The sequence below is a fragment of the Harpia harpyja genome, chromosome 4, assembly GCF_026419915.1.
Source record: "Harpia harpyja isolate bHarHar1 chromosome 4, bHarHar1 primary haplotype, whole genome shotgun sequence".
In the NCBI taxonomy this organism is placed as follows: domain Eukaryota; kingdom Metazoa; phylum Chordata; class Aves; order Accipitriformes; family Accipitridae; genus Harpia; species Harpia harpyja.
This window is the reverse complement of record NC_068943.1, coordinates 75,522,201-75,634,798: the sequence shown is the minus strand read 5'-3', so window position 1 is coordinate 75,634,798 and position 112,598 is coordinate 75,522,201. Positions and strand designations below refer to the sequence as shown.

General features: G+C 44.0%; 3 protein-coding genes and 1 long non-coding RNA gene across 7 annotated transcripts; 2 read left to right on the top strand and 2 right to left on the bottom strand.

The window, feature by feature from the left end:
* The first annotated feature begins 16,891 nt into the window (after positions 1 to 16,891).
* On the top strand, positions 16,892 to 27,139 carry LOC128141217 (solute carrier family 22 member 2-like). The gene is given in 9 exon segments (XM_052785825.1): positions 16,892 to 17,296; positions 19,375 to 19,478; positions 23,911 to 23,957; positions 23,960 to 24,067; positions 24,887 to 25,039; positions 25,042 to 25,054; positions 25,897 to 26,011; positions 26,567 to 26,661; positions 26,839 to 27,139. Coding segments are annotated over 9 exon segments (1,341 nt in total).
* Positions 27,140 to 34,226: 7,087 nt separating this feature from the next.
* LOC128140656 (solute carrier family 22 member 2-like) lies at positions 34,227 to 44,962 on the bottom strand. Of its 2 annotated transcripts, none has more exons than XM_052784855.1 (11): positions 44,552 to 44,962; positions 42,212 to 42,315; positions 40,972 to 41,126; positions 38,645 to 38,813; positions 37,604 to 37,718; positions 37,392 to 37,498; positions 37,061 to 37,275; positions 36,556 to 36,664; positions 36,064 to 36,176; positions 34,887 to 34,986; positions 34,227 to 34,376 (listed from the first exon to the last, which is right to left on the bottom strand). In XM_052784855.1, exons 1-11 carry the CDS (start codon positions 44,960 to 44,962, stop codon positions 34,310 to 34,312), a joined length of 1,665 nt encoding a protein of 554 aa, XP_052640815.1. In that variant the 3' UTR covers positions 34,227 to 34,309. The 2 variants fall into 2 exon arrangements, 1 of the variants encoding a protein (XP_052640815.1); XR_008234802.1 differs by having other exon boundaries at positions 34,358 to 34,376; positions 36,064 to 36,352.
* On the top strand, positions 44,178 to 45,115 carry LOC128140660 (uncharacterized). Its single transcript, XR_008234803.1, has 2 exons — positions 44,178 to 44,453; positions 44,703 to 45,115. It is a non-coding gene; the product is annotated as an uncharacterized LOC128140660 (long non-coding RNA).
* Positions 45,116 to 47,476: 2,361 nt separating this feature from the next.
* IGF2R (insulin like growth factor 2 receptor) lies at positions 47,477 to 109,563 on the bottom strand. Of its 3 annotated transcripts, none has more exons than XM_052784837.1 (48): positions 109,366 to 109,561; positions 101,397 to 101,530; positions 95,330 to 95,454; positions 93,551 to 93,649; positions 93,021 to 93,150; positions 91,797 to 91,917; positions 89,782 to 89,896; positions 87,565 to 87,727; positions 87,230 to 87,410; positions 86,249 to 86,352; positions 85,668 to 85,832; positions 85,214 to 85,354; positions 84,689 to 84,835; positions 83,648 to 83,779; positions 83,090 to 83,237; positions 81,720 to 81,897; positions 81,020 to 81,135; positions 80,438 to 80,600; positions 78,704 to 78,883; positions 77,584 to 77,685; positions 76,719 to 76,820; positions 75,894 to 76,068; positions 74,372 to 74,539; positions 73,649 to 73,792; positions 72,765 to 72,943; positions 72,317 to 72,404; positions 70,637 to 70,843; positions 69,538 to 69,668; positions 68,734 to 68,831; positions 67,732 to 67,868; positions 66,915 to 67,105; positions 66,124 to 66,250; positions 65,620 to 65,742; positions 64,332 to 64,594; positions 61,906 to 62,118; positions 60,833 to 60,982; positions 59,599 to 59,760; positions 58,873 to 59,080; positions 57,890 to 58,036; positions 57,210 to 57,444; positions 56,073 to 56,209; positions 54,921 to 55,035; positions 53,847 to 53,993; positions 52,227 to 52,411; positions 51,539 to 51,725; positions 50,293 to 50,457; positions 49,602 to 49,671; positions 47,477 to 49,156 (listed from the first exon to the last, which is right to left on the bottom strand). In XM_052784837.1, the coding sequence occupies exons 1-48, from the start codon at positions 109,527 to 109,529 to the stop codon at positions 48,755 to 48,757; spliced, it is 7,464 nt and encodes a 2,487-aa protein (XP_052640797.1). In that variant the 5' UTR covers positions 109,530 to 109,561; the 3' UTR covers positions 47,477 to 48,754. The 3 variants fall into 3 exon arrangements, with proteins under 3 accessions (XP_052640797.1, XP_052640798.1, XP_052640799.1); XM_052784838.1 differs by lacking the exon at positions 109,366 to 109,561 and adding an exon at positions 102,065 to 102,412; XM_052784839.1 differs by lacking the exons at positions 47,477 to 49,156; positions 49,602 to 49,671; positions 51,539 to 51,725 and having other exon boundaries at positions 50,294 to 50,457; positions 109,366 to 109,563.
* Positions 109,564 to 112,598: the final 3,035 nt, after the last annotated feature.

Genomic DNA, 112,598 nt, shown 5'->3' with positions numbered 1-112,598 from the left:
CTCTGCAGAAAACACAAAAGGCTGCAGGAGCGGGGTAAATTCAGAACAGCAGCAGAGGCCAAAATCCACCAGCAAAAGTTTGAGTCATCCTGGAAGGATCGATGGGAACGAGTAATTCCTCAGTGCCTTTCTCTAATCTCCTGTAGTTGTTTTTGGAAGCCCTTAGTGGTCACAATCTATTTATAGTTGACTCTGTTTTTGTAGTTTATCTCTGCTATAACATTGTGTCCTTTGTCCTAACTGCACAATACCAACTCAAAGGAATTCCTTACAGTTGGGTTCCCACCTCTTGCTTGATTAATATGCTTTATTAATAGGAAGAGGGACCAGGACACTTTCATCAGGCCGCTTAGTTGGGCGTACACACTCGCTGTTCACGATCCAGTGCCTAGCACAGTACTTGAAATGGGCATTTTTGGATATGTGGACCTACCACAAGGTACTTCAATCGCTCAATACTTTCAGTTGTTTTAACCTTTATTTGCTTTTAAATGTCAGTATATTTATTACACGGGATTTGTTGTATTTTCCTTTCCCTAGTAAATGTTCCTGAGTGTATTTAAGAAAAAAATACAAAGATGTAAATATCTGATGTCGAGATGCAAAGCAAGAATGATTCAACAAACATTCAAAAATCAAGGAATTGTTTACATTGGTCTAAGATCCTGAAATCCTGAGCAACCAGATGAGCTGAAACAAAGGTCAGTTCAAGCTGAGTGTTTCTGAAAAGGTTGCATCATTCGTATCCATTTCCCATGAAACAATCCTGCAGAGACTGCATGGAAAGTCTAACACCTGCATCTTGGGAAGCTGGACCAGACAAAATAATGCAGATGGCAGATGGAGCTCCTGAGGTGGTTGCTGTATTTCTAGGCTGAGCTTTCAGTCGTCAGGGTCTACATACCAAACCCATACCTTAACAGAGGACCTTATGTAAGGGGAATGCAGTGATCAGGAAACTCTGAAAGGTAGACCCTGGCAGTGTCACCATGATGCAAAATATGGCAGCAGGTGGAAAGCCCTGGGCACCAGGAACTGGAAGACATCATCTGCAAAAGACTGTTCTTCCTACCGTGAGGTTGCTCCCCTTCACAGCCGGTCTCAGCAGAAGGTGTGTAATCCTTGACTCAGCCCTTGTAGCCATGCAGTAGCCAAGAGCTGGGGCTACTGAATGATGAAGGGACATCATCAACCACAGACAAGGAATGGGACCACAGCTCCCTCCCCAGCTCCATGCTGGCCAGCCGCAATGGAATAGGGAATTGGGGAGGTCTTGGAAAGTCTCGGGCAGTGCCATCCACTGCCATGGTGGGTGGCCTTCCCTGAGGGCAAGCCCACCATCAGTCCTCTGGGGCAGCCAGTACTTCCAGTTCCACCTACCTGCTCCTCCACGCTGAGATGAGGAGATGGGGAATGGACCAGTTTCAGTGAACAAGCAGTTACTGGACTAACTGCCAGCTCCTTGAAACTTAGATTTAGGAGACTAATCCAAAGATGAGCTTTATGAAAAGGTTATTTAGAGGATTAGTTCATAAGGTATTTTTAGCAAAATGATAGCTGAAGAAAAGCAAAAGGGATTTACTTTGGGTTTCTTTAATAAATGAAAACAACAGCGTTACCATAGCATTTCCATATGTGCATCAGCACAGCTGCTGGCACCGTCCTGACCCCTCACATAACTACCCCACTCCAGCGCTGTGTACAACAACAAACCACGCCTGGGCCAGCGGAGCCAAGGAAATGTTTATGCTCCTGCACAGCGAGCAGGCATGAGGATGGACTTCATCCTCTCCTCATCTTCAGCAGGGCTGCAGGCTTCACCACCTTCCTATGGGGGTGAGGGGGAGCAGAGCCCATCCCAGCCCCGCTGCCCATCTGGCATAGGCTGGCAGAGCAGGGGTGCAAGGTGATGCACGTGTCAGCGGTTTGTGCACCCGAGGAAGGCTATCTGTCACACACTTCATGCTTTGTAGGTCCTGGCTTTCACCCTCCCAGCTCTCACCCCAGCTTGGTAGGGAGTTAATGGCATCTTCATCACCCTCCAACCTCTTCACAATCATTTTCCAAAGGGATGGCTGACAATTTTGTAACACATAGGGTACAACTTGGCACAAGTAATATGGGAAAAACTCTCTCTCTCTCTCATCCTTTCTTTCAGCAATATGATTAAAATGGCAATTTATTCTAAAACACCAGGAATACCTCTTTCACTTTTTTCCTGGTAACAGCTTTTGCTCAGAGGGTGGCACTAGCTAAGCGATATGTCAGCTTTCAGCAAGGAAGCCGCTTGTTTATCTTCTGGAAGTCCATGGTCTTCCCAGCTAATCCTTCGCTGATTTTTCTATATTCAGGGAAGTTTCTCCCTTGGTTTTCCCATCACATCATGCTTTATTCTCATTTTATTCTGTTCCACCTCAATTTTGCCTCCTCTGGGGATGAACCTTTCAGGCAATTCCAGTCTTCTCCTTGACAAATCAAACTTGAAAAACACTGTGTACAATATGAGAAATCCTTCCTCCTGTTACACCCCTGTCCATAAAACCATCAGTCCAGAGGGAAACACTGGCCTTGTGACCTACATAAGGAGGCCTAGGACCTGGCAACCACAGTCCCAGCTGTGATCCTTGTTAGTTCATATTGTTTTTTTAGAGATTCATTGACTCAGGCTGCGTCCAGCCTTCTGTGTACAGAAGCTGAAGAATTTTTACCAGGAGGGGAATAAAGCACGTTCTTAAGAAGGATGTTTTAAGAGGCAATGGGCACAAACTGAAACACAGGAGGTTCCCTCTGAACATCAGGAAACACTTTTTTACTGTGAGGGTGACCGAGCACTGGCACAAACTGCCCAAAGAGGTTGGGTTCATCCCTGGAGATATTCAAAAGCCATCTGGACATGGTCCTAGGCAACCTGTTCCAGGTGGCCCTGCTTGAGCAGGGGGGTTGGGCAACATGACCATCAGAGGTGCCTTCCAACCTCAACCAGTCTGTGATGATTCTGTGTTTCCTTTTCCCTGCAAAGCTCCAAGCGACCACAGCCTACCTTACCTGTGCTAAGCCATTTCCCCTCACTGTTGCTGGGAAACAAAGTCAAGCTCAATTTGCTTAACTTCAGCTCTGCTTTCTTATGCTTTTGTCAGAACATACCGTGCAAAAAACTACAGTAGTGCCAAATAACAAAATGATTCCTGTCAGTTGCATGCTCTGGTGGTGCCAAGCCAGTTTTGTTCACCAGGCCTTGAGTCTAACCCCACACTGCCCACAGAGATGGTTACGCTAACGATACCTGAGCTAGACAAACCCCCGCTCACTTCCAGGCTGTCATGGCTGTCTTGCTCTGTTGAGGCATGCAGGCAAACAGCCAACCTTGACCTGCACCTACACAAACAAAATAACTGCATGAGAAATTATAAGGTAACAACAGGAGAAATGCCAGAAAAGAGAAGCATTAAGTGTATGATGAAAGGGAAGCAGTAGCTTAAAGGAATTGCTGACCCAGGTAGAAAATATGGAGGCTATCATACCACAGATACCAGATAACACTGTAAAACCAGCCAAACTGGGGGCAGGGGGTTAAGAGCAAATGGGGCAGTCTGTTTGGGAGGGGATGAGGATGGTAATGGGAAAGAGTTGGGGAGGAGAATGGCGTCGTCTGCTGCTGGTTTGCTCTGGTGCGGGCTGGCTGTCTCTGCTCACCCTCACCAGTTCTCCTCGGTTTCTTCTTGTCGCAGGCTGGTATTTGCTGCTGCCTCAGCCTCTCTCCCTGCCTGCAGGTGGGTTTGGCCATCAGATGCTTTGCTGAGAGCAAAGGGCAACTTCTGGAGCAAAGATCCGTTTAAAACACTGTTACTCATGTGAGCTGGGCAAACGGAAAGGTGTGCAAAGCAGGCACAGAGGGAGAGGAGAGAGAACAGGTTAGCTGGTGCAATGACCATGCAGGGCCAGGTCTCCGTGGGAGGGCTGCTGAGCTCCTCTGGTGGCCCCAAGGAGACATGAAAGAGCTGGGAACAGTCAGGGGGCAGGGGCAGGGGCAGGGGATAAAGCGGTGGCCACCGTGGACAACTGGCTGTGCCTGGCTCTGTGTTTGGCATCGTGTCCACCTCCTGCTATGAGTCCACATGAGTGAGCAAGAGCAGAGGCACCGCTGTGCCATCTTCCCCAGAGCCACGGCAGCCATGGAGGGCTCCATCCTCACCAATACAGCTGGCACTGGCATCTGGAGGTCCTTTTCGCAGCTGCTGAAGCCTTGAGCTCCTCCCATGCTTTGCAGAGGTAGAGAAGCCATACAGAAGCTGAATGAGGTTTGGAGCCACCTCTGAAGGCTCCCAGCAGGAGAAGAGCCTCGGCTAGATACTTACCAAAGGGCTGGAGAGGAGAAGGGCTTCCTGGTTGGCTAAGGAGGCAGGAGACATCCTTGTCCCTTGGTCCTCCCTGGAGACAGCTCCACAGGCATCTCTGACTGTTAGCATCGTGGTGCCAGGCCATGACCCCAGGGTAGCAAAAGCCTGTCTTCACCAGAGCCATGAGTGCCCACAGGGTCTCTCCAGTGCTATCACTGCAGGCAGTGTTTCGGAAGAAGCTGGCCTCCCATGCGGGGAAAAATGACATCAGAGATGCAGCAGGGAAGCTGCTGTCCAAGATAGCATCCAGCATCTTACTGTCTGCTGCGGCGGTGTCCGAGAGATGGTGGCTGAAGTCAGGCATGCAGCTGGTGCTGTCCTGGTGGAAGCGGGTTTCCCTTTACCACTCAATTTTCTCAGAGGAATAAACTAACATTCTGTGTGTACGTGTATACGTTTGTGTGTGTATGTGTGCATGTGCCTTTGGCCGAGGCTCGCTGAGGTTCAGCGGTGCCACAGTGTTGGCTGGTGCTGGCAGCAGGCTGTGGCCAGGCCAGGTCACCGCAAAATGGCACAGGCTGCTCCCGAGGGGCAGCCAAGGCGAGGGTTTGTGCGCGGAGGCCTGATGCAAGATGAGGCCTGAGACAAAGGTCCCTGGCTAGAAAAACTTGATCATGAGGAGTGTTTGCAGAAGAAGGAGGATTGCAAGGCACTGAGCTTGAATGGGGACACGACACATGGGCAGTGTGACCCCAGGATCAAGGAGAAAAATGAGGACATGCAGGGATGGCAGGACCCTGCGGGGGGGCCTGCCCACATGGGCGTCAGCCCAGCTGGCACCAAGTCACATCTTTCTAACAGCAAAACCTTCACCACATCACGCTCTGAACTCACAGGGAACTACGAGGGCAAGAGCAGGTGTTTGCATCACCAGGTGCCACCATGGTGCTGTGGGTACCACCTGGGCGCAGGCTTCTGCCAGCTGCCATGCTATGGGAGCAGGGAGGTCTTATCCACAGGAGGGGACCAAAAGCAGTTGCAGGAGTGAGGGGAAGCTCACCTGCTCATCCAGTGGCTGTCACTCTCAGGTAGAGATTAGCAATGCTGAAAATCAGCATTGTTGACTGTTAATGGAGAACTAGTACTGCCACCACCTCCATAGGGTGTCCGTGGGGACGTGGCATTCCCACGCCCTTGCACTCAGCCTGCGTCACCAATCACTCCCAGCGCCTGCTTAGAAAACCTTGGCTCGTTTCTTTGGAGCTTCCGAAACTTTTCAGATGTTTTTCAGCTTCTCACTTGGTATGCAGCAGTTTTATTTAGCAGATCTAGAGGCTATTTTTTTAAGATTATTTTTTCATAGAATTCACTGTGCCTGGAAACCCCAAGATAACCACAACACAGACAGAAGTTTAAACAAAGTTCTTGCATGCTATCATCTGACTTACTTAAAAGCTTTTCTCATAACAGTTTCCACCTGTAATTACCTAAAAGCACACACAAGTGTTACAGGATGTTCTTGATAAGATCGGAGTTTGGGAGTCTGCAGGTATTTTTTCCCTGCCTGGTAACCGTCAGATTTGTTTTGCATTGGGTATGGCTTTGCAGTCTGTTGGCAGCGTGGATCAGCCCAGCAGAGCACCTATGTGTGAACCACTGCAGAGAACATCCACTCTGGGACCAGGCTGGAAAAGGAGTCTCTGCTGAGGTCTACATACCCAGCCGGACCTACCCTGCCCAAACTCATTGAAGCACATGCTCTCTCCTGCTGGGTATGGTCCTCAATAGCTGTATTTCTATCTACTATTCCCCTTGTGCCTGTGGAGTTCAAAAAAACAATGTTTCTCAAGAAGTAAAGCCACACTTATCCCAGACACCAGACCTGCCTGATGCACAGGACTGTCCATGCACTACCAGGAGCAACGGCAGGCATGGAGGCTGTGGTCAGTGTGGCTGTAAGACTCCTCATGCTGGGTAAAAATTATGCAAAACAGTGAGCTGGCATGAACATGCTCAGCTGATGATGGTTTGTCCAGAAAGTATTGAAGAGACCTTCTAGCAGTATCTGTGCTGGCTGAGGTCCCTCACTGCCTGTTGGCTTGGGTATCACTTGTCATCTGGGGGCTGGCCTTGAAACGGATGTAAGAGCATAAAGTTGGCATAGACCCTATGTCATGTGCACTAATTCAACAGAAACATGTGTTTGCCTCCAGGTGATTCAGGTCAGCTTTGTGTGCTGTGTGACCTGGGAACCAGCACTGGTGTTACTGGTGTGGGACAATTCTGCTGCAGGTCGCAGCAGAGACGTAGCCTGAAATCAGGTGGAAAAGCTGAGATACCACATCTTCTGCTGCAACTGAGGGGCAGATGCAGTTAAATATTAATGTTGCAGTGATGTAGCTATGGCCTGGCCCAAAAATGTATGTAATAGCACATACTTTATTGCACGTATGGCTAAGAACAGTGACTCACCTGGATGCTCCCCACAGGTATGACTAACCACCCTGCTCACCCACTCCCACTCTTAGGGACTCATGGAGATATAGTTAATGACAATTTAGTCTCACAGTTTCCTGGTACACTCATAGTACATTTACTCTTGTAATTATGGGAGCAGCCCGCTAATTCAGAAGTTATTGGGAACCTCTTGTATTGAATGGGCAGCTTGCTCCATAGGAGAGTCAGGACATACATTTTACAAGGTCACACAGCCCGAAATACGTCCCTGGAGAACAGCCTGTGCACTGTAAAACTACCTATGCTGCTGGCTCTGCCACCTCCCATCTCAGGAAAACAGTGGGACCAGCGCTGTTTGCATGGCTGGCCATGCAGGTTGTGGGGCAGCTGTTTGTCCATCACCTGCTGAGTAACACAAGACCCTCCCTGCGAATGCACTGCCCCCATGTACGCACACACAGGGACACGCTGCTGTTCCCGTACTTGAATTTGTGGCTCCTTCTGTGAATGCTTCCTGCACTTTGTCCTTGTTTTTATCTTTATTTGACTTAGAGGCTGAGCTGCAGTCACTTAGTTAACATGCTTGACTCAATGCCTTAGTTTCAGTCCACTGAGAACGGGTCTTCTGCAGGTAGCTCCCCTGCCTTCACTTAGCCAATTCCTCCCAGCTCGAGAGCTGACTCCCTCCAGGCCAACAGTTGTCCCCGTGCTGGATTTATGGTTCATCAGTACAAAGTGCCAAGTCCAGTAATCTTGTTCCACCCACTCCCTTAGCTGTAAAGTGGCTGGGCTTTCCCATGGCTATTTCACTTCAAAAGCTGGTTGTTCAGCAGGGGACCAACCCTATGGATGCTCAAGGGTAACAGCATGATCTCACTGAAGCACGTGGGCAACATCTTCTCACCTACCACTGCCCCAAACTGGATATCTAATGGTGACCATCACTGTCTCGTCACTTCTTCCACCACCAATATCCACCCATTACCTCATATCTTACACTGGAGGCAGTTATCAAGGCACCCACTGCAGCGGGGAGGGGAGTGCCGAAGCCTGCTGGGCAGCACAGCAAGACAGTTAGCCATTGTGGGGGAAGACTCACCAGAAAACATCGGTCTCTATTTCCTATGTTCTATTCCACATGGTATATGTTTGACTTCAACCGTGCCTGCTAGCTAGTTTCCTTGCCCTTGAATCTGACTCCCCTTACTTCTCTGACCAGCCTCTTTCAGTCTAGTTAGTCCCACTGAAATTTCAGCAGTCCTGGGGATAAAGTGAGGCAGGGCTGTCTGCAGTCACGATGGTCCACAGCATTCAGCCCCAATTCTCTACCAAAGCCATCTGCTTGTCCATGAATGTTGGGTCTGTATGTTCCCTTTGGACTTAAACTACTGATGCCTTCTTGCCATTGCTCCTTGGCAGCTTGCTTTATCCTTGCAGACCCTGAGAGACTGTGTTTGCGTCATGTCATTTGTAGCTGCAACTGGATTTGTGCCATCAGTATGTTTCATTATCTCCCATAAGTGTAAACAGATGCGCAAATGGCCATAAAACCAAATTACGAGATATCAAAACTCAAAACTTTACAACACAAGCTAAGATATGGAAATAAAACTTAAGACCGGGAGCTTTCAGCTTCTCCAGAAGGGAAGACTTAAGAGCACCTACCGTGACAAGTAGTGTTGGATACCTCCTCTTTACTGGGGCAGCACCTCACTTGCGCCTGTACGGTGTCAGAGGCAGCAGACCTGAACACAGAAGCTCGCAGACAAATGTGCCGTTTCTCAGCTACAAAAGGACTGGTTTTACAAGTAATTTGAACAGAAGCAATAGCTTCATCCCCTGCTGAGCAGAAAGCCCTTTTAGAAGTATAAATATCAGGGCTAATAAGAATTGTGTAAACAAACACTGACAACAGCATCACAGCTGTGTGCATATGGTACTTAACTCCCCAAAGATTCAAGCTTGCAGAATATATCTGAAGTCCTTTTGCACCCGGAAAAAATATAGTCAGAGGCAAAAAGTCTTTCACTAAATCTGTTGCTCTGATTGTCCCCCAGTAACCATTTTTCTAGGTCAGTTTTAACTAACTGCTTCACTGCTCTTTCTGGTAAGTGCTGTGTGTCTGATTCCAGGCCTTCTGCAATGTGAAAAGCAATTTATAACCAAGCCAGAAGAGATGGGTGTGTTTACTCATTTCACAGAAGTGCTAACATGGTGCTTTAACTTAGGACTGTACAGAAAATCCAAGAATAATCTGCATAATGACATCAAAGCTAACGTCTTCTGGCATGGTGTAGGTGGGGGATTCTGTACTTGCCTGTCTCTCATTAGGTGACATTCACACCAGCATCCTAACAGCTGCATGGGGGTACACAAGGAGCAGGGCTGTCAGAAATTCAGAAAATCAGGTCTCATGTTATGCCACTTTTTATTCTATTAGGGCTGGCTTGAGACAACCCAGCACCCCAGCTAATGGTATGTTGCTGCCTCAGGGATCAAATGGGATTTCAGCAGGGATCAGGCCAAGGACAGGGGCTGCAGGAGGAGTCAGGGGGGTTTGCTGCAGGTTGAGGCAGGGCAAAGAGGTGAGTTCGGGGTCTTCAAAGGGGACCAATTGATCTTGAAGGACAAGAGCAGTGTCTCCCTCTGCCCTCCTGTTCCTCTCCATCTTCCTGGGGTCAGGACACTTTGCCACAGTGCAGTCTTGTCTGAGGAGACAGAGGGTCACCCTGTCCTCCACACAGCCACACAACCCTCAGAGAAGCACCCCCTTCTCCCCCTTTCAGTGGGACCCCACTGGGTAGGTGTTGTCCCCACTGTGTAGAGGTGGAGAAAGGCACAGGCCAGGGCAGAGCTCCAGAAAGCAGAGATTTCCGAGATTTCTGGGGCCCCCTGAAGCTGGAAATAGTGGTGGGATGTGCTTCTCCCTTGTCTCCTTCGCTCTCCCCCCAGCCTGCCCGGGGCAGAGGTGGGAAGGAGGCATCCCCTGCTCTGATCCCTGCAGGCAGGGCAGCCTCACCCCCTGCCACCGCTTTTGCCCCTGCGCTGAGCTGGGGTGAGGTGCCAGGGGCGGCTCCATGCCTCACTCACATCCTGCTGTGCAGCTGTGATACCCTGTCTGAGCACAGCAGTAAGTACATGATTAATATGTGCAATCTAGGAATTAATTAGGCAATCACACTCCCAAGACCTTACTGCAAAATTAAACGCTTGCAATTAACTATGTATTAAAGTCTTGCTACACAGGGCCATTTCTCAGCCTTTGTAGAAACGTCGGTGTCTTTTGGCTGTCCTGACAGCAAACCTGCTTGCTACTGACCAGTTTGCTTTTTTCTATGCTGTTTTTTTTTTCTTCCCTTTCAAATTCACAGGCTTTCTTTGAGCTGTGCTTCTCCTGAAACCTACTTAACTTGCCTCTTCCCACTTACCCAAGGCACAGAGCAGCTCCTGCTCCTGCAGGGCTGCTGGTTCAAAAGTGTGGTGATGCATCCCCCCCGCCCTGGGCCACTCTATGATCTCAGGAGTTCCTGTTAGGCCTTAGCATTTGTGTAAGGAGTTGGGCGGTTAAGCGTCCCTTGACCATACCAGGAACTCTTGCATGGCTAAGGCGGGGAGCAGCACTGACCGTACCAAGGACTCCTGTTGCCCGGCAAAGGCGGGGAACGGGAACAGTATTCGTCATTCCCTGACAGCCTTGGAACCTCCCTTATCTGAATCACAGCTCATGTGAAAACAGTGCCAGTGCTACTGGAATCCCAGTAATTTGCTGATGACTAAAGCCAATCATCTTGCAAACCTATAAACAGCGGTACTAAGTGAGATCCTTTGAGCTCTCCTGGACCGCAGCAGGCTGTGACCAGCATCTCCCACTGAGGGGGACGCCTCTCAGACCTCACAACACCTCCAGTTTGTGAAAATCAGAGGACCGTTGCTAAAAGCTGACGACTGGACCTGGGCTGATACCCTTCACTCCTTGAGGCTCAAGCCTTCACCCATTGAAAGATATGCAGAGACATTTGACGGAATATTTTCACTGAACTTGAGGGGAATTTTTAACAAGTATACCTTTTCTTATCTGTCTCTCTCTCTCTCTTAGTGTCTGTGTGCATATGCATGTGAATTAGCCTGGGTATCCTATAGCAAGTATAGTATAAATATTGCCTTTTCTTTGGTCTCTGTATAAATCATTCTAGTTTGATTCTAACTTGATTTTCTTTGTACGTTTCATCCATGTATTAAGTAATAGAGTGAACCTTGCCACCAAACTTTGTGAAGTCGCACTTTTTATAAATTCCTACTAAATCATTTTTGCTAATACCCTTGATGGTGATTCTTTAAGTGGTCGAAACCACTCATTTTGCAACAAAAATGAGCATCTATACATGAGAAAGAAGGAGTCAATGTGTTTAAACCACCCCAGGAGTGACTATGCCCAGGCTGAGAATGGTGAAATAGATACCACCTCAGCCCTTGCCAGGTAACTGTGGGTGCAGTTACCCACTACATTGTGACAGCGAAACCTACCTTTGCCACTGGCAGAAATGTATGTTATGCTGCAGCCTCAGTCCCCCAGTTCACTCCATCCTCACTTGTTTGTTTATCAAGTCCCTTGTGTAGGATCTAGCCTTGTAATACCTGTTCTGTTTGCACTGCTTGTCTCATGTCAAGTCCTGCTACTCTTAGAGCAGGTATCAGCAGTTCAACTACGCAAAAGAAATAACAAACCTAAGACTTGGACTGCAAGTCCTTTGGCGAAGGGGCTTGTTCTTTCCAGCCATACATGGCTCCTCACCAGGAAGCTGAAGCCCTGGGACCCGTGTGCTCCCCAGTCACCTTGGTGGCTGTGACAGCAGGCTGGGTTGAAACACGAGGATAACTGCGGACGGGCTGTGCTGGACCTGTGCTGTACCTCCCCAGAGCTGGGAAGGCTGCTCTGGCCAGGTCCAGCCTTGGCTGTGATGCTGGAAGTAGTCACCCCCTCCAGGCAGCTCTGGGAGGAGTTTTGTGAACTGGACGAGTGGGTGGGCTGGGGAAAAATCTCCGATTGGCATTTAAAAAAACCTGTGTGTTTTTCCTGAAGTGCCTAGCACACCCTCCAGGCTCTGTGCCGGTAGTTACAGGGCTGCCTGTACTCCTTTTCTCCCCTTGGTAACCTGTTATCGCTGCCCCCTTTGATAAAAGTGGCTGTGCAAACCCCAAGCGCATTTCAAGGTCACCTTGCCATCTCCTTGGGAAGTCAGAGCAAAGCAGCAGGACCCTGGGGACCATGGCACAGGTTCACAACAAGCCAAGCTGCCCCAGGGCCAATTCCTTTTCCCTAGGCAGTGCAAGCATCCCTCATCCCAGCTCAAGCAGCAGCTCACAGAGCACTCTGGCAGCTTGTGGACCCAGATGTCATTGGCGCAGCGCTCCCACCCTTGGCAAAAGCCATGCCACCTCACAACTGCAGAAATGAAACTTTCAGAGAACAAGCTCCAGCAACATGTCATGCTCTATGCCACGGCAAAAGCTGAGGAGTGAGGGCTGTGCACTGAGCTGTCTTTGTCATGAAGTGAGATATTCCCAGGTTGCACAATACTAAGTTGTAATTAGTGTTCAATGAGGAAATGAGCTCAAGCTGTGACTTTTGGATCTAGACGCAAATAATCAAAAACTAGAGGGTTTTGCCAAATATAGTGTGATTATCATCTAAGAAAAATGCGTTAGTAGTATGGGAGCCAACCACGAAGTACACTTTGTTTCCCTCAGTTATAAAATACGTTCTCATGGTGCAAATACATATCAAGTGCAAACACGTGTTGTCTGAAGTAACATGAGCAGCCTAAAAACAAGGTGTGTAGGCTCCCTCTGTAGTCAGCTCTTAGATATCTAGACCTCAGTGCTGACCTGAAGAGCTGAGATCCCATGATGCAAAGCACTGGTGTATCACGGACTCTTTGGCAGTCCAAATTTGCTTGAATATTTTTTGACAGGCACCTTTCTCCCAGCAGGATTCACGTGAGATCGGGTGTTCTCTGGCCACCTGCAGTCAGCCCCACCGTGAGCTCAGCACTTTATGCCCTGGTTAATTTGTCAGAAATGTCCCTATGTGTCAACACCTTGTCCAGACCAGCTGTGTACTGTGGGCTGCTCCAACTGCTATTAACAGCTCTGAGTGCACAGACCTGCTATTAACCACCACTGTAGGCTCCTGCTATATATGTGGATATGCATCTGGAGGTACCCGTCCTTCTCTATTGACTGGACAGGCCTGGAGAACAGGTGTAGACAGCTAGCTCAGTCTAGATGCTCGGCTTTTACATGGCTGACATTAGCCCTACCAAAAGCTACAAGACAGCTGGTCTCCCCATCACCACAAGGAGGACATCCTGCTTCTTCCCTCTCTTTTCCAGCTTCCCTCTCCCAGCCATGCGGTCCTGTCCCTTCCCTCATGCTGATTCTTCCTCATCCCTTCACTGAGCCCCGGCAACTGACTACTGCAGGATAAATCTACCCAGATATTTGCTAGGATCAGCCTCTGCCTACTTAGCAAGTTGACTCAATTTATGGAGTACAGGACCAACAGGTGCCAGAACAGGCTGTAGGAAAGAGGGTGGGGAGCAGGACCTTCACACCAAGAAACTGGACTGGCTCAGCCTGTCTCATGTACCTGCACCCCAATGCACAGGCAGTGCACCCCAGTGGGAGCCCAACTTGCTGTTTTTTGGATGTATCCAGTGATTCTCCATCACAGTCCTCTGAACCTAGTATGTCCTGCTCAGGTCCATGGTAGAACATGATTATGGCAGATGGCATCATGCTCAAAGCCCCCTGTACAACACCTATGCTCTTGTTATACTCACAGGAAACAGAGCTATGATAAGGTCCAAATATATAGTGAAGCACCTAATCAAAACCTTTACTAAATGGCATGGATGAAAGAATGACTCACTAGAAGGAAATCAATGCAGAAATATTTACTCAGGCAAGAAGGCTTGTAGGAGCCTGAATGGAAATATCTGTCTGAGGCACCTCTAGTAAATCATTTTAGCCTAAACTCCCAAAGACCTGAAAAACAGTATCTCTGAAGAGCTAGCCTGTTAGATCTCTCTGCCTCAATTCCTTGGTCTTCAGGAGTGATTTCAGGAGAAGATACTTTCAGATCTTTGAATCAGGGCTATTGTTTGACAGCCAAAAGTTATATATACTATCATTATGGGTATGCATTGTTTTTATGGATGGGTTAGATCTGTCTTGCATCTGTAATTTTTTTACAGCAGTGTTTTAGGTTCACTTTGTTCACCTTTGACCCAACCCTGTAAGCATACATCTAAAGCTCAGGAAGGTCAGAGTACAGGAACATTATCCCAACTTTTGGAAGGCTGACATGTTTTAAAACAGGCATGGTAATGCTTCACTACTGTAAACTGAAGGGATTACTGATTATATGCAGTAAACCTGTCACAGCTGACACTGTTTCACGAACCTGCCACTGCAGGGCAATATGGGTCTTCTGTCGGAGGCAGAGATGCCTTCTGCTAACAGAGGCATTCCAGCTTTGTTTACTTTGCTCCTCTGGCTGCCTAACGTGTTATATGCTGACTGATGTCGTGCTGCATCTGTGCTAATAAATAAAATGGGCAGGCTCATTTTTTTTTATTGCTGGAGGCATGGGGCATGGCATGGCTTACATCTGTATACACCATCCCCAGTCAGGGTGATCTTTCCTGTCCTGCCTACCAGAAACAGCCTGTCCGGCATCGCCACCCCAAACCTGCCTGGGCGTTGTGAGGACTGTTCTAACAGGAATCAGGCAAAACAGTACCGGGGAGGGTGGTAGAGATTAAGCAGTATGGGTATGGGACAGTGCTTGAGCCCATACACAGTCCCATTTAGTTTCTCAGTGCAGATGTCTCCCTGGCAAGCTGTCACACTGCCTCCATTCACGTGTGCTCAGATCCACCAGCAGAACTGCATGCATGCTTACTCCCTGCTCTGTCCCCAATGAAATGGGAAAAAACCCCAAACCCTGCTGCAAAACATCTTAAAGAGATCACACGAATGGCCTCAGGTGTGTCCAGGTGACAAGAGTCACATGCCCTTACCTTGGTGGGATGGACCACTCTGTTCCCCAAAGACTGGTGTCACTGTACACAGGAGGGAGGCTTGTCAGGATGTTCGAGGGCAGCTCAGATGTCAATAACAAAAACCTCTGGACATCACGCAGTATGTGAAGCTACTCAGTGGTCACTCCCACTTTAAGACAATATTTTGCTTACTGGCAATACAAGAGCATACTCAAGTGACACTGGAGGTTTTCTGAAAGAAAAAACATCAATTTGCCTCAAGAGCAGAGATACAACTTTCTGCTAGCATAACTGGCGTATGAACCCAGTACTTGCATCAGTCTTCCTTCTCACTCTCCCCACCATGAAACTACACTAGGCAGAATCCGGAAAGGGAGTAAAGCAGATTCTTGTTCCCTTTAATTCAGTTTTGACTGACCCAGGTTTTAGCTATTAACAAATGCATCAAATATGTGCTCTGCTGAGTAGTCTGTGTGGAGGTGGGTGCAAGGTTTAAAAGCTGCTAGTGCAGTGAGCTCCTTGAGCATTAACAGGGGGAATAGCCCATTCCCTGCTTCTGATGTAAAACAGACTTGAACAGAGATAGGTAAACAGTTTAGTTGTAAATGGTCAAAGATCTGGTCTTTTCTTAGCTGAAAGATGTTTATTGCAAAGTAGCAGTCCCATTTGTGATTCGTGACAGTTCCTAGGTATGCCAGTTGTTGTAACTCAACAGGGCTTGTTATTAATAGCCCTTTAAAATATCATGTTACTTATCACCTCTGTTTTCCTCCAATGTTCATCGTTTAGTTTTGTGCTTCGTGAAACTCAGAGAGGTCACCGAGTGGTCCTCAGGGAGAAATTAACTCAGTGACAGCAGCTTGCTCAGGGTTTCCCTTCAGAAGCACTAAAGAAGCTACAAAGTCATTGCAGTCTGGCGTAGAAAGAGGGGTAATAAAACCTGTCTGCAGAAAATTTGCAGGCAGAAATCTTTGCTCATAGATGTGTTTTGTCCAAATCCACACTTTTGATGTTCAGCTGCACTGAACATCTTCCAGTCCTCCATCATTGCTTACATTATTTGACACAAGCTAATTGTTCACAGGGCCGGCAAATGGGCAACAACATGAAAGGACCTTATGCAACCACGGCTGTGGGAAGGCGATACAAATCATCCCCCTCGGTAAAAGAGGCTGAGGATGTCTCCATTGCTTAAGCACACATTTACATATTAGCATTGCCCAATAAATTCACACGAAAGAGAGAGCTGTAAAGTGTTTGCGAGATGGGGCCATGGTTTATGGCGGCCTTTGCCCGCCACCTCCACAGGGTGCAGGGCAGGAGGCAGAGGGCAGGGTGGGCACGCGAGGGCTGGTGACGGGTCTCAGGGCCACTCTCAGGTCCTCGGGTGCAGGGCAGCCACATGTGAACCCCTGCAAATTCGGTCTGGGCATCTCTGACCCAGAAGTGCCAACTTGTACTGCGGCGGCTGGTCTGCTTCCTATTTGGGGCACAACACTATTCTCTAGCTATTAGGTACCTAAAAGAAATCTGCCCTGTTGTGTCTTCTCTACGTTGTCTTCTTCTATACCCCCAAAGCAGCAAGCAAGTGGTCATCTGTTTCCAGTGTAATTTTGAGTATAAAGTTCTTCAGTTTTCTATATACAAGGGAGAGGACAACATTTCTTTCATATTTATGGCCTCTGAAAATACTGGACAAAGGAATTATCACCTACCTCATACTGTGCACCGACAGACTCTCAGTGGCAGACTAAAAGGGTCCTAATCTAAGACATCAGCTCTCGTGTTTCAAACATGTCATATACAAAACAAAATACCAACAGAGGCCAAAACAAGAGAGTCAAAGTTTGTTTAGAAATGGCATTTGAGAAACAAAGGTGGTGATGCATGGCTTGACAATTGATGAAGTTAATTAATTATTTGTTTGTGAGTTTTGAGCGAACACTTCAGCTGTTATTTAGGCATGCAGAGAAGGGCAAAGCCCTGGAAAGTAGCCGAGTTAGAAATTTTAATGAGTTGCAACATACGAAGATGCCAACCCTGTATGACATTTTAGAGCAGATCTGAGAATTTGACTTCTTGCAGAAACAAGCCCTCTTATGCCTGCTTTCCTCTACCTGTGCTACCATTTACGTGGGGATTTTTTTTTTGCTGGGATTCACCCCTGAGCATCACTGCTTCAGTCCCGGGGTGGCCGAGCTGAGCCAGCGGTGTGGCTGGAGCCTGGAGGAGCAGCTGAATCACACTGTTCCTGAGTGGGGCGGCCACGGGGCCAGTTTTGGCAGCCTCTGGAGGTACGAGGTGGACTGGAACGCAAAGGGCATCAGCTGCACCAACCCCCTCAGCAGCCTCGTGGGCAACTGGAGCAGTGTCCCCTTTGGTCCCTGCCGGGACAGCTGGGACTACAACTCCTTGGGGACCTCTCTTGTGACTGAGGTAAGACACAGTTTGTCCAGCAAAATCACTCTTGCCTGCACAACTCGAAGCTAGAAGACGCTGAATTGGTAAAGTCTGCTTTTGGTGCACAGCCTGAGCCTGACTGCTAGTGACTATCAGGACTTGCTAGGGACTTAGAGCGAAGATTTATATGGATAAATAATGGGAAATGATTGCTTTTCCTTGAGGATAATGCTGCAAGCTTGTCATCAGTCAGACAATGGCTATTCTCATAATTCAGTATTTCAGTCACCAAATTGAGGGTAGCACCCCATAGCCCAAACTGAGGAATTGCACATATGGGTGATAATCCAAACAGATACTCATGTACAATGAAGAAGTAGAAGATGGGGCTAAATTTGTCAGATAACAAGTTAGCAACAGCAGCGTTCTTTTCTTCCAACTTACACTATCTAAACCAGATAGTTTAGAAAGTGAAAAACTGTGCAAACCAGTGTCCTGGTTTCAGCGGGGATAGAGTTAACTGTCTTCCTAGTAGCTGGTACAGTGCTATGTTTTGAGTTCAGAGCGAAGAATGTTGATAACACTGATGTTTTCAGTTGTTGCTCAGTAGTGTTTAGACTAATGTCAAGGATTTTTCAGCTTCTCATGCCCAGCCAGTGAGAAAGCTGGAGGGGCACAAGAAGTTGGCACAGGACACAGCCAGGGCACCTGACCCAAACTGGCCAACGGTGTATTCCATACCATGTGACGTCCCATCCAGTACAGAAACGGGGAAGTGGGGGGCAGGGATTCGCCGCTCGGGGGACTGGCTGGGTGTCGGTCGGCGGGTGGTGAGCAATTGCACTGCATATCATTTGTACATTCCAATCCTTTCATTATTGCTGTTGTCATTTTATTAGTGTTATCATTATCATTATTAGTTTCTTCTCTTCTGTTCTATTAAACCGTTCTTATCTCAACCCACGGGTTTTGCTTCTTTTCCCGATTTTCTCCCCCATCCCACTGGGTGGGGGGGAAGTGAGTGAGCGGCTGCGTGGTGTTTAGTTGCTGGCTGGGGTTAAACCACGACAACCAGTACTGTCTAAAAGCCATGTAGAGACCTGAAGCATAGGAAGGACCTCAAGAGAGATTTCTTCTACTTCTCCTCCAGTTCCAAATCTGTATTAACTATACCTAAACCATGCCTAGCAGGTATTTCTGTAACCTGTTCTTAAAAAACTGCGATGCTGGATACTTCACAGCTTCCTCGGGCAGGTTATTCATATTCCTTTGCTTCGCTATCATCACCATTACAAAGCAACTCCACCTCACGTTCCCTTGGGACAGATGGGTTGGGGCAGCGAAGAGCACTCCCAGCCGTCCTCTGCATCAGTTGAGCCAGGGAAACCAATCATCTGAGCTGTTTGGTACCACCCCAGCAAACTTGGTCAGGTTAGAAAGAGATTAAATAAGCAGCCAAAGACATTCACGCTGCTTTCAGGTCTGAAGTCTGGTTACACCTGAATGAGTATTTCCAGCTGTAGCGAAGTTAACACCAGTTTGCCCTCCTCCCCTCGCTGGGTGCAGGTTGGTAACCTGTTAATTGTAAATCAAAAGCAAGTTAGAGAGTACCAGTTCACTGCAGAGAAAAGTCAACCAAATCCTGGGCGTTTTGCCAGTGCTAATGAGGAGCAGGACAGCCGTCTCTTGGCTCATAGCAGACCTGCCACCTCTCACGCCCTGCACTGATTTCACACAGCAAGATAATACACAGTTAGAGAGAGACCTTGGCATCTGGGAAGGAAACGATTTTCCAAGTATCCTCCAAATTTCAAGCAGATGGGTGGGGAGGAGAGGGTGAGATTTTTCTGAACTTTTTAATTTGTTCATTCAAAGTTTCTCTCCCTTTCTCACTCTCCCTATGTGTCATTGTGCAATCATTTTCCAGGGTGTAACTTTTCCACAAGGTTTGGGAAAATCTGGACAACATGTATCGCAGATGTCAGTTTAAGAGATTAGAAGGTTTCTTTTCTGGAGCCTGCTTTCTAGTTGTGTCTCATTGGTTTCCTTCCTCCTCAAACAGCCATGGTTTGTGTTGAATGTTCCTGCACTTCTCACTGTGGTTGCCCTTGCAGTTTAACCTGGTGTGTGAGGACTCCTGGAAGCTGGACCTCTTCCAGTCATGTGTGAACGCTGGGTTTTTTCTTTGCTCCCTGAGCATTGGCTACATAGCAGACAGGTATGTAGTATGTAGACAGGTGTGAGACGACCTGTTTCTTCTGGTTATCTACTTGCTGCATGTTGCTGAACAACGTTCACGATTCAAAGAGGAAATGAATGCAATTAAAACTTGATTCACAAGGCCCATGTGTCACTTACAAAGGGGTGGATGGTGGTTCCTAAGCCTCTCCTTTTAAAGGCGGTTGTGACCCAAGGAGTCCACAGAAATGCCACGGTATTGCTCCACTTTTGCAGCCTCTCAGTGGCTCCATGAGGAACTTGCATATTCACAAGTGAAGAGACTTTGTTTTCTTTCACAGTGGCAAACTGCAATGCAAGCTCAAGAGTTTGAGATGAAATTTTAACTCACACACCAGGAACTATTTGCCCATCTTTGTGATAAATTTGTTTCACATTAATTTTAACAGTGTCCAGATGGCCATAAATCACTTTCAAAATAGGACAGTTTTTCTCAGATACAGAAATAGAAGTTGCTCCTTTCTAAATTTTCTTCAGTCCCTCTTTTTCTCATTTGGCTTTGTATGTAGCTGGATCTAGACATTATTATCCCTCATCTCCTCTTTTCCATCACAAATATCATTGTGCCATGTATCTTCCCAGTGGTTTGGGGTTTTTTTAGGTTAGACTCTGAACAAATTTAATGCTTTGTAGCTGACCTTCCTGGGCATGTTTACCAAATTTTTCAGTAAAATGGCAAGAGAGGATGAGACTGGAATTTGAAGAGGTGAAGGTAACATGGGGTGAACAATCCTTCTGTAGAGTCAGTCTGTCTTGCATAAATGTTTTTTTCTTTGTACTCTGAGAACACAGGAGAGCACAATGAGCAACAGCCGTTTCCTCCCATGCTGATCAGGCCCCCAAATCATCTCTGTTGGATGGATATTGCTACCATTCCTTTCTTTTCACTTTCCCCCTCCTCCAAGGGGAAGGTCTACAGGAAGGGGCACAGCCGTCCCCCACAGTAATTCTGCAGTGACACAAAATAAGGATGGGACTGTGTTTGTCTCGCTGGTCGCTGCTCCCATTTCATTACAGGCAAACACATCATCGGTTCGGTTGTGCACACCACCTTTGTGGGGAAAGCGGCCACCACAGTCCTAGCTAACCCCAACCTGTCCCTCCACACGGACAAACCTGCTTGTGAAGAAGCTCACCTACACACAGATTGGACAGACTGCTTTTCACTCCTCAGTAAACCATTATCTTACTGCCAGTGAACCAGACCATGGTCTTTTTATGCTTTCTGCTTAAACAGATTTTGCATCAGAAGACAGTGATTTATCAAAGTAACTCTTTCTGGCCGTATCTTGCATGCAAGAAGCATGCAAGAACCTTTGGCAAAAAGCTCTCTCAGGTGAAAGACATCAAATGGCTACGGCAGTACCGCAAAGATCCTACATTCAGTCTTCAGTCCTGGGCTGGACTCCCCTGTTTGATATGAAGGCCACAAGTTGACACGTTTATGCCAATTTTTGCATTTCTTCACATGCATTTTGAAAGATGTTGGTTTCTTTTTTGCATCGGAAACATATGTCAGCCCCCCATCCTCTCTTTCCCTTAAACCCAAATTCTTGTTTTCTGGCCGATCTTCTAGTAAATTTGAAAGTATTCCATCCTTTTTCCCACAACTGATGCTCAGAAAATGGTGCACAGCTTATGGAAGCAAAGGAGGGGGTATGTAGCAGCTGCTCATCCAGGCATGACAGGACATGATACAGCAGTGAGCAGATCCTGTGATCATCAGAGGCACCACTCTGCAGATCACCTTTTCAGCACAGAGGTGGATTAAGCAATCATGTTCACTAGCAAAGGCATTTCTTGGCAGCGTATGGCTGTGCGAGCCAATAGAAACCGGAGCTCCCAAAGCCACAGCCAGTTATATCTTAAATGCTCTCTCTCTGTGTCAAAATACTGAAGGATCTTTTTACCAAGGCTTATTATCAAGCAAAAGTATGAAAAGACAGGAGGGAGTAGGATATCATTGCTGCTAAGATAAAGCACATGCATGTCATAGCAACGAGAGGTTTTCTACTGCTCTGCTCACTGCCATCCTGCCCCAGTTCACCGCGGTCCCTGCACTGCAAGCACCCAAGAGCAATACAAAATCTCATACTGTGGTGGGTTGACCCTGGCTGGAGGCCAGGTGCCCACCAAAGCTGCTCTATCACTCACCCCCTCAGCTGGACAGGGGAGAGAAAATATAACGAAAGGTTCGTGGGTCAAGATAAGGACAGGGAGAGATCACTCACCAATTACCATCATGGGCAAAACAGACTCAACTTGGGGAAAATTAACTTAATCTATTACCAATCAAATCAGAGTAGGGTAATGAGAAATAAAAGCAAATCTTAAAACACCTTCCCCCCACTCCTCCCTTCTTCCCGGGCACAGCTTCACTCCCAATTTCTCCACCTCCTCCCCCCAGCAGCGCAGGGGGACGGGGAACGGGGGTTACAGTCAGTTCATCACACGTTGTCTCTGCCACTCCTTCCTCCTCAGGGGCAGGACTCATCACACTCTTCCCCTACTCCACCGTGGGGTCCCTCCCACGGGGGACAGTCCTCTATGAACTTCTCCAACATGAGTCCCTCCCACAGGCTGCAATCCTTCAGGCACAGACTGCTCCAGTGTGGGTCCCCCACAGGGTCACAAGTCCTGCCAGAAAACCTGCTCCAGCCTGGGGTCCTCTCTCCACAGATCCACAGGTCCTGCCAGGAGCCTGCTCCAGTGTGGGCTTCCCATGGGGTCACAGCCTCCTTCGGGAACCCCCCTGCTCCAGCGTGGGGTCCTCCCCGGGCTGCAGGTGGATATCTGCTCCACCGTGGACCTCCCTGGGCTGCAGGGGGACAGCCTGCCTCACCATGGTCTTCCCCACGGGCTGCAGGGGAATCTCTGCTCTGGCGCCTGGCGCACCTCCTCCCCCTCCTTCTGCACTGACCTGGGGGTCTGCAGGGCTGTTTCTCTCGCATGTTCTCAGTCCTCTCTCTGGCTGCAGTTTCTGTGCCCCAGCAACATTTTTTCCCTACTTAAATATGTTCTCCCAGAGGCAGTACCACCATTGCTGATGGCCTCGGCCTTGGCCAGCGGCGGGTCTGTCTTGGAGCCGGCTGGCATTGGCTCTGTCGGACATCACAGGGGAAGCTTCTAGCAGCTTCTCACAGAAGCCACCGCTGTAACCATCCCACTACCAAAACTTTGCCATGCAGACCCGTTATACATACCCAGAGAGTGTTGAGCTCAGGGCAAAAACAAACCCAGAAGCCTCAAATTGAGTAGAAGGAATGGAAAAAAGGCCCATGAATTCTCTGTTTACTGGATTTGAGATGATAGCCATCCTCTTCTCGTCAGACAGCCTGAGCACAGCTGGAATGCTAGTTTTCCCATGCATGAGATTGCTGCAACCTGCTGTACTCAGGACAACTCCTGCAAACATTTCAGGTGCTTCAGGGGAGGTTTCATAAGCTCTTTCTAAATGTGCTTCTCTCTGAGGGATTAGACCTACTCATTTGTTTGATCGGTCTCTGGGCACACATCCAGGCACTGACTTTGACATTCAAGAGTCATAGGTGTCTTGGAAATGGCACCCCTGTGTCCCTAGAGAGCTCCCAAGGTCAGTGCTAACATGCAGCATCACACCTCTGCCATTCAGACCTGGGGCACTGGGAAAGGACCTTTGCAGGAGAGGGCTCCTCTCGTGGTCTGATGAGCCTCTCTTGGGCTGGACTTAAAGGCAAGTCAAAAATGTCTGTATCTCAGGCTTATGACAGGAGGAAAGTTTGAGCGATGGGATCTGCTGATGTTATTGTGGAGAACAGAAGACATTTCTTTTGGCTGGCGTTTATTATCATGCTATTTTTGTTAGTGGGCATTGAATAATTTAATGGGTTTTATAAATCATACTTCTAACTGAATATCTATCTCTGTCAGCTAGAAAACTAATGCCTTTCCAATGTTCCAGTAAGCTTGTTTCTTTTGGAAACAATTTATTTCTGACTATCAGTGAGTCACAGTGATACAGAGAATGACAAACAGGTATGTACAAAACCCTCTTCAAGAAGAGCTCAATAGTCAGCCAAGGTTGATGAGAAAATAGGTAAAGATCACAGTTCTTAAACAAGATCTCCATTAAAAAGCTATTGCAGCTTTGAAAGATGGACTGAAGAGCCATATCAGAGCATTTTTTAAACTCATTAGCTAAGTCATTAACCAGAAGTGAGCAACGACCTGAAAAGGCAGGACAGGGCAGTCCCCTGAGCTTCCATTGAGATGAAAAATATTGCAAAGGGAAGAGCAGATACAGACTCCTACTCAAAATGAACAGAGAAGAGGGGAACAGGGACCATCTCCAGTGTCTTCAAATCCTTTGGTTTGCCACCCTACCCTCCCGGCAGCCGAGCTTCTTTCTTCTCTTTTCTTCTTTCCCTCTGCAGGTTTGGCTGCAAACTCTGTCTCCTGGTCACAGTCTTTGTCAATGGGGTCTCGGGGTTCTCATGGCCTTTCCCCCGAGCTACACCTGGACAATGATCTTCCGTCTGATACAGGGGCTGGTCAGCAAGGGGGGGAGCTGGCTGACAGGCTACGTCCTCAGTTACACCAGCTTGCAATTACACTTTCTGGGCAGGAACACCCTGTTTAGCACCAGGGCTGACCCCCCGCTGGTGCCATCTGATTTTTAAGGAACTGTGTGTAACAAGAGCAGACAGTGACACTGTGCTATTTACTGCCAAACTGCACCTCTTTGCTTAAATGGAGGTGTTTATGACTCAACCTTGCACCAGCTCATAGACATAAATGGAGTAATTAGGAGGCAGCTCTGAAAACTAGGGAGTGTTCATACCTGGAGAGGCACGTGCCAAAATGAAGAATAAGGTCTAGAGACAAGAACTAATTGAAAACGGTGCAAAGATGTATGCCACTTTTCTGGGAGAGGCAGCAAGTGGGTGCTGGGAGAGATAACACTTGTGTTCCAGAGCCTTGGTACCAAAATGATTTTTGCTGTGCTGTTTCACATGCTTGGTGGGTAGGGAGGCTCTGCTCCCAAGCTGTACGGGAGGAGGGAGATGGAGGCAAGCAAGTACCAGCTGTCTATTTTATTTTCCCACTTAGTTGTTAGCTAAATGGAGTGGGATGAAGAAAGCAATGTTTGCCCTGTGTTAATGGGTGAGGGCCTGACACCCTCGAAGGCAGGGACCCCAGCTGACCATCAGAGGAGGAAGGGTCAGGACTTGTCCTGTGATTTACACTGGGGACCCAGACCTGCTCTGCTTTCCCAGCCAAACCCATGCCCGCAGAGCGCACGAGAGCACAGCTACGCACAGGGGCTCCACGTGGTTTTAGCTGGCAGGCGTTACATACCCCCAGCTCTCCAAACCAATTTATTTTTGCTCATATGACTTCTCTTTGCAGTTGCAGAGTCTGTTGGCTCAAACTACAGGAGGACAGCAGGCATCACTTACCAGCTTGCCTTTAGCCTGGGACTCCTCATCCTCACCAGCCAGGCTTATGCCCTTCCACACTGGAGGTGGCTCCAGCTCATGGTCACACTGCCCAATTTCTTCTTCTGCTCTACAATTGGTAAGTGCCTGTTCTTACAGCTCCCAGCAACACCGAGCCTAAAACTGGGGCCCGTAACTGGGAGTCGAAGCTTCTCTGTAGGGCTTGGCCATAGTGCTACACATAGGATTTTGAAGACAACGTCAGATCAGGTCTGGCATTTTTCTGTTGTTCTGTTCCGCCTGCCCAGAGGTTTAGTCTGAATCACCTGAGAGTAAGGGACTACCTGCAACATGTCGTAGCACTTCTGTGTTTGGAGTCCTTGCCACCCATCACAAACTACTAAGTTGTTTTTTCTTGAACAGTACTTGAGCTACTGTGAGAAGTGACTTTTTCTAATCATTGATTAAAATTGCTTTCTTTTTAATGCAGTCAACAGACTTCTGTTGACTATTGGCAAAAAAATTGAGTGATAATGGTCCTTAGAAAATTCCATAACCAGATCAGGGAACAGATTTGGGATGGGGTTTTTGTTTGGGTTTTTTTGGAAAGTTTATTTTTAACATGGAGAAGCTGAAGGATCAGGTTTACAGCTGTTCTCTTTTATATCTACAGACTATTAGCCATTTCTAAAACATGTGAACAGAATTTATCTCAGACTAATGTTTCCAAATGATAATAAACTAGTTTTAGCCTTAAAAAAAAAAGGGGGGGGGGGGGGACTATGTTGTCATTCAAGTGGAGCACAAATTAGAGTGCAATCGCTGACAGACACAGCTACCAGTAAGTTCAATACCACCACCCTTGGATATTCAATACACCATAGGATCCTAGCCTGAGAAACTCAGTTCCATTTTCATTTTCTGTGTACCAGTAATGTGCATTTTCCTTCCCTGTAGCTGTCATGCTTAGATGTGTTGCAGGTGTCTGCCCAAGTCCCCCAGGTGGCTCATAGCGCAACAGCAAAATGACAAAGTTATGGAAATTATTAAGCACATTACCAAGGGAAATAAGAAGCAGCTACCATTCTCTTTCCAGGTGACTACGCTGCATTTGCTGCATATATGCAAACCTTGGGGCAAATAATGTTATGAGTTTAGGATTGTTTGGGGTTTAGAGTAGGGAGCAGTTTGCGACCAAAAGCACTGCAGTTCCCTAAAGGAAATGCAAGTGAGTTTTCTTCTCTTTGACTGCCCAGGACCCTCATAGAGCATATTTGGGAAAAGAAGCTTGCAATAATAGCCAGCAGACAAGAAAAATTCTTCCTTTAAGTAGTATCAATCAACAGTAAACTCCCCAAATGTCATGACTAAAAATTCCAGAACATCCTTATTCATTATTTTTTTAAATGCTGCTTCATGCCATGCAACAGCCTCATAGACATGGCTGCACAGATATGAAAACTGTCTATATAAATTTTCATGTTTCCTTTCCCCAAAACATCTGGAGGAGTTATTTTGGCCTCACTTACTTAACTGGCAAATGAAAGCCCTCATCCTCCCATTAATCCAAAGGAAAATATTCATTGCAGTGCTCACCACCCTCTCCCCTGCCCACTGTAATCTCTTGTCTCTCTGTCACTTGTGCTCCCAGAATCTCAACTCTGAAGATGTATATGGAGAAAAGCTGAAACCTTCATTTCTAGGCCTGGACTGGACACCTCAGATCAGAAAACACACTTTCATTTGGTGTACAGTTGGTAAGGGGAGGCTTTTGCAGCTCAAATGGAGGTGTGTGACTTGGTGCCCTAAATTGTCGCCATTGATTTAAGCCTGTTTTGCTCCTGACCAGCTGCAAATCTCAGTTCTTTGCATAAACTCTCTCTCAAAGGGTTTGGCTTCATTTGCACCCTGTTCTCTGCCCAGGTTCACAGGCTCCATCCTCTACCTGGGCTTCATCATGCACATAAGAATAGCTACTGGGAACATGTATCTGGATTTCCTCTATTCTGCTCTTGTCGAGTTCCCAGCCGCCTTCATCCTCATGCTAACACTGGATTGCATTGGCCATCACTACCCCTGGGCTGCAGCAAATGTGATGGCAAGTGGTGCTTGTCTCGTTATGGCATTAGTCCCAAGCAATGAGTCATGCAAACCTCCTCTGTCAACGAACTCTCTCCCTGTCTCTTGGATATTGCCATGGAAAATGGAAAACAATCCTTGCTAACCTGGTCCATGTCAGTATTGTGATCCAATGAAGACAACTACCATAAAAGCTAACGTATGTCCCACCATCAGCATTTATAGTAGCTAGTGAGAGGCTGGAGAAATGGGGTAAATTAAATTTCCAAAATGGCATCAAATCAGATGGCAAGTCTGCAGGTACTAGATCATGAGTCATGCCATGTTAAGTCCACAATTTTTGTCTGGCCTAAAATTTGGATTTGAATGCATAATCCAGGCTTTTTATCCAAAAATCCCCATGGTTTCTGTTTCTGAAAAGGAAAAATGTATGGGCACGTGCACACACTTACACGCCATCTGGGTACAGTAAGTGCTTTCTGCATCTACACGTGAACAGTGCTGCTACCATAAATGTAGGGTGTTGAGCAACCACAGTGACAGGCACTTGGCTTTTGTTTAGCTAAGCATTCTCTCCAGGGCCATAAGTCTCAAAGCAATGTGTCCCTTAAGGGCCACCGAATGAAACATTTTTCCTTTTTCTTTATGGAATACAGCTAGACTGAAACCACAGACATAACAGTGCCAAACAGCTATCAGTTCATGGGGGGACAAAGATAAAACCACAAAATGTTACGGAAAAATGTCATAGGCAAAAATCACAAAGTGTCCAAACAATGGAAACTCATTTTAAGAAGCGACTGGGGAGCCCAGGGGCTGTGCAAGGGACCCCTGGGCTTTGCTGGGGGAGCACAGGGGTGGGAGTCCTATGGCCCCGCAGCTGCTGCCCGTGCCAGGGCATGGGGAACAGTGGTGCCCAGGTGAGTGCCTCGCACCGGGGACAGGCACGGCTGGTGAAGACGCTGCTGCCAACCCTGCTCAGCCCCTGGTTTAACGCCCCGCCAGGCTCGGCGGCAGCACCTACCAACAGAGACCCCAGCCTTCCCCGCTTGCCTGTGTGGGCACCGCCACGCTCCAGCCGAGCCACCTTCAAAGCCCAAAGTCCAACCCCCCCAAAAGCATTGTTTTTCACCCAGGCCAGCTCTGCAGGGGCAGCGGGGCAGGCAGAGCCCCGGCTGGGAGGCAGGGATGGCTCCGGACTCCCACAGCTGCAGTTGCTGCAAACCACATGCAGCAGTGGCTAGTGGCTCAGCTCTGGAGAGGCTCTGCCAGCAGGGTTCACTGGCAGCTATGGGTCAGTAAAATACTACCCTGGGCTTGATGCATCCCTCAGCTGGCTAAATGAGGGAAAAGCTCAATGCTCCGTGTGCGCTAACAGCTGAAACAGCTGAAGCCATGATCCAAGGTCAGTTTGGGATATGAAAGCCCATATGGCACGCAAAAGTGTCCTGGACTGACTCTACACGCAGGGCTGGGATATTAATTTATTTGCAGCAGACATTGGTAGCTCCAGGTGTAAAAGTGGCTCTACCTTAAGAGGTGATTGTCAGCACAGGGAAATGCATCCTCCCTGCCATGGCTGGCTGCCGCCAGCAGCTGAAGGTGGGTTTTGAGCAGGAGAGCACCTTGGCATAGCAGCGGGAGATTTTGGCAGCTCGCTCAGCCATCCTACCTGCCCAGGGAGGGTGCGGCAGCGAGGCAAAGGCACAGCTCCCTGGGGGAAGGCAAGCAGGTTGATGGCATGGAAACCCTACTCGAGCTGGCTGTTGTACCTGTGCAAAGTAAAGCCGGGGAACACAACCCTCCGTCACACCATCCTCCCAAAAACTTAGCATTCCTGTCTAAGCATCTATGGCTGCCAGCTGCACCCTGCATGTGCCCAGGGGTGCTCACCACCCTGGTCTCACCTCCCATATGCAGCTGTGCCAGTGAGGGTACCGCTGATGTCCCTGGAGATGCTCACACCCGCCAGGGACAAAGCTGGCTGTGGTGTGGTTTTAAATTTGGGGAAGCAATGCAAGGAATGTCCTGTGGTTTCAGTGCTTTCTCCTCCTGGCATGACTCTTACCTGCTGTAGCAGCTCCCAGGGTGAGGGTAGAGCTCCACAGGCACTGAAGGAGCCACTCGGATTTACTGAAGCTGATGTGGAGCCAAAAGACACGTGGCCTGGTAAAAAATTGGGTGTGGTAGGAAAAGGACCCAGCCTGGCCAGAAAGGGATGGCAACATAGCAGAGGGTAGAACATGGAGAGGTTGCCTCTCAGAAAAGTTAGGAAGTCCATACGTGCAACCACACACCCAGACATTACTTTAGAAACCACCTAGAACAACAGTTTTTACAGTAGGAAATGCCAGAGTTAAAGTTACTAATGCTACTGTTGTGATAGGATTTCCAGACAGCAGCACGTCTGTAATGAGGCTACAGAAAGTCTCCAATTTACTCCTTATTCTGCTGCTCTTCAAAATAATCTACCCTCATTTCAAAAATTGCCAGTGATGAGACATCCATTAAACCTAGTTTTCAGTGAATGTAAGCATATGGATTATGTGGTGGATAATGCTGTTAGCCACCAGGAGCATCATCTGCCTTTTCCCCTTTCCTTCCTCAGGCAAGAGAGAAGCAAAGAAAAAATGATTTATCTCCATGTTCTGAATTCCGAAGCTACCCCCAAGTAAAAATCATAGAATCATAGAATTGTTTAGGTTGGAAAAGACCTTTAAGATCATCGAGTCCAACCACTAACCTAGCACTGCCAAGTCCACCACTAAGCCATGTCCCTAAGCACCACATCTACACATCTTTTAAATACCTTCAGGGATAGTGACTCCACCACTTCCCTGGGCAGCCTGTTCCAGTGCTTGACAACCCTTTTTGGTGAAGAAATTTTTCCTAATATCCAATCTAAACCTCCCCTGGCACAACTGGAGGCTGTTTCCTCTTGTCCTATCACTTGTTACTTGGGAGAAGAGACTGACCCCCACCTCGCTACAACCTCCTTTCAGGTAGTTGTAGACAACAATAAGGTCTCCCCTCAGCCTCCTTTTCTCCGGACTAAACAACCCCAGTTCCCTCAGTTGCTCCTCATAAGACTTGTGCTCTAGACCCTTCACCAGCTTCATTGCCCTTCTTTGGACACGCTCCAGCACCTCAAGGACCCGTTTTGCCCCAGATCTGCCTTTTTTGGGGCAGGGAGGTAGAAGGGAGCTGGCGGAGCAGCCATAGCAAGCCCAGCCCTTGACCCCACATGCAGGGGATGAGCCAGGCCAACATGATCTTTTCCCCGTTGCACTCTCCCAGCTGCCGGCAGTCTGTGGCTTGGGGACTTCCAAAGCCAGAGGTCATCTGCCTGTATTTCTGCTTCAGTCCCTCATGGACTGCCCTTCCACAGATTTTTCTGTTTGCCTTCTGAACACATTCATGCTTCTGGCATCCCAGGGCATCTGGCAGCAGCGACGCATTCGGCATGAGTGGGAAATTCATGAAGGAATGCTTGTTATAAAACTAAAAATCTCTTTGGGCTGCTCACTCACAGCTCATTTCTGTACGGAGTGGGAGTGCATCCATGAGCCCAGCTCACCTTCTCCAAGCTATGTGTAACTCTGCGTGAAAGCAAGCATGTAGACAGTAACTGACTTACTGTCACAATTCCCCCTACACCCATTAAAATCTTGGTACTGTTGGTCAGTCTATGGCTCCTGATGCCCAGCAGATCAGCTTTGTGAGACAGCTCCTGCTGCCCAGAGCCCGCTTCAGGAGCCCAGGGCATCCAGAAGGCCCTCTTCCCTCCCAGTTTACTCCTTTCTTCCAGAGAAAGAAGTACAAAAAATAAGCACTTCTAAGGCCAGAGTGGCTTTTAAGCTTTGGCATCCCAGAATTTGACTGCATATTAGGCAAGCTGGAAAAAAAAAAGGAAGGCAAAGAGGAGTTGGAGGCAGCGCAGCCTCAGGATGTGGGAGGCTGCGTGCAACTAAAACATCATTAGGGATCAGTGATGGGGCGAGAAAGCCCCATCACAGACACCCACTGGGAGTGGCATGAACAATAAAAGGACACCATGCCCTGCATATTAAAGAATATGCATGTTTGTGTTTATGCATGAGTTTAGGTTTTTGCATGGCCAAAGTCCAAAACAGCTGTAAGGCATAAGGACTGAGGCAGATGGAAGGGGCCAAAAAAAGGGTATGGCTTTTAAAGTAGATCTCCCTCAATAACATGCTGGAAAACCACGGCTGTAGCGCTTTTGAAGGTTGAAGGGTCTTCTCTACAGCCCTGAGAAGCACTTAAAATGTGATTCACATCGTATTCATCAACTTGTGTATACTCTCTGGATTTGGGGTTTTTCCTGACCAGTCCCAGTTCCGGAAAAGGCCACATTTCTTCATATTTTAAAACATTTACAGAATGCAGGATGACACAGTCCCATACAGTAGGGATGGGATTAGAGCAAATTGCAAAAAAATCTAGCACGTACATTGTTTTGTTCACACAATAAACCAGGGCAAGTCTAACCATTAACCATTTCCAGGGGAGCTGGAGAGGACACGAGCTTTGTACTGGCCTGTAGGACGTCATTTTCTGCCAATTCATGAACACATGCATACAAGAACACCTTGACAAAACAACCATGTTAAGATTACAGGTTGCAGACAAGAAGTGTTAATGAGTCTTTGATACACCACAGAGCCTGTGGCCACATTTGATGGGATAAAATTAGCACTGGAGTCTCCAAATAGCAGCTATACTGGCATGGTGGTGTTTGGATGTGGGTGCTGACAGCAACAGCAGAGGACAAGAACAGTGCTTAGAAACTGCTGCCCTGGACCACGACTGCAGCCAGGCTGTCCATCAGATGATGCCAGGGAGAACACCAGAAACTTTGTAAAAGTAAAGAGCAATTCTTTCCAAAGCCCAGTTACTGAATGTTGATGGGTACCCTGAAACATGGAGAGTTTATGTTCTCCTTAGGCACCGTCCTTATACAGCCCAGATTTTAGTAGATGGGTGGGGGACAGGGTCTTCTTAAAGGGCTAGTCTCAATTTCATTAACCTGGACACAACCTTGTCCAGGTGCTGCCTGGGCCAGCCCAGGTTGGGGCCTGAAGTGTTCCTTCCCACGCTCCAGGGACAGCCCTGCCACTGAGCTGGTTACACTCCAGCAGCCCCAAGAGCATACAAGCTTCAGCTGCTATTAAGGGGAAGGGGAGCTGGAAAACTGTTGTTTTATCTTAGACAGCTTGTCTCACAACCTGGAGGAGATCCACTCCTACCACACACCCAGGACACAAAAGCTTTCTGCGCTTTGAGAGCAACCATGTGCAGCTGGACCAGATTTGACATGTTTCATTGACTTCCCAACTCCAGGAACAGACAAGGTCACCAGCATGGAAATCGATGAAGCACATTTGCCCTTGTGCTCATTAAGATGCCACCAGAAGCCAATGCCGATATAACTTGTAGGTGACTGCAAAGTGAAGGCACAGCAGAGCCTGCCACCTCCGCAGCTCCTGCTGTGGCAGTAGCAGTGCTTATGGAAAGAAATGCCATTGGGTAATGGTCCTGAGAGGCAGCTTCTGTAGTTACTCATTTATTCATCCCAGTATTTGCTTTGCTTGACTTCTTGCCACCTCCTCCATTTTCTTTTTGCAGAGTTTTCGACAGGTTTCGGATCAATGAATAATAAAGACAGCTGTTCTGACAGATTTCTTTTGTTGCAGAGCATAGACATCTCTGCAACCACAGCAGGACACCAGCTCCACAGGACCCATAATTACATCCCCATTGTCCCTCTTGCCCATCTGAGGACCAACTCATTCCCTCTGACCCTGAAGCAAATACTAGTTTTGCAACTGCCCGGGCCATGGTCACGTCATTCCCGATCTGTCCCTACTCTTCTCAGAGCAACCTTGCCATGGCCCTGCTTCGCTGGACAACATGCTTCCCTGCCTTTGAGGCCCTCACAGCAACACTGAACATTAACTGGGGCTCAGGCCAGTTGAAAGCAAGGGCAAGGTCACCGTACTACCACAGTGGGAAGCAATCCCAGGAGAACTTCACCCTGCCTGCAAGAGCCTGGCAACACTTTGCTCAGCTGAGAGCTTTCTCCCTGCAGATATTCATTAAAGGGCAGCAGTATCTTGTGCCCTGCTTACAGCATCCTTACTGAAAAACAGCAGCAACAGAGTAAAGGGGAGCCACAGTACTGTTTTGCCCATTTTCCTCTGCAACCACAGCTCTGTTACAGTTGCTCAATGGGATGGACTAAGAAATTTGTGAAGGGTGCTGGGTATTTCCTGGCAGTGTTGTCCCTAATGCTCCCTGAGGCACAGGACCTCTGGCCAAATCCCTGGTCAGAGTCCTGCAGGTCCCCAAGCCTGAGCCCAGCTCACTCCAAGGGGGTGTCCCTGCAGGGGTGCTCCCTCCAAACACGTAGAGATACAGCTCTGTCCAGGTCCCGGTTCCATCCTAAGTCTCCAGTAGAGCAGGAGTCAGGTGGGCGCTCTCAGTCCCTCTCCTGGCAGCTGTAATGCTTTTCCCCTGACTGGAGTCTCAACATACTCTTTTTAATGAAGTTCTGCATGTCTGTGTATGCACACATTTTTAATGCTATGGAGGCTTAGGAAACCAGTTTTGCACAGAAAAAGAGCACAGATTATCCACTATGAAGATGATATTTAACAAGACAAGAAAATTTAGTGGTTACACATTGAAGATGGAACAAGGCTATTACCTTACGAAGGGCTATGAGTCTTTCTCCCATGCACCCCTTTTCCTGCTCTGGAGTTGCCACATGCCCATTCTTGTGAGCCTGGGAATAGCCAACAAAATCCCCAGTGAGGGCTACTGCATAGGCATATGGAGTCACATGAACACTATAACACATAAGGGCTAGCCAAAAAAAAAAAAAAAAAAAAGTCCGCACAAATCTATTGCAAGTTGTAACAAGATTGTATAAGGTTTGTAGTCACCTCGGTTCCACAACAGAGGTAAATCTCTGTTATATTATGCTGCCCCTTCATAAGACAAAACAACAAAGTCAGACTTCATGGAGGCTTATAAAGTTTTGTTGGGATGGACCCCACCATCCTCAAGTTAAGGTCTGTCCCCATGTTGAGGTCCACGCACCTGGTACGAAGATTTCCCAGCCCTAAAATATATTTATCTTATAGTGTACAGAGAGGGAAGCAGCTATGCAGTAATAGGGACAATCCCATCAGAAAACCCCAAACAGTCAAGACTTTTAAGAGAGTGTTTATTCCAATTTGCCTTTCCATGCTAGTCCCCTAAAGAAGACTGTCCAGAAAGAGTTATGCCTTCTTCAGTCACGTGCTGCTTCTGGTGTTTGGACACGGAGATAGATTTTTTTGGCCTTTGGAGCACTGTGCCTGTAAGAATAGCAAGATGTTAGCAGCAAACCAGGAATGAAGGTGTCCAGTGAGCAGCTAACTTCAAGTTCTTCATTTACTCTGCCTCTCCCCCAGAGAAAATGAGCATCTAATCCTCAAATCCTCTAGATTTGCTCTGGCTCCTCAGTACATACTGGTGCTTGACTCACCACACGAGTAGCTACTATGAAGAGTGCCCTTTTTCTGTTCCACAGTTAGTTCTTTTTAAGAACAAATAACATTTATAGTAGTGTTGCAGCAAGTTTGAGAGACTAGTGCAGTTATTCATAGGCTAGTAAAGGCCTATGCTGCTTATTTTCAGATGCCTAGGTAGACAAGTGGTAAAAAGAGAGTCCAAAATCTCTCCAGCTAGAGTCTAAGAATTAACTAGCAACTTCTTGGAGGCATAGGAGGCAGCCAAGTAACCCCTGGGCTTCCCCATGTTGCTCTGGGCAGGGATTTTGCACAATTTCAAGTGAAAGCTGCTAAGAGTTCATCATCCTGACTCACCCATGAAAGTTTTCAACATCTTCAACAGTCTCAGGCAAAACTCTTCCTTTAGTTTCAGGTAGAAACAACACCAGTCCACCCGCAACCAAACCAAGAACAGCTTCAAATCAAACAGGTGCACAAAGAGCTTGTTAGCATATACCAATTTCCAGCATATACACCACTTTCTACTGCCTGACACAAAGGACTCGTAAATGGCATTTTATTTCATTCCTCACACAGGATGTGCACATCAAGGCTCTATATGCAAAACTGTCATGCCACCTCGGGAGGACGTGGCTGCCATGTGGAGACAGCAACGAGCCAAGTTCAGTTGTGAGTTATGTACTGAACTAGGGCATCTCAGACTAGACAGACAATCCTTCCTTTATAGAGAAAAGAACCCTTGCTAGTGTGAGAGCATGCCAGGAAAAGCATTTAGTTTTTCTGCTAGTCATAAGATTAGAAAACACATACAGAATGTATTATCTTTTACACAATGTGATTAACTTCTCCACTGATAATTTCTTTTACCCACTTCGTACATGTTTGGCGTCTATATTTTAAATCTACTAAGCACCCTCCTAAATGTCCTGTCTGTTAAAAACTGCATATTGCCGTTCAAGATATTTTTCTATAAATAGTGTGCTGATCTAAAGATTCAGAAAAGTTTTGCAGACTCTGCCCTGGGAGTTCAGGTCACTAGTCTACAAACACTCATCTTGCATTTATTTACCAACCCCTTTCCAAATAGCTGGAGAATAGCCAGTTAACAGACTGTCAGAAAAGCTGAAGTGTAACAGCCACGCTTGTACTCCATTAAATAGGCAGTTATGTGAAATTCTAGGTTTTGGCTCCTGGACTGAGACAATATACCTCACAGAAGAGCAGTAATTCATCAGATCTTAATCCATCAAATATTAATCTCAAAGTGTTTCTCATCTCTTTGCCATGTGTCAAACCGGTATTCACCTCTAACTTCCTTTAAAATGCAAGGAACAATAATAAGGGCAAAGGAGACATGAATGCATAAACAAGCACCAGGTTGTTATAAACTGAAGGCTATGGCTTTTATAGACAGGAAAGGGCTTCTGCTGAACTTGGAGCAACTGCCTCCGTGGCTTTTCCCTCCCTTTGGAACTTGGGCCCCACTGCTGCACCCCAGGAACAGCCAGCAAGGAGGTAAGGTGGCACTTACTGAAGACTACCAGCGGCAGATCGTGCCAGACTTCCACCAGTCTGTAGACAATAAATGGGACGATGACTCCACCCACATCACACAAGGAGGAGCAGACCATCACCCCGAGGTTCCTGGTTGAACAGCAAAGTCATCACGTTAGCGTCAGAGTACTGCAGAGGCAAGGGGACGGATCACAACTCTGACCCTTATGCAGGACAAATCCAAGCACTGTGTGTGGGACTTCAGACCCCTCGTCCACCCGGGTTGTCTCCACTTTTCCCTTTATTTCAGTCACGTGAGTTTTCACCTGCCTTAAAGTACATTTGTTTTCTTTATTAAGCTACCTTTGTAAAGCATTTTAATTGTGCTCCACCTACTTTATGTTCAGCGGTACTTGTGTAGCTCTGAAGCATTTGAGGCTACCTTAATTTAGCATAACACATAACATACACGTTGGCCTCAACTATTTGTTTCCAGGCCAAATACCAATGGGGAGGAGGATGCACGTACCTGATGTATGTTGGATACAGTTCAGTGTTCACAAAGCAAACCATTTCAAAAGCCATTGTGATTCCCATTCTCCCAATGCAAGCAGCAATGACTTTTAGCCAATGTATGTCTGCAGAGAAAATACATTCAACACATTTAAAAGTATCCCAGCGATTTAGCAGGTGTCAATTAATAAACCCGTGTTATTTTAGGGGGACGTCTGATCCCGTATCACTTGATGTTTTTAAGGAGCCTAGTTTCTCCTGTGTGAATGAGGGAACGGGAACAGTCAGCTCCACATGAGCTGTGGCACAGGGACCCTCCCAAAGCTGCACGGGGGACCCAGGTGCTTTCAGATTTATGATTAGCAGTCCTACAAATCAACCTCATCTCACTTCTGCAGCACAAGGAGCACCGCTAAAAGTCAGGGAGGCAGGACCCAACAGCAGCCGTGGGTTTGCGGACCTTTGGGGCTGGACCTCAGGGGAAGGGAGGGAGAGGTGGGTGCTGCTCCCAGGCGACTCACCCTCTGGGATCAGGGCTGTGACAAGGCAGGCAGCCCCAGCCACCAGGTTTGCCGCAGCCCAGGGGTAGCGCCGCCCGACGCGGTCGATGGTGACGATGATGATGAAGGCGGCTGGGAACTCAACAAGCGCAGAATAGAGGAAATCCAGGTACACGTTCCCAGCAGCTACTCCCATGTGCATGATGAGCCCCTGGTAGAGGACAGAGCTTGTGAACCTAGATAGAGGAGAGCATCCTGGCTTTGTTAGTCAGTTGGAGAACAGAGGTCTGTGTCCTGCTGGAGCCTTCAAAACCAGAGCTTCAAAAACAGCCCTCCAACATTATCTTCTTACCAGTTGTACATCAAAATGAACGTGTTTTTTCTCATCTGTGGTGTCCTGACAAGGTCAATGAGTGAAGGACTCTGCTTTCCACCATCTTCCTCTTCTAATTTAATGTCCTGTGGAAGAGCCAGTACAAAGTACAGTAAGTTTCTACTGGGAGGAACTGATGGAAGGGGCTGTCATGATGCTTACTTACATGGACAAGCAAACCCTGAGCTCACCTCAAAATGGGAAGGCATCTTTTTCCGATTTTTTTTAGCCATATCGCTGACAATTTTCATAGCTTTGTCATTTTTTCCTTGAGATATCAGCCACCTGGGAGACTCTGGAAGGCACCTACAACACAAGTGGTTGCTATTATATACCAAAACATAAAGCCCACATAGTGCTCCCATGTATGGAGACTGTGGAGAGAGTGCTTTGGTTGAATAAAGGCAGGTGGGTTTTTTGGTTGGTTGGTTGGGTTTTGTGTTTTCCACCCCCCACCCCCATCAGGAAAAATAGTATACCCCACTGCCAAAATGGGAAGAGGAGCAGTTGTAGTAGCGGCTTTAGTCGGAGATGAGTTTGCTAAAGAGAAATCAGGGAAGGGATTTGAGCGAGAGTAGTGCTATCATCTTATTCAGCCTGTTGACCACAAACTGGCTCCTCTTACGGAGCCATTTTCCAACTGTGCCATCACAGGTTAAGAAGTAGTAAACAAGGTAGAATTGGCTTACCAATTCACAAATATGGAAAAATCTCTTTCTACTGTTCCTAACTTCTCGACTCATCCAGACAATTTCTCAAATCCAAAGCACTCAAACTGAAAAATATCAATCAAAAAGAGAGGAGAGGATCCAAAATAAAGGTGAACCCACGTGCCTTCTTTTGGTCGGACCACAAAAAGCTGCAACTTTTTTCCTTAAAAGAACACGTAAACAAGCTGTTACAGTTATGTTAGCATTCAACAATCTCTCAATAACCATCTTGTCAGTGTAGGATCCACTAAATTATGTTGAGGTGTCATTTTTCCTTTATGAAATGCTTCATGAAGATAATATATGATATTAAACCACTCTCAGTGTTTTTCAAAGTGGTCTTTCTTTTAAACAGAAGTCAGCTTCCTATTTCCCTCTCCTTTTTGCTGTGTACCTCCTTTCTGCACTAAGAGGTACGTACAACCGAAAAGCAGCGCCAAATCTCCCTCAGTATCAAGCCTTGGGAAGCAGGAGAAGCTGGTTTTTAGGTCATGGGCAGAGGTACAACGAAAGCTCGTTTACCAGTAGTAGAGCAGGAAGAAGCAGCTCGGCAGGGTGACAGTGAGCTGCAGCCACCGCCAGTGAGGGATGGCGTAAGCGACGGCATCAAAGACCAGGAGCCCAACGGAGAAGGCCGTCTGGTAGAGGATGCCCACCGTCCTCCGGTACCTCGGACCAACGACTTCTGTCACTGCAAACACACACAGACACAGGTGAATGACAGCTCAGCCATGACCACTCAGCGCAGCAGTAACTTGCTCTGCAGGGACGCTGGAAGACCAAAGCTGCATTAGCACCCTGAAGAAACTGTCTTGGTAATCCTGGGCTTCCCAGCAGAAAGCCTCCTGACGCAAATGCCCTGGTGCTCACAGAGAAAGGTTTGCTCTTCTGTCACCCAAACTCTCAGCAGAGGAGAAAACGCTCTTCCTGCTCTTACACTGGCCTAAGGCATCCAGTACTGTCCTCTGTCGCGGAAATCTGAGCAAATCAAACATTCCTCAAAATGCACAGATAGACTTTGTTGTAAAATCTAACACCAACCTACATAACGTCTCCAACCCAATAATAAAACATCATATTTTGTCTTCTAAGTGCAGCCTTTCAGCCTGCATCTCACTCCAAGTATATAAGAGATGCTTGCACCACAGGATGGCATACAGCTTCCTGGTCAGGATGGCTTCACAACTCATCTGCACTTTGCAACTGCACATCACAGGATAGACCCACAGGTTAAGTCTTGTTAATACAGAGCTAAAAGTAACTATTTCAGCAGGCAGGCACAAGCATACTCACAATTTTGCATCTGGTTTTGTGATTCCAAGAAAGCAAATCAAGTACAAAAAGAACAGAAGACAGTTATTTAACAACTGAAGGAAGTGCTGCTTTTTGGAGCCTTGGATTAGCTAATACTGCTTGGCCAAACAATGCACAAAGACATCTCAGCAGTACTGAGCCAAAACCAGCTGAAGGGTAGACAAGTGTCCCAGGAGAGTGCAACAAGAAGGTTGCTCTGTCCTTCTACCCTTCCCTAAGCATTCAGTATTGGCCACCCTTAGGGAGAAGATACAAGTTTAAAGGAGCTTTGGGGCTGATTCTGGGTGAATTCTCTCTCACGAGAGTTTCAAGGAGAATCCAGAAGTAACAAGGTGTAGCTGAGGGAAAATATCAGGACAGGACAAGTCGTTATCCTGGTAGGGATTTTATGCTCTAAAATGGCATAAAGTTCCCCAGAAGAGGTGATGAAGATTTCATTTGTGCCAGGAAAATATTTAAGAGGCCAAGCGAGCGTCTAGAATATGCACAGAAGAGAACAATTGTGTCTTGGCAGAAGATGGTCTGGACTGTGGTCTAGATGCTTTTATTTTATTTATATCAGATATGTGGATAACTGCATTAGCAAGATGTCTCCACTAAAAGACTTAACATTTTAGAGCGTTGACATTTATATTTTTATCACCATCACAGTGAACTGGATCACTCGGAGCTACTCTGTAGGGCCACCTGACATCCTACTCCAGATAAGGCTCTGTTGGGCAGCATTTAAGATACTTAATTTGCTGCTTCAGTGATTGCTTGGTATTGGGGTGGGGTTTTTTGACAAAAGCCTGAACTCCACCCCAGAAGTCCCAGGGAGCTCTACCATGCACCAGAAAGCTGAGCTGGCCCCAAACCTGCTGCCACGCAGCCGTGCTTCACCGCCAGATGCGATCAGTGCGAGGTGCTGGGAGAAGCACCAGCATAGCCTGGCTCCTCGCATTGCTCTGCAGTCCCCCGGGTTGGCCTCCTCTCAGACAAGTGCACAGATACCCAAACAGCTTGTCTTTTTCTCAGCAAGCACATGCTGTTCTTTGGTTATTTTTAGGCTGTAAAGTCTCTGTTTGCCCTTTAATGCTCTTTGTGTCATAAAAATGCTTCCAATTTTCCCCACCCTCTGCCTGCTTCTTTAATGGCCTCCTCTGTCATCACCCTGTCTGTGACCGGGCTGGAGCAGCTGCGGTCTGCCCCAGGTTTGTCACCTTCCCCAGCCGATGCCCAAGGGGACAGAGAGGAGCCCAGGAGCCCGGATCTGCAAAGGGGAGCTGCACCGTAGCGGAAAGCCTATCTTGATATAACAGCCCTAATATACCACCGCCTGCTTGAGCTTTGAAGGCTGCTGTCATTAGCGAGAAGCAACAGTTGTTTTAAAAAAATCCCAAGAAGTCAAAGAGGGAGAAAACTCCTTGGTAAAACACCACGGGAGGCATTTTTTAAATGGCTTTTGTTCATTGTTTTGTTGTTGGTTTTTGTTTTTTTTTTTTCTCTTCATCTTCTGCAGCCAGACTCGCTCCTGGGAAAAGGTCTGAACTCACCCAGGATGTAGCCTGCGGTCCAGCAGCCCTTGCTGACCAGCCCTTGCAAGAAGCGGAGGATGACTATCCACAGGTAGGTGGGCACAAAGACCAGAAGGGTTCCACAGATGACATTTGCAAGAATTGTATTTAAGAGGCAAAATCTACGGCCAAACCTGGATTGGAAGATAATATGAGTAAAGCAAAACACTGGTCATGAAAAGACAGACTTTTTAAAGTAGGAAGAGCCTTCTGCATCTTTGGAAAAAAAAATCCAACTGTGCTATACAAGGGATAGATGCATACTTTTATTCTTAGCCCATTACTCACTTTTCTGCTTTTCAATTCCCTGAAAAATTACTGTGCTAATTGCTCTGCAATTCCACAAAGGCTTTCAGGCTTCTTGGAGTAAGAAAAATTTCCCAGGTTAAAGAGCAGCAGTAGTCCCATATTTACATGTATTTGGGCTGTGACTGTTAGCTCCGAATTTCAGAATAGGCAGCTTAGTAATTTGTTTTTTATAAGGGAGTAAAAAATAAGTATGGGTTAATATTATGATTCTGATATGTCTGCATGCACCAGGGTAAGAGATTTATATACCCCAATCTTAATCCCCAAAAGTCTTATATGTATGGATCTTGCTGGGAGCGGGCTGCATTTCACAGCTGGACCAGCTCAGAGCCTGCTGTACTAACACTCCCCAGGCAGGAGGGGAACAAGTCAGAAAAAGGGCTTTCAAATATCAGCATTTTTTTCTTGTTTTAACTCTGGCCACCTGGGCAAGGGCAGCTGTCTCTGCTGGCTCTGAACAGGGGTGATAAGGATGCCAGGACACGGGGATTTCCAAACCGGCACTCCTGCTGTATCTACCTGGCAGTCTCTGCGGCTACGATGCCAAAGTTTCTCCAGAGGGAGCAAGAGGTTTCCAAGCTCCAAACCAGTATTTCCTGGCTTTGGTTAACACCCCCAGGCTCTGGTGTGGCACAGTAGGGAGTTTTGGTCGTATAGTCCTAAAATGGTCCTCGCAGGCTCTGCAGGACTCGCAGAGCGGGAGAGATTCATGCAAATCACCAGGTATGACCCAAAAGACAGAGTACTCGGCTCCTACTACTGTGCCTGAACATCTAGGTGATTGACCTTATTTTGAGAAGAGCACAGATGATACCAGTTGCACAACGTTTCTCTACCTTTACCCACTCTCAGCTGCTGAACACTGATAAGGGAGGTCAGAGGGGTTTACGGTCAGCCCACACGTACATACCTGTCTGCTATGTAGCCGATGTTTATGGAGCCAATAAAAAACCCAGCGTTCACAGAAGACTGGAAGAGGTCCAGCTTCCAGGAGTCCTCACACACCAGGTTAAACTAAAAGAGCAACCACAGTTAGAAGCAAAAGAGTGAAATGAGGAGCTGGCTCACATCCACAAGTCTCCTTCGCTTCGGTTAACATTTTAAACTTGTGCCTGGGTCGATGCCTGTTTTATCAGCACCCAGAAACCCTACTGACTTAATTAAGTGTCCAACATTAAAAACAGGATCAAGCCCTTGAGCAGTTTCCTGGTATTTTTCATTCGTGCCTCATCTCTCATTACTGGAAAGAACATAACTGGGTTACTACCTGTCAAGATCCGGACCCTAATTTGTGGTAGGCCTTATTGATCAAATCAGCATGGACCTAATGATCACCCTGGGCTTTTCAAACAGCTTGTTTTGTGGCTGGTAGTGAACATTTCTAAGCAGTTCTGGTTGCCTCATACCCTCGCACGTCACAGTAGCCCCTGCAGACCCCTGAGGACTAAGGGTGATGCCTTCACTAAAGGTATCCTAGATGCTTGCAGAAGCCTGCCTCATCCTGCTTCCCATGGAGCGCTGGCTCCCTGAAGGAGCGTGGGAGGAGATATTTGCGTCTGCCCCCGAGGCCGCAGCATTTTCTCTCTGTGCTGGCCTTTTGCTCAACCAAATTGTCCTACAGCCTAATGAGTCTGGAGACGGGTATTTTGTATCCAGGGCCAAGCTTTATGCCACATGGGTACATACATACAAGTTGCCACCTGGCCTTAGTTCTCTTATCTTACTTAAGTAGATAAACATAAAAGCTACTGGAGAATAAGTTATTTCAAAAAGAAGTCCTAACATGACTGAGAATCCCTTCCCATCCTACTGTTAGCTGGGTTTATTTAAAGCTATGCATCTTTAATCAACATAAAACCAGATATTCCTCCTGATGCTCTGTGGGGCTTCCCATGAGGATGTTCTTCCACATGTAAATTTTTCCTTCGAGCAAAAGTAACGTGCTTTACTCAGCGCTATATCCTTTCCCTTGCTTAGCTGCCAGAGCAAGGGACAACATAACAGAGCCCGAGAGCCTTCACGGAAACAGTCACATCCAGAAGCAAAACACATTGCCAAAATGCACAGAGGCACGTGACATTTCTGGTTATCCTGTGGAATGAGCAGCCTGCGGGCCTGGCCTTGCACCACCTTCAGAAGAAAAGGGAAGACCACTGATGTGAGAGCGTGGCTGCACGTGTCCACACAGACTGCAAGTTTTCAGCTTCCCACAGTTTCAAGAGATCATGGTGGGGGGAATCTGGACCACAGCATCTGCTCAAGCCTTTTGCAGCGAGATGTGCCGGCTGTGCTGTTGCTTTGTAGAAGTCTGGCTCACCCTCCATTTGAGGCGTTTCACTTCCTCACTTTAATATCACATAGTCCATACATTGCTTAAAGAAGTCCACTTACAGTACATCACCTAAAATATAGCTCCAACCTCCTACAAAACTATAAATGCTGAAGTTGCTAGGGCACAGAATTTACCTGTGTTTGTTAGATATACGGGGGAAAGAATCCTGACTTCCACCATCTTTAAAAATTTGGTGGAACTTTCTATCACAAGATCAAGTTTGTCATCCCACATACTGATTTGTGTTTAAAGTTAAGGCACCTAAAACCCTAGAGTACCCTAAGTAGCTTAAATACCATTTTCAGTTTATTCACACATCTTCTGAGAACACAAAACAGCCATCAGATTTTCTGCAATTTATTCCTGGATTAAGCTGTTTAATTGTAAGAGGTGATTACCTTTTCCCCCACCCATAGTCATTCAATCATACTTGAAACAAACTTCAAAAGACTTTCTTCATTTAAAAAAAGAAAAAGTAATCAAGACCTTCACATCTGGGCACGGATCCCAGGAAGACCGGGCGGTCTGCGCAGCGTGCCTGCTCGGGGATCAGCAGGTTTTGTTCGCAGCACCACGAGCCGCTACTCCCTCACAGACACTGTTTACACACCTCCACCAATGGGACCTCTCGTGTGACGGGAGTTGCGTTCAGAACTGGACTTTATCTACCTGGGGATTTATTTGCTGAAATACGCTTTGCTGCCCAGCTGGAGAGAGAAGCCTCCTGAGCAGCCCAGGCAACACGCCACAGGAAAGACAGAGGGAAAACAGCTTGCAAAGCACCCTGCACAAGTTCACAGCAAGAGGATCCCTCGTCCAGGTAAGCAGGCATCCTTTTAACCCAGCCTAGGCTACACCAATCCTCTCCCGTGTCCCTCAGCATGTCTGTAACAAGGGAAGGAGAGTATTTGTTTTTACCTCAGTCACGAGAGAGGTCCCCGGGGAGTTGTAGACCCAGCCGTCCCGGCAGGGACTGAGGGGGACGCTGCTCCGGTTGCCCACAAGGCTGCCGAGGGGGTCGGTGCAGCTGACGCCCGTCGCGTTCCAGTCCACCTCGTACCTCCTGCAGCGGCTGCCGAAACCGGCCCCATGGCCGCCCCACTCGGGAACAGTGTGATTCAGCTGCTCCTCCAGGCTCCAGCCACACCGCTGGCTCAGCTCGGCCACCCCGGGACTGAAGCAGCGATGCTCGGGGGTGAACCCGAAGAAGACGACACCCACATACACCGGGGTGAAGGCAGCAGAAAGCAAACACAGGACAAAGAAGGATTGCTTCTGGAACCTGTCAAATTCTCCAACGTTCTCCAAAATGTCATCTAGGGTTGGCATTTTGGCATCAAAACCACACCAAAAACTTCATCTAGGTCTTCTCTGCAGCACTGATACATTTAGTTGGCAGCAAAGCTATTTAAGTAACAAAGACATTTGACCAAAAGTCAAGACTAACTCCATAAATTATTAAACTACATGTTGCAAGCTTTATTTTTTAGCTTTCATTTGAAATCAGACCTTAATTCACCCAGGGAGAATTTGCATTTAACCCCTAATCCGAGCACATACATTCCTTTTCTCCAGAAAAGCCTCTAACAGCCACAGCATTTGGGGGTTTCTTTATTAGCCAAACCAGCTCCTCAAAGAAGCAGCATTTTAAGGGGCAAGTGAGGATGGAAAATTCCACCAACATGCAAGTACACGAAAAGTTCAGTGTAGCAGTTGCTGGGCACCACATGCGAACAAGGCTTATCAGCCAGGTTCCATAAAGAATAGGTAAGTACACTGTGAAACAGAAGTGTCTCCACATTGAGCCACATGACGGTAAAGGAACAGCTTTCCCCCCAAAATCCAGTATCATGTATGTCTCACCCCCACAACCACCCTCACTCTCCACACTCCTTCATTTCCATGGAAAACCTCTCCCACCTACACCAGGGAACACAATTTTCAGCTGACCACATTTTTGCAGTGGTAGGAAAGATAAAGAGCATTCACTAAGGAATTACACACTGGGAATAGCTTTGGGAAGCCATAATACAAAACACTTACAGCCGAAGCAGCTATTTCTTACCGCAGAACACCTGTAAGACCTTCGGTAGAATTCATTGTGGGGCACCCCCAAAAATATTCAGTTATATCAGGCTCCAATGATACTTCATACCGTCTGTAGATAGACACTTGCTACTCCAACCCCTTTTGCTGACAACAGCTGCTTCCATCAGAAAGAAAAACATAAGTGAATGTAACATTTTAAAGACAGAAAAAATGTGAAAAATGGTCTGGAAAGTGACTTACACAGTTTAGGCAACCAGGCTAAAAAAATTAAAGCCCTCCTCTCAATACACTCCAAAAAAATAAACCAGTTAAAAGGCACTTCTGGCCCAGGGACAGAAACAGAACCAGTTCTTCACCTGGTCTCGCTGCCCAGCAGAGCAACAGTGACCTAACCAGCTGTGAAAGCTGCTTTGTAGACCAGCACTCCATTCCCTGCATCCTACAGCTGTGCACCCTCCTCTCCAACCCCCTCTTCTCAGGCAGGAATGGCTGAAGCAAGGTAACAAGAACTCCTCTCCCGCAGCTGCTTACAGCTGTGTTACCCTGAGCCCAGCACAGCATCAGCCCACACCAGACTTTCGCCTCCGTGGCTGCAAAGGCTCCATGTGGGGCTGGGGAGGGGGACAGGGACACCCAAGCGCACAGCAGCCGGCACGCTCGCAGCCAGCCCCCCCCAGCCTCCCTCAGCAGGCGGATGCGCGCAGTCAACTGAGGGCAAGGAAACCGAAATCAAAGCCTGCATCTTAAAAAACACACCCCAAAACCCCTCGCATCACTGCTTTCCTAGCGGTTTTGTTTAACCAGTTGGTAAAGGTGTGCCTACGTTCCACGCGAACTAAAAAAGTTCGATCCAGGGTGCGCCTTTTTCCCTGATTTCCCACCACTCTCTCTGCAGTCCAGACAGGGGTTGGGTGGCACTGTGCCACGCGGGTGGGTGTCTTAGAGGCTCGCTGCCCAGGGAAACATGCTGTTGACTGGCAGGGTTTCTGCTCCTGGCCCAGCTCTTTGTACTTACTCGTCTGGTCCCCACTATTCTCCTAACACTTGCCTCCCTATGGTTAAGCAGGGTATTCTACTGGAAAAATAGCCTGGTGAAGCAAGCCATGCATCCAGCTCTGAACAAGATAAGATTCAGTCAGCCTACCTACAAATGCGTAGACAAAAAGTGAGCAATACTTCCAAGACTAGGCACTGAAGTTGCTCACCGCTGTCAGCTGCATATTAGAAATACATCATCGATATTGCTCAGATAAGCACCCCCAGGCAGAGTAGCTCTGTTCTACCTAAGTCTCGTTATGCACAGTCACAATGAAGAGACCATGTAGTGTTATGCCTTAATACATGGGAAGTCATTTCATGCAGTGGTTCATGGATCAAACAACTCCGAGGTGCCAGCCTTGAGGACTTGGGGAAGGGAAGCAGCATTCTCCAAAATCCATTGAGAGAACTGTTGCAATGGTAACTGACAGTATTAAAAAGACACTGTCAAGCCTCTCATTCCCCAAATTAACCTAATGCTAAATACGAAAAATGCTGCTTTTGTTTTAAGTATGACGATGCAGCTTTAGCCAAACTGATTCACAGCTTCACTGGTTACAATACAAGAGGAAGAAAACCCAAGTCTGATAAAAGAAAGAATAGACCACTGGGGCTTACCTATATATTCTGATCTTTGTCATCAAATGTCAGTTCTCATTTTGAGTGATGCAATTACGATAGTAGCTATCACAGCAAAAAAGGGTATCACCAGGCTGATGAGCAGCATTACAGGCTAGTGTAAGGAAGATTCCAGACTTGAGATGTGGGATTTGGAATACCCACTTCGTATCTTTTATTGAAATTGCTGAATACTTTATATTACACTATTTTGATTCAAAATGGCGTTTTTATAAAAAGAAACCATTGTTGAAACTGAATAAGCCAGCCAAAAGGATCAATGAAAAGTTTCAAAAAGTTCTGATCAACGCATGTACTTGTACGATGCTCTGAAACCCTATCATTGCCCATAAGTTAATTTAGGAAACGCCTAGAGAAGAGCAAGACTGCTAGAGGAAATTTGACTTGCGTTCATTGCCAGCAGCATTTCAAATCAATGACCATGGCCAGGACCGTAGCATAAGAGCTAGAACTTAGGCTATCAGAAAACATTGGCCCAATTTTTTTTCTTGTAATTAATAACAGAGAGAGGAATTGTGCCAACTAGGGCTCCTCTAGTTGCGCTTTTTTCTTGGTGATGACAAACTGGGCAGTGCAGGTTGTATTGTAGGAATACTGCCTCTATGTCCTTGAAAACTCTGGTTCTCTGTGCAGTTGGCCTAGTCCAGCCATAATCTAGGAGAAATGAAAATCTTTGGGTGCTTGTCAGCTGCTTAGGCAAATACTGATGAAGTCAGTCATATGACCAGTACCAAAAAAATATCATGCAAAGAACAGCAACCATTTCAGGCTAAAGCTATACAGAGTTGTACCTTTCAGTCAATACCTTTGAACCAATGATCTGTTTAAATTAGAATGGATATTCAAATTTACAGGATAAATTATACCAGTTCCAAAATTTACATCAAATCATCCCAACACACACAACTTATATTTTTCCTTGTCTTACGATGGGTGAACCCATAGAATAATACCCTGCCGGCAGGAAGAACATGTTGCTATTAAGCAAACCTGAGTAGTGAGGATCAATAAATACAAGGAGTTAAAATGCTAGTAGTCAGATAACGTGAGTCTCAGGAGCCAGGGGCTTCATTGAGCCTTAACCATCTCCTTTCAAAGGTTTCTCTTTTTCAAGCAAGCATTTAACATCTATGCTGAGGCTTAAAAAATAAAAAGTGTCCTGGCTAGAGAGAGTCAACATAACTCAGCCAACTGGATGTTAGAAATCCAGTCATTACTGAACAGATCATTGTAAACAACCAAGAAATCTTTCTCTTCTTCCCTTTTCAATGGTTTCTTGTTAAAGGCAAAATTCAGAAAAATCTTTTCAGGCTGAAGTCCTCATATTTGGTTGGAAACGTTGTCCCGTTATATATAATCTCTCTATATATATTTGATTAGGCACAAGAGGGGTTATTAAACATTCAACAAGTCCTCATCACTATCATCATGAAACGATACTGTATTTGTAGAGTTCTGTGCCTGCTGCTGGCCTGGCTTGGCTTTTGCTTTCTTTTCCTTTCGCCCATTCAGCAAATAAGCTTTGTCATCACTTCCAAGACTGAGTGGCTTCTTTTGTGGGTGCTTGCTCTTGTCTAGTCCTCTTCCTGTCTGAATCTTTACATCTGGAATGGTTAACACTTCATCCTCACTGTCCAGGTCATCCACATGGAGAGAGGTAAAAGCTTCAGATGTAACGGACTTGGTAGTAATGTGACCATTCTCCTGCCCTCCTTTTGTTGTTCGTTGATTTGGTGCTGCAATTTCCTCCATAAGCCACTCTGTTTCATTCTCATTAGCTTCTTCTTCACTGTTTATCTGCAAGGAAAAAAAAAAAAAAAAAAAGGCAAGAGAAGACTGTGTATACCACTCTAGACTCTGCCACACGCTGATCTCCCCAACTGTCAGACCCCACACCACACATGGCCTTGGGTTTAACTTAGTCCTGAGATAGTAATGCTGCAATAGCATCCTGTTACTACTGCTTTTCACTATGTCCAAAACACTTTTTTCTCTTCCTGTACATTTATGTGTTATTTGGCTATTTATGGACTGTTCTTCATTTCCTCAGCTCTATCTTCCTTTCCCATTTCACAATATAAATGTAGACATCTCAGCTATGTGGCTTTCCTGAAGCCACACAGTATGGTTTCCATGCACTGGAGGAACTAGGAATTAAGGGGGGTTATTTATTTATTAATAAAAGCTTCATATTAACAAAATTTGACAAGAAACAAAACCTCTGATTTTGCCACTGTATTACCTTTGTGTATTTGTAGGAAACACCAGATGTTCTTCTGCAGCAGTTTGTTATCTTGTTTATTACGATTTCCCTAAAGAAGGGGAAGGATACTGCATTAGAGAGACTGTATTCCCCTTATTAGACATCACTTTTCTTCACTGGATCTTTACCATCAACATAAAGCATTTCACCAAGCAAGCTGCAAACTATCGCAGTGACACTTGACCCTGAACCACTCAAACTGACAAAATTCAGTCCATGATGATGTACATCTTCCCCCTTATCACAGCTTCAGGGTGACTGTTCTGAAACACCTCTGGCCTTTATATCTAAGGGAAAAAAACCCAAACTTGTCTGGAAAGCAGAGAATCACCAGGACTTGTACTTGTTCCTTGCTGCTGTTGTATATTTCCAGCTTGACACCATAAAAGGAGAAGGATATCAAATACTAACAACGTTGTCACATTGTTTTATCCTCCTGAATTAGCCATTGTCCACAATGGAGACTAGCCCAATTCAGCTGTGTACTCCAGCACTCTTTACATGGATCTTCAGACAGTAATGAGGAATTAGAAAAAAAACCCAGCGGTTTGACAGTTGATGCTGCCAACAGAAAAACAGAACTTAAATCTCTAAAGTTCACTACTTCCCTTTCACTGAGGAAACCAAGTCCTACCAGAGACACTTCTAAAGCCTCCCAACCATTTCTTACCTCCTCTCTTTTTTGTAGAACAGTAAGATTATTAGGCATGCAGTGAGAACAACCAGGAGGACACTCAGCACAGCACCAACAGCCTGACTTCTCCTTGAAAGGCCTTTATGTACTTGGGCTTCCTGATCAGTCTGGTGCTCATTGCTTCCTGGATCATCGGTTAATCTAATAACATAAAATTGGGAAGAAAATGACAGATAAGATCTATTGACCAGTTGCATCAAACTGGATTAGGAACAGCAGATTCAAAGAAATTAAACACGCTACAGCATCCTGTCAGTCCTAACTAACAGCTATCAAGAATTGAATTCAGGGCATTTCATTCTAAGTAAAAACCACTGAAAAAAAAAATGTATATACTGTGCCTACATGCTGGTATGCCTTCCAACAGTGCATAAAACTGATTACAGTCAAGGCTGAAGTGCATGATTAGGCACTCTAGAGTTTACACAGCAGCAGCTATCCACACAAAGCTGCTATTTCAGAACCAAACCTGCACCTGAGCAAGCTGCAAAAGCTACAGCGATTATTTACCTTTCAACTGACTACAGCACTACACAGACCTCAACAGCTAATTGCCTGTTTAAACCAGAATAAACAAACAGTTTCCCTGTGTTTTCAAGCTAGCAGCCAGAAAGCAAACAGTCCTAGAAGTAGTCACTCCATTCTTTGCAGTGAGGCTGCCCATGTGTCAAGAATGCCAGAAAGCACCTAGATACAGTCACTCTGCTTTTTACACTGTCACCTCATTACTCCTTTTTGGATCTCCAGATAAGCTGATCATAATTAATTGCAGAAATACTTCATTACTCCTCTAAGACCTGTAATGATTTTCACTCCAGCCTAAAGAAGTAGGCAGATAGAGGGGAAGGCCCATCTTTGCCATGGCTTTAAAGTTTTCCAGACAGTAAGGCAAGGAGGACAAAAACCCTTACCCAAATACTGGTTACTCCTCTCGGTAACATGAAACACCATGATCTGTTAGCTACAGTAGGTTTTACTTAGTGAGAACAATAATATTGATTCCACCATGCCTCTCCATTTCCCATGCAAACAAGCAGCTTTAGGTCCAGATCAACTCAGCAAGCTTTTACTTAGTGGTCATGTGTAAAACATTACATACATGAACATCAATTCCATCTATGTATGAGTCTCTTTCACAATCACTGTGATGAACAAATACAAACAAGCCTTTAGCCCAGAAGTGCTGACAACAGCTGCTTTCAGAAAACAGTTAACTACTCACATTAATGGACACACAGCAGATGTGTACCAGGTAAATAAATACTGGCAATCTGCTGTCTCATGAAGGAATTCAGGGATGCCTTCCTTTACTTGTGGACTGCAGTGGAAGAAAATGGTTGAAGACACAAACTTGGATTTATCTTTACCACATCTGGAGTCTGATGAAAATATGACATCCAAGTCATCATCTAAAACGAAAAGAAAACCTTATAGTTTACTACTTCCTTGAGAATACTCTATTAACACTAGACCCTGGAAAGTTACGTATTTGTTCTACAGTAACAGCTTACACTTTGCAGTATCTGCAGGTGAGCTTATACTTTTACGTAGCTGATCCCATCAGTTGCTGTGGAAGAGTGGGCTAAGCTCTCCACAAGAAAAAGTAGCTAGATAAAGGAAATCATTGCTTATGCAGCACAGGCACAGAGGAAAACAGAAAACCAAGTCTTCTATCTTGCATTGTTTCTACCAAAGTCTTTCAACAAGTGTCAAGCCCTAGCCCTATTAAGGCCACATCTGCAATTGAGCTTGCACAATGATAAAAAAAAAACAACCTAAATTCTGCTAGACTGACTCTGGATACCTTTACAGAAAGGGATTAGCACAGATGTTGTGAAACAAGAACCATTTTCTGACGAAGCAATTCACACAGAGCATCAAGCAATTCTGGCTAGTGAGCAAGTACTTACCCTCAACATAATATTTAGCTTTTCTAGCAGAACCAATTCTCCGAAAGCGACGTTCATTAGTTTTAACCTGGCAGATGTTTGCTCCAGAGCATTCTGGGAAACTTGAGTTTCTTATACCAGAAAGTTGAATTTCATACACATATTTATCACCATTTGTCCGTATGTCACCAGAAGCTGTGTACAACCTGAAGAAACAGAGGGCACATCTATCCTTAAGTCTAAATTCACATATTTAGGTTATTCCCAAGACATAAGACCAGCAACAGCGGTAGTTGCTACCACTGGTTGATTCCAGAGCAAGTTAGAGTGACTAATTCAGCAACCAAAAAGAGGCAGGACTGAGGCTTCTTTCCTGAACGTTACAAATGAGGATTACATTTAGCATAAACATAATCTTTCTAAGAAAGCACAAAAAGCAAACTTTTCTAGTTATATTGCCCTCAATGGGTGTATGAACATGTATATACTTCCACAGGATTAAGATAAACTGGAGACAAAAGCATGATTCAGCAGCTCATACACAAGCTAGCCTACTGACCATAAGAACCATATTGTGTGCTCTGTAGCTATGATAAATAGCATAGCTTAGCTGTCTTCTCCAGAAGGGTAACTAGTTCTACCTTAAGTGTTACTTAAGTACTATTTACAATTGTATTCTTTCACACTGCTGGTCAGAGTGAGAATGCTCTGAGATTCAGAGCTATTTGTTCTAGTCACCTGCTTGAATGCTGAGCTTGCTCAAATATGGACTTGCCTTTAATCTCACATTACACCAAGTTTTTGTCCTGACTTCCTCTCCCCCTTCATCCAGGCCTGTTTGATTTTTGGTTTTTCTGTATGCTTGCAATGCTATCACTATGTTTGCACAGCAGGTTTATTCACAACACTTCTTCTCAGTTACTCCAATCCTGCACACTAATAGTTTGTGCCCTGCAAGCAGAGTTTATTCTTCCCATAACAATAGTATGGGCAGATTTCCCTCCATAACACTAGCACTGACGTTAAATATAGTAGTTTATAAGAGATTCTGGACCAGAGTTATGTGCAATGTGTAGCACAGTCAGCGTAACTGCTGGTCTTCCCCTCCCTTTCCTGAGTTCAGTCATGCTTGATCATTCTATGATTTCTCCAGAGCTGTCCTTCTAAGGCTTCTGAAGCATGGGTTCCTACTTTCATATAGATTGTCTGAGCAGGAAAAGAAGTGTTATGTAAAAAGCCAAGGAGTACTCTAGCCTCTCAATCTCAATCAAGTTCTGTGGCACTGAACTAGTGTCTACACACTATGGAAAAGATCAATAACCCACAATAAAGAGATCTAACATCAAGGTGAGTATGTGCAGGCTTTAAACTAGTCTTGAGTACACGTGGACATGCTCAAAGCTATAGGCCCAGCTGTGAGCTGCACTATTAATCAGGCCTTTAAGTCGGTCATTGGTACAAGGTGAATTAGTGCTATTTCCACTTGACAGCTAAGAACTGTTAAGGCAACAGAATATTCATACCAAGCTCTCTTTTCTTGCAGTATAGTTCTATGGTATTGTGGTTTTTGGTTGTTGGGGTTTTGTTGTTTTGGTTGGGGGGGTGTTTGGTCTTTTTTTTTTTTTTTTTTTTTTTACTTACTTGTAATAAACATCCCCTAAAGAGAAGTTTTTCCCAGTTGCAGGATTAATAACTGTTCCATTCAGCACCTCCACCTCCTGCTGCTTCACAGCACAAGCTGCACGTGTATCCCAAGTGATGTAGTAAGCACAGTTTTCTTCATCAATCCTACCAAATAACAGACACAACTCATGATTCTAGGGAACAGTAAAAAGTGCTTAGTATCTTGAGAAAGGGAAGACACATGGCTGCTAAGCCATGTGTGGGAATGTGCTGTCTAAGCATCATGCCAAAAGTAAGCTGAAATTGTCAAGTAGCACTCAAAAAGCTACTTGAGTTGCACTGCACTTTTTTGCAGTTCCAAGACCTAAAAAGACCTGGCTGCACTTGAACTTCCTACTTCAAAATTTCCAGAAGTCACACAGTGTATCAGAGGGTTTTATCAAAATATTTTAGCTAACAAACATGTCAGGCTGCTCTTGGCAGGTTTAATGTGCTGCACATTGTTTAACTAGGACAAGGAGTATAAACTAGTCAGATTTTGCTGCTTAGTTCTTTTGATTCATACAGAGCATCTTGCTCAGTTTCAGAATTCTACAAGCAATATACAGTTAACCAAAACAAGACTGAGCAAAAAGCCATCAAGCTTTCTTAGTATTTGTGATCATGCATATATACCTCACCTTGGACAACTTCTAGTTAAATAATCTGTATTGAGGCAACAATAAACCATATTTTATTAGCTCAATCACTTACCTACAGTAAGTGTTCTCTACTAAACTGATTTTGAGCAAAGAGTGGTTGCATTACAACTGACATTGAAAACAACATCCCAGCCATTGTCAGATTTAATTTGGAAGTACAATGCTTAATTTTTTTGCCCAGATATTTTAAGATAAATACAGAATACAATTGTTTATGGAAGTGAACAGGTGCAGAAACTCCAGAAGATCCGTGTCTTACAAGTACAGACCAAGGATTATCTTAGGGACTGTCCAACAGAACAGACAGTCACTGTCTCGAGACTTACAGTTTACTAGAGAGGTACAAAGGAATAAACCATGAAGATCAGTGGTATGTTAATTTGTAACTCACCTCTGCAACATGGGCATGCCAACTGTTTTTGCACACTTCAGTTCTATAATTGTTGTTACTTTCTTGTTTTTCCTACATTCCTGCCCACTGGAATAACTAATATACACTGTATCACCTAGAAGAGGAAAAAGTAGTGACACTCAAGGTTTTTGTAAGCAACTGTCAGAAATTCCCTTTGCTCATTCTCCAGACTTCATTATTTCAGATTACCTTCTAGGATTTCCCCCCCCCCCTACATAGACCATATATCAACTACAGCACTTCAGTAATTTGAGGCCTTCACACTGATGATCTTTTAAAAACCACTCCTCAAACACCTTTTTATTTACATCGTACCTTGTGTTCAGGTCACCAGTATGGCCACAACGAAAGTTTACATTTAAGACATAATTTTTTAAACATAAGAGGAAATGAAGATAGCCATTTATAAACAAACTCAGGTAATAAACACATGTAATACATCCCATTGTTTTTGTAGCTGGATCGAAAATTTCTCTCAATTTCACAGACTCAGCAGCAATTTAAAAAAATATTCTTTAAACTGAAAACTTGAGTAAGGTTGAGATTTTTTTTTATTACTCAAGAGTGGAGCCAATTAGTCATCTTTCACATGCTGCTTTAATTGAAGAAGTTAGTGGACATAGAACAAGTCTTTCAAAACAGGATGAACAAATATAACTCCCCCTCCCACAATTACAGAATCTCAGACTGGTTGAGGTTGGAAGGCACCTCTGAAGGTCATATCTGGTCCAACCCCCCTGTTCAGGCAGGGTCACCTGGAGTCGGCTGCCCAGTACCATATCCAGATAGCTTTTGAATATTTCCAAGGATGGAGACTCCACAATCTCCTTGGGCAACCTGTGCCAGTGCTCAATCACCCTCACAGTAAAAAAGTATTTCTTGATGTTCAGATGGAAAATTCACTTCTTACAGCTTTAATGACAACACTGTTTATTTAATTCAATGTCTTCTCATGGCTTAACACCACTTTTAAGTTTGAGTAGTAGCATTTACTGGTTTTGTTGTTAAACAGAAGATTTACTGGTAAAGATATTTCAAAATAAAGGCTTCACCATAGTTTAAGAACCAGTATAGCTAGATTGTAAGATTTAACCATCTCTAGCTCTATACAGGAACAAAAAGTAACTCTACCTGTCACATTCAGCTTCTGTGTATGAACAAGTCCAAGAACTTGAACATCTCCATTGTTGCTTTTCCTGCAAATACTGGCTCTTTCCGTGCAGCCTGTGGGTCCTTCATGTACCCTCTGACAGAGATTCACATAGTACCTATAGAGAACATGGTAGACAAAACTTCTTTAAAATTAATTTAGGCTAAACTGACATAGTGAGACAAACTTTAGAATCCTCATGGGAAGCTAGCCATGTTCAAAGAAATTAAATACTCTAATTAGCTGACAGAATAAAGCATGTACTAAGGTTTAGCAGATTACTTCTAACCATCATTTTCAAGTAAGTGACTCTGTGCAAAAAAAATTGATCATTTACCAGATTAGTTCACTAGTTAGTTTTGACCTAGGTCAAAACAAGAAATTGGAACTGAGTCAAGAAATGCCCAAAAGTTTTTCCAGCTATGAAGGTTATAGTACTATCCTAAATTCAGCATCTCTTCAGAGCTATACCAGTTAAGTTTTATTAGAACAGAGGAACTAGTAGCAAGGCAGTGAATCAAACAGTTTTGCTACCCCACGGTTTATCATAAATTTAGAATTAGATGCTCTCATCCTTGCCAGTTCATTTCTATTTGCTAGCTGGAGTGGGGAGGCTGGAGAGGCTGATGACTTCCTGCCATTCATATTTTCCTCTAAGTTGATACTTAGAGAAATGGCAGGGGGGAAAGCCCTACTTAAACTTCAGACAAAAAGTTACACACTTGACTCAAAAGACAGCAACTAAGTCATTAAGATTTTTGTTCAGTGTGATTAAAATAAAAAAAAAAATTGCATTTAAACTACAAAATTACTTTAAGACAGCAGTTTAAATAGAAAGCCTTTAAAAAGCTTTTAGTTTAGACTTATTCATCCTTTAAAAAGGGTTACCAATAGAGGGAAGCAGTGAGGATGCAGGCAGTAATTATTCATCCTCTTCAGATAAAATGGGTTCCTTTCTGTTTTTTTGTCTACATGCAGTGTTAAGCATCGACAGTTTTAAGACACTGTCAGCAATTTAAACAGACTATGAACAGGGACCAAACAGAAGTACTATGCCACATTACAACTTTAACTGTATTGATTAGCAAGCTGCTCCCTGGGAGTTGCTCATTACTCACGAGTTCCCATTGTGGAAAAAGATCCATGAGCCCGTCAAGGAAGAGAGCATTCTCAAGTCATAAGTTCTGTGTTTTTGGACAAACTTGCACTCCATCTTCTTGGGAGGACAAACAGTCTGAGTCTTCCATTCAAATGTCACAGCACAGCCAAGTGTCTCACTCAGAAGGTGCGGTCTCCCAACACCGGCGTTTTCATCACATGTGAAGATAATGGTAGATTCCCTTCTTGCAGTTGCTATAAGGGGGGGGGGGGGGGGGGGGGGGAGAAAAAATACTTTGCAAGAGGCTTTCAGGCATGTATGGATTTTAGTGTAGCAAATGTGCAGTATCAACAAAAATTTTAATCAGGTATTGTTTCAGATAGCATGAGGCACAAACGCTTTACCTAGCAATTTTATTCCCTGTGTTAGCTTTCATGCTTTTTAAAAAGTAGTGTTCCTTCCAAAACGACTGATCTCCATCAAAGCAGAGTCATCACTTATGACTTGAACTTTTTCTTTCAGAAATATTTTGCTCACTCACTTGAGTAAAGTCAGGTTTGTCCCATAGATTCCTTGTCTTCCCCACTCCTATCCCTCTGCTTCCACTGTATTGCACCAGAGGTCTTTTGCCTGGCATCATAAAGGCTAACTCCCAGTGTTAGCTCAGATCTTTGCACATGAAGTATAGGAAGTTCTTACCATTACCACAAAATCCCCACTTTCTATCTCCCTGGTAGTTTTCAGTTGTAGCACACCATGGTCTATTCTTTTCTTCTGTAATACATTCCTCATAGGTCTTCCCTTTGTACTTGAAGGGGAACACACAAAGCTCTCCCTTTTCAGTCACTGAGAAGGAAAGGTATATCCTCTTAACATGCAGTAGAATAGCAGGCATATCCATATTCAGGACAATATCCAAAGCCTGTACTTCAATACTAAAGAAAAGTCATAGGCAGACGCAGACAACAGAAATACTGGAACATTGAGTCTAAACCCAATTAGAAAACTAGGATGTAGTGTACAATTAGCTACAATCATCCTTATAGAAAAGTCACATAGACATTGAGCTGCTTGAGTGTGTCCAGAGAAGGGCAACCAAGCTGGTGAGGGGCCTGGAGCACAAGTCTTATGAGGAGCGGCTGAGGGATCTGGGGTTGTTCAGTCTAGAAAAGAGGAGGCTGAGGGGAGACCTTATCGCTCTCTACAACTACCTGAAAGGGGGTTGTAGTGAGGTGGGTGTTGGTCTCTTCTGTCAGGTGGCTGGAGATAGGACAAGAGGAAATGGCCTCAAGTTGAGGCAAGGGAGATTTAGGTTAGATATCAGGAAAAATTTTTTTACTGAGAGGGTTGTCAAACATTGGAATGGGCTGCCCAGGGAAGTGGTTGAGTCACCATCCCTGGAGGTATTCAAAAGGCAAGTGGATAGGGTACTCCAGGGCATGGTTTAGGGGGCATGGTTAATGGTTGGACTTGATGATCTTGAAGGTCTTTTCCAACCGAAATGATTCTATGATTCTATGTTGCAGGTTAGCATGGTGCATGTGATTTAACAAAACTACATGTTTCTATTAACGTATGCAAAACTCATGTTGCTTCCCTCCTATCACAACAAAACCTCATATTTTAAGGGTAAAAAAAGCTGACAAGTTTTTACATAAGGAATGGGTCTGCTTCAATCTCACCTGGAGGGCACCGATCACCTCCTGTATACTGCAAGATGACTGTTTCATCCTGGTGGCTATAGTCCATTTTCATTTCCTTTATGTTTCCAAAAGATGACACACCACTTTCAGACGTCAGACACACTGCCCCATCTTTGCATTTTCCCTGGGGCAAGTCTGCTGCCTTACTGCATACACCAACATGGTAACTGTTGGATCCAGAAAATACCTGTGTGGACATCCAGAAGCATCACAAACAAGGCTGCCTCAGAGCTCAGAGTCAATACTTACAAAGAACCACGAGTGCTTTATAAACCAAGTCTCATGCAGTACTTGCAAAATGCAGGAGGAAAATAAGATAACTAATTCTGCACATCTGGCCTTCCTTAATATGGCAAAATTGCAGATAAAGTACACCCATAGGACCAAGGATACAGTCTGTTCAGCAGACTTGTTTTCATGTTCAGGATTCTGCCACAGGTAGAATTTCTCCTGCCGTCCCCCATCAGTATATCCATGAATTTCCCTCTCAAAAACATTAGGTTTTTAATGTTATTCCCTCTAATATTATTCCCTCTGTCAGAGGCCAAACAAATATCAACACTGACCACAGCTGCAGTACATGCTTCAGTCTCGTCTCACACCCCAGGATGCTTAAAAGAAACCTCTGCTTCAGTTTTAAAATGTTGATAGCAATAAGCAATAAAAAAAAAAAAAAAAAAAAATCACACCACCAGAAGGCATTACCTCGAATGATCTTCCAGAAAGGCTCGTCAGGTTAAAAGTATAGTGTAGCTGTTCATCAGTCACAGAGCATCCTAAAGTTTTCACTTTATCAGGACACACAACCGGAGTTTCCCACTCAAACACAAAGCTGCAGTCAATTTTCCTTATCATCTTTGGCTTGCCCTGTTACCAAAGAACACAGCAAGATACATTAGGTTTAATTTTTGGAGAGTTTGTTGTTCTTTCTGCATTTCCCCCCCACCTCAACAGTGAACCTCAGTTATTACCAAGGCTAGACTTTATGGGCTGTAGGACACACACCATGCCTTCATATTAAAACCAGTGCCAAAAAAGCTACAAGTGAAGTATGTTCTACCTAGCTCCAGAAAACAGTCAAAGCAGTAATTGAAGTATACAAGCTTTCTTATTAACTAGGGTCGAGATTTCGATGTTCAGCTTAGTTGCAAGCAGCAACAAAAGTATGAGAGTGCTGTGTTTCTCCACAATAGAGAACATTAAGAAAGTTCACTGAGTTAAGGTTTAGAAAGAATGCTGCTTCCTTTGTCACATTTTAAATACAAATATGAGTATGGCCTGTGTAATATTTAGAGCTGCCTAGAGTTTCAGCTCATGCCCCATGTTGATGGAAAAAGGTTCCACTGAGCATCTTCAACAAGCTCTAGTTTGTCAAACATCATACCTAAGTGTTTCTCTACAGTTTGTTAAAGCATCCAAAAAATTCAAGACGTGTTAGATTCACACCACCATACAACTGCAATTTAGTGTTCAGGTGTCAACACAAAATAAAAACATAAGTATCTAAATGCAAATTTTTAAAGCTGTGTATGATTATGGAAAGGGTTACAACACAGGGGAAACATTTCACTGTAATAGCTTTACAAACAGTTACACTGGTTCTTGTGTTAGCTTGTGGTACAAGTACAAGCTTCTGGACCTAGACAAGGTGCAATACAGCATTAAGTTTAACGCCAGCAATAAGTTATCGCTACATTACTTCAGTGGAATCTGATCCTTGAAACCATCAGAACCTGCTGCTCTCAAGCTTAAAGTTCGTGCACTCTATGAAATTTTACCTGGTTAAGAATACAAATATTAAGTATATTCCTTGTTGACACAAGTCCATCCTTACAAGCTAGAAACAAATCCTTGATTTAGTTTTAAACAAAGCTAACACTGGTTACTATCCACTTCTCATTGCATTCCAATATCAACATAAGTTTAATAGATGTCTTACCAGACTAGTTCCTTGGCTGCAGTGAAATACAATAAGAGAAGTATAGTTCAATTTGTTGTTTATCTGACAAGGAGTAGTGCTGTTGTAAGTGATGTAAACTTCATTTACTGCCTCATTTAACCTGGGAGGTTCAGTAACACGACCAATATCCTACACAAGCAAAAATATGTATTAAGAGACATATGGGACACACCTAGACTTCAGATCACCCCAGAGATCCGGATTCATCTGTTTGGTTTACAGGGGAACTCAACTATTGCACTTTTGAAAACTGCATTCTATACTCAAAGAATAGTTGTTATATTTCAATCCTAACAAAACATGAGTTGAGCAGCTCAAAACACTCTTTGATTAAGCTTGACAAAAGCCAGGGAGGTTCTGCATCTTACAGGTAGATTATTCTTTAAATCATTGTGCCAAAATATCAACACATCACTTAAAAATAGCATAGTATTAACAATGGAGTGAGGTCCCTAGATCAACATGGAAGATCATGGAAAACAAATCTCAACTTTTTATGTTCATCTTCTACAGCTCACAGACAAGACCTCAAAAGGTAAGAACCTCCAATTCCCAAGGTAATAACACAGACAAGTTAACTACATTCTGTCACAGGCTTGCTATTCATGCAGCTGTCAAGTTCTTACATGAAAGTACTAAATGCATTTTGGAGCATGCTAGGACATATCCTGCTTCATATTGCAACAGGCTATCATGCGATCAAGCATGCTATTTCTATGCCACAGAATGGCAGACTAAGAGGCATTCTGCTTCCCAGTCTCTGTATTTGGCACGCAGCACTACACGAAAAAATTCTCTGTAGTAATTTTTCATATTTGTCATGGTATGGAATCTTCTGACACCCAAAAAAATCACTGGGGTTCAGTGTAGGAAAATACTTTTTTGTAGGGAAAAAGGGATGAAAGGGAGTTTTGCAGGGTAGATTTCAGTTTTGTATTCCATTTCTTTAACCCATTGTCAAGCCTCTGGTGCAAACCAAGTCTCTAGGCAGGGATACTATTTTAAACTAGCAGGGAAAAGCACATTTCAGTGATTCCAGGCATAGTACTTACTATTGGTGATTCATTAACAGGAACCATGCAAACAGCTGCTCCAGGTGGGCAATTGACATCTTTGATAGGATTGAGAGGCTCACAAATGTTGATGTAGAAATCTGGAGAAACATCTGTTATATCTTCATCCACAAATGCCTCGTAATACCCGGTGCGATGGATCAGAGGAGACAGGTCGATAACGGAACTGCCATTCAATACTGAGCACTTCACCTGCAAGAAAGTACATTTTATTGCTCTTACTCTTTTATTACTTGCTTTGATTTATTGACAAACATCCTGTCCTTCGTAGGGCCAGAAGTATGGCTGCATTTAAATGTTTCAAATTTAAGTAAAGTGGCATTTGTTAAGCACCTAAAAGCTGCATATGAAAAACCTCAATCACTTAAACATTCTTATGGAATAGAATCCATATCAGAACAATACCAGGATGTAAAGCTCTGGCATGCATACTCCAGCATACATAATCAATGTGTCTTCAAAAGATCAGCAGATCCTACAGTCCTTTCCTCTCCCCATCTCCCTCAGATCATTCGACCAACTCTGATGAACAAGCTTGGTTATAACAATGTAAAGTTATTGTATTGCAAGTTGATGGCTTGAGCACTGTGTTTCCTCAGACCTTATTTCATGCATTCTTAAAGCACATAAGCTTACTGACAGCCTACCTGGAATCTGGGAAGTCTAATGTTTAGATGTTAGATAAGGAGCAACTAACAAAATTACCATTTAATTTCAGGACAAATAATCATCACTGCTACCTAGCTATCACCACACTGAAATAGCAAGGGTCACTGTGGATACCCTGTGAAAAGTGATCAGAAATGCACAAATGAGGCTAGAAAACCATGTTTTTAGGCACTGTCGATTTGTATTGCAGTATGGTACATACTAGTGAAGAAGAAACCAGAGCTATGTGTAGCAGAAATCTTAGAAAAGAAGGCGGGGGACATGTGACAGTTCCTGTCGGGGGAAAGGAAAACTGGAAAATGTTTTTTTCTAAATGGAAGTGAGAGCTATGGTAGTATTGAGACAGTGATGAAGAGGAAAAACAACTTGTCACAGAGAATAATGGTCACACTAGAAGTAATCAAGGCAGTGAAAAGAATGATTAGGCAGATTCACAAAAGGTAATGTTAAGGTGTTAAGAAAAGATGTGAATTCACCCTATAGCTCATTTAGCTTTCTATTCCTATTGCTGGCTTTTACTCTGTGCACCCACCACTGGTCACAATTTAACTAGCTAAAATTAACTAAAGTCAGACTAGCTCAAAGTATTGTCTGGAACACCAGTTCATCTAGAGTTGACCAAATCACATTATAACAGTATGTGTTATACAGCAGAGGCAGATCCTAAATTCATGCTATCAGTTTTTGCACTGAGCAAACTGATCATACACTTGCCTGGCCTCTAGTCACTTGCTTCGAAACAAAGACTATCCCCATGCACAGAGATGTTGCCGTCCTGAATTCAACCTAAGCTCTGTTGGCCTGTTGTGTTGGAGGATCTTCACCATCAATTCCTAAGATGATGACTTATGGCTTCCATTTGAGCTGTACAGAAAAGCAGCCAAGTAGGTACCACAGAGGGGTTATTCTGAAGTGTTAAAGTTTTAACTTGGCTCACAATGCAGACCAGAAGTTTGCCAAGTATTTTTCATCACTGCTGAAAAATTCAGTAAGAAAAGCATTTGAGGACTTCTATATGAACTTGGGTTCTGTACTACAGGAAGACACCCTTCCCTCAAGGAATTTAAAACATATACTACTACTATGCCTAACACCCTGTGCTGGTTTTGGCTGGGATAGAGTTAATTTTCTTCATAGTGGCTAGTATTGGGCTATGTTTTGGATTTGTGCTGAAATCAGTGCTGGTAACACAGGGATGTCTTCGTTCCTGCTGAGCAGTGCTCACACAGAGCCAAGGGCTTTTCTGCTTCTCACCCCACCCCACCAGTGAGTAGGCTGGGGGGAGCACAAGGAGTTGGGAGGGGACACAGACAGGACAGCTGACCCCAACTGACCCAAGGGATAGTCCAGACCGTATGGCATCATGCTGAGCATATAAAGCTGGGGGAAGAAGAAGGAAGGGGGGGACGGTCGGGGTGATGGCGCTTGTCTTCCCAAGTCACCGTTATGCATGATGGAGCCCTGCTTTCCTGGAGATGGCTGAACACCTGCCTGCCCATGGGAAGTGGTGAATGAATTCCTTGTTCTGCTTTGCTTGTGTGCGACATTTGCTTTACCTATTAAACTGTCTTTATCTCGGCCCACAAGTTTTCTCACTTTTCTGATTCTCATCCCCACCCCACTGCGGGGAGAGTGAGCAAGCAGCTCAGTGGGGCTGAGCTGCCAGCTGGGGTTAAACCACAACACCCCCCCTGAAATTTAGTCCCACAAGTGTTTTCTGTAGAAGTAATTCTTACCTCTTCCTCACAAGCCAAGGAAGTATGCCAAGAGAAGTAACTAGTGCATGTCTGCTCGTCAAAAGACAGAAAAACAGGCCAGCTGTCATCTCCAGCATCAGACTTGCATACAAAGCTAAAATAACTTTTATGTTTCAGTTCAGGGCCTGCAGGGCAAGGATCTCCATCTTCATAGACAAGCTTTAATACTTGATCTTCATAAGTTAAAGTTTTACTCAGTTTTCCAGCATTAATTGGTTTTGGACCACCAGTGATGCAGACAGCTAAAGTAAAAAAGAAAAATTAACAAAGCAGATCAAGTCTGATGTAATTGCCCTTCAAAATTGTGCTTTACAACATGAACAGCAGGAAACTTAAGATTTTAGTCTCACTTTAATTTTCCTATGAAAGATAGGCTTTTTCACACCATCTGGAGTTGCCATTAAACTGAGCTGAACTGCAGTAAAACACAGACCAAATATTGTCTTTAATACTTCATTAAGCAGCAGAATGTACTGCATCTATACACATTTAAGCAATCACAAAGCACAGTGTTTGGTTACCACTTCTCTGAAAACCAAGAGATTAACACAAAATGTCAGCCAGATTATATATAATTTTATTAAGATGCCTCTTAAGTACCAAATCAATCCAGTATTTTCTTCTAACTACACAAAAATAATTTTTAATTCACAAGCAATACTCCTATTTTAGTATTTAAGATGCTTAAATATTATCACATATTCAGTTTGACAGAAGAGCTAGCAATTCAGCCTGCTGGTAAGCAGCTTAAAATACAAGGTAACTTCTACTGATGTTTCAGAAGCATCCAAAACAGCACAGAAAGCTAGAAAGAGGATTGGCAAGGGTTTGAAGTGCAGACCAAAGGCTCAGTGCAGATGCATTACAGCAATACATCACCACAGAGCAATTTTTGTGCTCAGCTCACTCTCGCTGGAAGCTTGCAACTTCTTCCTTTTCACAACAGTCAAGAGGTGCAGTAGAAGCATCTACATTCCTGCCCTCATGTCCAAAAGAATACCCACCCATTCGGATCTAGAGGGATTGGACTGGAAGTGAGCCCATATAAGTTTAGGAATAGAGTTTGATAGGAATACGTCACTTCATTTCCTAGAACAGTTTTAGGATCTTTTCCCAGCCAATTCAGCCACACAGCTGTGCTCTTCACTCTTTCCACATTTGCAGTAAAACCTGCCCCTCGCGTTTTATTGTAAACTTGAGCATAAGTTATTTCCTTTGGGTATTCTGTAGTCCGCAATTACAGTATCAGAGGGGATAAAATGCTTACCAGCTCCATTAGCACATGAACTTTTAGCTTCAGCACAAACGTTCAACTCAAATTTTCTGTTGTGCGAATCACTGATGGTATAGCCAGACTCTCGCTTTAGCGATGTCAAATCGAAGAGGTGGCCTGTAGGCAAATCAGGGAATAATTTAATTTTTTTTCAGATTCAAAATCAAGACATTTCTTTCTACTAAAAGCTTTCAGTAACTTAATGTAGTAGGAAGGTCAACCAGCCTCTACTTGTCTGCTAGCTTAGAAAGGCAAACAGTTACTAATTCATATTAATAATTAGAGGTAAAACTAGTTGCAGAACTATACACTGTTTATGTTCCAAGGGACATTGCAGTAGCTTACAAGATATTTCTACCCACCAATAAGCTTGTTAGTCACTATCCAGAGGATGCGTCAGACTGCCCTTTTCTAATTAAGTCCCTCAAGAACACAAAGACAGTAGTGCCGCTTCCAGCAGCCTCTTCCACATACAAAATCCTGAGGCCTCATCCTTACCTGTTGCAGGATTGGTTACCCGGCAGTCATTTTGCACATTGCTTTTAAGAGGACACGCAGCAGCAGTGAACCATAAGAAGGTATATTCACAATCTTCAATGGCCGTTATAAGTTCTGGCTTTGATTCCTAAACATGAAACAGTGGAGAGAGCGACATCTCTACAGAGTGATACTGTAAGATTTCATGCCACAGGGTTATCTCTGAAGCCTGTAGCTTAGGTCAATTTGAGTGCCAGTTCTAGGACTTAACAGACCATCATGGTCCAATGAATAAACCCAGGGACAGAGTATTTAACTGTGACTATTTCAAATACACAACAGTACAGAATCATTATCAGGAGCAATAAAACTGATGAGAGGAGAGCTAAAGGCAGCCTAGCTGGGCAACAGAAAATCCAGAAGGTGAGGGTAAGACATCTCACCAAATAGAAGAGTACTTGTGGCAAGGTATACAGATGTGCAAGAGTTAAGAACTACACAGCCAATAGCATTATTTCCTACTTGAGAGACTTCCCAACCTGCAATACATTCACCTTCAAGACGCAAACAGACAATTCGAAGCTATTACAGATGACAAAATCTGTGCTAGCAGAGTGTACAAAAAGATAACTTAAAAACTGCTCAGCATCTAAAGTTCAAGTACTTATAAGCCAGTCTGCTTACAAGACTGGCTTCCATCCAACTACAGACGATTAGGGAACAGATAACAACTGCCCACCATACTCCCTACATGTACAGTGGTATGAACAACTCATGAAAACATAAAACCCCACCAGAAGGGGCTCACTTACAATTTTGCTCTCATCACACTTGAGGCGCAATATTGTTGTTTTCTTGCGAATTTTATCTGGACACTGCTCCCCATTAATATATTTGAGAATAGAAATACCGTTTTCCCACCGTGGACCATCAGCCACTTCCCCAAGACTGGTACATTTTGCACCCTCCATGAGGGAGGCAGCAGCATCAGAAGGACAGGAACCTATACAGATGAACAAAAACTGCGTTATTACTCCAAATGTTATTAAGGCTTACTTGCCTAGAATAAAACTCCACTACTCTACTTTCAGGTATGTCATGGCTGATCTATCTCCAAGCCACTGTCCAAACCATACTCATTGGGGTGGTTTTTCCCCCCAAAATCACAAGTAGCAGCAACCACCTCACTTCACTCAAGGTCATGCAGAGTAAGTGCCAGCTACTACTGGGGAAGCAGACTACTACACAGAGTGAAAGGCTAGAGTCTGTGACCTGGTCTTCCACAAAACGTGGAGTCAGTCAGAAGATGCCATAGAGAAAATTCTGAAGTTAACATCTTGCACCAAAAGATTACTTTAATCTTTAAGAGCTATAGGAGACTTTGGATAACGATGGAAGAGCTAGAGTGCTGAAGTTACTAAGAGAAGATAAGAGCTTCTAGTGAATCTCATCTGCCAAGCAGATGACAATAAGGCCCACAATCTACCTTTCCCTCTGGTGCTGAAATTACACCACTGTCTCCACATACTTTGCTTTGTGATTTTTTTTCACTCTGAACAACAGCCAGCATTACTGGCCTACCACTTGCCTCCCCTAGCTACAGTGAGAATGTTTTTATTTTGCTCTTACGTGCAGCACCATATGGTACCAAGGGCTTGCAGACATTAATATAGTATTTCTGTGCAGAAGCAGATAGAGCAATTGCCTCCCAATTCTCTCTATGCCGGGTCAGAGATGAAAAGTCATAGAAGTTTCCTTCATCATCCCTGTAAGAAAGACAAAGGATTCAAATTGAGAGGCATTTAAAAAAAAAAATCAAGTAATTCTAAGTTACAATTCTTAAGTTACTACAATAACTTTTAACCTAATAACTCTATAAGCAGAGAATCATGCTGGAAAAGAAATCTGCAACAGAGTCATCACTCCCTACAAACCTCAAATTCAGTACAGAGATATATCACTGCACCAGCCATCCCCGCAGTAACTGTCCACGTGCACACAGCCCTCAGCCAATGCAAGACTAATTCTAACTTTTCATTGAAGAATGCAGGCTTTCAGTGCATGGCAAGCACAAATGCACAGTTACAGTGGATCATTTTTACCTTAGGGTAGCAACTTATCATGATGCCAGATGTCAAAACTCTGGGCCAATTACTAGCCACATCTGACCCCACTTATCAAATTTTAATCAGCTAATACTTGGTTGTGACAGAAATAGATTACATTTTTCCTGGAACTTTGTTTGGTGGAAGTTCCAAACAGACAGCAGTTGTATTTTTGCTTAAGTTAGCTGTAGTTAAATAATAACTAGACACTTGTAACAACCTAACATACTCAGAGTTCAATCATCAATAACTGCGTATCCAACGGTTCACTTTGATACTAAGCTTATTCCCCTGAAGAGGCTCAAAGGAAATATTTTTCTTCGGTGAAATTAGTGAAATTAGTTTTAGGAAGTACAAATTGCAAAAGTTACTTAAAATACACTGCAGCATTGAATGCCACATTGGCTGGTAACTGATTAAGTCAAAACACAATAGCTAAAGTGGCAGTATTGCACTGAGTTGCAGTAAGGCTGTATTTGTTTCTGTCATCATACAGCTCCATTTCAAGTTTGAGGAAACAACTTACTTGTAGGAGCACTCAGTAGATTTAACAGGTGGGCAAGCATACTGAGTATGCCATTCAAACATGTAGGTGCAATCTGGAGTCTCCTTCAAAAATACAGGCTGAAAGAACAAAATACAAAGGGAATTTATTTTCTCATCTAGACACACCAAAGCTACCAAAACATCTCAGTCTTGCTTCAAGAAGATCCAGGAACCTGTTATTTACATATTATCTCAGAGCCACACTATGCCTCTGAAAAGCATGGCTTCTCCCAAACCTGAGTTTATCCACTTGCACATTTCTGATAAAAGGGCAGCCATTAGGCGCTTCTGCCTCTTCCATGAAATAAAAGGAACAGCAAAATTAACTCTAGGCACCATTGTTTAAAAACAGGAAGGAAAGCACAAGTGCAGAGAGAGATACTAAAAGCAAGTAACCAGCTTATTTTGGTGTGGCCATATAATACCTGGTTTCCTGCAGATTCATTCTACTACCTTTTATTTCTTACAAAGAAACTGCCATTATTTCTGGGAGAACATCCCTTCCCAACATCTCCAAAAGCTTTGCTAATGGCAGGCACCCCTTAAAAGGAACAACATGCCCTGACTTTCCAGGGCATGACAAAGGTACCTTCCTTAAATAGGAAGTCCAAAACATTCCTCATTTTTTATTACCTCACAGGACCTTTCAATCTCCTGCCTAATCTGTAAGTGATTAGGCAGTCCTTGAAGGAAGCTAGTTCATGTTCTTCACCTTACCATCCCACACATTAAGAGGGCAATTCTGGGAGACAGTACGTCAGGAAGCATATGTTTTGAAACTAACCTCAGATGTACTCTTGTCACAATAGAATAATATGGCAGTTGATCTTTCGTATATTTTATGACATTTTTCTCCATTGGTGTAATTAATCATTATTAAACCATTTTTGAAAGTCAGTTTTTCTGTAAGCAAGCCTAGAAGCAAAGAGTTGAGAAAAGTAAGCACATAGTCCAGTGAATACACATGACTGCAGTAATGCCTCTGGCAACTGGGTTACATAGACAGCAATAACATGCACAATAAAGTACTGATAGAAAGACCTCAACCTTCCTCTAAAACTTGTGACCTAGTTATTGAACGAGTACTACTCCAGTACAGTAAGGTTGAGCTCATTCCTAATTGTGTGTCAAGATAACTAAATACATGGCATTTTATTTGCACATCAAGCAAAAGAGGTAGGGTGTTTTATCTCATAAGATGTACAAGATTAGCAAGAACCCCTCTTGTATCACTGTCCTGGTTTCAGCTGGGATAGAGTTAACTGTCTTCCTAGTAGCTGGTATGGTGCTATGTTTTGAGTTCAGTATGCAAAGAATGTTAACAACACTGATGTTTTCAGTTGTTGCTAAGTAGTGTTTAGTCTAAAGTCAAGGATTTTTCAGTTTCTCATGCCCAGCCAGCGAGAAAGCTGGAGGGGCACAACAAGTTGGCACAGGACACAGCCAGGGCACCTGACCCAAACTGGCCAGCAGGGTATTCCATACCATGTGATGTCACATCTAGTATAGGAACTGGGAAGGGGGGGCGGGAATTGCCACTCGGGGACTGGCTGGGTGTCGGTCGGCGGGTGGTGAGCAATTGCACTGCGCATCATTTGTACATTCCAATCCTTTTATTATTGCTGTTGTCATTTTATTAGTGTTATCATTATCGTTATTAGTTTCTTCTCTTCTATTCTATTAAACTGTTCTTATCTCAACCCACAAGTTTTACTTCTTTTCCCGATTCTCTCCCCTAACCCACTGGGTGAGGGGGAGTGAGTGAGCGGCTGCGTGGTGCTTAGTTGCTGGCTGGGGTTAAAGCACGACAATCACACAGTAGCTTCAATTACACCCTGGTTAATCTTCCCATTCTCTAAGTTCCTTCCAATCAAGTGCTATACCTGCTACTTTTCTGAAACTATTGTCCGTCTTCTTTACTTGGCATGATGACACAGTGTGAGCCTCTGGTTTGCAAGGTTCTGTTATTTCTCCACAAACTCTGAAGTAGTAGTCATATTCATCTGTACTCACTTTTATGTCTTTATTGGAAAGTGGCTTCAGGTTATAAACATGACCATACCTCGGATCTTTCACCTGGCAATCCTCTCCTTTAAAGAAAAGTTCAGAATTTAAAATACAATTTAATATCTATGAGCCATGCCAAATACACTTAGGACAATTAAGGCTTACTGGCACAAGCGAGGCCACAAAAATGAGTACGTGGCACTTTAGGGTAGTGACACTGAAGGACCATTTTAGTCCAGCTAAGCAGGTTGTTTCAGGAAGTCACCAATATCTAGAACTATGAGACTAGCTACAAATGGAACATTTCTTTCATAACTGCCACTAAAGCAAGATGCAAAGTCACACTGTGGTTGAAAAACTACCTCAAAGTGGCCTCACAGGTTCTTCCTTCAGCCACGCTGAAGGTTAAGTACAGAACCAGAGACACCAAGTCCAGCACTTGCTTAATTATCTGGAAAGAACAGTGAGGTTACAAGGCCAAAGCAAAAGTTGTCCTAGATGTCAGTCTTACATCTTCTTTTAACAGCTATAAAATTTGCTGAGTTAGGAAATAATTGACCACAGGAAATATTAGCTACAGCTTACGTGTCTACCAAGATGTATACAAAAAAGGTTTGGGAAAATTCTACTTTCATGAGTCTAATCAGCTGATATACATCAGTAACTTTAAAACTGAGGACTTGATCAGCAGCAAAGTGACCCTTTGCTCAATATTTTGAAGCTTTTAAAAAAAAAAAATCAGATTGCATCATATGATTATTACGCTCACCTCAATCATCCAACAAGTTGGTACCAAGTTCAAGACAAGACATCAGTTTCCCTCCCTTCAAAACCACAACTCGTCACCAGCATCCTGCAAAGTAATTGTGGGCTACAGAGCAGTAGCTTGTAAGCATTCCTCTTGTGCCGCATGAGATCACTGGCAGTTTGAATGTCTAGGACTGTTGCAATACATCCTTTACAGGAAGTCTAGATGTTTTATAAGGCATTATCTACAAGTTACAAAACAAAGCCTGCAAGGGCAGAGAAGAGACCTGCACATTCAACTTCCCATCTAAGAGACAACCGAGTATCAGAACTAGAACGTGTGACTCCTTCTTGCATGTCCTGGACTCAACTGTAAACTCTGATACTCACCGGCTGGACTCTCCCCCATTGTCAAGGGTCAAGTTTACAGTATAGTTTCCAGTCTTTAATGGGGGACAGGGAATGACTTGCCAGGCATAGGATCAACCAAATTCTCATGAAAACTGATGCTTTAAGGTTTACAAGACACTAGCAAGTCTGACAGTGATTTAACAAGGTAGTACTATGATTTGTCCGAGACAGCATTATTACTTTATTTTCTTTCCCTAGATAGGGAAGTACATTTGCCTGTCATCCTAAATTGTACTTTTAATGTTAGATGTGACTCTTAATTGGCTTAAAGCTCAGAAGATACAACCCTCCACAAGCCCGAAAGATTCACAGGGCATGAAACAAACACAGCTTCACTAAGTATTTACTTCTTGTACAGATTTGTTTTGATATTTTAAAGTTCAAATAACTACACTTACCTTCTGCTTTGTGAATAGGACACGCTGCCAAGGTTCTCCAAACAAATATAAACTCACAGTCACCCTCTTGCTCAAACACCGGCGATCCCTACGGAAAAGAGCCATACGAAAGAGCCTTACTAATGATTACACTGCAAGTCTCAAAACGTACATGCAGAATCCTTTTGTATTGCAGTTGCGCAGTCTATGATCTCTATTATCAAATTTCAGTACTCATTTTCAGCAAAGAGCTGCTTTTGGTGGCTCACAGGATTCCACCAGAGTTCACTGTTGTGTTCTATGGGCTCAGGAGAGCAGTTGTAAGGAGAGACAAGGGAAAAGCCTGTATACAAGATATTACTTTTTAGAACCAGCCTCTCCATTCCAAGAGGAATTAACATTGTCTATTTTGTTATAGTAAGTCCAAGCTCCAAAATCCTCATTAACAGCAACTGGCACAGAAAATTACCATTGTTTGATCACACTGGAAGATTATACGTGTAGAATAACGTTGCTTATCTTTGCATGTGTCACCATTCAAGTAAATAATGCTTAATGACCCATCAGTAGCAGCCTGTGGGTTTATCTGAATGACTCCAAGGTTCTTGCTTTTATCAGTGTATTTCACACAAGATCCTATGGCACCACCTACAGGAAAAAGAAAAAGCCTGTATTTTAGTTCGAAGCTTTAACAACTAGAGTTAACTTTATTGTAAAATAACATAATGGAGTGGCTTTAAAAGAGCTTTGAGCATTAAAGCAGACTGTCTCAAACTCCCAAAGCAGAATGCAACAGAAGTGTTTTCATAAATACAGTTAGAGACATTGTGTGCCTAAAGCCTTTGAGGAATAGAATAAGTTACTGTCCTGCATTCACCGAAATCTTTAAAACTGCACTAGTTTATCTGCTCCCACAGACTGACAGAAGACTACAGCAACAGGTTAAATAAATCAAACTGGCTAAAGGTGCAATAAGACATGGCATAAGTTTCTCATTCTAGCCTCATTCAGTTAAGAGGTTTCAACAACATTTAACTTTCCCTTCTTCTTTAAAAATAATTAAAAAAAAAAAAATCAAGGATACTGGCAAATACTGCCCTCAGTGTGTTTTTCCCAAATGCGTTCCCACAAATCTCGATGCAAGAGTCCTGATGAGCATCAAGACTGCTCTCAGCTTGAGAAAGTCTGTTTATTATACCCTTGACATACCTCACCCAGGTCTATGCAAGTTCAGCGATTGAATGGGCAGGATTCAAGAAATCCTACTAAAATAACGTAGTTAACGCTAACATTCTGCGTACATGATCTTGCATCAGAAGTCACAAGTTAAGAAATGCTTGTCACTTGGCTTACCAGGGCATCCAGGCACATAGGGCAAAGGCTTGCAGACATTCAAGAAAAATGTGCGCTTCTTTGCTTCTTTTGAAGTGTCTATAGCAACCCATGGTTCACCCTCTTTGCTCAAGTCACTTAAGTCATACTCATTACCAGCAGCATCTGAAAGATATGCGGTACATACGGTAAGCTGAAAGATGACCTATTAGATACTTGCAGCAGTATTGGGTTTGAAATGATACAAGTTTCACTGATGAATACACATAATTCAAAGTAACTTTCAGAATCACATTAGGTATCCACTGAAAGAAGGGACTGTTTCCACAAAAAAATGTCACTACACCAAAGGTAGAAGAGTTCCCTCGACAGTTACTTCTCACACATAACTACTCCACAATTTACAGGTGCATTTTTCCAGACGCCAACACTAAATTAGCCCATTTTCTTCAGAGTTGGGATGAAGCAGCACCCAGTCATGATAAGGATTAAAGATTCAAAGCAATTATCAACTCTCTTGTGTATACCACTATGTTCCCCATTAGCTTCTTGCCTGTCTTCATAAGTCAAGCCTGCTTCAAACAACTTACCTCCTCTCCCTCTCTACAACTTCTATGAAGACTTCAAGTCTTACAAATGTCTTCACAACAGGTATTCTTAAGGCCCTCCTCCGCATAATTTTGCTGTTCAGTTAATCCTTCCAACATTTGTTGGACAGAGCCCACCCGAATTCCAGGTACTTGCCTGTAACCTGGCAGTCTACAGGAGCAGGAGCACAGGCCAGAGCCGTGTGAAACTCAAAGAAAGTGTCATGGATGTTCAGCACACTGTTTATCTCTTCACGCACAAACTTAAGCTCTCCAGGATATGAATCATTACAAATGAAAGTCACCGTGAACGTGTCTGATGTTCCTGTAAAACAAACACTTATCTGCTGCTGGTTCACTCAGGAATATTTGAATTTAAGTTCAAGCTAATACTTGACTTTAAAATTTTCTAACAGTTTCTTATTGCTAACTGCTTCAAGGAAAACACTAGCTTATTGTTTATGGGTTTTTTAACCGTAAATACACAAGCCTTCTTTAGAGACCTGTACTAAATTGCCTAACAGCTGCAGCTGTCTCTCCAAATGGGAGACCAGAATGCCTTGACACATTTCAAGAGCAGAATTACCTTCACTGAACTGTGCTTCCCAGGTCTTTTGACATGATACATCTGAAGAAACAGAAGACTTATAAAACATCAAGTCTGCTGTACCAGCAACCTCTAAATTACATCACACAAAGTTTTGGGGTCAGGTGTTTTGTTTGTTTGTAAGAAGTTCAGTGTAATGACTGCAGAACACATAATACTGATGCTATTTAAGCAGCGTATGTTCAGTTCTGTTTAGTCCTCCCTTCCACAGCCCACAAGAAATGGTAGAATTATGGGGGGGAATAGTATTTGCCATCAATGTATCCTCGTGTTATCAAAATGGTAGAAGCTCTCAAAGCAAAATACATGAGAGCTCATTGACTTGTTTCCCATTGTGTATTAGGTACGAAAACATCACAAATGGGAAAATAAGAGATATCACCATAGCAATTTGTACAGAGGACTAAGATTCAGAAGCATCTGAGGCTCCCGAATCCAAAATCCTGTTTTCCTAAAAACCTTTTGTTGTTAAGGTGTCATATGCCTTTCTACGAAAACTCAGTTTCGGTACAGTTGGAGAGTATGTAAAATCCAAGTTAGATACACGTTTTTCATTAGCCTTATCTGTGAAACAGACTTAAATTAATGAAGTAGGTGTACATGAGGTACTAGAGCACATTTATTCAAGAAATTCAATTTAAGAGAGTATAAGCTTACTGAAAAATGACCTTTCAGATATGAAACAACTTTAGAGAGCATTATTCATGAAACTGAAGCTTAAAGCAAGGACTTCACTTAGAAAAAGAGCCAGAGTTCATTTGGCTTGTTTTCCCAATTTGACTATCCATTTCTCCATGCGAGGAGCAGTATTTTTCATCTACTCAGTAAGAAAAAAAATCCTGTATTTGGTCTGTTTCCAGGAGTTTTGAAATGCACATGTATTACTGAAAACTGAGCCATTACCATTCTGCATGATTTGATTTCTTCCTAAAATTTTCATACGAACTAGCTTAAGTGACTAACACCAAGCCCAGTAGGTTTTAGTACATGAACAAAGGGAGGAATAAAGACCATTCACAGAAAGTTTGTAGAATATCAGCATCCATCTCCACTGTGTATTTCCTGAACTCACCTGACTGCACACGAAGAGGACCTCTGTAGGTAAGAGTCAGAAACCCTTCACCAGACAGATACAGGGTTTTATCTAATTCCACCAGCCTCACCGATGTCAGATTTTCTGCTTCACATCCAGCAGCTATTTTGCCATTGATTTTACCACAATCTGGCATGGGTCCACAAATGTTTAGCTAGAAGTTTTGAAAACATGTGGGTATACACAGTATTAACTGCATCAGAAAAATTATGTCCATATAGCCATTTCTACATCAGTAGAACTCACTTGTAAAGTACTTCAAACAGCATGAAATGTCTGTCATTTCTAGACCGCAAGACAACCAACTATACTAATACTGGAACAACATCCTCAATCTTCAGCTTCAAGGTCCACAAATTCTCCCCACTAGCAGTACAGGATGTGGTTTAGCAAGTTTATGATTAGACTAAAAAACACTATGGTAGTATCTGTGGACAGCCTAGGACTACTGATACATGCAGATCACATTAAGAACACTGATAGCGACAGATTAATCCCTTTCTAGGCTTCCACTGTCCATTTCTTCTGCACCAGCAGATAAACTGGTATTACTCCATAACTGGGAAACCCTGCATAGCCTCGAAAGTGTGGCTACCTTATGTTTGCTAAGAACCAGAAGTTCGATGCTTTTAAGATGATCTGAGATGAATCAAGTTATCTTCCATTCCTCCCCTCAAGCACAGTACTTTCCCGCCAACTCAAATTTCATAAGAGGACTGAGTTAAAACTCCACTTGCTCACTAAGACTGGAAAAATGCAACAACAGCAACCATAAGCAACAGATTGTACAGTCAGAATCCTTACCAAGAACCTCCTCCCAATGCCAGTAGCCATATAGCCTTTTCCAGAAGCTAATGGCTGCAGATTAAACAGAAAGCCAGTGTTTGGATCTCGCACAGAGCAGGACTAAAAAAAAAAAAAAAAAAAAAGAAATAATTACGACAGCATTATTTTCTCCTTCTGCATTTCTTCTGTTTAAGTTTTGGCTCCCTAAACAAGTTAGGGGTAAAGGAATGATTTACACGTATTCCTAGCCTGCAACTTAATTTGGACAACCAGAATACAGCTCTGGCAGTAGCAACACTTCATTCAATTCTTTTGCACAGTTGTCCATTGACATCAGCCACATACCAACACATCAAAGTGCAATTTAACAGATGACATTTATCAGGTCAGCTAAGAGCAAGGAAATTTTAAGTGAGGGTTGTTTTCACACTGATGTGTTTATGTTGAGACCTGTAAAGTAGAAGCAACTGAGTAGCTCAATGTAAAAAAAAAAAAACAAAAACCAAAACACCCCCCCCCCCCCCAAAAAAACACACAAAAAAAAGAGCCACCCTCATTTGATGATCTGTACACAAACAAGGACAATATATATCCTTACATATAAACTCAGTTTTACTAGCAACCTTGTAAGGGAATGAAACATTCAGTGCCACAGCAAGTATGTTGTTCTCGAGAGAGAGCACTTGAATACTTTGGTCAGAAGTTCGCATTTCAGGAACACTTCAAGAAAGCAATAAGATATCACAAGACTCCATTATGATCAACTTCAGACTTCACTGTAGTTAGTTTTCTTCAAGAGTCATTTAAACACAGCAACAAGGAGTGCTAGAAAAAAAAAATAGTATGTTGAGAGTATGAATACAATTATCACCCCCTTTCTCACCTGAGAATCATCTTTTGTCTCCTTGATTGGACAAGCAGCCTCAGTTTCCCATAAGAACGTGGCCACACATTCCTGAATAGCTATAAACCGTGGGCTGCTACTCTGGAAACAGATTGCAGAGAGAAGACCAGAGTAAGCGTAACAGCCAACACCTCCTCACACTTGAGACTCCACTTTACAAGAAACTATCACGTTCTTCTAAAAGACTTCACTACAAATGCACACAATTCCCACCCGCTTCCCTCTCCCCTATTTATTTTGAAGGTCACCACTGAAAACTTTGTCTAGCTAAACACTTAGCATGTCATTAAGCTTTAGCAAAGAATTGAATCAGACATCCAAAAATTCAGATTAAATTCAATAATGAATCTAGACATGCATAATCAGACCTTGCCTCAGTCTAAGCTTTGAGGAATTTTGGGGTATAATGCACAGTCCACTATAAAAAAAAAGTGAAAATCAAACAACACAGAACTCTGTTAGCTGAGGTAACAAGGTAACAGGAGTATTAATTATACACACTTCATTTCAGTGTTTTCAGGCAAAAGCAAAGCAGTTCATAACTGCTCCAAGTCACAGATTTTCACCATACCTCTTGGGCTGAAGATCAAATGAGTGAGTGGAGTAACACCTGCAGATTCGCAAACCAGCAAGAACAAGTCTTGGCAAGCTTCAGTCTAACAATACTCTGTCTAAACTTCAGTATGTGGAGTTGTATCAGCAAAAGCTTTATAGATTTAACAACTCATCTAGAATCAACAAGCAACAGAGGATGCAGAACCTAAGCCTGAAGATGCACTTTACAATATTCTTCCTCTTAAGGGGGTCTGCAATGTTTGCATGTACAACTCCTCAGTCTTAAGTCCCCATGTATTTTTCATGCTAATTAGACTAGTCTGAAATATCACTGTCCACTGAGGCTGTTGGTTTTTAACTATTTCTTGCTTATGATAAAATACCCAGTCTAAGACACACGCTTCTTTAGCATCTAAGTCAGCTTTGTAAGTCCTCAAGAAGTCTCCCTTGTCATGAATCTCCTATACATCTTCATGTAGCTTCAAGTTATATGATGAAAAACCTACTATGACGAAGCAACAACTGAAAGATCATTTGTCCTTACAAGAGTGCCCCTGGAACAGATGAAGTGGATGGTGGTGGTATAAGTAGTTTTCTTTCCATCAGCATCAATGCACACAGAGCCATTTGCATAGGTTAGAATAATGCGTCCAGGTCTTTCAACTACTAGTTCTTTGCTGGCAACACCAAGATTACTAACAGAGGTGACTTCAGAGTAAGAAACCTAGAAATAAAGAAAAGCATGTCAGCATTTCTAAACTAAAGTGAGCAGTTATAGATACAGTCAAAAAGAAGAAAATACCTACCACAATAATCTTGTGTACAGAAGGTTATCTTGAGAGTTTTGAAGATAACAAAGGTGTAGAGATCCCCTTACATATCTTCCCCATTATGTACTTAAGTTTCACGTATTTAACACACAAGCTCCACAAGCAGGCATGGTTTGGTTTTTTGTTGTTTTTATTTTTAGTACAATAAGGTGCCTGTAGTGCCTCACAACAGCCATCCTTATTTCACCAGCTACTCATCTTAGGAACTTAGGGAGGCCTATGCCTCACGTGCAGTAAGTAGGATTTAATTTGTACAGCTCTTTAAAACACAGTATGTGGAAGCCTCCAGGCATTCTTAGAATTGACGTCAGGGATCTGCCATACTTAGCAAAGCCTAAAAAGCACTAGCAGAAACTGAGCATTAGAACAACAGTAGGTGCTGCTACTACCAAGGTCCAAATTAGTCTTCACTTCTGCAACATAACTGGTGTTTCCTATTTTTAAGAAACTATTTTAAGTTAGCAACAACAACAAAACAGAAGAATACACCTCCAAAGCAGCTCTGTCCACAAGGACTTCTGGGGTTTTTTTGCCCCCCCCCCCCTTTTTTTTTAAACAACTCTGCATTTAGGTTGATACAGTGTGCTCACTTTTTATTCCAGTGTCTTCAGCAAGAAGTAATGAAGCCCTAATGTGTCTCCATGTGTAAAATAGCCTTACACAACAAGGACTAACGCAAGCACAGGGAACTAATAATATTGAGCTCAAGTGCCACAATGGTGACGTACAGATTCAGCCATTCAGGCAACCTCTTCAACAGTATGGAGAGAAGGTGTTCTCTCCATTTTACAGAATGAATTAGGACAGATCGGTGAGCCTCTAGTTCAACATTCCCTACAGCTTTGAGTAGCACTGAAGCCAGGCCTGGGGCAAAGTGTCCATCCAGCCTGTCAGCACAAACAGTCCCATGATAAATTGTTACACTTCAGGGAAGTACAGAAGTAGAAGCCCATAACCACCACCACTGCCTTTTTTTTTTTTCCTGGCTTGGCAACTTCTGCTTAATCTACTCCTCAAAGCCAAAGAGAGCTCAGAGAGGGGTGACAAAGAATCTTTAAATGCATTTCTCCCACAGTTCAATCTAAAACAAGTCAGAAGCAAGACAGAATATCCAGGAGAGCAACCTGTTCCTAAAGCAATGCTAGCAGTCTCGGAGACCGCAGCAGTTTACACAGAAGAGATGCAGTTTGTCCGCCTCTGCAACACAGGACAAAAGAATCATGCGTGTCAAACATGACATCGATACATTTGTAAAAATTAAAGCTTTGGTCTTTGAAGAGGTGGACAGGAGGTCTACCATTCTGCAGTGATTATGCCAACATTACGGATACACAGAATACAACTGTATTTTGCACAAAGAAGCCAGAAGTCATGTACCTATCTTGCATACCCCTTAATCTCACTCACTTGGCAAACCAGCTCTGAGCTGGGAAGGAAACCCTACTCACATGATCATGCCGATATTCCATCTGACAGACAGATGCTCGCCGGTCGCATCCTGGGACAGCAATCAGTGGTCGACAGACGTTTATGTAGTACTTCTTCCGCTCACTTGGTCTTGAATTATCCATGGCATACCAGTTTTCACCTCTCTTCTCAGATTTTGCTAAGCTGAGCAGGAAGAGAAAGTTCTATACTAAGAATACACATTCTTCATAGATTCTCTCTAGCTTTCTCTGTCAGTCTCAAGAAACAGAGCAACTGTAAGGCATTCCAGAATAACTTCTTCCCCTCATTTTTAAGTGTTAGAGTTAAAAAGAGTACTCCTAAGAAGTAAAGCACAGTTGACAAAGTAATAAGTTTTTATTAAGCAAAACCATCCCCAAAAGTCAACTTACTTCTTAGGAGACAAGTCAACATACTAGAGGGAAATGCTGTCTTCATTTCAAGGTACTTGCAGTTAAGATTGTCACAATAGATGAAGTTTCTAGTGCTGTCTACACAGGAAACCAGCTTCATCCAGTACTAAGCTATCAGCCAGAATACTAAACTAGAATAGCCAAGTTATGTTATATATGTTACTTTCCCACCTTGACAAGTCATATTGGTCCATGGTGTTGGGATCAGTCACAACACATTCCAGTGGCATTTCAGGACAAGCGTGTTCAGTGTACCACCTGAAGTTGTAGGTATAGTTATCTTCTATCTAAAAAACAGCAAAATAAGTCAGTGAGGCTTTCCACACAGAATACTTCATGACTCGCAGCTACTCCTTTTTATGTTAAGCTTGTTATTTCCCCTTGGTTTTGGGATATACCTTCTCAGATTGATTTGTGTAGGTCTGTTTTGTTGTAGGTCTTGTCATTTGCTGTGTCACCAAAAATACTCTTTCCAAAAATAACACAACCAGAGCAACTAGAGCAATATAACTGCTGTCTGCTATGTTACAGGACACACAGTCCTGCCACTTGTTACTTCTCAGCCAGTTTTGGCTTTTTCAGCTAGAAATACAAGATGATCAAAAGCACTAGTAATTACATGGCCCTGAGACTAGAGAAGAATGAAGTAAGAACCTGGATCCAGCTGAACAGCTTACTGTTCAGTGGTCAAGACAAGCTTTATGGCTGCAGCAAGAGGCAGATATACCAAGAGAAATAACTATTTCTCTTAGTCTGCTTTATAGATACTGGATATTTCCATCTGTCAATCTCTGCTTACACTGGCCTATCAGCAATTATTGTCAGGATTTGGGGATGGAGGTCTTTCCCTTCTTCATATAGAACTTCTTACCTGATATTCAGGCTGACCTATTCCAGCCTGATGGTCACACAGAAAAGTTATAAGGGTAGATCTCTGTGTTTTCTTCTCATCATTGTATGCTGTACCATTTTTGTAGGTCAACTGAATCAGACCATCATAATAGGAAAGTTTGGAACTGGGCAGCCCAAGACTCCAAAACTGATCCTTACTAGAAAAGAAAAAGTTGGCTTTGAGACTGAAAAGAATGCAAAATTAATTCTCTCTTGAAGAGAAGTCTTACAAGTAGTAAGCACACAGGTAAGTTTATAGAAGACACCATAATAAGACAAAAGAATTAAATAAGGCTGACTAGACATAAGTGAGCTAGATGAATAGAATTCTGCAAAAGGAGACTTAAAACATGAGCAGGTGTCCTTCTCTGAAAAGGAACAGAAGTTGTACCTTGCTTAGATATCTAGAAAACTTTAACACTCCCTTCTCTAGAAGTGTGACAGCAATATCCCGTTCCCGTACTCCAGACTAGAACTCAAACTGCAGACACCCTAATGCTAGGCTCAAACTGGTTCCATGCAAATACACACGGACAGTGAAGACCTAGCACTGCACAACAGCAAGTCTTCTCACTCAGGGAAGAAAACTGCCTTCACATGCTCCTAGCTTTGGTTTAGGAGGGTTTCTTTACTCTGACTTAACACTGGCTCTACCAGATCTAGCCTGACCATCTTCCCCTAAAGAATGTTTTTAGTGTCTGCAGTGAAGTCTCCTTGGCTGGAGAGTAACTCAGATAAAGCCAACTCAAGTACAGCCGCATGTGTTTGCAGTGTACCACATCTCTGGCAACAGGCCAACCTGGAACCTGAAGCGTACAGATACTAATCTCAGACATAGCTTGCAGAAGCTAACAGCAATGATGCTGTCAGAGCAGCAGTACACACTGGGACTGTGCCTGCGCAGCACTTTTAGTGATGGAAATACAGTGCAACACCCAAGCTCTAGGTTCCACCTCTACATAAGGCAGCCACTACTCATCCTGAGCACAGCAGTTCTTCCTTAAGCCAGCTCTTGGAATCCAGCTGACCCTGAATCGAAATTGTGGGTTGGCTTAATACAGCTGCAGCAGTTAATCTGTCCCTATGGGAAACATAAGTGGGAGCAATGGACACATTCATTCAATCTCAAAAGCCAGCTGTAAACAAGATTACAGGTGTGTGCACTTTGCTTGAAAGAGCTGGCAGCATAATTACTGCACTACCAAACAATATTTTACATGCACATCACCTCAATCTATTACAGGCAGCACAGCAATTACTTTACATGAGAATTGTTTGCTGTTACACACAGACAACACACCATGCAACAAGAGATCTTTTAATACAGACAACAGAACTAGAGTTACTCACCTTTGTGTTACTTGGCATGCTGCTGATTTCGTGTGACACAACTCATCCGGCACACTGCCACAGATGTTTATGTAAAACAAGTATTCAGTAGTATTAACTACATAGTGCCCATTTTTCTTGGCCAGAGGTGATAAATCAAAAGAGAAGCCTAATTGGGAAATAATAAACTTGATCAGTTTAATTTTTTCCTGTCACCTCTCACAGGTTTTGATTCTGCCAGTCACACAGCTAGTTCACCTCCCCCCAAATAAGTCTCCTTCCACATAATTATTGTTCAGAAGCAATATGGATATACTAAAAGCATGTTTTCTTATACAGAGATATTTACTACAGTAAAATACACATTACATCTATTTTCCTCCACACACACTAGGGGAATATTAAGCTCGTGCTGTTCTGATCTTCCATACGCATGTGCTTAAAACTACTGTGCTCTAATGTTGTGTGTGCTTAGACTTAGGCTAAACTCGCTTTGTTCTTGTGCATCAAAAGGACTCAGTGTTGTGACACAAGTTCTACCCCTCACAACCTTTCAATTTGCTGAGCATAAATACATACCTGCCTGAGGATCAGAGACTTGACAGTTATCTCCTTCAGTTTTAGACAGGACACACGCAGCAGCAGTATACCAATCAAATGCATATGAACATACACCCTCAGACATCAAGATCGGAGCACTTTCTAGATCACCTGGTATCACAAGAGCAATGTGTTACACATACAGTCAGGCTGCCAAAAGAACTAGGCATTTAAGCCTAGGAACACTAACTCCTCTCCAACAGCAGACCAAGATTAACTGTTGAAGTACCTCTCCTCTGAAAGTGAGGACTAAATAGAACCAAAAATTCCTTGCACAAATTCTTTGCATCTTCTTCCCCAGAATTAAAGTTTAGCCCAGAAGTAAAGATGCACTGCTCGGTCTGTTCCTCAGTACTATCGCACTCTTTGGGGAAAAACAAAAAGTTTGCTTTGATACAAAAACCTGGTGTTTTGCTACAACAGCTTTATTAGGAAGGAGTGCATAACCTGATCCTAACGGCCAGCACACTTGGAGGATTCAGCTTCCTCAGGCTGAGGTAGAGGAATACAGGTTTTCTATTACTCTGGGAGATGGTTAAACTAGTGGGCTATTATATGGAGATGAACAACATTAACAACTTCTGCAAATGCTTCTGCTTTTTGTAAATTGCAAGCAGTTAACACAAAACACTTATTGGAAGAGAAGGTTAAAGTATCTGATCTCAGTCCAGAACCAGTCTTTCCCATCAAGACAATCTAGGGAAATAAAGTACTTTGTATAGCTTCCAGGTATTTGTGGAGCTTTAAACACTTAAACATACTTTCATCATGTTTAAGAGAGTCTTAGTTTAAGAGACTTACTCAAGGGTCTTTAAAGAGTACTTGTATGAAAGGTGAAGACAGCTAAATACCTGCAATTACATTGTTATCATCCTAGTAAACAAACCGCAATGCTTCAGCTTGTGCATAGAAGGAAATAAAAGACAAAGGCACATGCTAATATTTAGCACTCATGCCTGGGCACATTAAATGACCTCCAGTTTTTAACTGGATCAGAGAACAGGGTGTGGATATTCTCACCTGGTCTGCACACTAGAGTGATGACAGTTTTGATTTTTTTGTTAACACCACAGCTGTCTCCATTTGAATAAGTAAGTTGAATATTTTCTCCAACCCTTTTAGGAGAAGATACAAATGTTCCAAGATTCTTACTCCTGTTTTGCTTATCTGTAAAGATAATCACATCACTTTTGTTTCTCCGGAAAGAAATGAATTTTACACTATTAAGATAATATTAACTAGCCAAATGGAAAGTCTTAAGAAAGCAGATCATTAGGAGTTTGTTTTTACCTCACCAAAACCATGCTACAAAGCCTGAAGTTCTTTAGTTAGAAAAGGCTACTTGCATCATTTCTCCTAGGGTCTTTGGGAGCACAAGAGAAACGTGCTCCTAACTTCAAATAACTGAAGGCACTCAGGGCAGCCAACTCCATTTGCAGAGGAAGTGCCAAGCCTTCAGAGCCTTAAAAAAAAAAAAACCAAAAAAAAAAAACCCAAACACCACACACACAAAAAACAACCATCAAAAAACCCCAAAACACTCACCTACAGAGCAAACAGCAGCATCATCTGGGCAGCTGGAAGCTCCTCCTCTCTTCCACACTTTATGGCAGACATTGATATAATAATGCTTCCTCCCTACCTCTGAAAAGCTACTGTCCACAGCTTCCCAGTTCTGGGCTAACTCTGAAATACAGGGGATTGTTAAGAACAAGTCATCCGGCTTAATTGTTCTAGCCTGTCCATGCCAAAATGCCTTTTATCACAAAAAAGGATCCACGTTTATAACCACTTAAGTTGACAGCAACCATGGCAGTCATAGATACAGCTACTTTCATAAGGCACTCACTCCTTTTGGGACAAGGGAAGTGAACGCCAGTACCCCAGAAGATCACTAAAAAAAGCAAAAGCTGATTGATATTCAGCTAAAGAACTGCACTAGAGATGGCAGGTAAACTCGGGGAAAAAAGTAACTGAAAGCTAGTTTTCATTGCCATACCTGAACTGCGGATCAGAGGTGACAAGTCATAGTGTTTTCTCTTATCAGCAACTCTGCAAAGGAGATCTTCTTTCTCTTTAACACATGCATATTTTGTATCCCAAGTAAAAAAATAAGTGCAGTCCACTTCACCAGTAAATACTGGAGTTCCTCTACCATCGTTACCTTAACATTGCAGATGGATAAACAGACATTAGGTTTCCACTAGGGGAAGGGAAGAAAAGCAAGGAGACTTGAGGACTAGCAATGAGCAAGGGAGATAAAAATCCTTTTGCTGCACAGGACTTGCATTTGTGGTTTGATGGGGTTTTGGGGGGTTTGTTGGGTTTTTTTTACTGTTGGCTAAGAAATGAGGCTCTTTTATACCTCAATATTCTTAACCATCAGTGTAAATTCGGAATAGCAGTGCTACTACACAGCACAAAACAATCCTGCCAGCCATAGAAATTAGTGCTTACTTTAACAATATTTATTCCTTGTGTTAGCTGTGGCTCAAAGCATGCATTCCTTTGAACATAAGGTCTACTAGCAAGCACAGAAGTCAAATCCTGAGCAGAGTCATCACAGCTTGTTAAACTCACCTGCTGTTTCATTGCACTCAAAGTTTATGACAGTCATTCTCTGAAAGCCGGAACTACATGCATCCCCATTTGGATAAATTAAAGTGAGATCCCCATCAGAGTATCTGAGTAAAAAGTCAGTTTTAGATAGAAACATGGGATCAGACACAATCACGCAGTGTTCTTCACATAACAGAAGCCACACTCTTGTTTCTTTATTAATTGTCTCACTCAAAGGGAAAACAAATGCTTGTTCAACATTATACTGTCATTTCTACTGCAACAAAGGCTTGCATCCACTGATTTTTCTGGTTACTTTTCATGAATTTGTACAGAGTTTAAAGAATGCTCTAAAGCTATTCCAGCTGTGGTGGAATATCTGTTCCCATTAGTTTATTGCATGGCTATTTTTGCAGGTGGAAGAAGTCATACTTCCTGGAAGATCACTCTGACAAGTCTGCCACATGCTTACAGACAGAATGGAAGATCATATCTAGGTGAATAATCTCTGCTTTGCAGTCTCATGCAAACTATTGTCCCCCGTATGCCACTTGGGAATCCTGAAGTTCTTAAAAAAAAAAAATTTTAAAAAAAAATCACAAAATCCTGTACATCAGTAGTCTTGGATATGATTAATGCATGTTCTTGCAAAGGAAGCAGAGATGCCCTCTGGTTGAGGACAGCTTCTAAAACATCTGATCCTGATGCCACTTTACATGCAAAATTCAAGGAGGGCAAGAGGCAGCACAGCACAATTTGCAATTCTGACACCAAAGTCAGTGAAAGTTTCTTCCCTGTCTAGGCAATGGCCTCTACCAACCTCATCTGCTCCTTTGTTTGCTAACGTTATCCTGGTATACTGTTAAAGTTTTTCTATAAAAAACTGAGCAAAAATACTTGGATTTTGTATCAAATATTGCTTACATGACAAATAAGGGCAAAGAAAGAAACAAGAATCAATCAATCAGACCAGTTAGCAGGGCTAAAGAGCCTTTTACACACCTCAGGGTTTGATTCTCAAATCTTCCTGCCACTTTTTGCTGGTTATTCGAAGATTTTACTTGGCAAGATGAAGTGTATACCGTGCTGTCCTTGCAGTTACCTGCAGTGGTTTTCCCACATACATTCAAGTAATAGTAATACTCCTCTTTGTCATCTTTGGCTAAATATGGCGTGACATAATCTGAATGAATAACAAAAGGAAAAGTGTTTTAACACACAGCAGAACAGACGTAAAAACCCAAATATCTACAGAGAATATTTTTCCTGTCTCCAAACACGGAATTGGAAAACTGGCTAGTAACACCACAAACACAAAAGAAAAATAGTGAGCTTACCTGGAAGTTGAGTAAGTGGTCTTAAATCAATGGAGATATCATGTTGCTCATTAGTCAGAAGACAGGTCTTGCTTTCCAGGTAATCCCGGTGACAGGCATACTCAGTAACCCACTCAATTTCATACCGGCAATTTGTTTTTGCTGTGAGTTTGGGACCTGCACTCTGATACATAAGTAAGAAGAATTTGAATTACAAGTAGAGACTTACTTGAAATGCAATCTTTAAAGCAACAGTATCACATTCCTTTAGGGTCAGTAATGACTAACTTCACCTGTAAATTGCTTAAGAGGTGCAAACATTGTCTCTGGCCTCTCAGAAACAGGTGTTGAGAAGAAATAAAACAGCTCTTATTGAGTGGCAAACTATTAGAAGCCTAAACAGAGGTAATCTGCATTAGCAGAAGGACAACAGAAGGAACAGTACTTTAAAAAGCACTTATCCTTAAGATGTTGGCAAAAGCAGAGATATGTGAGCCCAAGTTGCTAAGCACAGCTTGGATTGTGTTTGCCTCAGAGGAGTCCTCAAAGAGGGGATGTAGTGGGTTGACCCTGGCTGGATGCCAGGTGCCCACCAAAGCCGCTCTATCACTCCCCCTTCTTAACTGGACAGGGGGAAGAAAATATAACCAAAGGCTCGTGGGTCAAGATAAGGACAGTTTAATAAACTGAAAGCCAAGGTCGCGCGCGAAAGCAAAGAAAAACAAATGATATTATTCTCTACTTCCCATCAGCAGGCGATGTCTAGCCACTTCCTGGGAAGCAGGGCTTCAGTATGCGTAGTGGTTGCTCCTGAAGACAAAAAATGCCCCCCTTCCGTCTCCCTTTACTTAGCTTTTATATCTGAGCTGACGTCATATGGTATGGAATATCTGTTTGGTTAGTTTAGGTCAGCTGTCCTGGTTATGTCCCCTCCCGAGTTCTCGCCCTGCCCCAGCCTGCCGTTGAGGGGGGGGGGCAAAAATGTTGGAGACAGCCTTGATGCTGTGCCAGCACTGCTCAGCAGTAGCCAAAACACTGGTGTGTTATCAACACCTTTCTAGCTACTGATGCAGAGCACAGTGCTATGAGGGCTGCTATGGGGAGTATTAACTCCATCTCAGCCAGACCCAATACAGGGGAGCAGAGATCAAGTGTTCTCTGAAGGCAAAGCAGCCTCTTAGACACAGGCGTTTTAGCAACTTTGATTCCCTCAGTCCAAACCAAGACTGAAAGATGTTTGAGAATTCTTTAGGCAACACTTCCGTCAGATGTGTTTTCTGTAGTGAAATATTTTGGCACCTCTGGGAGAAGGGGTAGTCCTGGTTTTCCTCACTTTAAAGTGAAACATTTAGAAATTCACTTTGTTTCATAAATCTGTATTTCTGCCATCCACTAAAACAACAGGCAGATACCAAGGTAAGTATCAGATAAGTTACAGGCACAAGGATCATTAGTAATACCACAAGCGTGCATAGCTGCAGTGAGGTATTACAAAGTGACAGCAGACAAAGGCCTATGGTTTGTTTCCGCAGCAATGAGGGTGAAGTACAGTACCTATCTAGGTCAGACGAAGGACAAAACATTAAACCAAAAATTAGCCAGACAAGAGTTTCTCCTTCACTAACCTGCAACCAAAAGCACCACAATATGAAATGGCAGAGCATTAGCAATAGCCAGTCTGGCCCAATTCAAGGAGCGTGGGTTGCTGACATTAGCCAGCATCACATCAAAACAATCACCATATTGCATTGAAGCGAGGCTAAAACAGTGTCCTGCAAAAACCGAGCTGCTGCTTAACACTAAAGATTTTATTTTAAGTTACAAGGAGTTCAAGAGCCTGCTTAGTAAGTAACAGACGTTTGCCATGCAATGACACTTGCTAGCTTTTTTTTTTTTCCTCCAAGGAAGGCCAGATTAATAAAGAAACAAGTTACAGACAACAGCTATAAGCATGCCCAGCCCAACTGATGATGGAAGAGTGCTCATTAGCAAGCAAAGCTCTGTGCCAAGGATTAACACTATACTAACACCATCCTATTTTCAGAGGAAAGCTTTGAACCCAGAAAAGGATGACCAAATTCACCAAGACAAGAAAGAACAAATACTTAGGATCTCGCACTCTTCACAAGCTGCAAACCAGGAAAATTTCTGTTCTTTTCAGCCCTGAATAAAAATGAAAGATAACGCACACAGAAGTTAAGAAAAACCATTTAACACAAACTAAAACAGCAAAGTTACCTCTTCTCCCCTCTTTGATGGGCAAACAAAAGTGATCGTCACTGCTGGGTTATGGCCTAGGCAGAAGTCTGGCTTTTCTTCATCACTATATATTCTCTCATAACTCAATACCAGCCTAGAAACAGGAAATGGCAAACCAAAAATACAATTAAGACACTGTGCACTGTAAAGAGGAAGGATATTCTTGAAAGAACATCCACTTTTTGCTAGATACCCAGGCAGAATATACCAAAGTAGCCCTGCTCCTGAAAGTGACTTTTACGGAGGTCTTTATTCCTTTAATCTTACAGTTAACCAAAATAAAGATTAAAACAGTCCCAGCAAAATTACTTAATACAGCATCCTCTTGCACCCCAGTTAAGACTATGCTGAATGCCTTGTAACCCATATTGTAGCAAGAACTTGGCTGATAGTCACAAGAACACTCTCAGCTTTGCTCTCAAACTGCTGGAGAGAAGACGTGATAAACACTCTCACAACTTTTGGCAGTAATAAGGACTCATGTTTTACCACATTCCTGTATTTTACCACCTCTGTATGTATAATCTCTTTCCATTCTGCCCGCAGAATTAAGTGCAAGATGAACTCATTAGCAAATTGACAGGAGCAAGGCAACTGGGACAGATCAGATGAGGCAGGAGTAGGAGAATGAAACATGGTAACTCTCTGACAGGGAGAGACAAATGGCAAGATGACTTGGATGAGAGAACAAGGAAATCAACACAACTTCCCAACTAAGCATTACTGTTCTATGCAGTCTAAGAGGCAGAAGACAACAGCTCACAGAGGGGTGACAGCCTGGCTTCAGGTTAGCCACCCATCTAACTGCCCTCTCTACATCTTAGGGCACAGGTATACAATCATCTTACTCCCTGCTCAGGCCACCCAAGTCTGACTGAGCACATACAATGAATTTTCCTCAAGCAATGAGAAGCTCTTCAGTCCTAGCAGGGATCAGATAAAGCTTTCTTGCCAAGCACTTCTGTAGACTACTAGTTGCACTTCAATATGAGAACAAGCTTGTGCTTCCTCAGATGTAAGGTTCTGCCTTGGTACAGAACATCTCAGCCACTTGCTTCATCCTGGGGGAAAAGCCCTGCAACAAAGGACTAACAACTTCATTTGTAAACTAAAAGAAAACCCTCAACCTTATCACTGACAGGCCAGAACCTTTGGCATCTCTGTTATTAACCTGGTTTATTCTGCTCATTTTCTTCAGCTTGCATCGGAGATAAAAAGAGCACTGCAGAAGTCAACAGGGCAACTATTGACCCCGCAGACAAGGTAAGCAGGCTCAGATAACCTGAAGCTCAGAAAGATCAGCAAGTCCCCTAAGCCACATTGGATTGTTTGGGTGTTTTTTTGGTGGGTTGGCTCATTTGTTTGGCTTAGTTTTTTGGTTGGGGTTTGGTTTTTTGTTTTTTTTTTTCTTTCAAGCTACACTTCCAGCACAAAAGGCAGCAAACAAAACAGAGGCAGCACCAAGGAAACAGTTTCTCCTAGTCCCAGTTCTGCCACCACCAGGAACAAGAAGCCTTGCATTGCTTAGCTATTTCTTCTATCAATAACTCATTAACACAAAAAATACAGAAGGGCAACATCTGGCCCTATTCTCAACTTGTACTCCTGGGCAGTAGTGAGCCAAATACAGTGCGTAAACCCACAGAGAGCCAAGTGCATTTACCCTGTGGGCCCTCAGGCAGTGGGCAGATGGGGTCAAATCTCACTCTTCTGCTTGTGGGCAGAGAGCACCAATCATCCCTCGCTTCTGAGAGTTCTGCAATTCTGTAAAAAGGAGTGTCTCACAATGAAGAAGAAAATTTGATCTGCTACGGCAGGATGCCTGAAAACAACTCTGCCCTGCCAGTATTTGAAGAAAATTTTTCTGCCAATGCTTCAAAATTGAAGTGTTATTGATGTTAAGTTCTGGAAGGCTCATCCATTACCAAGACTGCTTTTTCCAGCCCAGATGACTGAGAAGTGTTCATAGAAGCATCACCACAAAAATCACATACCTGTCTTTGTCATGAAGTTTCAGCTGTTCCTGTGGATGGCCGACATCATACGCCTGACCTTCGTGTAACAAGCAAGCAGCACTGCCAGCAGGGCAGTTTCTGGTTTCTCCTCTTGAACTTCCTGTTATAGAATACAGAAAACAGAATATAGGACTCAGTTTCTAAGCCCTGCTCTACCTGAAGTATCTTGCCATTTTATCTGTGGGCTCACTTACTATTGATTGCTTTCACCTTTACTAAAAATAATGTAACCTCTTTTAAAGGTGAAGTGGGGATCTGACAAGACAAAACCCAAAGTACTTGTGATAGTTCATGCTGCCCTGGTTTTGAACAGCAAATTAATCCTTCCTGCCAAAGTAACTGCAGCTAGTTACCAGTTGCTAGTACAGCTGCTGGATGTGTAGGGCTTTGAGAACTTCTAGAACTGTGCCAAGTATTTTTATTTTTTTTTCCGCAACACCAAAATGATACCAAGTAGTGGGTAACCCCTCCTCACAGGGAAGGTTTTTTTCCCCTCCATTGTTTCTTATAAACCATCTTATTCAAAGCTGTCAATAAAAAGTTTCAGACTAGTGGGATTTTTAAAAGAACAGACCTCCCACTAAAACTAGAAGCATTAAACCCTTAACAGGGGCACACAATACATATTTAACTGCAGAGTAAAAAATTACAGTGGGAGTATACAGCTAAACCAGCCTTTCAGCAAGTTTCAAATGAGTGATTTTGCTGGTTTAATTCCTTACACATATAGCTCCCAACTGACATGAAAGTGCTAGCGATGCACCATTACTTACCCAAGCACCTAAACACTATTTCAGATGCATTTCAGGACATTCACTTGGAACTAAGCAACAGCCTGAACTGGAGCCCAAAGTAATAAATTTAGAGCTATGAAGTGCTATGAACCATCTTGGTCCTATTTGGCAGCAAACAGAAGCAGCTACAAGACAAGCTGAGCTTTTCCATTCAGTCCAGTTTAAGTCAACTTTTCTAACAGTACTTGCCCATCCAGAAGAGGCGTATCTCTGAACAGCTCAATAGTTGGAGAGTAAGACTTGGCTTCACAGAAAGCAGCCTTCAGATAATCAAAAGTAGCTTAAAACAATAGTGCAAGTCCTAAAATACTGATCTTTGATCATAGGACAACCTCAACTGAGGCACTGGAAAAGAACCACACTACTAGAAATTTATACACTGACAGGTGACATAAGCAAGCGTTCACACCTAAGTCCCTGCAGATGTTTATGAACAAGGAATCATCATCAGAATCATCCACCAGATAGTGTCCTGAAACTTGGATGAGAGGATTCAAGTCATGTTTCTTCAAATCTTCATCAAACACATAGCAAGGGACCTAGAACAACAAAAAATTACACACAATCAATGCTACACAAGTAGGGAGAAGTTATGAACAGGCATATATAAAGCCAAGTTAACATGTGGAAAAGGTTTTTACTGCTTGAAGCTCAAACACTTAAAGCTAGATACGCTGACTAAAATGAGGCATCCAAAGTTACTGTTCTGCTCTAGCTTTTCGAAGAGTTTTACTATAAACAACCATTCAGATCACAAAAAAAGTTGAAGAGTTATTTAAAATTCTCAGCTCCACCAACTTCCAACAGATGCTTTATATGCCTATGAAAAAGTTAGGTTTATAGAGGTTGCTAAGATTCATTTGGGGTGGGGGCAAGTGGTTAGAGTAAAACTGCCAGATGTGTGAAGAGTAGCTTCTGCATGGACAGTACATAGATTACCTCTTTCACAGGTTTAAACAAGTCTTTCTTGCAAGCCACAAAGGTCCTCCATTCAAAATAGTGCACACACTCTGTTGCTGTTACAAACTCAGGGGTACCCTATTTAAAGGAAAAAAAAATAATTCTTTGAAAAACAGACTTCAGTTTTATTTTACATGTGCAGACAGCAAGAAGTTCATTCAAGAGATTAAGAAAAACAGAATACAGCATGTCACAGAACAAGGGCATACAATTTCTTAATATAGCACATGTTAACAGCAAGTTTGTTATTTAACAGCTTTGTTGGTAAACTCAGGAAGATGCAGGGTGCCAAATCCTTCCCAGTCTGCGTATATACCAATTCTTAAATTAACATGTGCCAGTCCTAATATGCAGTAATCATACTGTAACTTTTAGAAACGCTCACTATGCCAATGGATATTGGCACAAACACCAGTCACATCTAGTTACTAGAAAGGAAAACACCAATACAAATGTATATAAATAGGTGAACAGCAAGGCAAAGCATGGTTTACCAGTTCCCTGTCTTTTATCCTACAACAAGACTGATTAGCAATCTCTTCTGCTACACAGAAAGAACACCTCTGATCTCAGCTACTTATTTTTATAGGCTCACATTATACACATTTGTATCTATTTCAAGATGGGGGTTCTACTACAGTTCAGGGCTGGATGTTCAACTGAATGTCTCTAGAGACAGACAACAATCAGATTTTTCCATTCTCCCTCCATTACCTCAGCTAGAAGCACTTCAGCATATTTAAACTGATTCCCCTCCCCCATTTAACCCTGCCATAAAAAAAAGTGTTGGGAACAAGTTGTTCCAGACGCTATTACAAAATCCTTTTACTAGGTCACATGAAGAATAGGTGGTAGAACTACACTAACTAGAAGAAGTTTGAAGATCATTATGATCTGGTGTTACAGCTGGAGTTGAGCAACAATTTTTAATTTAAAGAGTCATCTGCTGAAACAGAACAGGAAGCATTTAAATCTCTGCTGCACTGGCACTTTGTTTGAATGGACTAGATTTCCAAGAGGGAGCGTGCAACAGCATCATCAGTGCCAACAGTGGCACTGATAAGTACTTACATATTTGTGTATCAGAGAAACTGATCACAGTCTGTACAAAAGAGCAAGCTGTGGTATCAGTTAAGCATGTGGAAGGTGTAACTCCTAAAGCACCTGGAAGTGAACTGCAGACACACACGCCCCTAGGAACTTTTGGGGGATCTCCGGTCACACTTTGAGCAGATTCTCATGAACAACTACCCCTCCGGAAACCCAGCTGGATGTGTAAGCACTGTTAGTTCAGTGATGTGCAGACAAAACCCAATGCTTACTGTTGTCAGCTATGCTGACCCATAACAGAGGTCAGTCATTTTGCTTCAATGCTGTTCTATTAAACAGCCATCCTAGGTCCACAGCTTGGGCACAGCCAACATTTAAACAACAGCTCTCGTTATTACAGCACCCTGTACACTGTTGACTCATTCCTCTTTATTACGCTATTAAAATACTACAGTGCAATCCCTGTAAAAACACTGAAGACCCAGAAGAGCCCACGATCAGAGCTAAGCTGCAGATCTGCAATTATTTTCTACTGGGAACTGAATTTTGAAAGCCACAGTAGATCATGACCCTACTAAAACATAACTGGGTCTTCCTTAAGCTATGAAGTTTGGTAATTAGTACACGAGTACAGTAAGTCTCCTTAAAAAGCAAGTTAGAAGTACATGCCATTGCCATTGAAGATAAGAACACGCGATTTAGACTTACCAGTGTTTTCCCACACAGGAAGTTAATGTTGCTTTGAATTTGGTGTTGACTGCCTTGCTGCAAGCAGTTACGTGTAGTGTTGAGTTCCAGAAGAGTTTTAGAAACTTTTTGCAAGCCTAAGTCACCTAGGGTTTTTAAAAAAAAAAAAAAGGGGGGGGGGGGTTATCATAACACAGCACCTTCACAGAAGCTCAACAAACAAGCTCTAATTTCAAACACTGAGTGGCACACGACACATCAGTCCACTTGAAGACAGTCTTTGAACAGAGTACCACTGAAGACCTTCCTAATGGTTCTTGCGATTTGGAAGACTAGATCCAAGTTAAGATAGTGTTTGACATCTCTAATCACACTTCCACTTTCTCAAAGGTTTTTAGCAAACACTGAATCTTAGGAAGCCCAACAGCAGGTGCCACTACAAACTAGTCACAGCTTTAGGAACAAGGGCTAAAGGACTCCATCAGAAAACTGTTACCAACTAGTTTCAAGTACCACAATTCATTCCTTCCTCCCACCAGCTTCTATTTATCAGTTTCTCAGCCATTATGCCATTCTACAAATAGCGTCAGCACAATACAAGAGAGTCTCTATCATAGAATCATAGAATAGTTTGGGTTGGAAGGGACCTTCAAAGCTCATCTAGTCCAACCCCCCTGCAATGAGCAGGGACACCTTCCACTAGATCAGATTGCTCAGAGCCCCGTCCAACCTGGCCCTGAATGTTTCCAGGGATGGGGCATTCACAGCCTCTCTAGGCAACCTTGCCAGTGCCTCGCCACCCTCATCATAAAAAATTTCTTCCTTACATCTAGTCTAAATCTACCCTCATTTAGTTTAAAACCATTACCCCTTGTCCTATCGCAACAGGCCCTGCTAGAAAGTTTGTCCCCATCTTTCTTATAAGCCCCCTTTAAGTACTGGAAGGCTGCAATAAGGTATCCCCAGAGCCTTCTCTTCTCTGGGCTGAAAAACCGCAACTCTCTCAGCCTGTCCTCATAGGAGAGGTGTTCCATCCCTCTGATCATCTTTGTGGCCATCCTCTGGACCCATTCCCAACAGGTCCATGTCCGTCTTACATTGGGGGGCCCCAGAGCTGGACGCAGTACTGCAGGTGGGGTCTCACGAGAGTGGAGTAGAGGGGGAGAATCACCTCCCTCGACCTGCTGGTCACTCTTCTTTTGATGCAGCCCAGATATGGTTGGCCTTCTGGGCTGCGAGCACACACATTGCCAGCTCTACTTAATCTTAGGTCTACTTAATGAAGAACTCACTGGTGCCTGGGCACAGCCACTCCACTGGTGCTGCCTGCAGACAAACCCAGTACAGATCCACTGCCTCAGCGCACGTCCCCCTGCATCTCCCATCCCCTGTAGCACAGCTCATGTGCTGCATGAAAGCTGGGGTCAGCGCTGCATCACTGTGCATCCCTCTCCTCCCCAGCACCTGAGACAAACGGGAAAGGGGGAGCACGTTTCAAGTCATGATGAGCACCAGCTCAAGCCACTGAAATGTTCCTGCTCAAACCTATTTTGGTTAGCGTTAAACACCAAGCCCTTTTAGATCCAGCATGCTAAGTCCAGCCTGTCCATTTTTGATAGGTAGGTTTTCTTTCTGCAAAGAGTTGGGGTTGAACTCTAGAGAATGCTATAAAATGCGAGTATTGATCAGCTTCCCCCTTTCCACTTTTGTTGATGTCTACACTAGGGAGAAAGCAAGTCAAACCTGTAATCACTGCAGATAGCAACTTTGCACCTAGGCCAAATGTTGTTTCATCTTAAAAACACACTTGCTGTAACTTTGCCCTGCCTGTTATCTCCTCACTTAAGGCAAGCAAAACTACACTACACCCAAGTAATACAGTCTTTAGAGCAAAAGGAGCAGAAGTAAGCAAACTGGGGATGAAGAAGGTACAAGAACCTCAAAAATATACTGTTGAAATGCGGCAGAGAGAAAGCAACTATAGCCACCAAACTTGCAGGTAAAGCTGAAATGGTGGCAATCAGAATGGAAACTTGATGCTAATGCACACAGCATCCCCTCAGTAGCTCAGGGCTCTTCTATTCATCCTGCATATGCTCACACTAACTGTGTTACAGGAAGGTACATTAAGATGCTCATACCTAAGCAGCCATTCACAGCATCCTCTGTATAACCAGGGCAACAAATATTACAGATCATTCAATAACCCTCTGCCTTCTCAAGGGAAGGTAAGGCTGGAGACATGTCAGCATGCATATGCGCAGGGTATGTGCCAGGCTGAGAACCTGCATCAGTGAAGCACATTACCACCGCTGTGGCTCAGTGCCACCTTCCAGGCACCTGGAGGCTGTCAGTGGTTTCTGGCTTTTATATTTCCTGACAGTCTTATCTAAAGGCTATCTTCAGGTTTTAAGACTTCCAGCACTGATGCTGGGAAAGGTGCCATGCAGGTCTCTTAAACCCAAGAGCTACATACTACTTTGAGAGCAAGAGTGCTACTTATCACATCATTGCTTAGAAGATGCTGGCAAACTGTCCTCTTTTCTTCCCTAGCTTAGGAGAAGGAAGCCAACACAACTTTCTAGGCAAGAGCTGTGTATAGTAACAATATGCACACATGATTAAAAACTCTCCAGTTATAAATGTATACAGTTACAAGCCCCAACTTAGCAGAGAACTTACGGCAGCACCATCTGAGGACTCACCTCAATGCTCCGTAAGCAGTAGTTTTCTCTCAACTCTAAGAACACACTACATTGCACTAAAGGCACTTGTGAGGTGACTCCAGTTTCCTCAGTTAAAGTGATAGTCAAGAAAAATCAAGTAAAGACAGTACATCTTGTTTACTACAGGCCAATATGCATGCTCTCTTCCTCCTTGCATGCTTAGAACTAGTTAGGGAACTTGCTAGAAGTTTTAGCAAGAACCTCTTCAGTGGCACATGACTTGTCCCATCCCTGCTCACAGAGCAAGTAGTCTCATGAGCCATCAGTTTCCCATGAGCTTCCTTCCAGAGCACCAGTTCTGCAACCACCTTTACCGTAACATCAAGCTCCCTCTTCAATGATCACTCACATTTCTTCATGACTTTAGAGATGTGTTCCTTCCACAAACTAACACACTACAAATCAGCTAGTACAGCTCACAAAAATTAGCATCAGATACTTCATATTACACAGCTGTACTAAATCTGTATCAAAGGCACTGTCCACAACACCTTTTGCTCATTGACTCCATCTGTTCAGCTGTTTGGAAGGAGAAAGTTGTTCAGAAGAAGGGGGCATTTAGGTGGCAGCTATCATTTCATGTCCAGTCCTTCTACTGCAGCTGGACAAAGTGTACATTTCACCACTCAGGTAAACAAACAGTTAGAGTAATATTTCTGCTTTTAATTTTAGTAGTAGTCCAGCTAAATGGCACTTGAGTCACTAGGTGTCACACTAAGTTAAATAAGTACCACGTCATTTCCATCTTCGCTGATGTTCAAGAATAAGCATTTGCCTCCACCCTGAAAACTTCCAAGGTCAATCAATAAAGCTGAAGAGCTTTTTCTAGGAGAGGCCTTTGGGGTCCCAACGGCAACCCTAGTGCATCATACTGACACACAGTTAACATTAGCCGCAAGGCTTCCCTTGGATACAGACTGATTACTGCCACAGAGCATAAGGCCTTACCAGCTATCAAAGCTGGGAGCAACAAGCAGAACCAATCCTACAGCCGTCACCCCTTGCATAGCTGATATTTAAAAATAAAACTATTGTTTGCAATGATTTTTTTTTTTCTGAAAGAATGAAAGAAGAGATCTGATTAAGCCCATATTTGAAGAAAGCTTACAACTTAGCAAATTTTATCAGCTGGCAAGTTGCCCTTCTTCCGTGCAAATCAAAGCCCTTCAGCTGCACTCAGCTTTGGCATACAGGTAATCTCATATCAGCTGGATTGCTTGAAGACAAGTATGCAGCTTAGCTGTTTTAGGTAACTGGAATCTACACTGGGAGTCTACAGCTGCCTAGACCTAGATCAAAGAGATTCTTCTTTTCTCATTAAGAGTGATTTTTTTTTTTTTTTGACAGGCAAGAAGCTTGATAACCCATTAGCATTATCTCAACTCAGTGTGATGGTACTGAAGCTCCAATGAAGCTAGAGGCAGTACAATGAAGCATGGCAGGCATCACTCGTTCATGGTTAGTCTGAGACTTACAAGTACAAAACTTAGAAAATTTGACCAATAAAACAAAGCAAAATTCAATGTTCATGTTAACTGCACTGCCTTGATTTCTTAATTTATTGCAGGGTGGTTAAAAACATATCTTACTTGAACAGGATTTGTGGCTTAACCCTTGAGAGTCAGTTCAAACAGCCTCTGCAAGACCAAGTTATGATTGTTGCTAAATCCTCTTTCCACCCAGTAGCAGTCAGGCAACAAAACACTCAAGGTTTGCATACACCAGAATATTTGATACTGCTCATGGTCATCACCCAGCTCTGTTCTCCCTTCCTCTTTCCACAAGAAGCACAGAACAAAACCTACGCACGCCTCTAGGTCTCACACTTCCCTTAAGAGAACAGGCTTCCTCAAGCTCACTCAACCTGCCACATTCCAGTCTCACTCAAAAAAGCATGTTAAAACAGATGCCCAGATACTACTACTTTTTCTAATCCACAGGCAACTGAAGCCTCAAATGCATATGAGTTGAGATGCACATCAGCAGGAAACAAAATTCTTGCTGTACATTTTAGGAATAAAACAAATTAACAGCATCAAGTGGTCTGAGATGTCACGCTCCTCAGAGTAGAGGACGCTACTACATGCAATTGCAGTCTGAACTCAAATGCAATGTAACCAGTCATCCTAGCAAACTCTGGAGCTTGGATATACTGCACTACATAAAGACACATGCAGCCATGAACAGAGATACGCTTTTATTCACGCACACAGTGATTTTATAAGCCTGGGTCACAACACTAGCGGTTTGTTTGAAAAGCACTGATTGACCAGAGTCTGAATCTACAGATAATAGAGAGGGTTGGAGAGAATGGAGTCTGACTAGCTGCTGTGCATCTGCATACAGGCGAGAATCACCTTCCTCCTCACCATTTTCCAGCAGTTCAAGCTCAAACACTTTTACTGAAGACTCATAGCTTCCGATAAGAGCTGTCTGCCAATGGAAGGAAAGATTGGCAAGCATGTTAAATTCAAACTTCAGATCTGCAGGTACTAAGAGTCAGTGTGAAGAGATACTACCTTTCAGAAGGCTACTCCTTTATTCTATTAGAAGTAACAGTCAGCTATCAGAAAACCTCTTAATCAGTATTCCTACATTATTGTTTCATTAGCTGAAGCCCAGAAGCAACCTTGAAAGTGACAAGCATCCATGAAAATAAGCACACAAATAAATACTGTTCAGAGCACAAGGTGCTTCTGACTGATGAAATCATGTGCAAGCATGTGTATAGGAATATGCCAGTTTCATATTTAGAACAGCATGCACAAGTCCACCACTCCTCAGAATGCCAAGGACATCTGTGAACTACTGAAGCAGCCACCAGATTTGACAAGTGTAACTGAAAACAGAGGACTGCATGTAATTGACTTCCTTTCTGTGTGTAACAACTTAAAGACAACATCCTAGAAGCTTAGCAATACTCCAAGATTGCATTACAGAGAGTAACCTGACTCTGAACAAAGAGCTGATGTTACATCAGGCTAGGTTGTGGTATCGTTTAGAGCTGTAACTTAAGCTTTATCCTGTGTTCAGTACCAAGCTTCAAACAAGGCTGTGCACAGTGTATATCCTGCCACAGGTAGATGCACTTATTTCTACTTGAGATAGCCTTGCAAAGTTTCACACTAGATTACAGTTAACTAAACCATAAGATAAGGTTCACTGTTCTGTGAAGTGATTAGCTGCAATCAGATCATGTTTTCCCAAATCTCCCCAGTAAATCCACAACAGGAAAAAGTTTTACACTGTTCTGAGAAGAAAAAAAAAAATCTTTGCTAACATGTCAAAGTTTGCAATAGTTATAAGACCATCCATTAACATGTCTCTGAACTATTTATGAGGAAAGACACTTGTTTACCTACCTACAGACAGATAGCTATTCTTATTGATGTCGTATGCACAGACTGCACTTGATCTTCCACACTCTTCAACGCCAAAACACAAGTTTATTTTATAAAGCACATGTCTGTCCGCATCAATTGCTTCCCACGTGTAACTGAAAAGAAAAAAAAAAAGGTTGTCAGTTGGTATTCGTATTGTCTGCGCTGCCATCTTCTAGACACCAGTCCCTGAAATAACGAAGTTATAAAGCTAAGAGCACCACTAACTCGAGTTTCATATTCGTGGTCTACAGCTGTAAATACCACAAATAATTGTTATTGTGTCAGGGCCAAGAACAAAACAGATTTAACCACTTCAGGAGCATAACCAGGTCCATTTTTGCCTTTCTTGAACACCCAACCACCCATTCTTCCCCATCAGATCTCTGTGAAGGCCACTCCAGGTATATCACAGGTGGTGAACCTTTTCCCTTGAGAGCCTGATAAACTTCTCAAACATCTTTGGCAGGCTGCACACTACTGCACTTTAGGAATACCCAGCAGTAACAGTGGCAGAAGTGCTAAGTCTAAGTGGAAGAGAGCAGCCAGTCTCATCCTGCCTGCCAGCAGCAGAGCCACCCAGCTTCAGGGTCAAAATTGGGGTTGAGATTCTTGCAGCATTCAGACGGAAAGATGCTAATAACGCTTACTAGGGCCTAGCTGCACCTTTATGCATTTTTTTAATATATTTCAATATTGAAAGGACAGTTTCTGAAGGGTGATGTCAGAAGCTGGAAAGCAAGCAGAGCTATCCACAAGAGACTCAGTGACACCAGCTTGCCACAGCCATATCAGAAAGTCAGCTGTCTAAACACTGATAATGGAACATGAAGCTCTGGTTAAATACAATGGGGAATAAATCAGAGTTAACAGAAGAAAAAAATCAAATGCAGTATAGTTCTGAGGTAGAGCAAGGATTCGTGCAGCAAGATGTGGTCAGCCGCATGACACAGCACCACGCAGTTCCGAGGCAGGCCCAGGTCAGCTACTTTAGAGTCAGGAGCTCTTTAGACAGCCTGGCTTACTAAGCACGGTGCTCTGGCCAAGCTCCGTTAAAAAGGCACAGCTCAGTAAACATTTGCCGTCAGCTCGGCTCAGCCACACCTCTTCTGGTGCTGGCAGCCTGCATCCTCTGGACGGTATTGATTTTTGCAACATAAGAGATTCCCTTCTATCCCAAGTGGAAGCTTCAGTACGATTTAATACAGAGTCATCACATCAGAAAACTGAGGACAGCACAGTGCCTTTATTAGGTATTCCAGTTATTTACAACTCACACAGGGTTTAATGCATCTGACCCATAGAAGCATTCGTCTTAATCTACAGATTAGTACCAAACCCAGCGAGGAAGTTCAACTCTGCTCTCTCAGCTATCAAGAAATTAAAAGTTGACCAGAAGCTTCGCCCATAAGGTTTGTTTGCCTTAATCTCTAGCTCATAGGTGTTGCACCACTTGACATTATCATACCCCAGATTCCCCCCCCCGTCCCCCCCCAGAGGAGAACCCATTCTTTTTCCACTTCTGAAGCCCAGTCCTTCAGAGAGAAAGGGACAACAGCAGTTCAGCTATTTTACTCCAAATTTTGAGTCCTCCAAGAACTTCTCTCAAATCCAGTGCAGCTGATCTCTAATAAAAGAGCCAGCAGTAAGATACCACATACTTTTCCATTTAATTACTGACTACAGGGTTCTTGGCTTCCCTGTACTACAGCAGCCTTAATTTCAGTCTACTAATGGCTGGAACAAGTTAGGGACAACTACAAGAGTTCTCCCTGCAAACTGAAAAAAAAAAAGTTATACCCTAATTATATTGGGATATAAAGGCTCAACTATAATAATAGAAGGCTCAAAAAATAACTTACCAGGTACTGAGTCGTACCTAAAATACCAACAAAATTACTTTTTAATCAGATTCAAGGATTGTGTCTCAATCCTAGACAAATACTTGCCATTACTCTTTCCTCATAAGCAGACAGAGCTGACATTTTACAATCATACTGATTAGTGCACTGAGCCAGTTTCTTGCATTTCTGAAGTGGATAAAGACAATCACAATGCATGATGATGATGAGAATTAAGCTACAGTACGGAATAACCAAAGTTCAGGAATGCAAGACAGCTTGACAACACACAATCTCGCACGCACACACACACAAATTTAGAAGAACCTGACTCTACCTTCAAGGGCTCTGAAAACAGCAAGAGATTAAGACTAAAGCCATTTTTACCTCCAGGAGAAAATGCATTTCAATCAAAATACAATTTCTTCACAAGGAAGCCCCAGAAAGTTATTAGCATTTCACTGAAAAATTCCCAAGGGTTCCAGTACCCTTTTTTGACTGGTTTTGTAAGACAACAAAAAGTTAACATAATACTATGACACGAAGTTTTTGATCAAGCTAGAGTGTTCTTCAGTATGTTCTTTTTTTTTTTTTTTTAAGAGAACTTGCAAATTAAAATCGGTTTGTGAACTGAACGAGTATCTAAGTCCTTCACACAACAGAATTATCATTCTATGAGAGATTAAGGGTTTTTCTTTCCCAGTCCCATGTTATGAAACAGAGGAAACCAACATCTTTAAGTCAGTTCACCCACATGCCAGAAGCAAGAGAGAAACAAGATGAACAGCTTACAGAACAGAAGCAAAGCAGTCACTGAAGCTAGCCCTTCCCTCCACCCTTTCACAGGCCCCTGGACAGGGAAGGCTGAGGAATCCTTCAAAACAGTCCACAGAAAGAAAATATGAAATCCCACATTTAATCATGTTCCAAACCACAACTGCAGTGGCACACAAAAATGAAAATCTAATGCAGTTTCAGAGTAGTATTACTTTCAAGGAAGTTCAAGGGACTTTTTTTTAATAGGTGGGAGGAGCAGGGCAGGATTTATCCACTGGAAGTAACAGCAGGCTGGATGTAGCCTAAGCAGCTGTTCTCATTAGAGAGATGCAAAATACACTTTCACAGTAAAAGTAAGAATTATTTCTCTCACAAGTAAGACTCCTGGCATTAAGTCAGTGCCTGGGAATAGTTTCAAGTTGCATGTGCTCTACTTTCCAATAAGATACAAGCTGATGTCTCCACTGTATCCCGTAATGGAAACAATCTGTTGGCAATCACATCACCCACCCTGACCATGGCTGAGGCACACGGACCAGCTTCCTCCAGCTGCTCGGCACTCACCTCCACCAGCGCTGATGCCTCATGTAACTACACCCTCGGCAGGGCCAGCCGACGACGTTATCTTGTTTGAAGGGCTTAAGCTATCCCAGATTCAATGCAACTGAGCTAGTTTAGGGAGCTGTTATACCAACAGCTTTAAAAAGCGACAGCCTTGGTCATGGGGTGGGGGGCGATGCCTTGATTAAAACTGTCAAACAGTTATTTTTGCTGAAATCACAACCCGTTTCCAGATAAAGCCAAACGTGGACTATCCCACAGTTAGAGGCCTGAAACATACACCCATGTCAATCCCCCCAGGGCAGTTCTCCTCCTCTCCCCTCCCCTGTGTGTTGCTGGCCTCAGCGCCTGACACAAGCCAGACCAGGGGACTGCCCTCTCTCAAAATTAACTCAGCAAAAACAGCAGGTGCCTGCGCATGTGTGTGGAGAAGGGATTGAGCCCGGCCAGTTCCTGGTCTGGCTCACAGTGGTTTCTGGCCACGCACCAGCGGCAGCAGGGAGGGAGGCCACTGTCGAAAGCAGTTGTGCAAGCAAGGTCCAAATGAGTTACTGGGAATAACCTTGCCTGCAGGTCAGCCCTTCCGGCTACCTACCTTTGTTTTTGAGACACTGAAGCGACAGCATGAAAAAGAAAATTAAACTACTTTTCAGCAAGTCGTAAGCTCAAAAGAGCTCTCTGCGTTTTTTTGACAAAGCAAAGAAGGAACTCATGGAAGAAAGAACATGAGAAAGGGAAAAGGGATATGAGCATTAGTGAGTCTAGTTTACCTTGCAAATCAGTAGCTCAGGCACTGAAGTCAGACAAGGTGCAGATGGCTAATGGTCGTCACAGCACGTGCGTCCCCACGCCAGAGCCACTTTGAGGTTTGAGCACTAGTGAACCACTTCAAATGCAACAGAGCACCCGAAACACTATTGCTACCATTCTCATCACCATGCTCAAGTTTTTGATTCTCAAACTCTTACCCAAGGGATGACTGCTAGGAAGAAGAGTACACCCTACTCCAAACAGCTGCAAAGCGTAGTTGCAAAGAAACATGCATTTACTCTCTGGGGAATGCACTGAAGCGGCTCATTTTGCTGAAGGGGTGATACACAGACAACCCAGCACAGAGACAAGGCAACCTACAACCACAGAGTTGGAAAGTGGATCCATATGTGCATCCACATAATTTTGTGCCCAGCAGCTCCTCAGCTATCAGAACACTGCAGAGATGAAACTAACACCTGAAGGTCTTTATGAGTAGGTTCAACCAGCATGATCACAGATGGACAAGATCAGGAACGATTTCCAGGATGACCACTTCAAATTTGAAGCTTGCAGCTCAGATCCACTAGTTGCCACAAAAATCACTATTAGATGTGGCTAATATTTTAGCACAAATATGTATGGTAAAGAAACTTCTATGTCAAAGCAAGTTCTCCTTACAGACAATGAGAGCTTGAATGGCAGAAGGTACAAAGCCAATGCTATGCTTCAAGAGTTTTTTAATGCCCTACTCATGCTTAGCTCTGCTCCAGCTTACCCGTCACTTTTTCCAACCATCATGCACAGTGCATGTCTTCAGGCAAGTTTTCTTGCATATGCATCATCCGTAATAGCCTTACAGTTACACCACAAGCTGTTCAGCTTTCTCCATCCGAAAGACATTTGGTGGTTTACAGTGTAGCATGAAAGACATCTACTACATCATCTTACAGAATGCGTAAGAAAAGGGATAGCAATTTGAAGTTCAAGTACGCAAGAGCTGTAGGAAGCTTATGGGCTGAGAAATCACGTTTAAGCCATTATAATGGCAGCTTCCCAGGCATGTGAAGCAACCATGCGCATATGCAAATAAGTCCAGTAATGACTTATTTATGACATGTCCCACTTAAACATGTCAAAGCACTTACTAGAGCTGAGCAAGTTCACCAAAGGGTCACCTCTCTGTACTCAGCACATGCTTCTTCACCAAGGCTCAGCTGAACGCTAAACCCAGGGTTTCCAGCAGCACGCAAGAGCACAGTTGTGGTTTCACAACAAAGGCTGAAAAGACAGTGTTTGAATGAACAAAACCGTTCGTACAGTCAACTGTAGGAGTTGTGTTGTTAAAAACAGCAACAGTAAATGTAAAGTAGATTTGACTTACAACCCCCAAATTGGAAATTCTGCATAATAGCAATCCTATGATGTACAGCAGTTTAAAGAGTTTTCCTTTCACTCAGGAGTCCAAAAGTTACAGAAGTTATGCACCAACTCCTATCCTTGCACAGCAGACAAAAACATTACCTGTCATCAAATCATCTCTCATCCAGGGCTGATTATCAGGCAAAACAGGAGGCAGAGGAGGTAGTTTGTATTTGCTGCTCTGCCATCACACTTGAAACATTTTCTGCAATATTTTTAGAGGGGAAGGGAAGTTTTACAGTAACTTCCCTGATGTTACATGGAAGGTGAACCCAAACTGTCAAGCTTTCTTTTGTTTTTATAGTAGATGGGATTTAAAGAACAGTTCACAAAATTAAGTCTAACTCCAGAATTTCTTTCTCCTGTGTTGTCACATGAAAGATGTGAGGGGAAAGAGACAGAAATGGCTAGTAACTTCCTATATGCAACCAGTTCCCTGTATTTTTTGCCAGGTGCTCATACTGCGGCAATCCTGGAGACACCTCAACACAGAAGATAAAAAGAGAATTCCAATTGCAAGTCACCCGACAGCACAGTCAGCTGTCAGAGCGCACAAGAACAAAGGAGAAAGCATGACAAAACTAGTCACTACAAGCCATCACATTTGACAAAGTTTCAGAGAAGGAAAGCTTTTCTTCTTTCCCCAGACTGTCCAAGCATATTAGCAGTAAGGCTATGTGAAACAAGCGGTGAAAACCACTAACTCAAGTTTAAGTAGCCTCATGCCACAGTTCTTGCACAAATCAGTTCTGACACTTTTCCTCCTCCCTGCAAGGCAGCTGTCCTAACCTGGGTATCACTCTACCTTTAAATAAAGGGCAGTCAGTGCCTCTTCTAATCCCCAAAATTTTCCTTCCTTGCCCACCTTTTGACATTCACATAACAGCCACAGAGGCTACTGCAGCTTCACCAGCTCCATTAGGCCACACAAAAGTCAGAACACTGTTTTCTTAACAGTTGTAAAACAAATCAAAACCTTGTCTCAAGGCAGTGCAAAAACAGGTTGGTCAGGGACTTGTCCTGCACACCCATATTGTATCTTTTGGCTGAGACATCAGCCAGCAGTGTAAGTGTTTGTGTTAGCTAACTGCATCATCCCTCACTTGGTGGCTTTTCTGCAACTGTGCCTGAGATGACACTTCACCACCGATTTCCATGGGATCTTCCCACCTGTCAGACTGCAAATTCTTGTTTTTTTTCCTTTACCCATTCTAGATTACCAGGCATAGGTCCTTCAAAGCAGTTTTTCCCACCATGGCACAACAGTAAGCACATGGTTTTGAAGCCGGCCATCTTAGAAGGAAAACTGCCAATTATGCTATCTATTCACAATTTATTTTTCACTTACCAGTAACAAAAGGAAACTAGCTTAAGTAATTTGCATCCCCAAAGGGACTGCATGTCTCTCAATGGCATTCCCAAATATTCCTCTAGTCACAGACATACAACAAAACCAAGAGACATTCATAAGACTTAATGCTAGTCTCAAAACAGGAACTGCTTGAGAATCAAGTCATTTAGGGTAGATTTTATTTTTTGTAAAAAATTGTTAGTCAGAGATGTTCCCTCCAGAAGCCACACAATAGCTTCTCATTTCTGTCTCAATTCTACAATTAGGGTGGTCATCTGACAAAACCATTTTTTGCCACTCTCATGGGTTAATCTTGCAAGCAAACCTACTTTTTCCCTTTTTCATCATTTAACAGTATTATTCACCAGATCCCACCAGGAGGAGAGCCCATTCCCTCCAGTGAGCCACCCTCTGCCCTCAGTGCTACATTCACTGTGTTATATTGGTGTCTGCCGAGTGCTGTTGATTGAGATAACGTATTCCTGTAAGTCCCACTGTATATTCTGGCTAAACGATACAAAAACCAAGACTAGCAAGATATTGTTGCCATGACTGAATTCAGAGTAGGAACGTGCCAAAACATGAAGAACAGTGCCATTTCCACATAGCAGTTCTCACTTCTCAAAGCTTTCTTAACTCACCTGCAAGTTACTTAATGGCATTTGGTGATATCCTTAGTACAAAGAAGGGTATCAAGTGATGCCCCTTGCAAACCGCTTTGGCTTTTTTCACGCTAGAAACCAGCCGTTCTGACCAGAGGCAACTCGAATAGAGCCAAGTCTCCTCCTCTTCCCACCTGCAAACTTCCTACGACCGCAGAGTCACGCGGCGGGGTCCCACGGGGGACAGCTCCACGCCACCCCTCCGCTGACACCCCTGGGTCCACCCTCTGAAGAGACTCACGCAGCTTCGCTCGCCTCCAGCGGACACAGACCGAGCTCGGTCTTAAGCCCAGGAACACCCGCTTCCCCCGACGCCTCCCGGCCTGACCCTCACCGGGACGGGCGACCAAAAGCCCTGCCTGCTCAGGCCGCCGCGGGGACTAGGCCCGCCCCGGCGAGCCCCCGGGCTGAGCTCCCCCACTTCCCGCTCGTTCACACGCGGCCCCGCAGAGGGCAGGAGCGAGAACGGGCACCGGCAGACCCCTCTCGCCCCGCACTCCGCCGGTTACAGCCCTTCCCCGCGGGAAGGCCCTCTCCAGCCGCCGCCTACTCCCGTCCCGTCCCACCGGCCGCCCGCCGCTGCCCACCTGCACAGGTCCCGGTAAAAGTCGCTCAGGGCCGCGGCGGCCCCGCCGCCACCGCCCCCCGGCCGCAGGGGCAGCCACAGGAGGACGAGGAGGAGCGGGGCGAGCGCGGCGGCACGGGGCCGGGACGGCGCCACGCGGGGGGCGGCGGGTGCCGTGGGTGCCATGGACGTGGGTCGGGTCGGGTCGGGTCGGGCCGGGCCGGGCGGACGGACGCGGCTGCCCCGGGACGTCAGGCGGCACCGGCGACCAGCGGCACGTCATGTGACCCCCGTCCGCCCATTCCCCTGTCATGTGACCGCCGTCATGTGCGGGCGCGGCGCTCACGTGATGCGCCCCTTCCCCTGTCGCGGAGTGGGTGGAGCCTCCCGCTGCCGCCCGCCCCTCCCCCCCACCTCACGGCCGTGCACGTGCTGGGCGCGCCCACTGACCGCGTGACGCCGCCCCGCAGCGCGCGGGCGGGTGGCGGTTAGGCGGCGCGGCCAGTCCGTCAGTTAGTCAGTCAGTCAGACTGTCCGTCAGGGCCGGGGCGCGGGCGTAACGGGCGCCAGCGCCCACCGCGGGCCCCGCCGCCGCCAGGCCGTGCGGCGTACCTGCCGCCCGCTCACGGGAAGCGGGCGGCCCGGGACGGCAGCCCTCCGCATCCCCCGGTGTGGTGTGTGGGTGCGCGGGGCAGAGCGGCTGCCTGCTTCAGCTGCCGCAGGGGCAGCTCTGGGGACGGGTCACCCCGCTTCGGGAGCGCCGGCCTCGGGAGGGGCGGAGTGCCTGCCCCGCTGTGCGCTGGCGCCGGGCCTTGCGCTGTGCCGGCTGCCGGCTGGCTTTTGGGTGTGCGGAGGCTCGCCCTGTGAAATGCACTGTGAGTGGCACAGCGGCTAAAGTCAGAGAGACGGTGTTTGGAAAAAGTTAAAGGGCGTTTTAAATAAGTCACTCAAAAGTGTGCTGTGAAGTCTTGGGAGAGACCAGAAAACTAAACCCGTTAGGGATGGAGGCTGAGGAGGCGATGGCAGCAATGTGGTTGGTTGTATCGCAAGTATTACTACTACAGCAGGGAAGCTGGTGTGGTGTGGAAATTATCCCGTTTCAAACGGCGGGCAGGAGGGGAGGCTTGCACAAGGCAGCAGCGTCATCGGGGGGAAGTGGAAGAGATACTGTCTTACCACCTCAGCCTCCTAGACTACTGAGAAGAGCCAGCTGGCCCAGAGCTTGTACAACATAACTTCCAGGATTTCGCAAATTTTAAGTCGAGTGCTTAAGATTCAAAAGAGGGACTTGGCATTTAATTTTTATGAAATTGCAGCTAAGAAGCAAAGCACCTTTGAGAGTAGGAAGAGGCGTAAAGGTGGCGAGAGTGAAAGAAAAATAAAAATTACACTCATTAAACAGACAGCTGTCTTACTTGTGTGAAGTTCTGTTCACTAATTATGAATGCTTTCCAAAAGTCATTTGCACAAAGAAATGCAAAAGGCCTACAACTGAAGTAGTCTCTGTTCCTCTTGCCCCATTCCCTGACATCCAAAGGAATACGACAGCACTGAAGATGTGCCTCTATGGCAGTTTAACCTGACTCCAGGCTGCTGTGATCTACTCCTTTCCTCTTCCTTTCTCTCAGTTATATATTCTACTTCCCTCCTTTTAAGTAGCATTAGTTCTTCTGCAACAGGGCAGTCAGCTGGTTATAGATGCTGATCTGTCTGACAACTAACATACTATTTTGATTGTTGTAGGTAAGTTTTCAGTGGTATCAGTTGCCTGACTTACTTGGCTCACTGCACGTGTGCACAAACACCAACACCAGCTCAAGAAGGGGGAAAGGAAGGCATAGCTGGCGCTGTGGAAGGAGGAGGCCCCAGGTAAGATCAGCTTTAGCTGTTGTGAAATTTAACCCGACCAGAGAAGCCAGAAGTTACAGCTCAAGTCCAGCCAATGGCTCCCCACTGCCACGCACGGCCTCAGTCCCTGGTCCCCTCTGCCTGTCTGCTTGCATACGATGTAGGGACTTGTGTAAAGCCCTTCAATTCAATTCAACTCATTAGTCCAACAGAAAAAAATCACCTTCTGAAAAAAAAGGGAATAGATTTCTGCTGGTCCAGCAGTTGTAGCAGCCTTGTGCAGTGATGAATCCTGGTACAAGGGCAGAGGATCAAGAGGAAAGTAAAGCAGAAAGATGACTGCACCGGTTGGTCTGTTCAGCTGTGGTAGCAGCTTAGCTTTTAGAGTTATCACAGCCTAACCCAATAGCAATGTCCTCAGCTGATGAAGAGAGGAAGACCTTCAGTCTTTGTGCTGGAAAGAAAGTTGTGACATGAAACAATTACCAATCTAACTTTGCATAGAACCAAAGAAAAAAAATAATGAAAAGGACTGGGTGAATGCTGTTATCCTTAGCAGTTTTCTGTTACTATATGATGGATTATTGCCAACTCTTGCTCTTTTAGTGGATTCCTTAAATCTCCAAATCTGATTACCCAAGAATCCCTGTTGTCTGCTTTTAAGACTCTAGCCTCTATAGGTTAAAGACAAGCTTGATGGCATGAACTCAACGGCTCAAAAGAAGACAAAAGCAGTAGACTAAAAGAATACCAAGTTTATTTCTGTGGTTATGTTTCTTAAACTTTGCTGCTCTGCTGGCAGTGCCAGTATCACTCACTCTAGACAGAGCAGTGCAAATACGTAAGACTTACTGGTAAGTTCTGTCTCTGCTTACCAAGTTGAATTAAAAATGTATTGACCAGTAAATTCACTGCAGACAGCACTGCAAGCAGACATACTGTAGCTTCTGATCTTATTAGCTACCTGAGTTTCTGCAAGTAGGGCTTTATTCCAGAAATTATCTTTGTGTAGATTTAAGCATGTGAGTGACTCCACTGAAGAAAAAGTGACTGCTCACCTTGCTGACATTAAGAATGCATATAAAGATCTGCAGTGTTGGGGCCTGGCAGTGTAGAAACAGTTAATTTCAGTTATCTGATAGGAGCTAATTCAAAGTTGTTTACTGACAAAAGAATGAAGAAGTTACATTCTTCATTCTGCATACTGCTTTGTATGCATAGGCCCCTATATATGCACAAGGCTCAGAGACTTCAGAGCAGTTTCTTTGCATACAGAGAAAAGTATGTGAACAGCTACCTAACAAGAAATAAAGAAATTGAAACATGAGAAAAATAATCCCAGTTAGAAAGGGAAAAAAAACAGAAATTCTACTTTCATCTGCAGTATCAATACATATGCATCAACCT

What these genes read in the sequence shown, in the direction of transcription:
- IGF2R (XM_052784837.1), bottom strand. Translation starts at nt 109,529, where the DNA reads ATGGCACCCACGGCACCCGCCGCCCCCCGCGTGGCGCCGTCCCGGCCC. An exon ending in CATCAAAGAGGGGAGAAGAG is followed by an intron (nt 87,728 to 89,781) that starts GTAACTTTGCTG and finishes CTTATGTATCAG; the next exon opens with AGTGCAGGTCCCAAACTCAC. An exon ending in GCATGCCAAGTAACACAAAG is followed by an intron (nt 81,898 to 83,089) that starts GTGAGTAACTCT and finishes TTTCTTTTCTAG; the next exon opens with TAAGGATCAGTTTTGGAGTC.
- LOC128140656 (XM_052784855.1), bottom strand. Translation starts at nt 44,962, where the DNA reads ATGCCAACCCTAGATGACATTTTGGAGAACGTTGGAGAATTTGACAGG. An exon ending in ATCGGCTACATAGCAGACAG is followed by an intron (nt 41,127 to 42,211) that starts GTATGTACGTGT and finishes CTTCCAATCCAG; the next exon opens with GTTTGGCCGTAGATTTTGCC. An exon ending in AGATGCCTTCCCATTTTGAG is followed by an intron (nt 37,499 to 37,603) that starts GTGAGCTCAGGG and finishes GCTCTTCCACAG; the next exon opens with GACATTAAATTAGAAGAGGA.